This window comes from Astatotilapia calliptera, chromosome 19, assembly GCF_900246225.1.
Source record: "Astatotilapia calliptera chromosome 19, fAstCal1.2, whole genome shotgun sequence".
NCBI lineage: Eukaryota > Metazoa > Chordata > Actinopteri > Cichliformes > Cichlidae > Astatotilapia > Astatotilapia calliptera.
The window spans coordinates 26234947-26375747 of NC_039320.1; the positions used below are offsets into that span (position 1 = coordinate 26234947).

Here is a 140801-nt window from a genome sequence, read left to right on the forward strand (position 1 = left end):
TTCACAATGTTTCTCCTTCAAAAATGTTATACACACATTTCCCTTGCATAAAACACACTGCTGGATTTCAAATTTCTCTAAATGCTGTGTGTCAGATTTATAGCCCGATTAAAGCAGCATGATGGGAGTTCTTTGTCTCTGGATGTGTGTCCTCTGTCTCATCTGAGTGCTACAGACAAAGACTGCTCTTTGTCACTGCTGCCTACTCTACTAATGGATATCAGTTATCTCTTGAAGTTGGACTTGACTGCTTGTCCCAGAAAGATTTATGATGTGTGGCATGACACCAGCAGCCATCCACTGCAGCCGCCCTCCAGCCTTCGGTGCTTGGTATTTTCAGCAGGCCATCTGTAGATAGTTTCAGATGCCAGCTCCAGTCATCTGGGCAGACATAAACTGTGTTAGACTCTGTTTACGTTAAAATGATATTATTGGCTTTTATTACTTGCTGCTTCATATTTCTTGTCTAGGAAAATTACATTACCACTACCCGTAAGGTGTCAGGCACTCAGGTTGCAATTAAAAACCATCACATCTTCTAGAGTCTTATCTTAGAGCTGTATTAAATGCTTTGGCTGGCATAAGACAGCAGTTTTGAGGAATGCTCTGAGCAAAGAGGCAAAAAAGAGGGAAAAAAGTGTCCAGTCTGTTCTTATCAATGAAGAGAACCATGAATCCATAGACCGTGCTCCCTTGTTGCTCAAGGGTGATAAGTGAAGCCAGAAGATGAGACTGCGAGGCCCTTATCAATCCAGTGTGCATCCTGGCAAATGCCGGCGCCACAGAGAGGGAGGCATGTTGCTGTGCGACAAAGGTGCGAGGGCAGATAAGCATGAATGTGTGAAATGCTTCAAAGATGAGCTTAACGCTGATGTGAAAGTGGGGTTTGAAGGGAGGGAGAGAAGAGAAGACAGATGGGTTTACAGAAACGGATGCTGACAAGTGTTGTGCTAAGAGTTGTGGGGATGTCTTTATTTCCTGATGCATACTAAAAAGTGCCTTGGAACACCTGTTTGGAATACAGATTTTTCCTACTAAGTTACATGGATCTCAATTACAAGGACCGTAGGTTACAGTGTGAATGATTAGGTGAGCCTGGTTCTGCTGGAGGTTTCTTCCTATTGAAAGGAAGTTTTTCCTTCCCACTGTCGCCAAGTGCTTGCTCACAGTCTCATTGTTGGACTTTCCTCTGTATTATTGTAGGATCTTTACCTTAAAGCTCCTTGAGGTGACTGTTGTTGTGATAGGGTGCTATTTAAATAAAACTGAATTGAACTGAATTGAAGTAAAGGTGGGCTATGCCACCAAAATATCAATGTTGTGTAACATTGTTTCCCACACATTGCAGTTCAGAGCCCAGAAAACAAGTACCTTTATATACAGGAAACACCAAAATGAAACACTGAATATGGTAACCTCTTTAAATCCCTTAAATTCACTGAAATGAAATAATCAGAGCAGCAAATGAGTAAAAATACTCATTTGCTGCTTCATTTCAAAGGTAGGAAAGGTCGTAAACCAACAGCTTAAAAGAACAGCCGGTGTAGTGTTAAAAAATGTAGTGGCGTGACAAGTACAATATTTCTCTCTGAAAAATAATGAAGCAGACCCATGAAACAGTATAAAGTGGAAAAATAAAGTACTGTAGAAGTACCTCAAAACTCTACTGAAATAAAGTACTTGAGATGTATGTGTGCGTGTTTTATTATGGAATATTACACTGGGTATTTTCATAAGATTGTATTTTAAAAGGACTCAAAATGACTGTGCTTCATTTTAAAAGCTAGAAATGTTGCAAAGTACTAGTTAAACAACCAAAAGAGGAAAAACAGACGAATAAATTACTCAATGATGTCACAAAATCTAGTGTCATTTCCCTGTGAAGTCTAATGAAGTAAAACCCTGAAAGAACTTTAATGTAAACTCAACTGTACTCATATATGATACTTTAGTAAACGTCCCTGGTTCATGTTCATAACTTATTGCACTGAATATTTGATATGACTTTTTTAAAGGGGTGCAAATAAAAAAGTTTTGATATTATAATTGATACATGTCATAGCTTTGTTTCAGTCCATTACAGACACAGAAGCATAGCACTCCTTCACCTTGGGGTGAATTTCCTGGGATGACCACTCCTGGGTCACTTCTTGCTCACTTGTGAATCATCTTTCTCACTGAATGATGGACTTTAAATTGTTCAGAAATGACTATATAACCTTTCCCAGACAGATAGGCAGCAGCAATTGCTTCTCTTAGACAAGCGCTGATGTCTTTGCTTCTCGGCACCAAACGAACACACACCTCAATATACTGCAAACTAAAGCTTGTGCTTTTATGGAGGCATTCATACTTGTTTGCTGATGATCAGTTAATCAGATGTGACTGGTTAGCAGCAGCTGGCTGCTACTTATCCTCCTAATTCCTATCGAAGCAGTTAAGGTGTGCTTAGTTTTTCAGACATTATTTCTGCATTTTGGTTTAATTTTTGATAAATAAATAATGGCACGGTCTAATATGTCATGTGCTGTCCATCTGATTTCAACCTACTTTTAAGACCCACCAATGATTATTTTTATGATAGTCTGAAAAGTACCTTAGAACTGATGTAGGATGTGCTTTCTTTTTGCCATAACTACAATACTGTAACCCAGCACTTAAAATCAGAAGGTTCTCTTTGGACTTGCATATATTCAGCAGCAAACACAGTTTTAAGTTCAGTGATCGGAGATTATTTTATGCCTTTGAGGACACATTGCTGGTACAGTGTTGGTCCCCCTATATTGTCTTCAGAACTGTCTCAAGTTTTCACGGCACAGACTCAACAAGGAGCCGGAAACATTCCTCGGAGATTATAGTCCATGTTGACATGACAGCAGCACACAGTTGCTGCAGATTTGCCACCTTTACACCATCAGCAGTAGCACCAGCAGCAGCAGCCTGAACAATTTATACAAGGGAGGATGGAGCCATGCTTTCATGTTGTTTACTCATCGACCATACAATGTTTATCCAAACTTCTGTTGTCCAATTGTGACGAGCCCATTTGAATCATAGCCTCAACATCTCAGTTTCTTGTTCTTAGTTGACAACCTGTGTGGTCTTCTGCAGCTGTAGCTCACCTGCTCTAAAGTACAACATGTTATGCATTCAGAGATGCTCTTCTGCATGCATTGCCTATATAGAGTGGTTATTTGCATTACTGTTGCCTTCCTGTTAGGTTGAATTAGTTTTGGTCATTCTCCTCTGACCCCTTGCATCAACAAGAAGTGTCACTCTTTAGACAATTGATCTTTTTTACAGACATTTCTTTGTAACCCCAGGGATGGCTCCAGTAGATAAAAGGCTGATTACATATTTGTAATATGTAACTATTAAAGTGGCTGTGTGTTTATGTAAAAACATAAATAAAAAAATGCATCGTTTAATTAAGCAATCAGAGTATTTCTCTCCTGGCATATGCTGTGGATTGTTAATCCTCCTGTTCTTATATTTAATAAATATATTTAGAATGAGCTGCCAAAATGTATCTCAAGTTAAAAGGGACCCTGCCAGCCAAAAAAACAAACAAACAAAAAAACTCTTCTTTATAACTTTGTCAGTGACAGACAGCAACTTTAATCTCTAAGATTTGGGATTCCTTTTGATAAATTCTTTATCTCATAAATAAAATAAAAAAATTATATTTTCTGGCTGTTACGTGTTTCCTCCTGCAGTATTTTAATAAATAAATTCTTCCATCCATTTCCAGTATCTACCTATTTAATGCGGCATTGTGGGAGGTTGGAGCATGTCCCAGAATATTCTTAAAGAGTGTGTATGTGTGTGGGGTTTTCAAATCCTACAGGGAGGACATCAGTCTGTAAAATAAATACAAATGGAATATAAATAAACACATTTCAGTAAAGAGAGGAAGAAAAAAAGCTTTTACATTTGAATCTGAATGTGCTTGAATGGCACCATCAAAAACTGCTGGCAATGTCGAAATGCTGACTGAGGACTATGCCGCTCTTTGCTTCTTGTGTCTGCATATAAACAGCTGAAATCTCTGAGGTTTCAGACATCAGTTTAGTTTTACCCATTCCAGAGAAGTCATTGGAGCTTTTTTTGACCTAAAAAATGTCTCCGGAATAATCAAATATAGATAAAATTTTTACATTTATCTGTCTACATGAAAGCTGATGAACTTCAGACAGAATGAAAGAGTCTATAATCTACCAGCTGAACTATGTGCTTTTGATTAAAGATCCGTCACACAACACCAAGCAAAGAGGTTTTGCCACTTTAATGAGATAACCGCCACATCTCAGGTCACAATGTCCACTTCCTCATTTACAACGTCCCTTTGAATGGTAAGTTTAGATTGTGGTTTCTGTTGAGTCTTATTTCTTTTTCAAAAGAGAAATGTCCACAATTTTTTTCTTCAATAGGTCAATAAAAAGAAGGGGGAAAAAATCACAACATCTGTAATAAAAGATAGCAGGTATCGCTCTTTCTCGCAACCACTTCAGCCACTAAAGATATCGCCTACTCGTCGGTCGTCTAGTTGTGAGCAGGAAGAGGTGACAAGTATTTATTAAAGCGGTGATGATAATCTGAAAATGCCTTTCAGTTGCGTGATGATGCTCGCTATTTATGCAGCACTCAGCTTTAATGTGTTTTTGTGTTTCCACTCCATTCCAGTTTATTGGGCTTTTTGTTGCAGCTCATTCATCACTGTTATTCTTCTAGAAATGTGATTGTCCCACTTTAGTTCTGCGTACAAGACGCATTCAGTCTATTTTCATGATGTGATGTGACAAGGTGGGGGTGTGACTCGACAAAATTGGATAATTATAGATGCGATTATACTTAGAAACTCGGTACAAAGAATGTAGTGTCCTTTCAAAACGAAAAGCCTGGATTGCATACAGTGATGCTTACAGTGCAGCTCACATGTTCGCTGCAATATTTGAAGAAGTACACGTTCAACCTGCTGCCTCTTGGAAAGTTTTTATTCATGTGGGGGTGGATGACTAATAAAATCAGTTTGCTTCTGGTGGTCTGAGCTTGCTATGGATGCTGTGAGTGAGCTAGCAGGCGTGGGTGAAGCTTCCTATCTATTGAGGGAGAGAAAACACATGCAACGCTGCACTTTCTCTCAGAGTGAGCCCACTTCAGCACCCCATACAGCTCCCATTGATGAGAGCGGCACTTTCGCCCCCGTCTCCCCCATCAAGCCACATTTCATGCATTAGAAACTTGCTCGGGGAGAAGCTGAAAAAGAGAAAGCAGATGAATTTAGAAAAGGTGCAGGCTTCCTGTAAGACTTGCTATCTAGTCTATCTGATACAGAATGGGGTGTACATACATGTATATATATATGTATAAAACAAACAGAGGTCAATAGTCACTCTTCTTATTTGTGCTTAAAATAGTAACATAGGCATTCCTTTGCCTTAATTCAAGACAAACAGGTATGTATATAAACGTAGCACAACATAAAGTAAGAACATTTGCATTTGTATCAATGATTTCTATGTTGTAGCAATGCATCTTGGCAATAAATCTTGAAGATTTGACCAAGTTCTTCATGGGTGCAACCCACATGCTCAACTCTGCTGCTCAACCCACAAACGCATTTTCCTTACAAATGTGTCACTGTGGTGAACACAAATGTGCTACCACATTTTGGTAAATTTTATTATTTTTAAGAAAAACATATGTCAGCAATTAAGACAATTATTATTTTACATTCATTACGTGTAGTCCATAACAATTGAGGAGAGTAAAAGTGAGAAATAATAAGCGGAACTGTTGACACTGTAGTCGTTCGCCCGCGGTTGCCTAGAGCGGACCAACTTCCTGTCCTCTCAGATGCAATTCGGGAAAAGACACGAGTGCTCCTGTGATTCTTTCTCTGAGACTCTACCTTTATTTTTACAGGTCAGTATCGTCTTAAAAATACAGTGTATGAGGGTTTTGTGCCTTGTTCTACTTCGGTGTTTACTGAGAGTTATGTTGACACCGCCGATGTAACCTTAAGTGGGGTTTAGTTGAAAATTACTGAAGCGCGGCACCGCAGCGGTGGTAAAGCCGAGCCGCGCAGCCCCAAGTCTCGCGAGAGTTGCCGCGAGTTATCGCGAGAGTTACCGCGAGAGTTCGCCAGCCCGCGGGATGTATTTAAACTGGGTAAACTCCATTTAACAAGCAAATATGTGTGTGTGGTGCTCCAATTTAACTGTAAAGGCCCTGACATCAGATTATTTGAGATTAAAATATCTTATATACACTTTATGGTTCAAGTGATGTGGAAATGTTAAGAATAAGCTGAGAATGAATGTACATTTATGTTGTTACATTGCAAAGTAATACATCCAGGTGTGTTTTGTCTAATCTAGTAAGATTTATGCACTTATATCGGATTTGTGGATAAGCTATTTTGAGTTTGCCCTATATGTGAGAGAGCAATAAGACAGTTAAGGCATTATATGGTATCTGCACTGCTGATGTAAATGAGTGAAGGAATAGTGTGATTAACAGTGTAAACTGGAGAAATGTAATGACCATAGATGCATATATTTGCCAAATGCCTTTTATTTACCTTTTACAGTTATTGAGCATATCTGACAAGTGAAAGCACTGGATGTAAATTATATTTGTTGATCTGAAATAAGAGATGCAATTCGGGAAAAGACACGAGTGCTCCTGTGATTCTTTCTCTGAGACTCTACCTTTATTTTTACAGATTTGTATTCTTTTTGTTATTGTGGTCTTCACATCTGGGACCCGTAACAAACTGTGGAGGCTCGTCCGGGATCTCTCCTCTACAGTCGTCGAGGGCAGATCCAGTGATACCAGAACCACGACACAATTGTGACAAGGCCGTTACTCCAGCCAAGCCAGCGAGTAGGTGTCCAGGTAGTGAGGTGAAAAGGGGACCTTTGCCTCGACGTGGAACCGTACTGCAGTGAGGGGAGTGTGACGCATCCTAGTCACTATCGAGCTGAAGGATAATCAGAAATACATACAACATGTCGACCGAGAGAAAGGAACTCGCCTGGAATATCAGGAGACGCTTGTTTTCACTCCAAGGTCAAGACCTCTTCGAACTCGCTAAGAGCCTCGCATCAGAAAACAAAGACACTACACAGCTCAGTCAGGATGATAAAGAAGGTTGTATGGACTATATCACCTCCTACATGCAGTCAAATACACTATTGCAACTTGAAGATGAGGGCATGAGTCATTTGTTGACGCTGAATGATTTGATTAATCTAGTCATCCAAGGAAGTAATCCTGCCATGCAAATAGCTGGTGAGAATGAAGTACATGCCATGCCCAGTCCACAACCATCCAATACCGTGCTAGACCCACAACCGCCGGAAGATCCAACAGAAATATCACCAAACCCCTATGCAAACGCAGAAATACAACAGTTAGAGGAGTTGAGGAAAGCGTATGAGACACTGGGTGAGAGGCTAAGACTATGTGGAACTGTAAGGGCCCGGTCACCTGCTGTAGCACGCCAGCAGAGCAATTTGCAACCACAACCAATCATACAGATTAGCCCTAAGCAGCCAGTCACTGTAAGAGACCTTTCGTACTTGCCACGCAGAGAATTCAAAGTGTTTGGAGGACAGATTGGAGACAACAGTTCCGAAATCAGCTACAACAGTCTCACCAAGCAGATTAATGAAGGAGTTAAAGAAGGATTTGTGGAGGCTGAAATTGTTCGAGGTGTGTTGAGAATTGGGAAGCCTGGCACTTTCCGGGACATGTTAATGCTCAAAGATGACCTGTCTCTCCATGAACTTCAGGGCTTTCTGAGGTCTCATCTCGGAGAAAAAGCGACAACTGAAATGCTCTAGGAGTTAATGTGTGCTAGACAAAGTGAACAAGAGACGCCCCAGCAGTTTCTGTATCGCATGATTGGACTTAAACAGAAGCTTATTTTTCAGTCGAAGCAGGCCAACACTGAGATCTCCTATGACCCAAGAACCGTCCAGGAAGTTTTCCTCCACACAATCTATCAAGGCCTGGGGGCTAAGTACGCAGACTTGCGACAAAGACTAAGACCTCTCACCTCAAACAACAATGTCACTGACGAAGAGATTCTTAGTGAGGTCACAAAGATTATCAGTGATGAAAATGAACACCAGCGAAGGTTAGGCCAAGTCGCCCGCCAAAAGAGTGCACAAGCCCAAAGTGCTGGGATCGAAGCAAACAACAAGATAGCCAAAGAACAATCCTCACCAACAATCAAACAACTCGCCGCCCAAGTAGAGACTCTAACTAACATGGTCGCCAGCCTAATTAAACAACAGGAGGCAAAGCCTTGCCAGCTGTCCCCACAACCACCTCCCAACCCGCTTTTCCAAACCCCAGCCAACCCCAACAGACCTCCTCAAAAGAAAGCGTTCCTTTGTCCAAAGTGTACTGAACAGAACTTGCAGGACTGTAGTCATTGCTTTGTATGCTGCGAGTCAGGACACCGAGCGGTGGGATGTTTAAAGCGGACCAAAACTCAGGGAAACTGGAATTGGTCTCTGTCGAGGGACAGCCAGAGGCCGGCGCAGAGTCACAGTCCCAGCCAGTAAGGTCTTCCTCTGCACAGCTTACTACTGAGTGTGCAAGACGTCGCAGTAAGCTAAAAAGAAGGCAGCCAAAGCGAGACCAGAGAAAGCAACAGGTAACCTCTTGCCAAAGTTTAATACCAAACAGCTGTAAAGTCCCCCTAGTTGGAAAGAAAAGCCTCCTCAAGTGTTTGATTGGTGGCTATCCAGTGACAGTGTTATTTGATTCTGGCTCACAAGTGAGTTTAGTGGACAGACAGTGGGTTCAGCGGTTTATTCCTAACTATCAGGTGAGACCCCTCCAAGAGCTGTTAAATGATGGACTTGAAGTTTATGCGGTTAACGGACAAGCAGTTCCTTATGATGGGTGGGTTGAACTTACAGTCACTCTTGCTGGTCACGAAGATCCCAATCTTACTGTGCAAGCCCCTTTCCTTGTCAGTAAGCTGTCACTCCCTCAGCCCCTCCTGGGAGTGAACGTGCTTGGCGCCATTATCCAAACACAAGAGTCAGACCGAGAGGCCAGTGCTCTATTGTATAGTCTCCTACGCAAAGCTTTTGGTACAGACGAAGAGCAAGTGATGGCTATGGTAAACTTCATACAAGTACCACAAAGAGCAGAATGTGACCCAGCCACAGTGAGAATTGGGAAGAGCAATGTGACCATTCCTGCTGGAAAAGCAGTCCAAGTGTGGTGCAGAGTACCCCAAAGTTTTGACATTTGTGACCCCCTGGTGCTGTACGAACCCGACGAGAACACTGCCTTGAGACACCTGAGTGTTGGGGAAGGGCTCCTGGAGATCAACAACCCTCAAAGGCCATTTGTTAAGGTCCCCATCTCTAACCACTCCAAACACGAAATAATTCTACCGAAGAGAACAGCCCTGGGTACTATTCAACATGTCGCTAAAGTTATTGAGGCAGACCGACCCACAAACACATCAGAGCTGACTCAACCCACACAGAGCCCCATCACCATAGCTGAGGTAAGCGCAGCCACCCCTGTTTCTGAACTGTCCACTGAGTCATGGCTACCCCCAGTTGATCTTAGCCACCTGAGTCCGGACCAACAGAAGTCAGTTGAAAAGGTGTTAAGGGAAGAGTGTGAGGCGTTCTCTCGTAGCAGCACAGACATAGGCTGTATCCCTTCACTACAAATGGAAATCAGGCTCAAAGATGATACACCAGTCCAGAGGGCCTATGCTTCTATCCCTAAACCCCTCTACAGGGAAGTAAAGGAGTATATTCAAGAGCTGATTGTCAAGGGATGGGTAGTGAAGTCACAGTCGCCGTATGCTGCTCCAGTCATTTGCGTAAGGAAGAAGGATGGGTCTTTACGTTTGTGCATCGATTACCGTCTCTTAAACAACAAGACTGTGCCAGACCGACACCCACTCCCCAGATCCAGGATCTCACAGACTCGCTAGGTGGTTACAGCTGGTTCTCGATCCTGGATCAGGGTAAAGCTTATCATCAAGGTTTCATCGCAGAAGGCTCAAGGTACCTGACGGCATTCACTACCCCGTGGGGCCTCTACGAATGGGTGAGGATACCCTTTGGACTGTCTAATGCCCCAGCAGCCTTCCAACAGAGCATGGAAGAAATGCTTGACACCCTCAGAGACGAGTGCTGTATCCCTTACCTTGACGACGTGCTTTGTTTTTCCAAGTCGTTTGACGAACATGTCCAAGTGCTACAGAAAGTCCTCCAAGCCCTACAACGGCATGGTGTAAAGCTAAAACCCGAGAAGTGTGAGCTGTTCCGTAAAGAGGTTCGCTATGTCGGCCGATTGGTATCTGCAGATGGAGTAAAGGTGGACCCCAAAGATACCGAGGCAGTACAGGCACTCAAACACAAAAGGCCACAGACCGTCGGAGAAGTCAGGCAGCTTCTGGGATTCCTAAGCTACTATCGGACGTATGTGCAGGACTTCTCCCGCATAGCCAAACCGTTGTATGACTTACTCCAAGTCCCGTCCAACACACTGCCACCAAAGCCAACTAGAGGCAGAGCAAAACACACTCAGCAGCCTTCTCGAGCCCTGATACAGTGGAACAAAGAACACCAAGAGATCCTTGAGCGCTTGATCGACATGCTCACTCAGCCACCAGTGTTAGCGTACCCTGATTTCACCCGCCCTTTTATATTGCACACGGACGCATCCCAGAGGGGCCTTGGTGCCGTCCTATATCAGAACCAACAAGGCAAGATGAGAGTGATTGGGTACGGGTCTCGCACGCTCACACCTGCTGAACAAAACTACCACTTCCACAGCGGAAAACTAGAGTTTCTCGCCCTCAAGTGGGCAGTTTGTGACAAGTTTAAGGATTACCTCTACTATGCTCCACATTTCACCATTTTTACAGATAACAATCCCTTGACATATGTCCTCAGCACAGCAAAGCTCAATGCAGTTGGACACCGTTGGGTCGGACAATTGGCAGATTTCCACTTCGACATCAAATATCGGCCGGGAAAAGTAAACATTGATGCAGATGTGCTGTCACGTTGCCCACTTGACATTGAGAGGTTCATGGGAGAGTGCTCAGAGGAACTGTCGGAGGAAGCCGTATGTGCAGTTTGGGAAGGGAGCAGAAGAGCGAAGCAAGGAGACGTAGCATGGATTGCAGCCCTTAACCTCACCGCACCAAACCTACCCATCAAAGAACCCCTGCAGTCAATCAGTCATGACCAACTTGTACAATCGCAGAGAGCAGATCCAGCAATCGGAAAAGTCATTGACATGGTAGAGAAGGACATAAGACCAACAGAAGATGACAAGGCTGACACTAACACAAAGAGACTGTTGAGAGAGTGGAGTCGGCTGCACATGGAGAATGACCTTCTCTATAGAAAGACTACAGGACGCAAGCAGCTGGTCCTACCTACTCTCTACAGACAGGTAGCTCTCACACACCTCCACAACAACATGGGCCATGTCGGCGTGGAGAAAGTCTTGAACCTGGCTCGAGAGCGGTTCTATTGGCCTTTCATGAAGAGAGAAATTGAAGAGTACGTCACAAGGAAGTGTCAGTGCATCAAGCAGAAGAAGCCAACGACACACGAGAGAGCACCCATGGGTAGCATAACGTCCAGCTCCCCTCTTGAGCTTGTTTGCATTGACTTCCTGCACTTAGAGTCTTGTAAAGGTGGGTTTGAATATATACTGGTTGTTGTAGACCATTTTACCAGGTTCGCACAAGCGTATCCCACCAAGAATAAGGCCGCAAAGACCGCGGCAGACCGCCTCTTCAATGACTACATTCCCAAATTCGGCTACCCCTCCAAGCTCCACCACGACCAGGGTCGCGAGTTCGAGAATCAGTTATTCAAGTCCCTAAGAGAACTCGCAGGCGTTGGTCACTCAAGGACATCCCCCTACCATCCCCAATGCAACCCTACTGAAAGACTGAATCGCACCCTGTTACAGATGCTGCGTACACTGGGAGAAAAGGAGAAACAAAATTGGAAGGAACATCTACCCCATGTTATCCATGCTTACAATTGTACCAAGCATGAATCGACTGGCTTCTCTCCGTACTACCTCTTGTATGGTCGACACCCTCGTCTTCCAGTAGACCTTCTCTTTGGTCTCATGGCAGAAAACAACACTGAGACACCACATGGGTATGCAGAAAGATGGAAAGGGAAGATGACAGAAGCATACCGCATTGCAAATGCAAACAGTCAACAGTCAAGTTCCAAAGGCAAAGCAAACTATGACAAAAGATGCAAAGGAGTAATGCTACAGGCAGGAGACCGAGTACTGGTACGAAACCTGAGTGAAAGGGGCGGCCCTGGCAAACTGAGACCCTACTGGGAGCAAACGGTCTACATTGTGAGGGAGCAAGTGGGCGACAACCCCGTCTACAAAGTGAGTCCAGAGGCGGGAGGCCGTCCTGTTCGCACCTTGCACAGGAACTTGTTGTTACAAGTAAATGACTTGCCAGTGGACATTATCCACAGTCAGGCTACAAGACCACACAAGAGAAACAAGAAGTCCACCGGAAGACCAATGACACCAGAGCCGAACCCTGACACAACTGACTCGGAAGAGGGTGAGCCATTGTACTGGCTTGGTGTACCCAGATACCCTCGAGGGGGCCATTCTCCAGTCACACCAGTTCCAAGTGGAGCGCAACGGAGCTCTGGTCCAAGTGAACTAGGACAAGTCTTAAGGGCTCGTGTCCAACCTAGAAAAAAAAGTGCCATGGTTCCGGAAGAGGATCTAATTGTGTTAAGAGACCCAGACCTACCTCAACTAAGTGACGATCAGGAGATGCCTCAGGTTCAAGAAGAAGTTGACGTCACTGAGTCCAGTCCTGATCCAGTAGAGGTTCCTGACCCAGAGCCGCAACCCAGGGTGGAGCCAGGGGATGACATCCATCCAGAGCCACCATCTCATCTTAGGCAGTCCAGCAGGCAGAGACGTCCCACCACATTCTTCACCTACCCATCCTTGGGTCAACCAGCCTATCAGGCTCATCCTGCGGTGAACACCATCAACATCCAGCCTTCGCCATATCCTTCCCTCTACTACCCTCTTCTCTACTCCCAACCCCCCTACCCCTCTCCCCTCACCCTTAGCCCTTACTTACCTGTTTCATATGTTGTTCCTTGCTATTGAATCGAACAGAAATCTCAGGAAGAAGAATGCCTGAAGTCTAAGGACACCTGGGCAAGAGGAATATTCCAGGGACTTCTGTAACGAGACTTTGTTAGTTTAAAGGTTTTTTTTTATAATTCAAGTTAAGTGTCAGGAGCCACTTTTGCTGTTGGAGAGCGTGTGGTGAACACAAATGTGCTACCACATTTTGGTAAATTTTATTATTTTTAAGAAAAACATATGTCAGCAATTAAGACAATTATTATTTTACATTCATTACGTGTAGTCCATAACAATTGAGGAGAGTAAAAGTGAGAAATAATAAGCGGAACTGTTGACACTGTAGTCGTTCGCCCGCGGTTGCCTAGAGCGGACCAACTTCCTGTCCTCTCAGATGCAATTCGGGAAAAGACACGAGTGCTCCTGTGATTCTTTCTCTGAGACTCTACCTTTATTTTTACAGGTCAGTATCGTCTTAAAAATACAGTGTATGAGGGTTTTGTGCCTTGTTCTACTTCGGTGTTTACTGAGAGTTATGTTGACACCGCCGATGTAACCTTAAGTGGGGTTTAGTTGAAAATTACTGAAGCGCGGCACCGCAGCGGTGGTAAAGCCGAGCCGCGCAGCCCCAAGTCTCGCGAGAGTTGCCGCGAGTTATCGCGAGAGTTACCGCGAGAGTTCGCCAGCCCGCGGGATGTATTTAAACTGGGTAAACTCCATTTAACAAGCAAATATGTGTGTGTGGTGCTCCAATTTAACTGTAAAGGCCCTGACATCAGATTATTTGAGATTAAAATATCTTATATACACTTTATGGTTCAAGTGATGTGGAAATGTTAAGAATAAGCTGAGAATGAATGTACATTTATGTTGTTACATTGCAAAGTAATACATCCAGGTGTGTTTTGTCTAATCTAGTAAGATTTATGCACTTATATCGGATTTGTGGATAAGCTATTTTGAGTTTGCCCTATATGTGAGAGAGCAATAAGACAGTTAAGGCATTATATGGTATCTGCACTGCTGATGTAAATGAGTGAAGGAATAGTGTGATTAACAGTGTAAACTGGAGAAATGTAATGACCATAGATGCATATATTTGCCAAATGCCTTTTATTTACCTTTTACAGTTATTGAGCATATCTGACAAGTGAAAGCACTGGATGTAAATTATATTTGTTGATCTGAAATAAGAGATGCAATTCGGGAAAAGACACGAGTGCTCCTGTGATTCTTTCTCTGAGACTCTACCTTTATTTTTACAGATTTGTATTCTTTTTGTTATTGTGGTCTTCACATCTGGGACCCGTAACATCACCATTTAAGTGGATATAAATAAGCTTTCCAGTGATATTGCCAAGATACATTGTTTCAACAAAGATATAATCTACACAAACACAAATGTCCTTACTTCATGTTGTGCCTGTCCAATACAGTCTTGATGAGCAAACAAGATTTTGCTAACACAGGCTAACATGTTCTGCAGTGTGGGAGATGGCCAGCTGCTGTTACTTGCTTGTCTGGCAGTGGAAAGCCAGCTAGGCCTCTGTCTTCCTGTATTTGGTTCCACAAAGGTTTGGACAGCAGCTGAGGGCCAGTTTGAGACTTATTTTAGTTGTTCGTCCATTTTCGCTTCTTCTGTTCCTCTTTTTATTGTTCGCTTCAGCACCTGAATGTGAAAGGTGGATGCAGTCTCAGTGTCTGAAGCTATTAAAGAAGTGCCTTGAACGTGAATCCTTTCTAATGACTGGGAATGGGGGGCAAAAGGATGTGGAATTCTATGTGGAAAATTAAAATGCACTCTGATTTATGACCTCAGTAAACGCTTTGCTGATAAGGCAGGATTTATTATATGAAGTGGTTACCTGTGCTGCTGCTTTAAAGCAACATCATGTGCACAATTTGTCTGTTGCAGGACTGTGTGTGCTTCATATGACTCAAGAAATTTTTTCATTAATGTGCCAGATATTTGCCTGAATTGATTTTATGAGTAGGATTCTTAGCATTTAAATATTAGTGTCTACTACATTTGTTTGTTGTGATCTGTTTTCTCCTGCTTCTTGGCTATGCTGTCTGCAGAGTTGAACCTGACAGCTATTACTCTGAGGCTAATGAACTGTATGCATGGCAGGTGGGGCAAGAGAACAGGACGTGCGTGGTGGTGGTTCCAAGTTTTCGAGCCGAGTGAAGCGCTGGTCTAATTTTGTTTTGACATTCTGACTTCAGAGTGTAGGCACTGTTCCTGTTCCTGCTCACAGCATTCTGGCAGCTGAAGTCACCTCGAGCCCCGACAGTGAGTGATGCCAAACGACAGTGAAGAGACATGCCAGTGACTGCACTGGCTTGTGCCTGCAACAGTAAGTGGTCAATCTAATGCTCCGTGGTCGACAATAAGCTTTGACAGGCTTTGCAAACCACACAATCGGTGTCCCGTTTACTTGTTTCCAACCTTTGTTCTCTGATGTACCTTGACAGCCTTATAAATAAGCCAAGGATGCCTCCATCAACCGAGACTTGGAGCTGTTTTAACAGACGTTGCAGACTACATTAAAAATACATCTGCTGCAGAAACGGTAAACATTTTTCACGTTGTAACAACATAATCTCATACATTCAGAATGCCGGTTCATAAAAGACAGAATAAATTACCTTGGATCACTTCTTTGAAAAAAAAAAAGTTGTTAATTTTGTCAAAGTGTAACTATCTCAAAGGATGAACCAGCATTGTGTATTCACGTAAATATAAATTGTGTCTTAAGGCACTGTGTTGCTAGCAGCGACATAATTTGCTCCCATTTCTTAAGTTGAATCTATGAAAAATCTCAAAGACAGCATTGTTGGACATGCATAAAATAGTATTAATGTGCCAACAAGGTGATTCCCAAAGAGCTATTAGCTGAAAATTTGTCATCTCTTGGCACAGTGTGCCGTGTGTCCGAAAAGAAACCAATTGAGGAAACTGAATAAAAGCACGAAGGCTTAAAAACCTTTCCACAGCAGATGGGCAGTATCTGAAAGTCATGTCCTTAAGAAACAGGAAAAACAATTCTGCTAAGACATGGCACAGAACCTGAGAGATGTATCTGGCCCTTCAGATCCAATCTACTTTTTGCTGAAACCTCATCAAACAGTTGAAGGGTCGATGTCAAGACTTGGCATATCTCTCAAGAGTGCAGTGTGTCATTTTAGGAAATGGAGTGAAATGGCTGAGGTATATCAAATTACACAAGAACTGAACTGCAAATCAGTGGCAACAGTTCTTATGGATTGATGAATAAAAATGTTACATTTTTGACAAACTCATTGTCAATATGTACTGACGAAATCATGAGAGGTACAACAGTGAGCATCTAAAGCCATCTGTAAAACACTGTCATGGTTTGGGGCTGCATTTCAATCAGTGACGCTGAACATCTTGTCAAAATTGATGGAAAATTGATGGCCTCCCCACAGCCTGATCTCAACATTATTGAAGCAGTGTGGGATCATATTGACAAAGAAGAGCTTTAAATGTCGTTCAAGAAGCCTGGAGATCTGTTTCTGAAGACTTCATAGAGTTCAGGCTGCCTTACATGCTGTGATTCAAGACTTTTGCGTAGTGTTGTAGGTTTTGATGCAAAATTTTTCACTATGACTAGCTTGGATGTTTGAGCCATTTTACCATTACATTTTTCCAACCAATAGTTTTGTCTGTTTGTTGATTACATTGAGGTAGCCGTCAGCTCACAGGGGTAAGGCAGGTCATCTAATCAGAAGATTGGTGGTTTGATCCATGGCCGCTCCAGTCTCCAGTTTCTCTCTGATGCATACATTAGGGTGTGAATGTTAGATAGAAAGAACAAGTGCTTGGATGAATGCGTTAACGAGGCATGTTGTATAAAACGCTTTGAGAACACAGATAAAGTAGATAAGCGGTGTAAGAATGAGTCCATTTACCAACCATAGCTATTGCTAATCTTTCATCAGTTTAGTTATTAGTTTAAGCTTTGCTTATCAATCACCTTTCGTCAACAGCTATGTCAAATGTAGCTTAAGTAGTTTAAGTCTTTATTGTTCACTGCTAACTATTTTAGCCCAACTAACTGCTGCAACTTTCCATCATTCAATACTTTTAGCTAACCCCTTTAGCCATTTAGCTGTTCAGCTGTAGTGCAAGACTCTCCCCTCAGTCCATTCTGTCTCTGAAACAAACCATTTTAGTTCCCTTCCAGTTAAACCAACTTTGTCGTGATTGGCTGCCCATCATAAACAGTGTGTCTGAACAGCAGGTGCTGTGTTCACATCTAGAAACAGAAATCAAGCAGCTGAGACAGTCTAAGCTAACTCTGAGCTTTTGGTCCACTGGGATTTTGTACATAAACACATCCCTTAATATGTGAAACTTTGTGTTGTGAATGGGGTTTTTAATTTTGTTTTTTTTTAATCAAATTATAATCTGGAGTTCAGTTAATTACTTGCTTTTTTCCTAGCCCCATGCCAGTGCAGAACTATCCCTGCTCTGAGGCGCACCTGTCAAAGAAAATTGAATAAGGGAATATGAGACATTAGAGTGTTTAATTATTCATGCCAAATATATTTATTGACTAAATTTACAGTTCACAATAGACACTAATAAATTTCTAGTCCACTGCTTGGCATCTTTGTGTACACTTGACACATTTGTTGTCTTTCTGTCACGGGTCCACTTATCACGTCTTACTAACTGGATCCCTTTCGAGTATTCCTTAAATGAACAATCACCCAGAAATCCATTGGCTGACTGTTTTTCCAAGAAATTCATTTACAAAGAGAATAATACACAATCTGCAACAGTAAGGACAGATAGTACACTGAATGTAAAGGTCAAATAAAAATGCTGTAAATGATTAATGTGATAAAAGGTAGGTAGTGTCATACTCTATGAGTTCATTTTTTTCTTAGATAAGTGTAGCACAGTCTTTGTGGAAGAGTAGTCATCTTTCTCAGCACTGTCTTTTTGTGTTTTTATAGAGGGATCGGGAGTGTTGCATTCCAGAAATAAAGATTCAATCCAGATCAATATGCTGTCCAAGTAATACTCCATCCACACATATTTTCTTCTCTTGCTCTCCTTCTGTTCTTTCTCTTCATATAGCTTCTGGTTTTGCAGAGAGCCAGCTTCGACAATGACGCACACCTTCAGGAGAGGCAAATATCTGTCCACCCTTTCCCTTCCTTTCATCTTTATGTCTACCGTCTCCACCCTCCAAGCATGTGGTCCTAGTGCTATACATGTCCAGGCTTGGACAGGTAGGCTATGAGGGCCACAACCACCCCCACATACATCCCTGTTCCAATGGTAATGGAAAGTGCAGCCAGGAATAGGGCTCTTCTGGAGCTCATCCCTGCTCTGGAGAAGTCTCCCTTTGCAACGGCCTTGCCAGTCTGACAAAACAAAGCAGAGAGTGAAATGAGCTGGTGTGTTACTCATCAGCACCGAGTGTCTGAGTAGGTGTAAAGCCACAGTTAAAAGAGAGAAAACAAGAAATGCTCTCAGGGAGCCATTAGTTACCATGGCAATTAGGTCATTATCCCTCTGACAGTGACAAATGTGTTGTTTGGGTGTTTTGGTTTCCTATCAAAAATGAGGCTGGCCTTTATTTATTCTTTTGACACATTATTTTCTGTTCTGCTATAATTGTCTCTGCAATTATTGTGTTTCAAAACTACAGAGAAACACTGTGCTGCGTTTGAGGTGAGAGGGCTTGAAGCTAATGGTTTTTTAGACCAGCAGGATGCTAACCATAAGACCAACCAAAGGTGCTGCTATAATTGCAAATGAGTTCTCAGCTATGAGCAAAACAAGTTAAAAAAACAATATAATGGCAGTCGGTCGCTCACACAGGAGCGCACTGTGAACCAAAACCTTAGAGTTAATGGTTTCCCAAAGTGAACACAGGTGACTGACAAGTGGGCCGAATCTGTTTAATTTACATAGCCAATCATCTGAAACAACTGCAAGGAGGGTCACAGGGTGGAAAATGGGCTGCGGCTGCACTTGTCTGAACGCTTGTGCTCACTGACCTTAAATAGAATGCAGTGTAATAAGAGTTGATGACATCCTTGAGATCTCTGGGCCTTTACCTTGTGAGAGTAGTAAAAGGCAACGATGCCCAAGGGCCAGAAGCAGCAGAGCATGGAGAAGATGGCGAGGCCCAAGTAGTCCCGAGGGGGCAGCACAATGAAGTTGTCCTCACTCTCACTGTCACTGGAGCTGTCACTCTGGAAGACGTTGATTTTATACAGAAAAATTAAAAGTCAGAAAAAGAACGGATGTGGAACCTTATATATAAACATAATAACAGAGTATGGCTGACGTATAAAAAGCCAGGTGTACTTTGGACAGCTTTATGGTGTCGTAGCTTGACATCTCATGCTCCCTCTCTACTGTATCTAACCTTTTCTACAACCGCCCAGGACAGGATGTGCTCAGTCAGCCAGAGAGGATTTGGTGCCTCTGTCAACACACATGAGCGGTCTGACAGATAACACAGGATTAACGGATTGTTCCATCATTGCAAGGTGACAGGACAGAGCGTCATTTATGTGCTAAATTGCTTTTACACTCTGAGAGACCTCCACCATCTTTCCTTAATGCACCAGGCATCTTATGAGGTGTACAACAGGAGCCTGTTGAACGCATCGTACCTTGAAAGTCAGGGCCACGGGAGCTAATGAGTGATAGATCTGAATGCCACTTAGGCCACATGGGCACACCGAGCCTGCAGCAACGATGGCAATGTGACTACTACACAGGTGACCTTTAAGAGAAGGTGGCCTTACTTCTCTTAGCTGTCCCAGACATGGAGAGGATGTTTGTCTAAATAAACAGCCCCCACAGGAGCAAGGTTTCATTTGTTAGTCTTCCTGCCTTCGGATCAATCAAAGCAGGGAAAAAGGAAAGTGCAAAAACAGAAATCGATGTGTAAGGCGGGAACTGAACCGACCATTTTAGAGGTAATTAAGGAACAGGCAGTGAGGCAAGCAAGAGAAAAAGGAACCATACTTGTAAATAGCCACATTTCACAGAATATTCTAAACTATTTTCTAGCGTCTGATCGCATCCGAATTAACCAAAACACTGGATGCAATGTAATAACTTTGAGCTATATTCAGAGGATTTCTGCTCAGAAACCTTATTTAGAGGTCAGCGGGGGGTCCAAAGAGTTTACAAACAAATACCTTTGCCAAGAAAGAGATTACGAAGCTCTCTCTTATCTGCTTTATGAACACTGTCCACCTAGACAGACGGGTACGATCTATCAAAACAGCAGCTGGTGGTAACTGCATAATCTGACATCACATGAATAAACTGGTGAGTACAAACAGCAGTAATCTCCTTTTATCTCCGTAGCAAGAACTGATAACAGTTCTGAGTGACTGCTGCATTCAGTCTTACTGACAGCTTGCCTGACACAGAGTCCGGTCGGCTGGGAACACGCTCCCAGTCTGGTCTGCCAGTATAACGGATGGGGGTCCGCCGAGGCTCAGTGCCTTTAACAGCCCTGTCACAGCTCTCTCCTAGTCCTTGTTAATGTCTGAAGGGGACAGACGACTCAACACCGGGGCGCGCACACACACACACACACATATGCACGTATCTGTGCACCTAGTTAGCAGGGGCAATCACAGTGGCATCATGCACAGGGTCTTGTTACTTTGTTACCTGCAATTTATTTTGTCTGTATCACCCAAATGTCAAACATCACCTGCCAGAGACTTGGTCTACGTTTTTCCCCCCCTCTCTGTTGCTGATTGTACACAAGGCCTGCAGCAACATGCAACTGTGAAGGGAAAATGTGTAAACACAGCTGCCACAGACAATATATGGGTAATTTTGGAACTATATGGACCTTCCCCAGCTGCTGCTCTGTTTCTCTTATTTATATTCCCATAGCTGTAAAAATCCTCTTAATCACAGTTTCTCTGAGTCGGCATGACTCGAATATTAGCGCTGCGGCACACGGATGCACGCACAAACACAAAGGCAGGAGGAGAAAGTAAAGAAATGTAGGTGCAAAAGGTCTCATATTCCATTTGGAAAGCCAGCTTTTTATCAGAGCACTGTTAATCACATTCATTTGCGCTTTTGAATTGACATGGAATAACTTTGGCTCCGGGCTCACCTGCTCTGACGGCCATGAATCAGCACAGCCTCGCTTAACACCGTTAAAGCACGACATTACTTATGGCATTAATGGCAGTTGCTGCTATGTCTCAATCTATCTGCCAGGCCTCCGAGTGACAGGAGCTGGCGTGATCATCAGCTCGGTAAGGGTGCTATACTTCTTCCTCTGCCAGCTCAGAGCCCTGAGTACTTCACAAGCCTCCCTGGGTGAAATTAGATTTTCACCACTTCTGAAAAGACTTTGCTCTTTTTTGCTGTCATGTTATCTTTTTTGTGACTATATTAACCCCAAAAAAGAGGGGAAAAATTGCAAAATAGATAAAAATCAGATGTGTCATTTTCTTGGAATGTAATTATAAGACAAAAGCGAACAATTACCCCGCACCGCATTTCAAAGAGTCACAAGCAGATTGACCATTTGCAGAAAAGAGTGAGAAATGCGCGTGAATCACGCCGACAATCTAATAGAACAGCAAATGAAATAATAAGCATCACTACAGCACCGTGACTCATTTTCTGCTGAAAGCTGGCCCTGACAGTTACAAGCAAGTGTTGAAACGCATTTAATTTCATATAGTGACTCAATATTCAATTACTCTGTCAACACTGCCAAACGGTTCTTGCTTCGGTCTGCTGCTTATGCATGTATGGCTACAGTAATCATTCCTGTATGCCTTGTATAAAAAATGAAGAATTATAAGTTTATTATTTCTCTAATAACTTAATAACACAGACTTCCTCATGTTGCATCAGATGCTTGGAGCTATGGATAACATGCCTATAAAGCATGGTGCCCTGCCATTTATGCAGACGACATATTCATGTTTTCCTTTCATGTGACCTCTGACCTCATACTCAGGACCTTGCTGCTCCTCCTCCACCTCATAGGATACCGTCTGTATCTTGGCATCCTTCTCCTCTTGCGCGCTATCCACTGTGTTTTCCGTGGAAACGCCATCTGACGCCTTACTCTCTGTGAAAGTGGTTTCAAAGCTCTCGCTTTTCGAGTCCTTGCTATGAAGGCTGATGTCGTCCTTGCACAGGATGAAGCTGGGCCTGTAGAAGGCCTCCACTGCCAAATGGAGAGAGGTGGCATCCAAGAATTGCTGAGCCTTATGTTTGCCATTGGCCCCAGTGCAGTAGTAGCCAATTAGGCTGTCCTGATAAGGCTGGCTCGGGTAGTCACACTGGTAGCCCTGGTAGTCGTTAGGAACTGCATGACTGCTGGTTTTGTCCAGCAGGGGGTTCTGGAGCTCGCTGAGGCTCTCCATGAGGGCTGGTTCAAACGTCTTGTGGATCAAAGGATGGAGTCCAGAGAATATCGGGCAGTCTGGCAGCTGAAAAAAAAGTCAAAGAAGTCAAGTCTAATCACAGCACATTCTAGGGAATATAGAGTTAATCTAGGTGTGGTATAGGTCTCCAGTTTGATCTAAGCATGAAAATGTGCCCTCTAGAACAGATTTCTAATGCAGGAAATATTTCATCTTGTTTGACAATCAGGATTCCTCTCCTAAGCTCTCACCAGTCTGAGCCATAAAAATCACCATCTGGTGTATGTTCAACTGTTGCATCTCACACCCCCCCCCCTCCAGTTTTATATAAACATTTAGTGAAAAAATATCTTCCACGTGTCACAGCTTCCTATAATGAATACGTGGAGAAAGGATGATAGTTGGTGCTGTATTTCGCGGTGCATACTAATTTGACAAGTCTGAAGTGGCCTCCTCGACTCCGCCTGGATGTTCAAATGCAGCTGAAGAGTGGGACTAATGAGTAGAAGATAAAATAATAATAATAATAAATGACTGCTTTATGTAAAATAATAGCAATTAAAAAAACACAACAACAAAAACAAGAACGCTGTCAGGAAAGGCAGTCACTAAGGCAACCAGTCCACCAATGAGAGGCTCTGTGATATGAGCGTGTCCAGATTTGGGGTTAAGCAAATACACTACTTTGTTTTGCAAAACGGTCAATCCCTGTGGACCTCGTCCATCAAATTCATTTTTTTCATCCCGTGACTAATGGCGAAATGAGATAAAGGGGCTGCATTATGTTATGAAAATAAGTCCGAGTTATGTCATGTGTTTGTTTAGTTGAAAGTCTGAAAACTGAGAAACAAGCTGCAGGGATGGAAATGCACAAGCACATTTGGATGCGATTGTGATTTTGCCCAGAGATTTTGATTTTTGAGGTCTGGAAGGTGACTGAGTGGAGCATAATGGCATACAGAAATACATGAGTTTGGCAAAATATCTATCTATCTATCTATCTATCTATCTATCTATCTATCTATCTATCTATCTATCTATCTATCTATCTATCTATCTATATTGAAAATAATAGTATACAGTGTGGCATAAACTACACCCTTTAGACTTCTCTGGCTGCCTCTGACAGTCTCCACAAACAGTAAACAATAAAACAGGCAGAGGGTGTTGTAAGAGATGCATTATTTCCTCCATATGCAGTGACTTCCTGGCCGTCAGAGACAGCGGTCCTTAAACACATGCAGATTTACAGGAGAACTTTGGAGCCTTTGACCTCCTATGATTAAAAAAATAAAAAGCTCATGCATCCACAGTAGCTTTCACAGTTATTTGCCGTGGGGAAGCATGAATAATGTGGGCCAGTGGCTGAATGTGAGCCCACACACTCACACATATGTACACGCGCACAACACTCAGCTCAGTATCTTCAACACTGTGTCCATCCTCATATGCTCCTGTGCCTGAGCCGCTCTTCAGATAACAAGGAATTCCATTACACACTACATTAGACAACAAAAATCACATCTCACATCCACAAATAATTCATCAGACTCTGGAATGAGTGCACTTAGCACATGAGAGTCTTGGACTCCGCGATTATTAATGACCACCTCTGTCCCTCTGTCTATCTACCTTGTCTTTGTTTAATCTGCTATGGGTTATTCATACATGACACTTTCTTAGCCACAAACACAAACAAAGGCACAATATATTTCCCCTATTGTGGTGCGTCCGCTTCACGTAAAATTGGAAAACTTAATTTTCAACGTACAATGGAGGGAATTTCCTATTTGTTCCCACTCTACTACTCTCAGATATACATCTATCCTAGAACAGCAGCCTAAGAACATATTGTGGCAACCAGCAGCTAAACATCGACGGTCATCTTACCTGTAGTTGAAAATCCTCCGGCAGGTTTGCTCAGCATCATTCCTCGACGCAACTGAGTCGAGGTAGACGGAGCAGTGGACCCACCTTCCCACTTCACATTAACAGTTTTCGCAAAACTGCCATCGTAGCAACAACAACAGCTCCCCTTCAAACGGAAGTAAGTCCGTGTGTGAGAGAATGGACTCTGGATGCTGTGACAGTGCCGCTGCTGCGTTTAAGGCAGATTTTACGCACAGTATCTCACCGAGGCTCGGGCTCCAAACAACTCCAACGGAGGCTGAGCTGACTCCAGCCAAGTGATTGGCTGCGTGAACTCTATTACCGACTAAGGATTTGACATTTCTAAACTTCCCTCTTGCTTGGTCGTCTAACTCTATTCAGCATTTAAAGTGTCGGCCGGTTTTCTTCTTTTTTCTTTCTTCTACGCCTCCTCCCAGCGGTTCTATTTTGCATTGTTGCATAAGAGTCCTTTTCGAATCAGGTTCTTAATATAGCCTCTGAAATGTGTGATCACGTGAGCCACCATTCCCACTTTGCAAACGCATCTGATTTGTATCGTGAAATGATCGCCCTGCTTCTAACTTTCGCATCTTCACAGTGAAACGATTAGGTGTTATTCTCGCTGAGAGCGCCCACTAAAGATAAAAACACAACACGGAAACATTTTTGTAAAGCTTTCCTTCTGCTACATTAATTTTTAGGGTTTCCCATTCTTCGCATGAGTCCAGCTGTATCACTAGTTTCGAGAAGATTTGCCAATTTAATTTTATTGTCTCCTGTCCCAGCACGGCTCTGAACTGGTTCCAAATATAGCCCAGGAGTAAGCCACTATCAAATTCATTGCACATTTAGATTTGATTAATATTTTAGACAAATCCCATGCATTTATCATGAGACTGCCAATTTGGATGTGCCTTTCACCCCACTCCCAGGAGCTGCTCTTGATTACATACTGCAATTTATCATGGTAAACACAGCTTGCATAACATTCATGTAGATGTATTTCCCATGCAGGCAAATTGGTAACATAATAGATTACACACAGGAAAAATGGGAATCAGATCATACTCTAGAATAATATAATAATTATACTGATCAGAGGAGCTATAGCATTTACAGGGACTCAGTCTGTAGTTTAGGGGCATGAAAAACACACTTAAATCTGTCTATCAGGGGACATCATGCTGTGGCAAAAAGTAAAAGACTGATATAGTGCCATTGAACACCGGACACATATCTTATTCAGAAGGAGCACTCTGTTCCACAGGCTCATAAAAATGTCTGGAGTTAATAATGTGCGAGCCCAGGCTCTGTCACTTTCACTGGGAGATGCATTAAGGCGCTGATGGACACTTTATGGGGGAAACATGGGGCTGCATTCATAAGACTGGGCTCACATGAGCTGCTTCTCTTTTAGAGTCACCTTGTGTTCACATGCACGAGGCGACATGGCATAACAGCCCAGCCATCTCTGTGATGGATACCACTCCCTCAGGAGACGAGTATATTAGAAGAGGGGGTGAAGGGGCGAGGCGGAACCTGTAACAGTTTCCTTCCTCCTTCTCCTCCTTCTTTCTTTATTTCTTGTTCTCTGTCTCTCTCCTTCTCATTCTCTCCCTTCACTTTCATTCACTGCAGGAAAAAGGAACATTGTCTAATGAGGATCTGATTCAAAATGACCCACCCCTCCCGAAAGAAAAAAAAATCAAGAGAGGAAACATGTAAAATATGAAATCTTGAGGAAAACCAGTCAAGCTCAATGGGGGCACATTAAGCATGGTTTATGACAAGACAAGATTTCTCTTTAGAGGGCGCTTTTGCCAGTCTTCTTTAGATGGACTGTGAATATTTATGGTTTTCTCTGTGTCCCTTTCTTCTGCTCCATTTTCCGCTCTATATTTAGGCACTGTGTCACTACATGGCAGATGCGCTATTTGTCAAGCACCCCCCCCCCCCCCCCCCACCACCACCTTTAGAGTCATCAAATTTCAAGAAACATAAAAGATTATTAGAGCTGAATATGCAGATATGTGTGTGCTGTTAATTGGCAAAAAAAAGAGAGAGGGGGGGGGGGAGCAAAGGTAAAAGCGATTATAGGTTTTCACATTTACCTTTTTGTATTGATTCTCCTTCACCTGTGTTTGATATCGGAGCCGACTCTGACACCGTGAACTTTCCTAAGGCCCATTAACCAGCTTTAATCATTTAAACACTTTTGAGAATTAATCAGCTTAATCCGATTGGCAGAGAAAGTATCAAACCACTTAATTTGATCTGGCCTAGCTGGCTTCTGCGAAGAAAGGGGGTGGGGGGGTTGAGGATTTAAGCGGCTTTTCCCACGTGACCATTCTGTGTGTTATTTCATGTTTGATTAAGCACTTTTGCAAGGTCTATGCCAGCAGAGCACCTCTGACCACAGAAACAGCCCATGGGATTAGTAAGAGGCAAAAATAAACCATACTGACTGTTAGTACTTGACAGATTGCTTAATTTAGACATGTTTGTGTATTTACTGCAGTGTTTCAGACCAACAGTCCTACTTCTCTTCATTACAAGTGTGAACTAGTTCATATTTGTGGTTACTTTACCGCCCATTTTTCTGCTCCCGGTCTTTATTGTAGACATTAGGTGCTGCGTGAGAAAGTCATCATGCACAGAGAAGTCAGTTCGAGGAAAACAGCAGGACTTCACTTCCTGCAGTGCCAGATTCAGGTGCAGGAGCAGGAGGAGGCTCTGCATATGGTGAAGGTTTTGGCAGGAACACAGATTGGAGCTCCTTCCAGCCCCGGAGGCATAATGCAAGCCTCAGACTTGTGAACTCACAGAAGCGAGTAAAGCTGCAGGTAAATACTGCCTCATACTCACACCATATTCAGGGTGGAATGAGCTGGCCAGGAAGCACATAACAGAGTTGTGTCCTGTCATGGTCAGAAAAAAAGAGTACATTAATCTATGAAGGCCTCAGATAGAGATGTGTTCTTTTAAAGAAGCAGATAGCATTAAGACACAACACAAGCCCCCCTCTCCCCTTTTTTTTTGTTAAATAAAAGGTCCATTTATTTACCATAAAGTGACCTATCAGGCAAATTAATTTCAGCGAGCCATATTATAGAAATTTACTTTAGTATTTGTTGGGTTTGATAATAAATCCACATGGTGCAGAGCATTAAAGGAAATGGATTTACTGCCCTCTTACATCCAGAGAAAATGAAAATGAGCTTGACTCCCACGGAAGGTTGTCATAATGAAAAACATAATAGTCAGTGAATGCCAACATTATGAGAAGCAATTTCATTAAAGCGTTAGAAAGTTGCGGAGTATGTGACTTCTCAAGGTCCCTCCACAAATGTTCAATCAGAATATTAACAGTGTGTGTCTGGAAGCTGGCCCGCGTCTGCGTGCCGGCGCAGTGGGAATGGATGCGCTGGAAATCCCAAGAGACCCGCAGAGGCTTTTGGCTTTTGCAATTATCTAACACACAAATGCAATATGTGTCGAATTAGCTGAAAGCGCTCCATCAGGAGGGGAAAGGTCGGAGTTTGTCATCCACAATTTGAGACAGAATCACCACTTTGTGGCTCTACCCTTCACCTGCGAGCACGCTTCCCTTTAGTGGCGCATAACAAATGCAAAGTGTGCAACTTGGGAGAGATCCAGTCTGGAGTCGCAGCAGTTAACGTCACTTATAATTGGACTTCATCCAGCAGACGGAACCTGAATGAGGACAGTGGGGAGTTTCTCATCTTCACAGATCGCTGGCACCGGTACAGTAGCCAACTGTCCTCTAGAGAGAGAGACGCACTGTGCAGATTAATGGCATCACTGTGCCTAGATTTGAAAACTTCCATTAATGGAACACCAATGATAATTTATTTGGACAGCAGAGCTGCTTCTCTGTGAATAATGAAGTGGCCTCAGGATCATTAATATGATGGATTTGCTCTAATGCAGTGATGCTGTGCCAGAAGTCCGAGCTGTGAAGGAAAAGACAACAAAATAGAAAATCTAAAATCACAGCTTTGTTCATTGTTCGCTTGGATTCACAAAAAAAATGCTATTAAGTACTGACACTGCTTCTTTACAGGGATTTAAGGGTTTCCAAGAACCGATACCTCAGATGATTTTTTATTTGGATCTCTCCTAATGAACTACACACTGTTAATCCTTCTGAGTGTATTTGCAGGTATTCCAGGTGATGAGTCAGCCAGGCATGACAGTGCGCTGTATGACTTGCAGAGATGTGGTTTTACTCACTGTTACTCTATCCCATCAGTCTAAAAAGGAGAATTACCAATTATGCATGCCTGCCTCTGTCAGAGCTGCTGTCCCTCATTTGTCATGGGACCACCCAGCATATGTTACAGCTTTCCACTTTTTAAGATCATACACTAAAGCGTTTATTAAACAGCTCATGAATTAGCATTACAACTTCAATATGCTTCTGTGCAAAAGAGAGCTCAGACGAAAGCAGACTCCACCGTCTGTCAGGGGTTGTGGGACTCATGCGGAAGGGTTATAAATAGGTAATCGTTCAGGAGCGGCTGCAGGTTAAGGCAAGGGAGCTCGCTGAGGGCGGTAGTGACTCATTGCCCTGTCTCATTGCATCATGTCAGTTACCTGGTGTTTGCACCTGTCACTGCAACCCCACCTCAAAATCCCTGACTGAAGAACCTGCTGGAGGGCACATCACTGAAGTCTATTGATGAAATGATGAAATGAATGTGTGAAATGCAAAAGGAGTTACTTTCAGTGACGAGCCCAAAAGAAAATAATACTGGATTGTGCAGTTTTCCTCAGCTCCTCGGAGTGTTTTGGCATTTTAATCTAATTGCTAAGGCCCCACCCTCAGCACTCTTAAAGAGTGGACTCAATGCATTTTCATCTGAAAGAAAAGAAAAGTTATGAAACAGACAAACTGCATAGATCTAGGTGATCAGTAGTTGATGATTTGGTGTTAAGTGACTCATCTTTAACACAAAACCAAAGTTGCACAGATTAAAATGCAAAAAGATCTTGTAGCACATACATAGATATTACTAATGAAGTTTAAGAAGGACTCATTTCTACTTTATCTTAACTAGCTGATCTCCTCGGCTCTATTACAGTGCTTTCATTTGATCAGGACTGTATTTAAGAAAATCGAATGCTTGGGTAGATTCAGTGTCCCAGATAAACTTTGTATTACAGCTTCTGTCATATATATGAAATCTTTTGGTGTGCAGCAAACACTCAAACTAAAATGCTGATGTAAAGGTTGTCATAGATTTCATCACGTTCTGCAATCTAATGTAGCTGAAAGCCATATTCTGCCGGAACAAAAACTGTAAAACTAATTATTTCATTTCATGAAGCTTATATTATGCATGCACCGTAAAACTCCTCCACTGATTTGGATCAATAGCCACACACTCCCTAATGTTCCTCTTTAATGTTCTTCTCTGAGCTGTAATTTCAGGAGGGTTTATTATCTGAGCCCTGCCAGACTGCTGTGGCTGCCCTTATTTAAAAAGCTATTTTCAGCGCGCGCTGTCACTTTGGCTGGTGTTGTGACAAATAAACAATATAACCCAGGGATTCCTGTGGGTGTCAAAAGATCAGGATAGGACTACTTGTTTGTGAGCGCTAGCCAGCCTTTCATTTTCAAAAGCCTCTAATGCACCCGCAGGAGACGTGAGTCTTGTTTCCACAGGACGAATATGGCTTAACACCCTGCCAGAAATCCACGATGCTCTGCCACACGATCGTTTTCTGTGTCAATGACATCTGAGCGCCGCGCCACAGGATGTGCGTTGACTTGGACAGCCTTTTAAGAGAATCAGTGCACATGCGTGTAACCCCTGGGAGAAGACTGATCATCAGGATCTAAGATGAAGGAAGTGCTTTCTGTAACAGCTCATCCATCGGAGCACTCTGGTCCAAGGCTCATTAAATGACCGGTCTCCTCTACTACATCATTTTGGTCATCTACCTCGCAACAGCTGTCTGCAGCAACAGAGCCCTGAAAAGCAATGTAAAGGGATCCAGCTGGTATTTGTCTTTTCAGTGAGGTCATGATCTTATTGCACATGCAGGATGCTGTAATTAGGACAGCAATAATTAAGCTAATACGATGTATGTTGGCAATACGTTCAACACGACCCTGACACAGTTTGTGAAGAATTTTTTCTCACATAAGATAGAATGTCATTGGGAGAACAATTACCGAAAGCTTCTGCACGAGCTGATGTGACTGTGGATGATATGTGACAACATGTCTGCACCATAATTGACATTGCTTTTCCTTGTTAGGCTGAAAAATAGATGTCTAGCTGTGCATAATTCATTGAAATGCATTTTTTTTCCTGCATTCAAGGCCAGAGTTGCCACATCCATTGTCTGTGTTGTTTATTCTCGACATCAAGAGAGGAATGGAGGCGATCTGCAGGATGTAATGAGAACCTCACAACCACAATTGGAGCAATCAGAGCATGCTAAACCACAGAGGAGGTGTTGTTTTTTTCTTCTCCTGTTTGGTCCAAATTCTGAGCTGAAGATCCACGTTTGTGAATAAATATATGCCCAGAAGTCTGGCCCGTGCACCCACTTACAGATTTATTAAGGGTAATGGAAAATGAACTTGTGACTCCAGAGATGCTGGACACTAAAGTTAAGTCAGTTAAACACTAGGAACTTCTGGAAGTATACATATTTTATTGAAGTGCTCATTATGCTGAGTGATGGCTTTGATGGAGATTTAATCAGGTCCTCTTTAATCTCTCATTCATTTCATAATGACCTATTTTTTCACATGACATTGAGCCAAAGGTGTACATGGTGTTTCATTGTGGCACTGCAAACTGTCAGGAAGAAAGTCTCATGTAGATTTTGGCTTTGCAAGCGAATAACACACACAGGGAGCTGCTGGATACTGATGTTTACTGATAGCTGGAAAACCCAGGGACTCTCCCTTCATTTTCAAGGACATTTTCAACTGAATAGAAGCAATTTGCTGCTGAGGTGCAGGATATACAAAGTTATCTTAGTTAGATTTGTGATTTTTGTGCTGAATCAGTGATGTATTTCTAATTGAAATCACTGCTTCTGGTTTATGCCCATTTGATAGCGTTTTGCTTGAAATCACCTGACACAACGGCCAATAAGTTTAAATGATACACACTGAGAATCTAACATGATCACAGTGATGAGGCTCACATGTTGAATTTTAGCTGAGGTAATGCTTCCCTTGTTGACCATCTCATTTTACAGCATGCCAGTGTTAATTAGCACAGACCTTAAAGTATGTCCACGGCTCCATTGTGCATGCATTTAGCTGAACCTCAGACAGTTACTTAAAGTTAGTGCAAGTCTTAACAGAGAAATTGCCTGTGACAAATCCAATCATGTTAAAACTAATAGTTGCCAAGGCAAGAAAGCCTGCAAACGCATTTGTTAAATTCATCCAGGATTTTAAAAAAGCAACTTTTTACTGGATTTCATGATATTATTGTCACTCTGGGTAGTAACTTTGACCTATTAGATGTGAGGCTACTGTGTCGTTTCAGTACAGTGAATGTCTGCTTTCATTTTCATGAAGATCTATTGCTATACTTGTTGAGATATTTCAATACCTGGGATATGAAAGATGGATGACACTTGCCAGTCTGAAAAGTCTAGCCAGTGTCAGAAGTGCCTTAAATCTGCAATCTTTCTAAAGACTGACAGGGGGGGTTGCTCTTCTGGTTTCAATTATAGTGGAAGTGGAAAAATACTCTCAGCTGGTCCAATCTGTGACCTCAGTAAACACTTTCCTGATCAGTTAATGGTCTCAAACACATTTTCTTAGAGTAAAAGGGGAGAATGAAGCAGGTTCCACTTTCCCACTTGACTGGCAAAATTAGGTTTAAATACATAGTTGAGCTAATACCTGCTAACATGTGCATATGTTTAGATTAGCCTCAAGTACTAAATAAAGTTACTGCACTCAGTCTTGATGGAGAAAGGAATGGCTGTAGTAAATTGCATTATCTTAATGAGTGTCTTGTACAATGAACTTAACACGGCCTGGTGATGTATTCACACTGCATGCACCATAAAGAGATTAGCTAGTGTTACACAGTGCATAACCAAAAGCATGACAAATAGGGTGGTTTCCTCCTACAAGGTGTGTGTGTGTGTGTTTGTGTATGTGTGTGGTACTCTATATAGGGGCCGATAGTTTCTTAAAATAGGTTGACAATGTGACACCCAAGGTAACCATGGTTACTAAGGAAGAGGAAGGAGAGAGGGTGAACCTGTCGAGGAAACACATGGGTTTTCTGGGTTACTACAACTGATGCACCAGAAACGCCGCCATTATCACAATATTTTGACATATGTTTCCTACATCTGACATATTATATTGCAGAAGTGTTGTATGTATATGCACAGATCTAATTTGGAAAAACGAACCCGTGCACACTGCAGCTGATGTTAAAACTACATCTACTAAATGTCATAGTTCCATGCAAATGTTCCAGTAACTGCAGGCTTGCTCGCCAAGTTGCATTGGCAAGCAAGCGTGAGAGAAACAGGAAATCACAGAGACAGCAGACGAGACTTTTTTTTCTTTCAGGTGTATTTGATCTTCATGACAAAGCATAATTTGCTTTGTTAAGTGATGAAATAATTGATTGTTCTGCACCAAATTATCAAAGAAAGGAAAATTAAAAGCTCTTACCCAAGGAGAAAGGACTGATATGATATTCCACTCAACACTCACAAAGTAATAGTGTTCATATGTGTGATGGCACCACTATCCAAGCAACACTAGAGTCTCAGAATGATGAGAAGAGATGACAAAAAAGTACCATCTATTTCCACAAAAGTTTTCTTTTATTGTTATTCAGAAATCTTGTAAAGTAATAACTTTGAATTAGAATTAGAATTAAAGTGCATATTTAAATGTATTTAAAGTAGTTCAAAGTCCACATTTAAGTGAGATTATTACATGTTTTTACTGATTTTTTTTAACTTAGAGTAGCGCCTTCGTTACATAACTGATATTAAAATGCATATTTAGATATATTTAATGATGCTCTGAGTGCATTCCAAAAAATAACAAGGCCACAAAGTTCTTCCAGTGATCCTCTAAACGATGGTGGTTGCATTGTGACCTTGTTTTTGCTCATTATTTTTGTTTTTCCCTCTCTCATTGTCCACTTCCTTCCCCAGTTTTAAAAGTATGTGTAAGGAGCTCTTGCAAGTAATTGCAACACTGCTAAGTCCAAAGAATAACATCTTTAACCAGGCGGTCACAAAAAAAGTATTCCAGTTGGGCTGGTAAAAGTGGGACACTCCTGGTGATGCGTGCCTTCATATCGTCACTCATCAAAATATCCCAAATTCTGGAGTTGACGTGGTCCATGCCTGATGTTGTGCAACCATTCATGGAGTCCCCTGGGATTTGAGATTTTGAGGTTTCTGACATGTCAGGAGAAAGGTTCCCGGGCGATGGGATGTATAAATGAAGAGCTGTGGCAGCGCTGTCTGTTCAGATTATCCGTGGTCCTCCCCTCATGCAGATGAAGGTCGTGATTCGGTCATATTTCTCAATCTTGCGGTTCGACTGGAAGACATTAAATTGTTATAGAAATATATACGCATGGCTCTTAAACAATACGGATATGTCTGCTTTTACTGCCGATTAAACCCACTCCAATTATTAGCATCAAGAAAAAAAGATGACCATCGTTCACTTCCCATTATCCTGCTCTGAAGGAAAAGTGGTTACGCTGCTAATGGTCACTCTCCGGGGACTCGTGCAAGGAGGAAAGCATCAAATCACATTAATCTGAACAGTTGGCTGGTCCCTTTGGGCCGGATGCTTGCAGATGGCAGAGAGCTGTGCGTGAGGTGTTTAACTTCTCTCAAGTTGACCCGAATTAACTTGCGTTTTTGCACTACTGACTTGAGGGATCAACAAGGCGATCCTGGATAGTGATTATTGTGAAATACAGCATCAGAAATGTGACAAATAATAAAGCTGGATCATGTGATTGTGTCTGGCTTTGACGCTGTTAGCACAGATCACCACCTTGCATATATATCAAAATCTCTCTTTGCCTTTTGTGCTGCGCCAACACAATCAAGTTTGTTGGCTTTATAAATGTTTCTATTTCCTCCAGTGTGACAATGCAGCCTCCTCCTCTCCACTTTTTTCTGGGTATCTGACCTTCAAAGAAAGCAGATGTGTCACATGAATGATAGAAAGACCTCTGCTTCTGACCTTTAAGTGATGCATGCCTCTGAGCAGTAAGTGATATTAATGGTTTTGTGCTGTTATGATGCACCAGGTTCAGATGTCACCTCAAGGCATTTAAGGTAGACTGTGCCATGCACCTGGACATGTCCTTACATCTAAGGTCAATGGAGAATGCAACAGGCGTGGGTGGGTGATCAACAGTAGCTAAAAGGCTTTTAAACAGCCTGCTGGCCTTCATTAAAGTCTTTTGGCTATTTCAGCCAGCCTTCACGGAGAGGTGCCGCTGATGGTGCCAGTAAATGGATAGTCTCTCAGTCTGTGCAGCAACAAACAAACTTCTAGCACATTCCTGCAACGGAGCGAAACTCTGTTTAACAAATGATCACGTTAGCGCTCCCTCGTCCCTGAAATCTGAAACTAATTTGGTTTGATTGTAGCATTAACGTATCATGTGCTGAAGGGAACATTACAGGCTCGGTGAAGTTCCTGGGTCGTGATGTTCAATCAAAAGCCTGAAAAAAGCCCCTATCCCACCCCCAAACTGCTGCCTAATTAGAGAATAAAATCACAGAGAGATCCCTTTAAAATGTGCAACTTGCTTCCAGATTGTATCCTTTCTTTAATAGTAGACTAATAAATACAATTTCTACTTTCACTTCCTAAAGGGATGCATTCAGTGGCCATGGAGCAGTTACTGCTGATGATCCATTTTATGTACTATCACATAGTGCTTGATTAGGTGTAAAAACAGTGTTCCGGTTATTTAATTTGCCTGCAACTATGAAATCTACAATGAATCTCCTGCTGCTGGAAAGCACATTCTGGAGCAAGCAATGATTGTTTAAAGATTCACTGTGCCAATATGTTGTGTACAAGCTGGAATATGCAAATTGAGTGCAGCAGCTATCTCAAATAAAGCCCTGTCGGTATTAGAGGAAATATTCGCTTAAAGTAAGCACTGTTTTAATATAGCATATTACATAGTAGTAAATTCATGCAACTATATTGAAAACCTACTAGAAAGATACGTCTTTATTGTAAACAGCAACAATCACAAGGCAACACAGACAGTCTGACTAAGGAACGGTGGAAGAGGTAGGGTGATGACAAAAACCAAGGGCAAGTAAAAAGACATGGGTGAGAAATAATGAGCACAAGGGAAGCAAATTACAAAAGGATACAAAAAACATTTGTAAAACAATCATGGACACATGAGAGACGGACCCAGTGACCGGCAAGCCAAGGGTTTAGATGAATGGCCAACAAAACGGGAGCAGGGGACAGAGGATTACAGGAGCATGGAGGGGCAGAGAAATAGCAGGGAAATCAGTGGGGCAGACTGCCCAGGGAAATTTGTTAAACATGATATATAATTTGTTTTGGATACATCTAAAGGGTAATATTTGGTCTGAATATGGCCTCAGTGTATAAATCTATTCCCAAGCCAATCAATTTCACAAAGGGCAAAGTTAAGGCTCTAGAGGTTAACATCAGAGCCAGAGGCAAATTTCAGTTGATGATGGCTTTTCCTTGTGGGGTCTCGTGTGTGGTCATTTTGATGGTTTCAGATGCATGTTGGCTGATCCTTTAATCACATCTCTGAAGAAGCTGCAGCAAATTTCCAAGTCAGCTTAAGTAATCGGGCAGATGTTTCAAATTTAAATAATTAAATTCTTGTCCGATATCATCAATGCTACACGCAATAACAGTCTTTTAAACATTATAAATTGCAATTGCTGCTTAGCTTTTCCAATGCCACTGGTTAGGTCAAGAGGCCTAATTATTAAATTATGAAATATTTATTTATTTAACTCTGCTGACTCATGACTCGTGACTCGTGCTCACCACAGTTTTGGTCAGAAGTTTACATCAACTCATTATGGCAATGAACGTTATAGTAATTTGGGGCTTTAAATTATTTCTTTGAAGAGCTTTTTTCAGAGTGGAAGCCTACATCTTTAATGGCTTTGAAATACAAGAATTGGTTGCACAAGTTTGAATTTATTTCAGATTTTCTAAAAGACACACAGGGTTAAAAGTAGACATACAGTCTCAAGTATATAGATACACCCCCACTAATATTTGGTTAAATGACTCTTAGCAAGTTGCATTTCGACCAGATGTTTTCGGCAGGCATCAATAAGCTTCTGCGGTAGTTCTGGATATTTGATTACTCTTCTTAAAATTTGGTTGAGTTCATTTTACTTGGTTGGCTTCCTGGCAGTGATTCAGCCTTTGAGTGCAGCCTGCAAATTTTCACAACTGATTTGACGGCTCTGGGAGAAGCACTTCAGAAGCTAGTGTCAACCTGCTTTATCAACTGGAAAATCAGTTTTGTTTGGGATTCACTTCATTGTATCCAAGTTTCACCCTCTACCTGCTCATTTGAGGTGAGGCTAAAGTATTTGGAGGTCCATCCACTTTGTACAAAACAGATTCAGAGCATGATGTTACCAACACTGTGCTTCACAGCTGGTACGGTGCTTTTGGGTTTCAAAGCCTCACCTTTACTCCACCAAACATGTCGAAGTGTGGGGCTTCTATTTGTGTCTTCAGGATCAGATCTTGTACCAGAGGCCTGAGAATTTAACCGTTTTTAAACAGTGTCTTAGTTTTTCCTGTGGACTGCACTTTTTTTCCTCATGGTGCTGTGCCTTTCTCCCAGTTTGGGCTGTTTATAGCACTGGTCTTCACTCTTCATCTATTCCAGTCTTTTCTGGTTGTTCTGTCAGCCCCTGGTGTTTCTCTATCATTTCAGTCTGCTCCTTTTTTCTGATGTTGCTGTCAGTTGCCACATCTTTTAACCTCCCCTGGCTCAGGATCTAGAGCAGATTGTCTATTAACTGGAAGGTTGATGGCTTGGTCCCCGGCTTTTGTAGTCGGCATGTTAAAGTATCCTGAACCCTTGTGTGAATGTGTGAACGTAATGTTAAAAGTTCTTTGTTGTAGAAAAAGGCATTTGAATGAATGGCTTTGAGAGCTCAAATGGAGTACCTAATCACATTCAATCTGCCTCTGTTAGAGCATCCCTAAATACGGCCTCACAAATCTGGTTGTAGTATTTTTTAATTACTCTAGAGTTCATGTTGTAGTTTATAGTAATGGTAAACTGTATTATTAGATTTTCTCCAATTCTTATTATAGCTCAGCTGTTTTTGAGCACCCCTGGTTTCGATGTATTAATAAACACGAAATAGCATCGAAATGAAATATGAAGTGCTTTATAGTTTAGTGAGTCTTTATTATGTATCCTGCAAAACACAAGCTGTCCACAGTATCACAAACAAAGACAAGTGATTTCTCATTTTAGTCGTATATAAAGCATTTATGGCTTTTGCATTAATAGAGAGAAGGCTGCTGTCACACGTGGGAACTCCCACTGTGACTCCCTGCTCAGAGGGGATGTTGAATTCAAAAGTCCAGGTGGAGACTGGCTTAGACAGCTGCTTGATTTGTTCTGTCTCACCTTCATAAGCAATTCCCACTGGGAGGAACTCACTCCCTTCCTACCTCTATCTCCCATTTATGCTCTATATTCAGAGCTTGTATGTTGCTTTGCATTTGCTGCAGCCATGCTTTGCTTCACTTTCCTTGATTTTGCCAAGGAGTTCTGCTGACTTTTGAGAGCATTTCTGGTTGCCCCAGCACTGCAACATCTGTTCTCTCATCTCTCATATACAGTTAGTGCAGAATTATTAGGCAAGTTGTATTTTTGAGGAATAATGTTATTATTGAACAACAACCATGTTCTCAATGAACCCAAAAAACTCATTAATATCAAAGCTGAATGTTTTTGGAAGTAGTTTTTAGTTTGTTTGTAGTTTTAGCTATTTTAGGGGGATATCTGTGTGTGCAGGTGACTATTACTGTGCATAATTATTAGGCAACTTAACAAAAAACAAATATATACCCATTTCAATGATTTATTTTTACCAGTGACACCAATATAACATCTCCACATTCACAAACATACATTTCTGACATTCAAAAACAAAACAAAAACAAATCAGCGACCAATATAGCCACCTTTCTTTGCAAGGACACTCAAAAGCCTGCCATCCATGGATTCTGTCAGTGTTTTGATCTGTTCACCATCAACATTGCGTGCAGCAGCAACCACAGCCTCCCAGACACTGTTCAGAGAGGTGTACTGTTTTCCCGCCTTGTAAATCTCACATTTGATGATGGACCACAGGTTCTCAATGGGGTTCAGATCAGGTGAACAAGGAGGCCATGTCATTAGTTTTTCTTCTTTTATACCCTTTCTTGCCAGCCACGCTGTGGAGTACTTGGACGCGTGTGATGGAGCATTGTCCTGCATGAAAATCATGTTTTTCTTGAAGGATGCAGACTTCTTCCTGTACCACTGCTTGAAGAAGGTGTCTTCCAGAAACTGGCAGTAGGACTGGGAGTTGAGCTTGACTCCATCCTCAACCCGAAAAGGCCCCACAAGCTCATCTTTGATGATACCAGTCCAAACCAGTACTCCACCTCCACCTTGCTGGCGTCTGAGTCGGACTGGAGCTCTCTGCCCTTTACCAATCCAGCCACGGGCCCATCCATCTGGCCCATCAAGACTCACTCTCATTTCATCAGTCCATAAAACCTTAGAAAAACCAGTCTTGAGATATTTCTTGGCCCAGTCTTGACGTTTCAGCTTGTGTGTCTTGTTCAGTGGTGGTCGTCTTTCAGCCTTTCTTACCTTGGCCATGTCTCTGAGTATTGCACACCTTGTGCTTTTGGGCACTCCAGTGATGTTGCAGCTCTGAAATATGGCCAAACTGGTGGCAAGTGGCATCTTGGCAGCTGCACGCTTGACTTTTCTCAGTTCATGGGCAGTTATTTTGCGTCTTGGTTTTTCCACATGCTTCTTGCGACCCTGTTGACTATTTTGAATGAAACGCTTGATTGTTCGATGATCACGCTTCAGAAGTTCTGCAATTTTGAGACTGCTGCATCCCTCTGTAAGATATCTCACTATTTTTGACTTTTCTGAGCCTGTCAAGTCCTTCTTTTGACCCATTTTGCCAAAGGAAAGGACGTTGCCTAATAATTATGCACACCTGATATAGGGTGTTGATGTCATTAGACCACACCCCTTCTCATTACAGAGATGCACATCACCTAATATGCTTAATTGGTAGTAGGCTTTCGAGCCTATACAGCTTGGAGTAAGACAACATGCATGAAGAGGATGATGTGGACAAAATACTCCTTTGCCTGATAATTCTGCACTCCCTGTACCTGTGATTTCTCTTCTTCTTCTTTTTTTAAAATCACCACCTGGTTTCATTTTTTCATCAGTTACGGTAATCTGCGTTTTCTCCAGGCTGTCTTTGAAGTACTTGTTCTGTTAGATGCTATATAACCATCAGTGTTTGCCTTCAGATGTCTCTTGTTTTTTGGCATCTTTGTATTGAGCAGCTTAAAACAAGACATAGATTTGCCAACAATCTGCTTTTCAATTTCACACAGATGTGAGCCAATATAAAAGTGTTTGTTTCGGGGCAATTATAACTTTTAGAGTTTCTTTTTTTGTTTATACCACTCTCACTTTGCACCAAAGTACGCCTTAGGGAACAACAGGGGAGTGAATATCTATCATAAATCATACTGGCAGCTGCACTGGTGAAGCGTGTACATCTCACATCACCTAAACAGCACCTAAGTCTTTTCCTTGTGATGCAGATCACTGATGCTCTAGGTTACAAGTTGCAGGAATGCACTGCAAACACAAAACAACCAAGAGGAATTATGTATTTTTTGGCTTTTCACACACACCATTCTGTCACTGTGCCTCTTTTTCTAAGCCTCGAAAATATATGCCTATTCCAAAGCCGCCTTGCTGGTATGCCAGCAAGATGAATAATATGAAGCCACTTCACTGGATATTTACAGGATATGAATTTCCTCACCCATAGGTTGCATTGTGTGTGTGTGTGTGTGTGTGTGTGTGTGTGTGTGTGTGTGTGTGTGTGTGTGTGTGTGCATAGCTTCTTTATTTGGAAGCCAGAGCCAGAAAGGGCAGCCTGATGTTTCTCTCTGTGTAAATGCACACACAGTGGTGCCCACACATTCATTACCTTCATATCAGGTTCAGACATAACTCTTCTCTTGCTATTCTGTGTTTACCTTGAGCTCATAGGTGCATTAGCTTGCATTAGAAACCTAAAACTGACTGTTTTAGGTTTCACTGACAAAGGTTGGAAAGAGGGGGAGGCAGCTGAGCAGTACTGTTTGCCTTTGCAGAGCAGAACTCCTCCACTTCTCTTCTCCCGTTACACTCCTCCGCTATCATCAAGGTTAATTAAAAAATGTAACCACAGCTTCAGTTTTAAAGCCACCTCTGGAAGATTCCTTAGAAAAAACGTGTCTTTCTCTGCCTTTCCTGCACCTTCACTTGGGGTTTCTCTCTCTCTCTGCTCTTCCACAATGGTCCTTTGGCCATCATTAGAACTTGATGAACTCTGTTTAATAATCAAGGGAATATGTGGAGCTGAGTTTGGCTGTGGTGTTCCTGTATCCTACAGGCACTGCGGCGGTGGCGCTTGTTCGTGTTTGAAAGGAAAGTCCCCTGTGTGTGCTCCCGATGTGTTTTCTGCATGCTGTCAGGGGGGAACATAAAATGGTCTGCTCACATCTTTGTCTGATTAGTTTTAGAGAGTGTGTTCATTAGACTTAGCACATTAAGTTAACTTATGGATATCTCACAATGGCCCAATTCCCCCAAGTACACAGCAACTGATGTCCCATCCATTCGCTTCCGCTTATCCTTTCCAGGGACGCGGGGGGCGCTGGAGCCTATCCCAGCTGTCATAGGGCGAGAGGCGGGGTACACCCTGGACAGGTCGCCAGTCTGTCGCAGGGCCAACACACAGAGACAGACAACCATTCGCACTCACATTCACTCGCACATTCACACCTAGTGGCAACTGATGTCTGGGTGATAAATCATTTCAGTCTGCCTGCTTTAATTGGTTGGTCATATTTTGATCTTAGTGTACGTAGAAGGAAGTCATACTCTGTATCACTTAGCCTACATGTGTCTTGTGGTCTCTTTCAGACTTAAATGCACCACAATGTGTTATGTTTACAGTCTCTGTTGGGTTTGTAAATGGATTTGTGTCTGATATATTTATCTTTTTGACGACTACTTTAGCACACCGGGGCAAAGACATTTCTCCTCTCAAGCTTTTATCACAGCCTTGATTGAAAAAAAGCAGCCTTTGAGATGACATTTTCTCTCAAGTTTAACACGTGTTCTTTCTGTCACTTTCTCTCAGCCAGCCATGGTATTGGAAATTATTCAGCATTAGTGTGCATGGAGCCTGGTAGACTCGAGGAGCTACTCCCCAGCAGCTGGATGTCACATTCAAATAAAAGTAAATTAGCTGTTACCACAAGGCTAGGCTTGGGAACTGCTGCTGTGCCTAAGAAGCTATCCTGGTCCAGGCAACAATACAGATGCAATATATGTGGAAATGCTTTATACTTTCAGATAGCTGCCTTCTTATCTGATGAAATACAGCTATAGAAATATAGACATGCTGAATCACAGCACCGGGAATATAGTAGTGTATAAATCACCTGCTGTTTGCAGTGAGCAGTGACAAAAAAAGAGAATTATTAGGTCCTTCGTTTGAGTCCTTCCTCCTGCAACAGCAGACAGTTGCCCTCTCATTATCTACTGGCCAACATGTACTGTGGAGTCAGACTCATTACCTGCAGCAAAGCTCTAGGGACAGGCCAGATTGGCACAGTTGGCAGACGGGGTGATACATGCTGTCTTTAACGGTTTGTTTCAGCACAAGTCTGTGGATTCTTGCAAAACAATGTGTTGGAGATGTGCTACTTATTTGAACTAGTAGTGGATGTTGTTAAAAACGATATATTTTAAACCTAGCATTAAAAAGGATGTTATTGAAGTTAACTACCACTCATATTATTTGCAGGGCACATTCTTAGAAATAGACATACAACAGCTAACTCGAGCATTCACAGAATATACCTCTATGTTTAGAAACTGAAAACCAGCAATCACTAAAATGAATCTGAAAACCTTCTTATGGTGATGCTTTGGTGACTCCTGGTGGTCACACTGAGTAACACAGGAAAATGTTTACTATAGAATATGAATTATTTATTAGAACAATAAGAGAACAATACTGAGAAATAGGATGAACCTCGACATGAGTACAACGGCACAGTGTATACGTTGTATTTACAATACATTACATGTACATCACAAACACATATCTCAGCTCACAGTACAACACTCACACGATGGGCCACACTACATCAAAATAGCATGGCTGCACCAGCCATTTTTTAAGTATCAATATGAAGCCAACATAAGCATAAATAACTCCATGAAAGTACCACTATACTGTACAAAATGTTCCGATATCTCACTGTTCTTATGAAGTGTGTAGTGTTTCACACAATAAATATTGACAGAAGCATGTTGTGCATTGAAACGAGCAGTGAAAACAATATAAAGCAATCTGTACAACTTTCATTCTGCTGCTCTAAGCTCAGTGGGTTCCTGTCATTGCTAGTAACGACATGCACTTTTTGATGACCTTTTCCGCTGCTCACACATTTTACTGCAGCCTTTGATTTCCATTTTATGTTTAACATAAATAGCTAAGCTCATTAACTGATCAAGAATTGATCAAACACATTCTGCAAATGCCTTTTCCCCCTCTAAAAATACTGCATTCCTTCATTCAATGATGCCTTGTGTTTGCACACTAGCTAAATAAATTAAGTAATGCTCAAGCTACTGATTGTCACCTTTCTAAGCTGCTGAAAACATTAAAGGGGCTTGTCCTGTTTACTTCAGATTTGCAATTTAAAAAAGCCTTTTTTAAAACCATCTTCCCACTAAAAAGTAATTTGGATAAATGTGCATTTAAAAAAAAACAACAAGTTGTTAAATTGCACCGTATTTAGCTTTAAAAAATCCACCACCTTTAAAGAAATTCCTTAACCTTATTATTGGTGACACACAGATTTTCCTTCCTTGATAAAAACAACTTGTGCAGCGTTTTCTCCTTTATATCATGTTATCTTCATCTCATTATACTGATAAATACTTGCACTGTTCATGATCAAATCAGGATTCATACCTGCTGCCACACGGAGGCAGCACCAGTCCCCTTGCTGAAGCATCAGTGTATGTATAAGTCTAAGAGGAGGAGTCCTCCTCCACTGGGTGGAGAGCGTGCCTCTTCAGCAATGTCTTTAGTATCTCCACCTCCCGCTCTGTCTCTTTTAGTTTCTTACGTAGTGTCTCATTAGCTTTACGGAGCTTCTGGTTCTCCTGTTAAAGAAACCTTATATTAAAATAACAAGTGGGCGATATGGTGCATAAAAGTAGAGTATAATTCATAGTGTGATACTCACCAGTTCCAGAGCTTCGTAGGTAGGTTTGCTCTCCTCCTCTGGCTCTTTAGGCTTTTGCACAACAGAAGCTCTGTTTTCCCATTTGGCACAGTATCGCTGTTTTCTTTGGGGTATTGGGCTGGGACATGAGGTGAGGGTGGGTGTTGCTGGGACTAAGAGAGAAGCTGAGGTGGGCGATACTTCAGGTCCATCTGTCTGGGTATGGCTATGGACTCTCCTAGGCCTCGAACTGGAAGTGACTGGGGAGTCCGGGCTCCAGTCTCTCCTGTCATCCGGAGGGTAGGGGAAAGGACATTCTTCTGAACCTGGGCAGAGGGACACGCTTAGTAATTATTTCTGTTCATTTCAAAATGCACATTAACAGACGGAAATAGCTATTGTTCTCATAGCCCTGTAAAACCTGAACCATGAGCTACATCCAACATTTTTGTGCAATTTATTGCTCACAGTAGCACTGCTTGTGTCTGATTGTATACAACACATTTTTCAAAAAAACAAAAATAAAAATCACGTTGATGATGTAGAGATCTCAAAAGCTCATGTATGAAATATGATACAACTAAAATGAAAGGGCTAAAATTGTCTAATGATTCCTTTTTGCTGATCACGGTTGTCTTACAAAGCTTACCAATGCGTTTGACTTGGTTCATCAGCATCTTCTCACTGACAATCTCCATGCTATTGTTCTTTCCCAACAGGCATTGATGTGGTTTAAGTCCTATTTGTGCAACAGAAAGCAGCGTGCAGTTTTTAAGTGGGTGCAAATCGGATCTGATTACTCAGCAGCAAGGGGTGCTGCTAGTTTCTATCCTAGCACCACTTCTTTTTGTATTCTATTCAACTAATTACTCTACGCAACTTTACGCAGATGACACTATTGTCTATACATCAAAGACCTCTGTTTTACAACCTCAACAGTTCTGCACTTTGACTTTAAAACTCTTCAAACCTGGTTCTCAGCTAACAAATTATTGCTTTGTAGATCAAAAAAACTTACTCTATGCTCTTTAGCGTAAAGACAAACCTTTAACTAAAATCTTTTGCCATAGCCTGAATATTTTCCCCTTCAGAAAGCAGAAAAATATTTACATTGCACTGACTCTAAACTTACTTTTAGACCACGTATTGACTTTAATATTGGTATTCATTGTTCCAGACACTGTCTTGTTCACAATATTAAACAGAGATTTGTCTCACTTGCCACGTTACTAGGCACACCTGTTCACTTATCACAAATATGTTTTAAATGCAAAACACGTGCTCTTCTGCATACAAATACAAGCAGATGGGCATAAAAGGAGCGGTCTTCTGCTGCCCAAAGGTCCCATAAAGCCCCTACTGCAATGTGGCTCAACGGGAGCTTTGCATGATGTATATGAAACCGACACATCTGCAGCAGCTGTGTGACACTATCATGCAAATAATGGACCTAAACCTCTGAGCAATGTTTCTAGCACCTAGTTGAATCTATGCAATAAAAAGGCCAAACCACTAGTGGGAACTGCTAGTGTACCTTATAAAGTGGCCAGAGAGTGTATATTACCAATTATGTGGTGGCTGTAGCTCAGGAGGTAGAGCAGGTCATCTACTAATTGGAAGGTTGGAGGTTTGATCTCTGGCTGCTCCAGTCTGCATACCAAAGTATCCCTGAATACGATCCTGAACCCCAAGTTGCTCTAAGATGCGTTCTTTAGAATGTGAATGCATGTGAATGGATGTAAATGCTAGATATAAAGCACTAGAAAAGGCGTAGAATGAATGGGTGTGAATAGTTGAATGAGGCATGTTTTACAAAGTGCTTTGAGTGTGCGAGTAGAAGATCGCCCATTTACCATTTGAACTACAGTAAAATGGATCTTCATCCTTGTAATATTATAAATAATTGTAGTAGATTTGGACATATTTTGAAATGTAACTTTGATTACCCTCATAGTTTAAAACATTCTTTGGTTTCTTTTATTTCATGTTATTAACTAAAAAGCTCCTCTTTAAAGTAACTTTTATGCCTAAAGAGCAATCAGTGATCCTTAAAGAAAATGGCTCAGATCAGTTATCACACCATATGACAAAACAGTACGTCAGAAAGACTAATTTTGAAAGAGCCTGAGTCTCTTAGTTAGTCAGCCTATAATAAGCAAAAACGAAAGTTTTTCTGCTCCGAATATAGAAGCATTTTTAAAGCCGGTGGGCAGCTTGAGTTTTACTGTAAGTGAAACTGTTCCTAGCGATAGATGGAGGGAAATCACCCTCACAGCAGACCTGACCTTGCGTTCAAGAATTGTTTTTTCTTACAGCTATTGCAAACTCTTTTTGGCACAGATGAGAAAAAAACAACTTTATTTTCTGTGCAGTGTCGGAGGCAGTGATTACAGGAAACAAAAACTGTCTCACCAATGAACAAGTGGCTTAAAAACTTTCCGCCAGAAGATGGCACATGATACAGAAAATTAGTGATTACTCCATGCCGGGTATTTGTTATTGTCTACATATTTGAGGTGAGATTGTGCGGTAACATGTGCAAGAAAAGCATGGCGTGATTAACAGTACTGAATGCGGGTGTACCCCATCAACACAACCCACCCTCTGAAGTGCCTGTGGTGACCGGCGTGGAGCTCGGGGTCGGACTGTCAGTGGCGTTGGTCACTTTGGTGTTCTTCTTGCACTCAAACGCCACCTGGTCCTTGCACAGCTTGTGGCAGTTCATCCCGCAGTCTGTGCAGGCCCAAAAGAATGCACGACATGTCACAACAGGAACCGAAGTTGATCTAGCTTCAATAAACTGACTTCTCACTTCTCTTTGAACACTATCTGTTCTGCAAATGCAACTCTCAGACTCTTGTTTTTGCATGCTTACTGTCAAGCAAACAAATAGTTCTCAGATCTTTAGAAGGACGGGGGAGGGGGAAGAAAATTGTGGTTCTCAGTGCAGTCTCTTTCTGTCATGTGCTGCAAGGTTCAACTAGCAACATGCAACGCAACAAAAAACCACACTCCATTTCACCTGCTCCCCACAAGACAGAGTGTACCTCTCCAAGTATTTGAGTTAACTGACATTTGGCCAGAGATACCAAAGTTACACGAGAGAGATCACCATATTCACCTTTGCATCTGTAGCCTTGCTTGATGACACCCCATAACTGTGAGAGAAAAGAGAGAGAACAACATTTATGTGACTAAACATAAAAGAGCAAAACCCAAATGACATTTTTTTTTAGAAAACAGCACCAAGGAGGTTTGTGTTTCCTTACAAATCCTGAGCAGTTGTCACAAAAGGTGGGTTTCATGTAAGTGGTCTCCTGGAAGTTGTGGACAAAGCCAAGGCCCAGCTTGGAGCAGATGACACTGGCCCGCATAAAATAAGCTGTGATCTCCTCTCTGCTGACTTGGCCTTCCCTGAAAAAACCACAACACATATATTGTAAGCTGATGTTTAAAAGAGGAAACAGAGCTGTGATACAGGATGATTGCAAAAGAGCCTGATATACTAAAAATCTATTAATAGTAATAATTTACATGTTATTTTTGTAGGTTTTTTAAAAAATTTTCATTAATGTCTCTCCATATTTATAGATGGCTACACCCACTCATCTGCCCAGTGGTTGTAAAAAAAAACATATACCACTTAGTGACAATGTTTTTTACAGCACCGGTTGCCTATCAGTTGTGCTGGTTTTCATGTACACATTTAGCAGCAGCTTTATGGTTAATTCCGCAGCTATTTTATGTTTCCGGTTGCTAAACTCGCCACTACACATCTACAAATGCCACTTTTGCTTCCTCTCCCCTGAAGTCATAAATAGCCTCTGAGCGAATACATGACCTGTCAAGAGACTCACTTCTCTTTGTCCATGACACAGAAGGAAAACGGAAAGCTAGCAGCGATTTTCTCAAAGTCCTCCTGATTAATGAAGCCGTTCTCGTCGTGGTCGTAGTTCTTGAACACGGACTGCGAATGACAACAAATAAAAAGCATTGTTGCTCAGTTGTTAGCGAACAATAGCGGGGAAGGCAGGCTGTCAGGATGGCATCATGCAAGAGAATAGTTGAAATAAGGAGGCTTGAAAACTGTGGAGGCTTGAAAAAGGGAAGCGCTTACATCGACCATTCTTTGCACGTGTTTGCTGATGGTTCGAGGATCGGGTTTAGGAGCCACTCCTGATGCCCAGTCCACAAACACGGGAGGTCTAGAAGGTGTGGCTGGCTGATTAAAAAAAAAGAAAACTAAGTCTCAGGAGATATGCAAAATAACATCTGACCAAAGGAGTTTCAGTTATCATACACTCCATAAAATAAGGCCCAAATGACGACAACTTTAAGCAATTTAATTCCATTTAAATCTGTTACGTAGGTACGATTATGAGGGCAAAGACTCTTTTTCTGAGTGCATGGGTGAAACAACCAAGACATTACAGGCTAATTACTGCGCTTAAGTTAGTCAGTTTGACAAAAGCATAAAAATTCACTTTCAACAATGTTGCACGGATGTCAGGCTAGGCACTTTCTTATTTTCAGTCTTCAGACTAAGTAATTGCTTCATTTTTAGCACACACAAGAGACAGTGAAATCTATATTCTCATCTCTGAGAGAAAGCAAATAAGCCTTTGCTTCCGTTAAGCATCATTACACTTTTGCTTAACCAATCTCAGGTCCCAAAGAGGTGAAAGGCTTGCTGTTTCTGTCTCTTTGCATTAGGCCAAGATAAACAGCTGCTCTCTCTAAAGAAAGAGAGTGAATAATCCTGCTTTCCAAGACAATCTATTAGTTTGTTGATATGCTGAATTTTTCCAGCTGGTAAACAAATGTTTACTTAAATCGTGTCTGTTGCTATCACTCACAGGTGCTTTGCAGTTCTTGGGTTCCCGTGCATACGACAGTTCATAAATCTCATCCTCAGAGTAGTAAAGATCCAAGGATAGCTGCAAGACATTAAAAAGCCACTTATTGCTGCATGGAAGGTAAACAGAATGAGAAAAAGGTCTCTAGATTTCTCCTTGAAACATGTTTTGGTGAAGGTGAATTCAGGTTGCGGGGTAATTATTATCTCTTCACGGGCATGCTGTCATTCAAGTAGGATTAGCACACTGCACTCAGATAATACAACAATACAGCAATCTGAACTCACTCTCATTCACATTCAGCTTGTCACCCACACACTCATAGATCATAGACTCTAATCACACCCACACGAGAAAAAGACAATCCACATGCTGCACTCATTTGCATCTTTGTATGTGTTCAGCGCTACTTGCTGAATCACATGAAGCTGCATAACAATTTCAAATGAACCCAAAGTCGCCGCGAGCAGTTCGCTACCGTCAACAGGTGAACCAGGTCCTTGTTGGCATCCAGCCTGGGTGGGATCTGCTGGAGTTGGATCAGCTCGTTGATGTGGTTGTACAGGGCCTGGAGCTTCTGGACGTTCACCTTGTTGTCCTCGACATAATCCGACATGGCCTCATTGACTGAGATCAGGTCTTTGAGGTGGACACCCAGGATGGGGATTTTAAAACCTGTACACTTGTTGTAAGCTTGTCTGTAGTTGTCATAGTTTCTGCAAGAGGACAGCAGGTCTGTCATCTCGTTCAGTACCTGGGGAATGAAATCATTTTTATCATTGTGCTACAGTTATTTTTCTCCAGTATTTTGATCCTTGACTCTAAATGAACTGGACATCGCGTTGCCAGTTACCCTTTACCTTAGTGACTTCACTCGGTACGTGCGACGTGGTGTCTTTCAGTCTGGAGATTGAGCTGTGACATAGGCCTCCCACCACCGCCATTAGTGTGTTGTAGTTGTGCATAAGGTGCAGACTCTGGCGGACACGCACAAGAAACACACGTCAGTCCATTCACGCACACACACACACTTATAAACGCGCAATTAAACTTGTTTCAGGTAGCCTTGGTTATATAATCCACAACAGTGGCATTACATAAGCCACTTAGATCGTTGGCTTTTTCTTACTGCACTCTGATGGTTCGCTCTTTTTTTGGAAATGCTTTTCCCTCTCTTATTTTTTATAAATTCTCCAGTTCTTGCTGTCACTGGAGCATTATGGTGTGAAATTCGTTTCCACACCCGTGGGTTTCGAGGTTGACAGCAGTGAGCAGCAGCAGACTGGTGCATTAGTGTTGCAAGAGGTCCTCCAGAGTACAAGCCTGCCTAACGGCTCCCCAAAGCCAGTGTATCACTTCTCAGCAGGCTGCACACAGCTTCACGTTGGAGTGGTTTTAACAAGCCAGCTCTGATCAGAGACTACACTCACGAGTCATTTCCTGCTTTTCTTCTCCTACAAAGTCCTCATTGTTTAAGAGTGTTCCACTTGGTGACTTCATTAGCTTGCATTCAGATAATATTTTTCTATCGGTAAGATATTTGGATACCCTAAAAGCCTGCAGCACAGCTCCTGAGAATCACTACAAGCTCTCTGAATATGCATTACACAATTACTAACATGTGAGGGGCTTTCAGAGTGAGACAAAAGTCATATTAACACTAGTTAGATAAGGTGCTGGAACAACCGCACATAGATTTAAGCGAAGAGGAAATGTAAGCACAGAAAGTATATGTGTAGTGGAAGTGGGGGTTGATTTAACCACTACCTGTGCAACGTGGATAAACTTAGTGAAAACCTCAGCTCTCAGCTGAGCGGTTGGCCGGCTTAGCACCATCAGCTGAACCCACTGGGAGACACCGTTACACAGCGCAATGGAACGCTCCATCACGGGGATGTCCTTCATGCAGCAGCTGCGGATGTAATGCTGATAGTCTACAAACTGGCAAAGAGAGCAGAGACAGGAGCATAAACCGCTGCACGGAAACTGCAAAGCATTTCCTGTCAGGAGGAAACACTTAATGGTTCTTAGTAAATGTAATTAAAAAAAAAAAAACAGAGAACAAAAACAAAACAGCAAAGTGTTAATGATAAGCTACAAACAGGTGCGCTTGTTCTTTTAAGTTGGTGTGTGTTTATACTCACTGATATTCTGCAGAAGGATTTAAATTCAAGGTAGGTGAGATGCTCGGCCAACTCAATGGGCTCCAGGTGGTCAAAAAGGAGCGACACCTTCCTCTTTTTACTGCTGTTAGCTTTAATCTTCTGGCTGGCTTTCCACGACCAGTCTCGTTCGGTTCTGGAGTACACAACGAAACAAAACGTGAATGCATCAGAAGAAAGGTTATGTAGCAGCAAAACTTCATAGACTGAAAAGCTGCAAATGGATTTCTTTGTTTGTTGATTCATGGAAGTCTCCCACAGAGCGTTTCATTACATTTATTTGCGGTCACTTCCTGGAGAGAAAAATGGTGCAGCTACAAAACGTGCAGTTTGGAGTTTTAATCTTTTAATTCTACAGTTCAATGATTTTAGCTTAACAAATGTAAGTATCTACCACTTTTATTAATGTTGCTGCTTTAGTATTGGGCTGTTGATCAGACACAATAAAGCATGTGATATGCGTGAAACTGATATTTCTCACATTATATATAAAACAACTCTTTGCATCACTAATTATTAATTGGCAGATTATTCTCTAAATATAATTATAGTTAGCTGCAGCATCAATCTGAGTATTTAACTTAAAACTGTGCAGTCCAGTTTCATCACAGCAACCTAAATGATAAAAAACAACAACAATAAAAAATGGAAGATTTAGCATGCTTACTACGGGTCTGTGTTCTTCATAGTGAGAGTCTCTATTCTTGATCGTGACTGATTTCAGTACTTTTATGACTGCAACAAGCAACCGAGAGTTCTGTAGACCTAATGTCTCAGTTGGCCAGCTGGCCGGAGATTAACACTTACATCCATTTGGTCTCTAGGAGAGAGCAAAGTCGCTCCTGTCCGTGCTCTCGGATCAGATCCCGAAACTCATCCAGGCTGTCTGACAAGCTGTGGTGCAACCGGAACATCATCCAGAATTCCTGGATCCAGTGCCTGTAAGAGTAAAGAATGATAACAGTGTGAATGAGATGTAAAAACAAGCCAAATTGAACTCTGAGTCGGTGTATTTGTGGGACTGACCTGATGAGGTAGCATATCCTCTGGCACTCTGCTGGCTGCTCGCTGTCTACTGCCGTTTTAAACGTGAGGACTTCAGTTAAGGAGCAAGTGACATGAGCATAAACCTGATGAATATGAAAGTTAAAGCTTGGATTCACTGCTGCTTGTCTTGCCAGCAAGTTATTCTAGACAATTTTTTTCTGGAGTAAATAATGAACATATGGTTGATGTGACTGTGCAACTTCTTTCCAGCAAACAAAGTCATTAATAAAAAAAAACTAAACTGAAAAGGCAAACACAGGTGACATTTGTTAATGTGGGAGGAGGCGACTGCATGAAGCAAAACTCCCGATGAGCATCACGGAATGAATCATTCTGGCTTACAGAGGTAAGAGAACAACATAATGCACAAAGAAACCGCAGAATCGGTGCCTCGTATATTGTAGAAAAACTGTTTTGCGACGGATCTTTAAACGTGCGGCAGTTTAAACAGTGCTGTCAGCTCGAAAGGCTATTATTTATTACGGAGGTCACTCTGCCTTCCTTTTAGCACATGTTGCTCAGAAAAACACCGCCCTGTGAATTTATATCCAACCGACTGTATAGCTCTGCGCTGGCAGGAACGAGATTGCGGTGAAGCACATAAAAAGGCTAATTGCGTCATAGGAGCAGAAGAAGTGCCCACGCAATTCCAAGGCCAGACTGTGATGAAGACTGTTAATGGCCCCCTGTGCCTCTTCCCTGATCCTAACCCACACACTGTATTTATTTGATGCATCCTTTTGGGTCTCGGGCACAGAACGAGAGGGTTAAAAATAGCAGAGAGGGCCATTCGGCCGTGCGTGCATTGACGTGGGTCTGCGCGAGCGGGGGGCTCTTTAGGCAGTGGAGGGTCTGTGTTTATATATAGCTGGAGAGAACTTGTATGTGAAAGAGGCAGAGGTAATTAACACCTGAAACCACAAGGCTTTCTCACCGTGGGGCTGATAAGCTCCTCTGAGGGGCTTTGTGATGCCACTGCTGTTTCCTGAATGAAAGCTGAGATTATAGATCCTCCCCACAAGTCACAAGGCATTAAAAAAACATGGGTTTTTTTTGGTGTGAAGCAGAGAAAATAAAAAAGCACTGAACCAAACATTCTGAAAGAGACCAAAATGCTGAAAGGTAATAGACTCCCCGCTATTGAATACACCAGCTCAGAATAGAGGAAAGTTGCACACTGAAAGCAACTGATGTACAAAATCTAAAATGTCTGACAGGAGGAGCAAACACGAACTGCCACTTTCCTATCACATTTTACACACTGACAGCTACAGGCTGCATTGTGAGCCAAGTATGAACTTGACAGCGTGTTGCTGTTGACAACCAAATGAAAGCAGCACACGGCAGAACAAGTGGTCTGATCTTGGTCTACATTTTCTGCCCAGAATTGGCCGCTGATTTGTTTGAATCACGTCCCTGCCTTGTGACAGCAGCCCCCCCCCCCCCCAAAGCTTTTATGATGCACTCCACAAAGGATATAAAAAGACGAGTTTGTCCAGCAGATCACCGGAGGAGATGAGGTGACGGTGCATGGTCAGGGTGATGTTCAGCAAGTGGCCGTTCCCGTTTACACATCCGTTTGCGTCTGCAAAAGAAAACGAACGCACACGTGCTCGAGTTAGGCGTCGCCGCTGTAAAGAGGAGGAGGTTTACAAAAACACACGCCACCCTCTCAGATAAAACCTGCTCTGATGGTGAGAATTCTTCTGCCTGCCTTTCATCAAATACAATCAACCAGAACACATCACATTAAAATGTACTATTAGAGCTGCTTTTGTTGCTGTTGTTGTTTGATTATCAGAGATCAGATGGGAGTTTGTGGCATGGTTTTTGTTGCTTTTTTGGGGGGCTGGTGGGTTTTGAATATCAAATGACTCAAAGATGGTATATATGCACTCCGTTTGGCCTCTCAGGGCCACCGTACACACACACACACACATACATACATACATATATACATATACATACATATACGTGTGTGTGTATATGTGTGTATTTTTTAAATACAGAAGCCGCTACTAGTACTAAGATAAACCCCCTTTTGGTTTCGCATCATGTTTAACTCAAATGTGGTTTTCAGATCCATCACACAGTTTTCTCACAGAAAGTTAATCGCATAGCTGATGATGTTTTGAAGGCAAACAGAATAACATGTTGCCATGATGTTTCTTGCTTACAGCAAATAAATCTGGATCAAAATGTATATTTATGTGGGGAAATGCAGGCCAAGCTGAGGGGGGAGTTTGAAATTTTGATATTGTGAACTAACAGAATAAACACACAAATTTTGCAAGCTATATAGATTTTGCATTCATATAATGTGAAGACCAAATATTGTATTTCAGTGTTTTCACAACTTTACTCAAGTGAAACTTTGTGTTTATAGACTCACGTAACAGTCTTTGTGCTCTTGCGTCTTCTGCTTTTTCTCTTGCAGCATCTGCTAAAACTGCAAATTGTTATTTCAGCTACTTTTCTGTGTGGTATCTTTGAGTTTCAGCAGCGATGCACACATACATAAGCCCCTCATTTCCTATAATATTTGTTCACTTCGCAAACTGGAGCCAATCAAAATGTGGGACATTATCTCAGCATGCTGAACAAGAGATAAAGGTGCTGTAAAGTCCAGAATAATATGAGACGCTTGGCCACCCTATCCCCAGCCAATAGTCTTGCATGCTAGATATGTTGGTGGGATGAGGGTCTATGCATCAATAATGTTAAAGAAATACCCTCCTCCTTCTTCATTTATTTTGTACTACATAAATCCAGCATAGACATTTTCATCACTTTACAAGAGACAGTTAGCTTAAACTTATGCCCACATTCTCGTGCCATTACCTTTCCGTTGAACGCTTACCTTTTCCTCTGATTGTGTTTACTTCTGCTGCTCGCCTGTCTCACTACCTTTTTTTTTGGCTTCCTTTTTCCTTGCATGTATCTGACTTCCTCTCTTTGTATGCAGACCACCTTTCCTTATAATGCTCGTCTGACTCCACGCTATGACTGACATCTCGAAACCGCGAAAAGAAAGACAAATTTCTTATCAATGACCTATTAATATCGGACAAGATGAGCACAAAAAGTGATTTTCCCACACACTCAAACAAACCACTCATCTTCAGCACAAATTCAAAAATGACTGTATCGTTCCGTAAATTTGCGGTTGACGTAAAAAGGAAGTGAATTTAATAGCAGCTCTAGACTATTTGTGTCTTTCTTCCCCTGTGGTCCCTGAAAATGGGCTGAAAACCTTAAGAACAACATTTGCGAAGTCTCAAGCTGCGTGCTGTTTCCCTTTAAGCTTTGCCAGTGTCTTTACACCATCAAGGATATCAGGCGTCTGAGGACCCACTTTTAAACAATATCACCTTGGAAATACCTTGGACGCCATGGCAACATGTTTTCTAATCTTTGTTATCTGTAAGCAACTTGCCACTGCTGCCGCAGCTGACTAATCCATCCCTCATATCCTGCATCTGGTGTGTTTGTGTTTGTAACACGCAGGCTCTGCCATCTAAACCCAGCGAATGTCAGTGACCTTACCCTCCAAGTCATTAAGAGAGTAAAAGAGACAAGAAAAACACAGGGCTGCTTATAAAATGACACATGTGATACAGGTTGCAAAAATTTGGTGCAGTTAAAGTTAAGACATATGCATGCAGAACAATTCCCACTCCTTCTTGGCATTTCTGGTAAACACAAATATAATAAGATTGCTTTAATCAAATTATCAGTTAATACTCTCTTAACTTACTAACACTCAGAGTCAGACCTACTGTAAAATAAAGCACAGCAGGAGGCTGTGAGTCTCCATAAGGCAAACAATTACGCCATACTTTTTTCACAACTTTCCAACCACTAACCCTCCCTGTGCAGGGTTAATTGTGGGAGGAAATCCCCTCCGGACTGGCTGTTAGTGACTGGAACATTAGGAAAGCTGCTGCCCGGCGAATGATGATAAACACTGCAGTGGGCATGCGGCCGGTGGCCTACTTTTAAGGTTATCTTCGACATTCATCGGCCGATCCAAACATGCACGTCATGTTTCCTTGTTTTGACAGAGGCTATCAGATTGGACGGTCCTTTTGTTTTAGAAGAACCCGAGTCAGATTGCCATCTCTATGTACTCTGGGCAAAATCTTCCATAATATTTCGGACTCTGTGAAACTGTGTCGACAACACTGTTTCCATTCGTGCTTTACAACAGTAATTCCCAAGCAGGAAAAAAGCAAACAAATAAACAAAAAAAAACTACTTAGATGGAGAAAGTAAAGTAAAAAAAAAAAAACTGCATATAAACAAATAGAAAAGGATGAATTAAAAGTGGATTTAAGTGGTTAAATAAACTAAAGGCTAAAGCTCTCTGAATATAAACAGCTTAAAAATGAAAGAGTAACTTAAACCGTTATCTAACAGCAAAAGATGTGAAATAGATGTTGTGATCTGTATGCAATATGTAGTTATGTAAAGTCATGAGCAAGCAAAATTAACACATTTTAACAGAAAGCCAGTTGTAATGAATTTTTAAAAAAAGCTAAATGTCATGGCTAAATAACCATTAATGTTACATAGCTACAAATTGGGATTTGATGTTAGTTAATGAAGTGTCCAAGCAGTAGATACATTGCAACAAAAACATTAAAATTAAATAAATACTGAAACATCTGCACCCGCATTTATGTGGGAGTAGATGGGTAAATAAATACAAAAATAAAAATATTCTTATGCAATAAACAAAGTGTTGTTTTCTTCACAGCTGTGAAGATTGAGACTTTCCATCAGGCCAAAAAACCCACCACTGTTTCTTGACTTATATAGCGCGTCTTATTCTATTGGCTTATAAATATTTTGCCAAATTTGCAAAAAAGAGGCAAATTAAATGCAAGCAGTACTGTAATAAACAAAAAAGAAAGCAAGAACAAAAACAGAAAAAAAATATGGGTGTGTTCTGAGCGGTCCAAGGAGAAAGATGATGTCAACAGCTATTGATCCACACCTCGCAGTGCTCTGCATTTCAAAGGTTGGTCAGCATCTGAGGACTACCGTTCAGGGATCTGACCTTTCAGCTCAGCCAGGCTTGAAGCTGCCATCCGGTAATCCTTCAAATAGCTCTTACGTGCACTCTCACATTTGAAAAGGTGGCAGGACTCGAGGACCTTAGGGGTCCCCTGTGATGTGAGTCAAGAGGACCAGAACTGTGATGCATTTTATCAGGAGAGGCTGTGCAAGGAAAACCCCAGTCATAACACATTATCCTGACAGAGAGACACTGTCACACACTGAGGGTGTAACTTTCAAGCGTACGGGGTCTATAGGGCTAAAACCCCTCCCACTGATTCTGTATCCTGCCAACGGGAAGCCGACTGTGATTAATACCTGCATCTCTGCAGATGAATGTAGTTATGAGATGTCATTTTATGTGCAGTCCATTGTAACACTTCTCCACTGCTCTTGCTGCATTTGCGTAACCAGGCAACGGCAGTTTGAAAGCTTGTCTCTTCAGAGATGCAATCACCATAACTCAAAGAGCACTCCAGACAACTCGATGAAGCCAATGATATCTGCTTGATTGATCCAACTATAGCCTACACAATCACTGCTGTGCTGTTCTTTCATTTAAGTACGCCCTCTATATATCATGCAGCCAGTGAAATATTAATGCACAATTAATAGAGTGCAGCAAAAAGCATTTCTAAAAAATTAGCAAGCCTCAAACACCGTGTCCCTCAACATTAAGGCACAAAATCAGACCGACAAGAGACTTTATCTTCAAACCATGAAATCTTACACTAAACAAAAATAAAGTCAGCCTTGGTAAGAAATCACTTTTTTACTTTCCAACACGAGGCACTCCCTTCTTTCTTTAGAGGCCTGCCTAAACTTGTTGCTGGTGAGAGAAAGTGGTGAGAAAAACAGACTCCTTAAGCTACAACATTCTGTGATCTCGCTTAACCTGAAGGTTTAATGTCTTCTGATATCCGAAGGACTGCATAACCTGTTACACAACCATAGAGCACAAACACCCTCTGGAGTCTTTTGTTCACTGCAGGACTTCACCTTGTAAAACAAACCAGCCAAGAAGGTCAGCGCTAACTTACCAAAAGACTGCAGGCAGGCTTGGATGAGCTCCTCCCAGGTTGCGCCCTTGGTGAGGTGTCCCAGAGGCATTACTGATTTACTCGGCGGGGTATGGGCCGGGCTAGGTTTGTGGAACCTGTGAGGCCGACCTGGAGGAGAAACTCTAGACCTGGAGGTGCATCCTTGAGTCACTCTCCTTGAGAAACACCAACACAAGAAGAACAGTGAAGGGCGGAGGAGGTACAGGAGGGTTAACTGCAGTGAAAGTGTGCCTTTCTCCTTTTGCTATTAACATGTATGACTGTACATGCACACTCCTTAAACCATGATTTTACGAGAGCACGGGTTATTAGCCCACACGCATGAAAGGATTTGTCCCACAGTCACACAACTCGAAGGTGTTATTTACACTTAAGAAACCCCCGTGGTGTGTTTTGCTATTCATTGTTCTCATTTCCTTCCTTTAACTTGGGGAAATACCGGCTGATTGCGGACATCCACATAAAACTCTCGAGTGACCAGAGCAAAGAGCTTACAAATGGAACAGTTTTACGCATGTAAGCGCTTCAAGCGTAGCAGGTCTGGCCGCAGAGAAGCGGGTGAACTTGAACACGCTTGTGCGCAATAACAAGTGGAAAGCATCAGTTTTTGACACCATTTTGGCCAAAATTCCACATTTACTATTAACAAATAGCTGATAGTAGGATTAACCTTCCTATACCTTCGATCAGGTGCCCACGTTTTCACCAGAGAAAACCAACCAGAAACTCCTCAGTAAAAGCACAAAAAGATGAGCCGACTTACGCTTCGTCTCTGCCCTTTTCCTCTGATGTTATACTTTCGTTTTGGTTTTCTTTTGACTGACATCCCATTGCGAGGTACTGGGCGACGAGCGGTTGAACTAGGCTGTCCATCTGTGTCCTCCTCGATGGGAGCATTACATCGCTCTGCTGGGCTCGGTGCGCCTCCGCGGTCTCACAAGCATTGTGCTGACTCGTCAATGAACGTTACACAATTAAGATTCACCCAGCCTGTCTGTGAGTGGGCGGCCGTGCTGCTGCTGTCGGGCTTGTCACTCACACGGAGTGGACTCCGCGCTTCACTAGTCATTATACTTGCGTCAAAAGTCGTGCTCTAGATTTATACTTGAAGATTTTAATCACGGAAGCGGCGCGGGGGGGGGGGGGGGCTCGTTGAAGTCATTCCATCCAAGAAAATGAAAAGCACATGTTCCTATTATCTTTTGGCACTCTATCAATGATTTAGAACTTGATCACATATTATTTTTATTTTTTTAATTTTCACATTTTCCTGCTATTCCATAACAATTCACATTATATTCACATAACCAGAGGTTAAAATATCCCTTTAATATGAGTACATTCTGGATAATCACTGCGTAATGTGATTCTTCCTTTGGTTTACTAAAAGATGTTGTTTGTTCATTCTGCACAACAGGAAAGGGTGGATCTTCCTTTAACAGATAACAGAGGTTGCAGGTTCCATTACCACTACAGCTTAAATCAGGGATTGTGTTATTGTGCTGTAGGTGGTCCAAAGAAGATGTTTCCTGAAATCTTTCAGGAGCTTTAGGAAGTCTTATCACCTTCATCCAAACGTAGATATGGGGATTATGGCTGCTCACATTTTACTCCAGAGGCCACGATTATATGAGATCTGAACGTTTTAAATTGAAAATAGTCTCATTAATTTTAAACTGAAGCCCATTTCTGAGATATTTTTCCTCAAGTGAGAAATGGATGTACCTGAGTTGGTTTCTAAATTACACTCAGGCCAGCTGGCAAGTTAAAGGTAAGAAGAAAGCCTGGAGAAGTTTGATCCTCTAGTTCTACCCCCTGTCATAAACAGATAAACAAATGATCATCCAAATCATACTAAATCAGCTCTGGAGCTTTGCATTTGAATTTTCACAACACCATAAAAGAAGGATGCATACACATCTGTGAAGACTGTGATGTAAGAAAAGCTGAGGCATCTCTGTCATGAAACCTATCTCCACTCCCTGTACGTAGTTCCCTTTAGTCAGCATGGCTGTGAGGGGAAGGTGCACGCCTGAACCTGAAAAGGGGGAGTTTAAAAACATCTTAGTGGATGATTATTGTTTCCTTCTGTAATGCTTGTTCATGACAAGAGATTTTTTCGTGTTTATCAACGTCACTTGCAATGTGAAGCATGCCCCTTGACTGAGTGAATTCGACTGGCATCAAAGCGCTATTAACTCCACATCAATAGATTTAAACACATGAGCCTCCCCCATTGGCCAGACGACAGGTATGAGTATAAAAGGTTTTGAAATCCAGTTATTATGTATTTGTCTGTATTCAGTTTAACTGTGCAGGTTTAATCTAATTATCTATAATCTTAAAAAAAATTGATTTGTACTTTTCTGTGTGTGTGTATGTGTGTGTTAGTTGGGCTATTTTAAATGTGAAAATTAACACACTGGTCCATTGTTCTCACTCACACACCCAGGATTACTCAGGTCAAAAGGTTTTCTGCTTCCTGCACACCGGAATATCCTCCCTTTGAATAGACGACTACATGCATGCCATCTACAGATGACCAGCAGCTTGGGTTCATGTGTTAGTTTGAGCTCATGCAGAGTGAAGTCATGAGAATATGTGTAAAGACCAGCTGGCTGCTTGTGATAAGATAGTGTATCTGCACCCTTTTTTGTGTCTCTGCTGTTATCGGACTGCTTGGTGATACCTTTACAACTTGCCCCCATGCATCTAAGTGCACTTCTGAAGCAAACTTCTCACTCATCTTATCCCAGTGCTACTTGTAGAAATGTGCTGCTTGAGATAAAACACACACACACACACACACACACACACACACACACACACACACACACACACACACTAATTTTCTATTACTTGAAAATACTGCTGCTCTCTGAGTCTCCACCCAACCTTAAACAAACAGAAAAAGGATCCTGATGTGAAAGAAAATGGTAGCCTTTTAAACACATGCCAGGTACTTTTCTTTGATAAGCTGCACTGTTTCAGACATGTGATAAATTTAGGTATATCTGTTGATTGCCATGCACTCCAAGTGAATGTGCAAATTTTGAAACATGAAAATGACATTTGATGATTAAAGAAAATAAGACACCGACAGTCACACAGTACATCAAGTAGGCTATGTTGCTATTCTGGTAGTCAGTGGTCACTGGTGTAAATGATGTCACAGAGTGTCACATTCAAGGAAGAAAGAGTCAAATACCTTGGACCTGCAGCCGTTAACTCAATAGTTGAGCTGTGGACACCCCCTGGTGGATATATTGAATCATCTGCTGTCCAGCTGAGAGGATGATGTCCTTTTGCAGGTACTGGAAATTAGCCTCAGCATCTTTTGTACAAATACATCAATCACCATCCAGGAGAAGACAGTACTTTTTGTGCAAGCTCTTTTCTTCAAATCACAGTTTCCCTTCAGCAGGGAGATTAATTGAACTTGGGTCTGACCACCAACCTCTGTAGCAGCTGTTTTTGTCGAGGTTTTTATGCTCATTTGACGAAAATTGAGCTGAACTCGTGATTATGGAGGGTCACGAGTGAATTTAACAACTGAATTGTTAAATAGTGAATTAAATGGGTCATTAATTAATAAAAAATGGAAATAAAGTACTAAATAATTTATCAAGTGGTTTAAATGATGATAACATAATTGTAATCATTTATTTATATATTAAATTAATTAATAATTTCCCATTTTAATTAAATAAAAAAAATTATAATAATAATTTTGGCACTCGTTGCCCTCAATACTCTGTCATCCTTGTTTTAAAATGTTGGAAATACGTAAGCACGACCCATAACTGACTCGTGGAGTTACCTTCATTTGTCATGGGAAACAAAAACATTTTTTAATCCCAGAGAGCGTCCCTACAGTCAGAAATAAAATTTAAAAAAAAAATCGGTTTGTTGCTTTACGCAAAGTTTCCGATAGCCGTAAATGTAATTTTAAAAACTGTGTTAGTTGTTTTTTATCTGGTGATGTTTTTTTATGGAGTCAAGGCGCTCGAACAATTAAGTAACGACGAGCTCATGAACGCAACATTCCCGGCCAGCGCGCTAATCGCAAGCAGCTAACAGCCTAGCCGCTAACCGGTGATTGGGGATAAGGATATCTCCAAATCAACAAATACACTGTTTTATTCGCTTGAAACAGCTCGTACATGATTTAAAATGGTTGTGGATGATGTAAAACTACTGACTTACTTCAAGGGAGCGAGAATCAAATTGATCCTCAAGACTTCATCGTTCTTCGGGGTCGTGAAACGTATTTACCCCAACAAAGCTTTGATTTTGGCGGACGGTTAGATGTTTTTAATTAATGTTGTACTTTATTTATGAATTCTTTCTGTAATATAAGAGAGTAAAACTGCTAAATACTTTATATTAGTGTCTTGGAAAGATAGTTGGGGTTTCTGGTTTGTTGCAGTTGTCAGTAGTGATGGCTGGAGGTTTCCCGGAACAAACATTTTCTTTGGCCATCAGATTCTGAATGGTGAGTTCACTCATGAAAAGTAATACCTGAACAGGTTTGTACCAAGCTGCACAGTATTCTTTCATTGTCCATTCTGATATCTGGCTTGACTTTTTATATAATTAATTCAACAGTGGAATTTAGCAGTGATGGGAACGGTGACCGTGAGTAAGTAAGACATGCATGAGGTGCCACTTTTGGTGAGAATGCCTTTTGTCCTGGCTTGTAATCAATTTCAATGTACAAAACTGTGCACAGAAATATTCACCATCACAGACCAGAGGACCACTTGGATGTAGCAAAGTTTCAGCCATACAGGAAGACAGGCACATTGGGTGAGTTCATTTATTCCACTAAAGCTAATGATGAACCAGTTACACCAGGGGTGTCAAACCTAAGGCCCGGGGTCCTGAATGGGCTTTGGAAAGCTTTGGAAAATATGAAGGAGGCCTGTATGCTAATGGTCATTTATACTACACCAAAGTAATTAAGTAATAGATGAACACCTAAACTACATGTTTGCTTGTTTTCTACCCACGGTAAAGAAAAAAAAATCAAAGTAAATTATTGAAAACTTTAAATTTTATAATTAAAGGAATATCTGGTACCAGATTCTTTTCTATAATTTTATGCAGTTGTGAAAACACAGTTGTTTGTTTCTTACAAATTAAGCCAAAAAAGCTGTCCTGACAGGATTATTTTCCTTTATTACAACAGCATTTCTTTATTGTGCAGAAAGAATTTGACGTAGTGTTGAAATTACCCTTTTTTGCTCATATTGAGTCGTCTCGGGGGTTACATGTGCCGTTCGCATTGACACAAGGTTGTCCGGCCCACTAGGTAACGTGAGTTAGACAACCCTGAGCTACACATTTGTTTTGAACGTCTCACTTTTGAGAGGATTTTTCTTTTTCTTTTTGCAGATGATGACGAGGAGGATGAAGAGTACATCAACTACGTAGTTGTTGATGAGTTTCATGAGAAGTTCGGACCTACTGTGAGTTGATTTGATGTTTGCTTTCTACTGTTTAAATGACTCAGATTTCTTTGACCCATGTACCGTATCCAAATGTGTTAGATAATGCACATCAAGAAACAGCACGTGATCGGTGTGGGAGCAGAAGGAGTTGAGGTATTTAAGAATGGACGACTGTGTTGGCTGCAGGTGAGAAGGTCGTCAGTCTTTTGGTTTTTTGTTCCATCATGAGGACAGAAAAAGGAAAATAACTTAAACCTAATTCTTCTAGATTGCCACTAAAAACAAAGTATACCTATTTGATGTCCTGTTACTCGGAGCCCGGGCTTTTAAGAATGGCCTCGCTATGATCCTGGAGAGCAAGGACATTTTAAAGGTGACAAATAACTGCATTAGAAGCTCTCTTAAAATTATGGCAGTGATTATGATTACCGTAGCATATTGGTTTGATATTTGTTATAGGTCATCCATGACTGCAGAGCCATTGCTGGATGTCTGATCGCTCAGTTTGGAGTAAAGCTGGCAAATGTCTTTGACACTCAGGTACGTGCGCAGTATGCACATTATTGCTAATCTTTAGATTATTCTCTAAATTATCCATATTGTTCTTTTCATTTTATGTGTCTCTGTTTTGTCTGTTTGATTGAAATCATTTTTTTTGTCTTCTTTAAATATTTTAGGTGGCAGATGTCATGTGCTTCTACTCAGAGACGGGAGGTTTCCTTCCTGACAGAGTCAGTACTCTCCACGAGGTGTTAAGTCTGCATCTGAGGGTGCCCCCCTCCCAGCTTTTGTCTCTTCAGATGAAGTCACAGTTCACTAAGGTACACCACACAGACCTATCCAGGGTATTTTTTTCTTGTGCTGTATAGGTATTTGGTGCTATAACAGGCTTATGTTTTTACAGGAAGAAAGCAAGATGTGGCACATGCGGCCTTGTCCGTTACCCCTGCTGAAGGTGATGGCTCTATCAGTGATCCACCTACAGCCGTTCAGACTGGTGCTGCTGGACACGCTCATGAGAGACTACATGGCTCTGGTTGATTCCTACCTCAGCAGCAGCCATTACCAGCCCGATGAACTGGCGCATGTTGGCATGGTGGGTAATTAAGAAACAATTAGCTGTCTTCAAAGAAATAATCCTTTTCAGTTTTTTGCTCCAGTCAAAAGTCGGGCAACATGATAGAAACGCGCATGATTTAGTCAACACTGCTGGCTTCATCAGTCTGTTAAAGTGACAGCTTCCTGTCATTCACGCGTGGGACAGGTTTACGTTATCCTTCACTGCTTCATTCACACACTCCCACGTCAGTAACACACAGAAAGACATTTCTGCATGTTATGTACAGTATTTTCATATCTGGTAAAAATGTATGGCATTGATTCTAGTGAGATGTAACTGCACATTTGTATGTTTGGTTCTTTCCTCCGTCATCAGTAAAACACAGAGTATGGGCCTGTCTCTTAGAAAGTGTATAAGACGGACGTGGCCACTTTGATGTCTCAGTGATTGCTGATAACGGTGGCTAAATAATGCTCAGAATTCACAAAGTGGATTTTATATTTTATTCAGCATGATTCGAAAGTAGTGAGTGAGCCGATATAGTCATCAGTAAAGTGTTTGGTGAGCTCACAGAGCAAGATCCGAGGGCTGCTTTCCTATAGAGTTCTATACAACTGGGAGAATTTTCAAACATAGAACCCACATCCATCTTTTAAAGTGTCGATTCTGCCCTCTGCCCTTGTACAAGATGTCTGAGAGAGATTTCTCTTCCAGATTGGGAATAATAAGGAAAGAGATGATAGCTGAGGTAAGAAACAGGGTCTATGCGATATGATGCAATTCTCAGGTGATTTTTAAGCTGTGCAATTCACAAAAGCACATGAGATAAATGCAGTCTTCTCGGTTGTGTCTACATATTAATGATCTGCACTCACGCAGACTTATGCATCATTAAATAAATGTTATTGTAGACCAGCGTGGTAAGGTTGTCCTTACCAGTTATTGGTAAGTCCACAAGTCATGGTCAACACTTTTCATTCAATTGTTCTTACAGTACCCTGCGTTGCATGCGAAATGGCTAATATAGCTAATATAACTTTATGTGAAAAAGTTAAAAATGAATGCCAAAAATAAACATTTTGCTTTTCCTTTTATCAGCTCTAATGTGTTGCAGGATTTCAGATTGAAATATAACTCCACAGATCACAGCGGGCTAATTGTGTGTGTCTGTAAAGGTCTTAAATCTGGCGTTTTCTTTACTCAAGCATTGCACAGATTTAAACTGCTTTGAGTATTTAATTGACATGTGAGGTTTGCAGAAGTTTAAAGGTTAGCAGTAACCGTCCCAATCAACTGTTTGTATCCACAGGAAAGTGTGTTGGAGTTGCCCAGAGAGCTGAGGCAGCTGGAGGTAATGCGTCGCGAGAGGCACGAGTGGGCTTCCAGTCACTATCCACTCACAGAGCAGGGTCTGCTGGCTCGCTTTAGCCCCAAACCTCAGTCTTCATCCCAGGCCTCACCTGCTGTAGAAGAAGACCAAAGGAAAAACCATCCAGATGTGTCTGAACCTGCAAGTGTAGAATCTCCTTCACCATCACCACAGGAGCTTCTTGTTAACCAGTCTGCAACTAGCCCTTTGAGGGTCACCAGTGGGCCTGCTGTGGATGCTCGGGATCCTGCTCCTGCCACTGTGTCAGACCTCACCAATAAAGAGTCCATCAACTGTTCTCTGTCAGCAGGTATGAGCAGAGGGGATGCAGGAGTACGAATGGATCTCATGGGAAGAGGAAGGCTCTTTGGGAAAGAGCAGCCATCCAACGGCACTTTTCCTTTCTTAGGAAGAGGAAGAGGCTTCCTTCTCCACTTACCACCCACTCAGATCCCCATTGAGAGTGCTGGGGACTTCAAACATCAGTGTAGTGTGAAAGCGACTCCTTTCCAGAATAAAATGTCAGAACCTGGCCTCGGAAAGTAACCCACCTAAAGATGTTTGTGGTTTGAGTGGAGAAGAATTTACATTAAGTCCCCAGCCTATCTCATCTTCACTGAGCCAATCATTCAGATATTAAAGTAGTCATCACAAATGTTTACTCTTTTCCACTGTGTAATTCCTTAGCATGGCCAGTAGGTGGCAGTAAATGTTCTTTGTTTGTTTGTTTTGTTTTGCAAAGATTTGTTTGACATTTGTCATTTATGTTTCTGGAAAAATAAAAATATACAGGAGTTCTTATTGTTTAATACAACTAAATGTTTCATCTTGTGTTTTAAGTCGTAGTTGACCCCCTTTTTATCGCACACATTATGCTCTGATAGCATGTCACAATATGTCATGTGTGACGAGAAATGATGGGTTTGGCTGGTGGAACACCAAGTACACCCAGACAACTCCACAACCTCATTAATGTGCTAAACTTAGCGTGATTGATTGCCTGTACAGCCTGTGTTGCAGTTAATTGATTGTGAAATGCAGAAACAGGCACTGATGGATCTGCTGTTAATTGAGCAAAAACATTGCTGGCTGACACTTCTTTTGATTACTGATAATAATAAAAGGGGGGGGAAACATTAGACTTGGTGCAGAAGGAACACAGAGAGGGATACAGATTCTCTGTATCTTCAGTCATTGCTGCTGTTTTAGACGTGCTTTGATCACAGGTGGTCAGCACCTGCCATATTTTGTAATAACAGAAAAAAGATGATGTTATCCTGTTAATTTGCTGCTTGACATGCCTTGCAGATTTTGTGCAGCCATTTTTGCCAGAGATCAAAACAAGCCATGGACACAACAGCAGGGCATTTCTGCAGAGCAAGCCCCCCACCAGTATTAATCACATCTTATTGCTATGGTTATCTACATGCAGAGGCTTGGGCCCTTTCCAAAGCTTTCTAATTGAAAGCATGAAACAGATAATGTAGGATTTTAATTAACTGGGAGGCAGCCTGACACAAAGCCCTGCTTCTCTCGTAGCAACCACCCTGCAACAGGGTGGATCGTACCCATATGCCTCTTTCAGCCCTCTGAAATGCTCCCGTTACTCGGTCTGTGTACGCGAGGTTTCAGCAAGGAACAAAAGGGTTATCGCATCATCTTAATACCGATTTGTGTGATGTTATCTTTGAGCTGCTGCTCTTAAATCCCATCCCACAGCGAGAGAGGATTCATTCCATATAATGTGACTGGAGCTTGCTCCCCTCTATATTTATCTGCGTCAATCAGCAGTGAAGTTGTGGAGGGGTTGTAGTTTGTTGGGGGGGGATATACAGGTCTCCGAGGGGCCATGGAGGACAGGCTCCTGTCATTGACCACCAGATTGGAGCTCTTATTTTAGAGGACCTTGCATTTCCTCTCCGTCACAATAATGCCTTATGTGCAGCACTTCCTGTTTCTCAGGCCTCTGAGGAAGGAACTGCGCGCTTGTCACACGGTAGTCACCGTTTCCTCCCTCCCCCTCGGCCTCCCCTCCCCTCCACCCACAAACTTCAGACAGTGTTATGTCCTTCAGAGAGGAAAGATGACTGCACCTTCAGCATCACAGCAGGATGCGGCCGAGCTAATTTTAGACTAAAAGTCGGAAAGGTAGCGCACAGACATAAACACAAACTTTAGGATGTCCAGCTGTGTTGATTTTGCATCCGAAAATGGAGATCTCAACCGCGCAAGACCATTTATTGTTTTGACTGAGCAGTACGAGCCACGAGGCCTGAAGGTGTAATGGAAATGGTTCACTCACTGAACAATGATGAGCACTTTAAAAGTCACACTTTTACAAACTGCATACATTATTCAAAGACGGCAAGGAAGCCACCCAGACACGTGCCGAGCTGCATTATTGATCACCAGAGCTTCAGGCGCTGTTGTGAGAGTACCAGAAACAAAGGTGTTTGTCCTCCTTCCCACCCCACCAGCTTACAACTCTGAAAATGACACGACCTGGACAACACCTTCCCTCCTGATCGGGGTTAGGCTCGAGGATTTGTTCATAATTAATAGGCCCTTGTTAATTATTAAAAGTGAAAGGACAGTTGAATGAAAACCTTTGCTGTTGTAACACGTCATTAAAATTGATCATCATGTTTGCTGACTAAGTGCTCACTCAGATCATGGGAGATATAGCTCAGCGCTGAAAAAGAAGGAAAGCTAATCAGAGTTTGGACCAGTGGCTCATCAGTAATCAGATTGTTTGTGAGCTGTTTAAATTTTTCCTCTCGGCTTAATCCTGCTACTGCTTTCCTCTGGGACTTTGTTTAGCCTGGGGTGGCAGACTTGGCCAGAAGCGACTTGTTTGATTGGCTTGTTGAAACAACACAATCAGCTGGTCTTACCTGAGTAGCTGCACTACAAAGAACCAGACTGATGAGCAGCATCAGCAGTTCTGACCGCGCCACGACAGGTTGTGTAGACACGTGTCAACAGAATAATATGATTTTCATTATTAATGTAACCACATGTAATCCTTTTGTATTTATAGGCAGGGAGGCATACAGTCAGATATCAGGTTCCACTGTGCCACTAACCGCATCCCTGCAGCCAGTCTTCCATCTGTTAGGAAAAACCTATTGAATCGTGCTCCGCTCCCCCACCCCTCCTCTCCCTTTCTTTTTCTCACGTTACAGGCAACCCTCCTTTACTCTCCCCAGGTCATATTCAACGGGACAATTAATATTTAACGTGAGAAAGGCCGACCTATCCAGATGGCCTCTCGAGTACAGGCGAAAATGAGAACAAAACACAGCATCAATATTTCAGCCGGCCTCACTAGTGGCATGCACGTATCCCCGCAGTCAGGAAGCTTTGCTCAGGAAGACCCCCTTCAATAAGCACACGTTCATTTAAATGCACACATACACAGATGCAGGCACACAATACGCATCTTTATGAACTGCTGCGCCATGTTTACTCAGGCGGCGTGGAGCATCGGGACCTGGGAGGGCCTCTCCAAAGGAATCAGCCATATTGTGACCTTCAGCTGGGATAGACGTGCACAGACAGGAGATGAGTGACAGGTGACGGAGCAGATGATAAAGGCCAGGATTTAGGAATGTCAGCCTTCAGTCCACCACTTTGGTCCAGTCTAATAAGTAGCCAGTGTATGGGGCAGCTATGACATAACAACGCTTCATATAGACAGCAAGAGGATGAATTCTATTAACTTTGGTGCAAATGTAGCTCTTTATTTTGGATGAAATATGATGGAAATAGATACTTTCTGTTTTTTTCTTACCCAAAGTACTCCATTCATCCTCTGTAGAAAAAGCCTTTCAACCACAATCAGCCCAAAGGGCCGAGGACACAGCAGGATTTAACTACAGAAGCTCTCCATCACATCAGAAGACCAGCTGAATGTTTCCGCATTTTGGCCGTCGCTTAACCGACCGCAGAGCAACTGGCCTGGCCGCAGTCCCTGAGGCTCCGTAGGTGCACCTTCACTCGCAGGAGATAATGACAAAACGAGCGGGATGTTAATGATTTGTGCAATGAACGTGGACATGTGTCAAAGACAAGCATGCAAATGACTCATGCAAGACCCCCCTTCTACCCCCCTACCCGAGCCTCTGATGCTGAGCAGCTTTGCTGTTTTTATATCATGTTGAGTAATAAATTATAGCAATTATGGAAACATTTAGAAATAAATAATAGCTGCGATGGGTCTTTTCTTTTCCTGTGTTGTTGGCTTTGAGAGGAGAGTTGACGATAAAAAACAAAGGTGTTGTCAAGATGGAGTTATTAAATTATTGGCCACCCCCTTTATGTAAGAAAGTCTTTGATTCAAAAGATGAGCTATTAGCTGTTGGCAAGTTTGTCATAATTAAAACCTGCATTGTGTAATGTGGGTGTGTGCACACAGATGACGGGGTGATTGTAGCCACGGGAAGGGCCTGGAGAAGGAAGAAACTGCGGAGGGGAGGGCTCCCTGTGGCTGGCTGAATTAGTGCTCGATGGGTTTGGCCTGGCAGCTGCTCTGGGGGCCTGGCATGCTGACAGCCAGCACTGTGGCGTTGTGTTGTCATGGCCAGCCAGCACACAGTAAGGGAGGTGCCAACGCCAGGCACACCAACGCCGTCACCATTGCGGGGCTTTGTCTTCCAAGCATACTTGTTTTACTTATTATGGCAATATCATTGGATTAGTATGAGATTAAGCCGGGTAATGAAAAAGGGCAAGTTGCGTTCATGTCATCAGGGAAAACGTAAATGCCACACTAAGCTGGTTATGACATTTGGCCGTAATGAAAAACGTGATCGTTGTGTGTTTTAAACAGCTGTTGGTTCAAAAACCAGCCTGCTGTTGCTTTGATTTATCAAAAGAAGAGGCTGACGTAAAGTAAATGCCCATATGACTCACCTAAGATAAATTCGATTTAGTCTCCTTTGTCAAGATGTGCTCAAAGAAAACAAAACAAAACAAGGTGGTATATTTAATGTGACACATAAAGCTGTGGGAGCTTGCCTTTAGCTCCACTAACACTGGAAACACTGTGTTACTGTAATGTCAGTTTCACAGATTTACACAAGTCCAAGCCTGAGAGGATGCTGGAGAAATTTTATGATTAAGGTTGCAATCATCTTTATCCTTCCTGACATTCATTGCATTCATTGCAAAATAGTGACGTGCTGAAAGTGTCTTCGTGTATCTCCTTCAGGCTGTTAAAGGCCTTCATTGACTTTGACCACCCTTGTATATTAAACCTGTCCTGCTTCTGGGATTTGGGCAGATTCTGGGCCTGGTTTGCCAGAGCCGGCTGGGCCCATTTTGGCCCAGATGCCACGGCTTCTATCCAGGCATGGCACTGGGATATCTGTGGGGCCCAAGCACACCAGCTGCTATCTCTGTGTCACAGACAGCTGTATCTGAATATTCATACAAAGTGTAGATTAATGTGTATTTGTTTGGCCCCCTGTGCTGCGCCTTCAAACAGACCCAATTGAGAAACCACTCAAAGAAGTCATAGCAATAATGCCTGCCACAGCGCAGATGAAAAACCTCAGCATTCCTGTAACCTGTGCCTGAAAGCATGGCTAGAGAGGTTGATGGTTGGTGCATGCAGCAACAAAACACTGAGGTTTCTATCATTCAGTACCAATCTCATTGACCTAAGCTGTTGTGGCATGTTTGCTTACTAACTATTAGTAAGTATGTTTTGTCCTCATGCCTGATTACGAGAGGACAGGAGACCAGCTGCCCATTCTTTTTTTTTTTAAGTGAAGCTACTCCTGTGGCTGTCACGGCTGAGCTTGTGCTGCTCCAACTTTTCCTTTTGGCTCAAGCCATTCATGCCAAGCCAACAGGAGATGCGTAGGAAAGGACCTTGCATTCACATTCTAAGCAACGGCCACCTTACCCAGTAGCGGCTCAATCAACCTTGGCCTTCAGTGAGACGTGCTTTGAAGAGAGCGTTTCGGTGGGTGTTTGGTCAAATATGCTGCTGGCTAAGGCCAAATAGAATTGATGAATGTGCACTGGTGAAGGTTTTGAGGGGGAAGTTCTATAAAACGAGCAGATGGGCTTTACTTCCCCGCCTGAATAAGTGGAGTGAACCAGTGTGCACACAGGGGAAGATTTGTGGGTAAACTGTTTTACCTCCCCTCTCTTTGTTTTGTAATGAGAGAGTCGAAATGGTTGCTAACTGCTGACAGACAATGGCTCGCCCCTAATGAGAGCAAAGTGTTTCGGAGCCGCTGGCTAATTATTGCAACCATCTGAAGCTATCACAGCCTGTATTTTATTATTTCCTGTAAAACTCATTATACCGACCAATATGTTTTAATTCTCTAAAATCGAAATAAATAAACACCCAATCTAATATATTTTGACCATAATCAGGAAATACGTGCACGAGTGTGATTGTGAAACAGAAAGGAGTATCTTATCTCTATAGTAAGCAGCCTACTGTATGTTAATCCATCACGAGATAGTGGAAGCAGGTTACTGGGTGTGCAGTTTCTTTCCTCACGCAGGTGTGTTACAGCTCTTATCTGCTGTCTGGCTCTTTGTTGACCCTGAGAGTTTGTCAGGCTCAAACAATAACGCCGGTCGTAAAAAACCACAGATAGCAAAAAAGCTTTGACTTTTACTAGAGAAGACCTCCTAGGCAGCCATATCTATCTAGTGGGTGCTGTGGTAATTTATGGAAGGAAGTGGTGTGTGTGTTCCTCTTCTGTTTTAACCAGCGTCCTTCCTTCTTTCACACTTGGGTGTTCTGGTTGTCTATGGGCAACCAAAATGAATAGTAAGCTAAGAAAAAAGGTTCATAATTATTAAAAGGAGAAAAAAAATCCCTTTTACTCTGCCAAAATTCTGATCTCAGACAGTTATTATCATACTAGTTTGTTGTCCAGAAAAACAACCAACTTTATTTTGTTTTCAATCTGTGATTCATTACACCATTCCACGGTAATGATCTCTGATAATGAGCTTGATTTGGCTTCTGGAACAAGATGAACTCTTGGTTGATTACAGGGCGGGTTATGAGCAGAGTGCAAGTGATTGCAGTGCTAAAGCACAGGCAAAGTCAGTCCCAATCTGCAAGGTGATGGCCCTTGCATCGTTAGTGCAACACAAACAGCATATTATTCATAAGCAAAAAAGACAGTCTCATATACTGTACATACATATCAATGATATGTATGTATATGAGACTGTCTTTATACAGGTTAACCTTTATGGCCCTTACTTACTTTCAATGCTTCTTTAAATGGATTGCAAAAAACTGTAATTCCTTAATTTAAATCTACCCGCAAAATCTATAATTCTCTGCATTTTACCTGCAGCGTGCACACTTTGAGGATAAAAGTTTTTCGGACACTAGCAGTGCTCACATGAACATTCAGCGAGGCAGAAAAAACACTGTTCTCTTTCAAACAAAATTATAGAACTAGTTCAAGTTGATTTCCTCCATGAGAAGTTAGGGCTTTCTAGACTCTAGGGGTCAATTTTCTCATTTTCCCTTACGTAGATAAAATATTTTATATTGTGTAAATAAAGATAAGGTCCACATGCTATTTAATCTTTTGAAATTTATGGTTGCAGAGTGTGGGTGTAACAGAATTCACAGAGCCCTAAAAGGAGAAATTGATGCAGAGGCTTACAGTTTCCCATCAAGCTTGTGCCTTTGCTCTCTGTGGCACTGGGGCCAGAGCACTTTCCTGTCATTATGAGGGCTCCAGAGGAAAAAGAGTAGCAAAATGGTTTCCAGGTTTTACTTTAATGTGAAAAAGGAAGGTCGATGATGGGGATGGGTGGGGGTTGTGCGGGGTTTGCTTGGTCACAGGTAGTGGTATCGGTTGTAGCTGTGGGGAGGCCAGAATGAAAGAGAAGGCAATATGGGTCACTCGGTGACTGGACGCAGAAGCAATCGTCTGTAGTCCAGGTCATACATGCTTTTAAATACAGCAAATACTCACACGTGGTTCAGCAAAAACTGAGGGCCTTGCATGGCCATTGTAGTTTAGAATAGCTGAACATATTTCACTTCTCAGATTATCACTCACGTATCAGTCTTTCAGTTATTATTCTTGGGCTGTCAGCCAGAAGCAGCCATTAGAACAATGCACATTGTGATGTCTGACGGCGACATAACTTCACAATTCTATGAGTTATACCAGGGGATGATACCCATATTGTGGGGGGAAGTGGGTGTAGATTAGGAAGGAAAATGACACAATTTCCAATTTGAATTGTGTCACAGACAAAATTAAAGTCTCGAGTATCACCATAGTGTTGTATCAGCAACATTATGTTGTCTGTGGAGTTTTTCTTAAACTTTTTTTTTTGATTGTACACAATGAAATCATACTCAAATTTCTTTAGAGTATGATTAATTAGTTTTTAACGATTGCCATTTAAACTTCAGTTCAGGATACTCAACAAGGTAGGAAGGTTCCTACTATTATTGTCTCAGGGGAGCCATGTTGTCTACAGAAGGCCTCCTTCCCCTTTGTGCCCTGATACCAGCAGCAACATAGACTCAGGAGCCACTCTCTCCAAAAGGACAAACAGGAACCAGCCCTGTATGTGGCCCTGTTGTTTTATGCTAGGACTATTTCCTCTGTCTTGAAAACTAGAAGCCAATGATTCTAGAGAAGATCTATACCACTATTATGTCCATTTAGCTCTTTCCCCCATAAAGATGACATTTGACGACTTCTCCAGTACCCTTTGTGACCAGTTTGACACCTCATTATATACCAATAAAGTTCGATGACCATTAGAATGGTTTAAGGGGTTTTCCAAGGGTGGCTGCATATTCAGAAAACATCCTCTAACTTCTGATGAACATCCAGTCCTTCTGTTCTATAAGCAGCTTCTAACAATATGACAGAAACCACTAAGTTCGGAAAAGAGCTTCAGCTGTTACTCTTAGAGTGCTTTGAAGGAGGCAAAGAGTTGAAGCTTCAGCCAGGTTGGCATGATGACTTAAAACAGCAAGGCTGGCTCTTTCTAAATTTGCATCCAGGCACCTCTAATATTCATCATTTTACATGTTTTCCTGTACCTTACTTGCTATATATATAAAAAAACAAGCACTTACAAGCTTTAACATTAATAACCACTGGCAGTTAAACTGAAGAACACTGCTCATGGCATTATAACGCACTGTTATACAGGAAAACTTTTGATTGTGGCATTCACTTGGTTTCAACTTCCACCCACATGTTTTTCCCGGCAGCACAGTTTATCCCATCCACAAGGTTTAAAAAAAACTAACCAATAATGCCCGAAAGAAGAAAAAAAATCTCCAAGTTTATCTGGCATCCAAACTCCCCAGATTCCAGTGTGATCAAGTGTCTGCGCAGATGCCCCACCCAACAACCCACAAAACCCAAATGATCTGCTGCCAATGTCCAGACACCACAGATATCGCCAGAGTTCGATTGTCCATTCCTTAATGGGTCAAAGCTAGTCTGATATCAGGCTGCCGCCTGCTGTTACACGCCACTGGGCGGCACGGTGATGCAATGGTTAGCAGTATCAAATCCCAGATGATGATTCCTAGTTTGTCCTGTGGTTTTCCCCAACAATCTAGGATCTTATGAAAGCTGTTGATTCTGAAGTGGATGTAGGCCTGGCTGAGAGGTAAAAAGTTTGTAAGCATATTTTTTCCATAATGGCTTCTCTTTACTGGCTTCTTGTTAAATTTAGAATCAAGTTTAAAATAATTTTCTCACATAAAAGATCTTGAATAATCAGGTCCATTCTTATCGTAAAGACGTCATACTACCATATGAACTCAAAGAGCACTTTGCTCTCAGGCTGCTTGTGGTTTCTAGGGTATTTAAAAGCAGAACGGGAGGCAGAGCCTTCAGCTTTCACTCCCTTCTTCTCTGCAACTAGCTCCCAGATTGGATTTGGGAGACAAACATCCTCTCTAATTTTAAAATTAAGCTTAAAACTATCCTTTGTGATAAAGTTAGGGCTGGACCAGGTGATCCTGAACCCTTCCTTAGCGTTGTTCCAATAGGCCTAGGCTGCTGAGTGTCTCTTCTTAACTCAATACACCAATCTACATTTAATCATTAGTTGTTGTAAAACTCTGGCTGTCTTCCACAGCATTTCTTTTGTCCTGTCTTCCTTTCCTCACCCTCAACCAGGCGCAGAAGATGGCCTCCCCTCCCTGACTGGCTGCTCGGTTTTGCCAGTTTCTTCCTGTTAAAAGGGTGTTTTTCCTTCCCACTGTTGCTGGGAGTCATCTAATTGTTGGTGATTTCTCTGTATTATTTCAAGTTTTTTGCCCTGCATTATAAAGCACCTTGTGATTTGCTAGTATATAAATAGATATATAAATAGGGAATTTGCACAGAATTTAGCATGTAGCTTTAATGTTGTAGCTGATTGGTTTAAAGGTTTTGTTTTTTCTAAGAATATATACGAACATATTCTAAAATTATATGTTCAACTATTCTTTTAACCCATAAAAAACAGCACCTTAAATCTTTTGTTGATCTTTTTTCCTTTACTCTTTCAGTGCCTTACATTTTATTCTCTGCCCAGATTTTGCATCTGCAGTCCTTCTGATATCTGGCCAGATTTGAGACTTAAAAACCCTCCACCTCCCATGCGTGGGATGCCCAAAGAGCACCGAGCCAAATCAGCAATCCTGTTCAATTTGAATCTGTTTGTCTCTCCGGCAGACACACCTGCTGCAAAAGGAGAGGGAAAGGAGCCAATCGATGTTTGCTTGCAGCGTTGTCCAGCATCACACAAAACACTGGTCACTTTAAAGTTGTCATCCTGCCATCTTCTCCTGCAGAACACAGAGTGCCATGGAAACCGCTATTAAAGGAGATTGATGATGGGTCAAAATAGGCCTGGCGTAGGAGAGCAGAGGGTGGCTATCTTCTCTTTTGGGTCTTGGTGGCAATACCGTAAGTATCTGAAATAGGTTATTTGATATTTCTTGGTATTTTCTGTCTTTCCTTATGCGCTCTAATTCTGCAAATCAAAGAGGACAATTAAAAAAAAAAAGGTTTTAAAGATAGTTTAGATAAAGTAAAGATATGGCCAAAAAAACCCGAAATCCTAAAGTAAATCAGAAAATAGCCAAAATATACTCTGCTGAAATTTCGGTATGTCAATTGCTCTGTCGATGGGCTTCAGTTTGTAGTGTTTTTCATGTCCCCAAGGATTAATGCATTCTGATAAGGAAATCGAGAGATGCAGAGCTAAACAAATGCACGCTCATTCCAAAAGAGGCGTGCGATATTTGTTCCTGTACAAAACTAGAAGCACTTCTGTGATATATTGTGACATAATTTAAAGCAAACACATTTAGCTTTGCTTAAACAATCAAAGTCGGAGAACAATCCTCTCTCTATATAAGGGAGGAACTTCCCTCTGCTTTCCTTGCAGGAATAATGTTATTTTACAGTGGGGGAAGTTGTTTTCTTACTGAATTGCAGTAATTTTTCGTGCTCCTGATGATTGCCAGAGTCTCTTTTCCCTCGCCTTGCAACATTTCCTTATCAAAGCAACTTTGTAAAACAGTTACTTGTTTGGCTTTAAATCAAAAAAGCCATGCGAGGGTCCACTAGCATCAAGTTTTGTGCTTAACTTAGTTGGTTCCCAGCATAGTTCAGCCTGGCATGAGGAGGGAGGGAGGGAGCAAGCCAGCTGCAAACCGGTCCTCATGTATGACCTAACCCCCACTGTCCAGGGGGGGCATAGTTTAGAGTGGGAGGTTCCCATGTCACAGCTCAGATCATACTTTACAGCATGTTTTTATTTTTGCCACTCTGACTAGCTTCTTGACTCTTTAGAGACCTTTAATTCCTGGTCCCACTATGCTCGCTGTCAATCTCCGGATCCCGAGGGGTCCCTTTCTATCCATGGGAACATTGGTTGTGACAGCAGATTCCCCAGGGACACGGCACTGGGTACATCTTGACAGAATGAGTTTTGTCGCTCAAAAATTCTCTGCTGCTGTTTGAGGTCATGAGGGGCCATTTCATAGAGAGTCAACTATCAGAGATCCCGCAGCTCCCTCCCTTGTTCCCTCCATGAGACCTCAGAAGTAGAAGGATGTTTCACCCCCTTCCTCGAATTGGGCTTCGCTGTGGGACTTTGATGATATAGGTGAGAGCATGATTACGAGCCAGGATGTGCGTTAGACATCCTCTGATGTACAGGAATTCCCTCATTAAAGTGGGACATGTTGATAGTCAATTCAAAACAGCCTGCGGAATAAACAGGGGTGGCTCATCCAGCGATTTCAAATAAACACACTTTTTATTTATGTAACATGGAAACAGTGCTCAAAAATATGTATATATTTTAATTATCCTTTGGATTAAGGAGGAAGGGGGATTTATTGTCTAACTATGCACTGTACTTGACCTTGTGGTTTAAAGGGGTGAATATAAAAAGAAAAGAAAATAACATGAAACTGTAGTCTTTGGAGTGAAGTGTAAAATGTTAAATACCTCCTCTCTCTGGGAGATGTTTTCTGAATAACCTGGATTGGAGCAATTCGAAAAAACCATTAACATATTTGCTCACGTATGGTTCGATGCTGGGGTTCACATCAAGGCCCTTTTAATGGTGCTGTTGTTTTTTTCCCTTTCCTGGTCCCCCCCCATGTCTGACAAATCGTTTCCAGCTAATTTACGATGGTCAAACACTGGGAGAACAATACCTCGTGGACATAACATAGCACAAGCTCTACCACATGTCCCAGAGAAGAGCTAGGTGCTTGCAGGAAACACTTGCTGAGATAACAAGATAGTAAGGAAAGCAGGGCTATGAAAGGCCATGTGGAGGACTGCAGAGAGAGGGGGGTGCTTACCATGTAGGTAAATGTCAGCAGTGTGAAGGTTCGCTTCAGGCTAACCACTAAAAATGAACATCCTCATATTGAACGCATGTCTTTTCTTTCTAGTTACAAGAATAGTATGACAGGGGTTAAAGGTTAGCATTAGCATAGCGTCTTTCACTGTGCTATGGCTAACTGTGACAATCAGCTAAAACCTTGCCAGAACAAATACTCCAACAGGGTAGTAGGAGCACCAAGCTGGGATCTGTGGCCACGTGTGGGTGGGTATTACATACACACAGCCACACAAGAGACTGTTTTCACTGCCAGTGTCTCCCAATCTCACACACACATGCACACAATGCTCGGACTTTCCTCCTGGTGACAATAAGCATTTGATAAAACAGTTTAGATGCACATCTGCTGAGGTTGATTATATGTATTTAGTCCAGATAATCAATTCTGGATCTCATGTGCACTGTAATTACACACAGCACCTGTGTCTAGCCCACCTGCAGTCATTATTATGAATGCCAAGCAGCAATTTAACCATAATTATATCAACAAGGGAAAAAGGAAACATTGAGCAGGCAGTACAGCTCAATTACTTTACTATTAAAAAAGCTGCCATGTTTTCATCAAGAGAGGAAGAGCACTGTCTCAACAGAATTCCTGGAATAATGAACCACCAGAAACCCAGTGGATGAAACATGTAAAGCCCCGACCCCCGAGGCAGATCGGTCTTTAAATCTTTCCAGCTGGGTTAAGGTTGAGCAATACAGGGGACGTGGAGGACAGCAGGATCAGGGTTATCAGTCAGGCTAATTGATGAGTATAGTTGTTTTCACTGTGCCCAAGTATAAGCAAGAAGAGGAAAAGGAAAGCAGTCTTCAAGGCTGCCATGTTTGTGTTGCGAGGACAGAGGTGAGAGGTCAGGCAGGAGCTCTGACGAGTTTTTAGCTTATTAAACTAGTTTGTCTTTTTGCCAACAAGCTCCAGGGTGGTGAAGGGTGAGTTTCATTGCTGCTGGTGGGAAAAGGAGAAACGAGGAAGTGGCAAGCCCTCTCAAGATCAATGAATGCGGTGGAAAAAGGAGTGGCTCGGGGCAGCCAATAGGGGCTGGGCCACAGGGAGCTGCGCGGAGATAACGTAAACAAGGAAACCACCTGATCTGAGCAGGGTCAGATAAATGCTCAGCTCTCTGCGCAGGCAGGTGCTTCCTGAGTCCTGCTCGCTCAATCAGTAGAGCCCCACTGCCCTTCTCACTCGATCGCCATTCCTTTTTGTGTTTTCTCAATCGGCTGCAAAGTTTTACTGAGTTTCAGGTCGAATCACAATTCAGCCACAGTTACTGCCTGCTAAACGTAAACATTGCGGGACAGTAAATAGCAGAAGCACAGAGGTTTCACTGAAGTGATTGCAATCACACACGCAGTAAAGATAAGACACCGGCTGTTTGCCACTGGGATTACATAATGTAAGCTTGTTTTGTGGGGGGGTCTGTGTCTGCAGATAAAGGACGTTCGCCTTTCAATGGGACAGACAGGTGAATTTTGGAGATTGACAAGACAGTCGTGCGTTTCCAGCTCCAGCCACAAAACCTGCACAGGGTGAAAATACTTCTCCACAAAAGCTTACCTCCACTGTTGTTCTTTTTCTTTCTTTTTCACTTTGCTGGTTGGTCTGGGATTGTTTTGTGCTGTCCAATGAGGAAGGAAGTCAGTGTGAGAAAGTGCCTGTTTTTTTGGGACCAACAGGAATTGGCCTCATCACAAGCGGTTCCTTTTTTGCTGCTGGAACAATGCACTGGCGTCACACCCCTTGACTGGACCTCGGCATTTCACATGGAAAAATGTTCCCAGAATTCCGCTCCCAGGCTTGGGGTAAGGCCGAGGATGGGGTGAGGGTGAGAGGGCGGGAGGTGGAGGGCGAAGGGTAATGGTTGTTAGCAGTGTGGGTGACACAAAGTAACCAGTGGACACTTCTTACCTCTACGACCAGAGAAAAGATCTCAAAGATCAAAGATCTCATTAAATCTTAATACCTGTTTGCTGAGGATGTAAAACTTTAAAGGACACCATGCATTCAACTCTTAATGGTCCAGCACACCAACTCGAACAATGCATTTTTGATTTGGTTCTTCAAATAAGCTACACAAATGCACATATAAGCCCATATACGTCTGATCTGACAGGCTAACATCAAGCCAGCATCTGATCAGACACTTGAAAGACTCAGTTGGGTTACAATCAAAGTTCATCTTCATATGTGTCTGTGATTGCTTTTAGATCCTCAGAGGTGAAGCAACTAGAGGTGGTGGAGGTATACGAGGTCTGGCTACCTCTGTGTAGGCTGCTGCCCTGGACCCTGATAAGCAGTAGATAATTAATAGATGGATTGAGGGTAGACTTATCTGCTCCGACAATATATATAATATTCATTCATTACATTAAAGCAAACACACCAATGCAAGTTGCAGACAGATACAATCTTATATGTTATAAAAGATCTTTCCTTTTTGGTCACTTTGAAAAATAGAATTGATGCATTTTACTCACCATAACATTGGTAGAGGCACCCCATTTACAAGAAATGTGTGCTACATGTTCAGAATTCCACTCCAACAGCGCTGGGCAGCAAGATAAATAAATTACAGCCCTAATGTGCTAAGTCTACACATATGCTATCAGTGTCATTTATCACCCTCGCTACTAAATCATTGTGGAGTGTATGAGAACACAAACTCTGTGTAGAAAGATTAATTTGCACAGTACAGTAAATTATTCATCTAAATCTACCAGAAACAATAACATTGCAAATCCATATTTGTGTATTTTACAAATGCATCAATCCGTTACTATGCCACAAAATGACAGTGAGGAATCATTATTTTTACCCTCTGGATTTGCATGGGGGGGGGGGTGGGGGGTCCCACATAAGGGAGAAATTACTTCTTTAAAATGCAATGAAAGCAGAGCGATGCATTTTTAAAATTAGGTTATATTAAAAGTATGACATCTTTTGTATGAATATGGTCTGGAAGGAATAGAGATCTTGAGACATGTCAGATATTGAACAGCGATATGAAAATTGCTTGTAAGAGGCAAATCAAAGGAGGCAACTTGGGACTCGTGGGGTCAAGTTGGAACAACAGCCCATAGCTATTAGGGCCTGGCAGCGAGGGAGCCTCTCGCGCAACAGGCCTGACATCAGAACAGAGGCCCAGTGGTGTATCACTGCTGAAGCCCATTAGTAAGACACTGTGAGAACATATTCATCACTGTAAACATGAAGCCCTTCTACACGGGCTCATCTGCAAGGATTCAACCTCAGTGAGCCTTTACTGGACAAACAGGCTCCGCACAGACTTCTGACCACTGTGCTCAGACTCAAGCACCCTCTAAGCCCCTGCTGTCACGTTTTGAGGCTGGGTAAGCATAGAAGTGGGCCTAAATCATGTCAAACATGGCATAGCGCCCACTAATTCGCTGTCCACAGGAACACAAACTGGACGTGCAAATGTATACATGTGCAATCTGTGCGCTGCACTACTGTTAATATCACAGCCAAGCCTTAAGTTGACGTGGATAACAATCACTTTATACAAAAGGGTTTGCATCTGTTGTTTGTCCTGCAGAGTGGAGATGGGTCTGTGTGTGTGCGTGTGTGATGAGGTCAACTTCAGTTCAACTCATTAAACAGAATCCAAACAGAAGGTCACATTTCACTCTGACGGCCGCTGATAGTTTCTGGTAGGACCAGAGAGCACAGCGAGGCCTCGCACTACCTGAGCCTTTCGCCTAATAAGCCACTCATCTCAGTGCATTGCACACAAACATAACTCTCCCACGTGTAACTTCCAGCGGGACAAATTCCCAGGAATCTGTGTTTGTGAAATTGAAAGCAAAGGTAGGAAACTATTCATACATACACCGAAAAGGAAAAGGACAACTAGGAACTTCAAATCGTCAAAGGAAAAAACAACGGACCCTCCTAAAATATTCCTAGGTCCGTCTATATAAATAAACAATAATAAAGTGTAGTGTACTTTAGAGGTCATGTGCCCCCCCCCTTGCCCACTCAGGAAGTGGAGGAAGAACAGCAGATAAGAAATCATTAAGTCTCTTGATAATTAAACCAGAACCACAGACCCTTATCACACAAGATCACAGCATCTAACAGCGTGGCATGCCAAGGTGAAATTACCAGACGCTAATCACGCTGATGGTGTTCAGTGATTACTGAGAATTTCCCCTACGGTGACACTGAGGCCAAAACTCTTGCATCTTTGAAGATTAATATTGCCAATTACTTTGATGGCAGTTTCCCGATTCTCAAAGCACAGTAACTTCAGTGAAATGTGTTTAATAAGAACCATTAAAAAGCTTGTACTGCACAGAACATTAAGGTTAATGCACCTGTTCTCGCCTACCCAATAATAATGAGGTTAGTGTGTGAATTGTGGGACACCAATTCATACTCTGTCTGGTGTCCCCGATTGGCTCGCTCTTGTGGTTTTAACAACCCTCTTCACACCAGCACGTTCTTCCCTCACATCCATTTATCTCTTTCCTCTTCCTGCTGTGCGGTTTTGGCTTGCGTAAAGCAATTATGCTTTGACTTTGGGAAAGGAGGATTTCCTCAAGGCTACAGTAGCTTCTTCCACGCAAACAACTATCCTTGCACTGGCAATCATGCAACAACTGCCTGGACACAAAAACATGTTTGGCTTTCATGCCGTGTCCTTTTCATATTTATTGTCTGTTTGAGGACAATGGTTAAAAAATACAGCGGCAGAAGGGAAATGCATCTGCTAAAAATGCAGCAGGATGTGACACTGCTAAGCTCACATTGACAGATGCGGTGATTATCCAGCATCTCTGCACGTGTCAAAGGCGGAGCTGTTCTGTTGAGATCAATACTGAACATTGAGGGGGTGGTTGGAATAATCACAGACCCTCATGGTGGGAGAGCGGAGTGTGCTATGCCGTTTTTTGGGGGGGCATACTAGCACACAGACAGCTGTTACACACATGATCTGGTCCATTTTAAGCGCTTCAAACTGAGCGGAACCTGTTGAAAAGGCGTGGCCCTGAGTCATAAATCATACACTGAAGGCATGCAGGATGCCTTTTAGCTAACAGACATCTTTTCAGCAAAGCAAAAACCTTTATTGACACCTCCATGGTTCACGACATGGTGCCAGTGACCACATAGTGTTGATTGTTGTGGTGCAAGTGTGGGGGATGGTTTTGTTTTGTCAACAGCTTCGAAGATGGTAGCTGGAAAGTTCCACAACAGCCCCTCGGGCTCTTATTAAACCGGCAACCACAATGTCAGGAGCTTTAAATTAAAGCTGAAGGTTTAAACTGAGTAAAAACAGACATGCAGAGCAATATTTAACATGGTAATTTAGGCCATATGTTCAAAAACTTGCAAACATATGCAGAAGCTGATCAGTAATGACTCTCAGGTCCAAAAGTGTCACATAAATCACGCTGATTTATATTTCATCATGCTAGACATGCACAATCATGCTTTCTTCTCTACAGCTAGAAGCATTTAATCTTTGGCGTAAGCACATAAAATCTATCTAGAAATTTTTTTTAAGTCTCCCAGACTTACAGTAACGTTTGAACAATTTGGGTTTGTATCCTTAAGGGGGTATTTTCTGTATGTTTAGCGTAAAAATAAGAGCTGCTTAGGCTGTGGATGGTGCTGTGAGAGAATGGAACCACCCCTTGTTTTTCTAATTGCAACAGCAGGTGATTTCTCCTCCCAGCGCGGCATGCTTAGAAGCCTCAGATCCACTGGCAGCGCACATCAAAAGCCCCATTGATTGGCCAGACAGATTGGGGCATAGAGATCAAATGTGCTGTAAAGAAGTGTTAAACTGCTGCGCATTAAACAGGCCAGATATCTGAACTAAAAGGGGGCCATCTGTTAGCTTTGTAACTTTCTACTGCACTTTACTAGATTGTTGATACTACTGGAACAATGGCCAAGACTGTGGTATAATGAGACAAAATAATGTAATGAAAAGAAAAAAAATGCTTCCAACTGGATCTAAAACTGACACATGACCCCACTGAGCTTAATGTTTTCATATCAGTCAAGTGGATTTTCACTTAGGTATAAGGTTCATTGTCCAGTGCAAATTTACAGTAAATACTTAGTGACATTTAGCGAATGAAAAATTAATTTAAGAAAGTCTTTGATCTCTGTTAACTTCATGAGGGACACAATAGGCTCGATGTGTTTTGTAAATAACAAGTACAACAGTGTATTGACAGTGGTCGCATACTTTTGAGTAAGCATGCTCCGACTCATATCCTCACACGTATTTAATAAAAACAAACAAACAAGCAAACCTGCTCTATAAACGTACAAACAGTGCACACCTGATTGGATGGCCGGCCTCTTAAAACCTATAACGTATGAGCAAGGTTTCCTGGGACAAAATGAATAAATAATTGAGACTTCCGATGATCTAAATAATTGCATCAAGCAGTTTCTCACCAATAGCAGCTTGCCAATAAGTCCAAAATGAGTCAGCAGCCGCTTTCATATCTCTTCATTTTCCATGGATGCCAGCTAAATATATACATAGAACAATCACGAGTCGGCTTTACAAAATACTGTCACAAAGAAAAATGATGTCCCAGGCAAGGCCGCAGATGAAACTGCGGTGGGCCGATGTCTGTTTCCATGGTTGTGTTTATTCTAGAGCAGCACAGCAGAAAAGACTCTGTTATCCTATTGTTTGCATTGGCCAGGAGTAAATAACTCATAGAGCTAAGGACTAAAATGTCCGTATTAATCGAGGTCAGGGTTTCTCCCCATTTAGATAATAGTAACAATAATAATATAACGACAGTGATAAAATCACAATTTGTAAATATTAACAAAGTCTGGTGAGTGCATCACCCCAAAGGCACTTCCCCGTATTTCAACCAAGCCAGCGTTTTCACTTGCGTTGCACCAAGACGTTCCAATCCAAGCATCGCTGCGTGTTTAGCACAGTCCAATTACTTTACAAGGAATTGAAACCTGAGCTGCGCTTGAGAAACCTTAGCCAGACTCCATCAAATATTAAAGTGTACGGGTGTTTTGATGTGTATGAAGGGAAGGCAGGCACACCATTACACATGTCTTAAGAGATTGATGAGGCTCTGTGGAAGCCATATATACCAGCGAGATGCCCTGTAGATAAGCAAATTCGGGTCCTTTTTGACACAAAGCAGAGCAAGAGTGCATGGTTGAAAGCAGGCACTGTACGAGGCTGCACTGATGCACCACTGCAGGATCTGTGTGATTCAGTCAATGGTGGGAACGCCAAATGCTTCAATACAGGAGAAGTATGAGATGTCTGGGTCTATTACTCACACTCCTCCAAACTCAATAGTCCATTGTCTCTGCCCAAAAGTGGAACCTCAAACCTATAAGTCAAAGGTGGGGGGGGTTAAAGATGATGTCATCTCTGCAGGAGAGCCGTTCAGCCACACACCTTCATGGCCAGGGAACGGTTACTAAATCCTGTTCCCTCACTGTAAATCCTCCCAGACAAGTTGGCCTGCTGCAGGGGTGATAAAGGTAACAATGCCTGCGCTCAGCGTGAGTTTTCATGAGATAAAATTGCATATGGCGTGTGAATTTATTTGCTCTGCCGCCTTCATATACTGCTTTGAGTTCATTTTTCTTTTCCCTCTTGGAACAATTATGCACACACTTGAAAGAAGAAGACTGTTTTTCAGCTGCCATGTGGATGTTAGTTCAACAAACAGTGCTCAGCTAGAGGACAATCTCAGCTTTGTGTTTGTCCACACATAAGCGTTTCACATGATAACTGCCCATTTATAGAAATGGACTTAATATTTTACTTTATATGAGGGTCTTGGTCTCAAAAATCGTGGGTTCCTCATCTGATTTATGAGTGACACCACGTGTTTAACATTTAAATCCATTTTGGGGAGGGCTGTCTCCTGCTCCATCTTCTAAAATAAACACAGGGGAAAAGAAAGAGACACAAGCAGTGACCCCTGAAGACAGCAACAGTGAATCTAGAAATTCTGGATGCCTGAAAGCTTCATCTATATTAACACTATGAAACCCCCCTCCCCCCCCCCCCAGAAAAAACCCCCAACAACCTACTATTGAATTTTAGTTTACGCATAAACAGCGTATGAAAGCACAGAAAATCGCTTATTTTAAGCAACAAACTCCTCTAAAAATCATTATACATGTTAATGACACTCCATGTGTGAGAGAGAAAGAGAAACACACACACACCAAAAAAAAAAAAAAGTGGAGAGGGGAGTGGGCGGTGTTTACCCACTGACATTGTCTGTAACGGCGTATAAAAACTGAGGAGGGACGTCAAGCATCCTTCACTGGGAGTCACTATGCGCTGATGCTCCGCCACATGCCCGCATCACTGTTGGCAAAACAAGGCTCACATCAGCACAGCAAACTCAAACAACAACTAACCGGCACGATGGATGGGCAACATAAAGACCGCAGAATGAGTCACTTGTGGATATTGACGTTACTGATATTTGTCTAACCTCAAGCACACGGATAACTCGGTGTTTTCCCAACTTCTTCTTCTGGATACTGATTGTGGAGCTGGATCTTGTCCTACAGGCTTTGGAGGAAAAGAAAAGGATTCTATTTATTCTGATCACTTTATTTTATCATCACTGCATTTTTGGAATAGGAGTGTCTTTTTGTGGGAGGACAAACTGTTTTTTAAGGATACGCACATAAAACTAAAGGATGGCCGTTTGGTTCACATCTGTCCTCGCAATAGTTATTACAGTATCTACTCAGGTATTTTTGTTTTTTAAATCTTTGCGTTTATATTTTGGGAAAAATGTATTTTTCTGTGCTCACTCTTCATTTCCTTCTAGGTTTTCGGAACGGGTGTGTTCGAGATAGAGCTGAATCATTTTCAGAACACGAAAGGTTTGCTGGCAAATGGGCTTAGCTGCGGCATGAGTGGCTGCAGGACTTATTTCAAGGTTTGTTTGAAGAATTTCCAGAAGGAGGTGTCTCCTGGAAACTGCATATTTGCCAACGCCAGCACACCTATTCTGGGCACCGACTCCTTCAGCATCCGGCCGGACGCCAGGCTACGCCTGCCGCTCAACTTCACCTGGCCGGTAAGAGCACCTGTCCTGTCGGGCGCACTCGTCTGACGCTTTTACGCAGAAACCAAACCAAATCTACACGTTTAAAAATGCGCTCTTCACAGCTGATAAGTGCTGAAAAATGCTTCTACCAAACAACACTCTGAAATGTATTTTGCATATAGTACTTAGCTTTTGTCACACCAATTAAATGCAACGTTTTTGTGCCATTTAAACTACGCTTAAGGGTCAGAGGACTTGTTTTATCCTTTGCCTAAAACTGAGTCTGCGTTCAACTATGTGAACTCATGTAGGACACAATCCAGTCCCTATATCTGTTGCCGGGATCATTTGAATTAAGTGCAACTGCTTTCTTTTATATATAAGTAAAGTGTTGTGCCCCAAACCCCGTTTCATCCAAACAAAGCTAAAGATATGAGATCTTCAGGTTGTTTTGTGACCATTGTTTCCCTCATTTGTCCCCACAGGGTGCTTTCTCCTTAGTTATTGAAGCCTGGAATTCTCCTGCAGCGGAGCAGCCCGGAGGTGAGGAGATGTTTATTGGGTTTTCGCCACTAGAGGGAGGCATTGTGGGTGTAACTTGCTTTACTTGTTACTGAAAAGTCCGCTTTTATCAGAAACGTGATGAACGTATGAAGTGCTGGCAAACGCATCTGGTGTTTCAGCGTCATGGGTTCGTGTTTGTTAGGATGTCATGAGTCACACGACAATCCTTTGCAATCAAATCTCGCCAAACACAATCGTACTTCCCTTGATTTATTTTTGGCAGGCATGGGAAAGTGTACATCGCTTAAATGAGAATTTGAACCCTTGCCAAAAGTCCCATGACAGGCTTTTCCTGGATTTTACACCTTTTTTTTTCCTTTTTTCTTTTCTTTTTAATCTCTGTGAACGCAGCGCGTAATGGCGAGAAGTGACGGCAAGGGGAATTTGAGGAGGCCTTTTAAGTATGCCTCTTAAATTGTGTATCGTGTTAAAATTTATAATTGTTAGATGTGTTAACGTCATAGAGCAGCCTAAATTTTAAACAGTCTCTCATGTGAGCCAGTTTGTGGCCTAAGTAGGATTAAATGTTTTTTTCTGTTTTATTCACAGATACCACCAACCCCGAATTCTTGATTAGTTATTTTACCATCCAAAGGCAGTTGGGAATAGGGCGTGAGTGGTCCAAGGATGTGCTCAGCGGGAGGCAGACGGAGCTACGTTACTCATACCGGTTCATCTGCAATGAAAATTACTACGGGGCCACTTGTTCCAAAAGATGCGCTCCAAGAGACGACCGTTTTGGCCACTTCACCTGCAAGCCTGATGGGGAAGAAGCCTGTCTGCCGGGATGGAGGGGAGAATACTGCCAAGAACGTAAGCAAGAGTGAAGACACCATATGGGCACTTTTCTTTGTTTGTATAAAAGGTCATGAGTCAGATTTCAGGAAGGCTGCTTGCGCATTAGTCCTAAATGGAGCAAAAAACACAGGCCATTAACAGCTTTATATTAGGTAGTTACAAAGGAAGATAAGGGAGGTTCTGTACATTTGTTTTTCTCTCAATCCTTCCAATTTTTCTTTTTCTTGACTTCATTTGGCCCATATTAAATGACCTGTTAAGCCACATGATCACAGGTGTGCGTGGGACGCGAGGAAGCAGGGCACAATTTGCGCACAAGTGAGGTTCAGGTGAAATCTGACGACAACTAACTTGATGCTGCTTTCTTTCTGGGCGCGTGAGATTTAATCCAGGGCGGTGGTCGCTCGGCAGCACGCGTCGGGGTTAATCGCGGCATTATCGCCCGCCACGCGCCACTAAATTGCAGGCCCTATTGTGGAGGCGGTGTGGGGCGGCAGCTGCACACGGGGCTCGAACAGTGCGCCCGTAACAATGGGGCAGCTGTCCTGCTCCCCCCCCCCCCCCCTTTTATTTCTTTTTTTTTAGAGCAAACATCTGCTCCGCTCTAACCAACAGTGCAAAAAATAAATTAATGAAAAATTAAAAATCATGCAAAGTCAGTGTGCCTCGCGACACTCAACAGGAAATCGTTTTTATTGATACACCAGCGAGTAAAATAAATAAATACTGTTTTAATAATTGCCTAATAAGTTAATAACACTAAATTATCCCCCCCCCCCCCCCCCCCCTCTCTCTCAGCAATCTGTCTTGAAGGCTGCAATGAAAGGAACGGAAACTGCACATTACCTGGAGAGTGCAAGTGAGTATTCACTTTGGTTTGGTGTCCCTCCACAATTAGCCAACGAAAAGGGTAAATAAAAGTCAACCCTTGTCATGAGAAATATAAAGTATTCAAAGCACAAGGGGACCTTTTTTCACTATTGTTCCCCTTTTGTCAGGCTTGTTGTAGCTCTTGTATGTGAGTGAGCAGATGAAAGTTGATTTGTGTGTGATCCAGCTATTATATTTTGTGTGAACAGATGCAGACAGGGCTGGCAGGGTCTCTTTTGTGATGTGTGTAAAATCCACCCGTCCTGTAAACACGGTACCTGTAAAGAGGCTTGGCAGTGCAATTGCAAAGAAGGCTGGGGGGGCATCTTCTGTGACCAAGGTGAGTGAATTAGAAAGCGACTCCAGACGTCTTTGTCTCAAAGGATAATGCAAAAAGCAGAAAATGTCTGGCTCATTTGATGCAATCCCTCCTTTTGGTTCCAGTAATCACGTTTTCTCCTGTTTGTTTACAGACCTGAACTACTGCACCCACCATAAACCCTGCGCAAACGGGGCCACGTGCTTGAACACAGGCCAGGGCAGCTACACCTGCACCTGCCTGCCAGGCTTCACCGGGGTTAACTGCGACTCGGAGGTCAGGGAATGTGACAGGCAGACCTGCCACAACGGAGGTCGCTGCCTGGTGAGTCCGGAAGTCTCTCTCTCTCCTTTCCCACAACACAGGCTTTCCTGTTTTTGTTTTTGCCTCCGTCTATCTGCTTGTCCAGGAGGATGCTATCGATTGTCAAGTCAGTGGGTGACCCAGTTCACAGACGATGTACTGTAAATAGAATTTGGTCTAAGGATAATGGGGTTTGTTGGGGCAGTCGTGAACAGGATGTGATAAAAAACGTCTGACACGGAGGGTTTTTTAAAAAAAAACCTTATATCTTTTCTCCTGCAGGACTCTGAGGATGGGTATAGGTGTGAGTGTCCGCAGGGATTCGAAGGACAACACTGTGAACACAGGGTGCTCACTTGTGCAGACAAACCATGCTTCCAAGGTGGCACATGCCAAGAGAAAGATAATGGCCGTAGTTACACATGCGAGTGTCCACCAGGATACACTGGACTTAACTGTGAGAAGAAAGTGGACAAATGTACCTCACTGCAATGCACCAATGGTAAGAGACCAGACACACATCACTGCAAAAGCATGTATGGTGCTGTATTTCTACATCAGCAGTAATCAATAATGATGGTGTTTTTTGCACAGGTGGACACTGCGTGGTCCGCGGTAACCTCCGAGTGTGCAGCTGTCGCTCAGGTTTCACGGGACCGCGCTGCGAGATCAATGTCGACGAGTGTGCCGCAAACCCCTGCGCAAACGGCTCCACCTGCATAGATCGCATCAACGACTACACCTGCACCTGTCCCCTAGGGTATACAGGCCGCCACTGCGACAAGCCCACAGACTACTGTGCTTCTCAACCCTGCCTCAATGGAGGGACTTGCACCACAGGAGCCAAAGGCCAGTCCACCTGCATCTGCCCGGCCCATTACAGCGGCCCTCAGTGCCAGTTCAACAGTGAGCATCAAGCCAACACCCCCAGCCCCACAATAAGCTGGGAGTCCAGTGAGAAGCAAAAGTTGGTAGCCATCGTTTTGGGTGTGGGCGTAGTGGCTGCTCTGTTGCTTTTGTGCATGGCAGTGGCAGTGATGGGGCACATCAAGAAGCAGAAGGATAAGGAGCAGGACTCGGACACCATGAACAACCTCTCCAAGGTTGACCTTCAGAAGGAGAACCTCATCTCTACTCTAGAGCTCAAGAACACCAATAAAAAGTTTGAATTGGAGGTGGACTGTCCCAGGGAAAAGTCTAATCACAAATGCATCAACCACTACCACCTGGACTATAAACCCTCCGCGAGGTACAAGGATGAACTGTCCCTTGTGGACAAAGATGAAAACTGTGAAAAGTCAATAGAAGACACGAAACATTTAAGTAGAATGTACAGGTAGGTGGATGAGAAGAGATGCATATGTTGACTTATACCACCATGCACTGTTTTTGTGCCGTGTGCCTGACATGTTGTGTCTTTACAGTGAGAGACCAGAGTGTAGAATATCTACAATAAGTTCTTCTGGAGATTCAATGTACCAGTCTGTCTTTGTAATAGCAGAAGAGAAAAATGAATGCATCATTGCAACTGAGGTAAATCTATTTACTTGTTCCAGCCCTTTAATAACTGGTCATTTAGATCTTGCACGTGTTGCTGTGATTGTCACTAAATGTTTGGACTCTGTCTCTTTCAGGTATAATAAATTGAATATATTATTCATCGTCAACATTGGATTTCTTGTGGACTGTTTACAAGTGTGGAAAGACTGGGATTTATTTAAACGCAAGTTGCTGCTCTTGAAAACTTGATAACTGGATAGAGCTTGTGTGCTCTCTGAATGCAATAGAAGTAAAGCTACTAATCTATGTGCGAATGTAAAGACTGGGATTTCTTTTTTTTTTTAAAAAGGGAAATAATGAGCCAATCAGGCTTGCTCTCGCAACCTCGTCCGCTCTGTTCAAGTTCCTCCGAGGGCAACGGGCCAAGATGCGTGTGCCCGCATGCTGAGTGGAAGAAGCGGGCTATCCCGATGGACGCTTTCCATCTTATTGCAGTAATCGGCAATCAAACAAATCAACTCACCGCCAACGGGAATGTGGATGGAGCCGGCTTTTTTTCCATTTCATCTGACCTGCGACGCGCTATGCAAACAAAAACCAGCATTGTGCTAAAGAAGAAAAGAAAAAGGGACTGAAAAAAAGAAAACTACTGAAAACGGTTCATTTTTGAGAGATGTTTAGGATTATCGTTTGAAAATTCAATCCGTTTTATAAAGAATGTATTCAGCCTTGATCACAAAGCCTTATACCCCCTTTTTTAAAGGGAATTGTTGTGCCCTGCTTATCTTGATTTCTTTGTGTGAAAGATCAAATGATGCAATATGCTAAAGCGCCGTGCAGGGAAAACTCATAATAAGGCCTTGTTTTACTTTATGCAAAATCCCCCTTAAATCAAGACAAAGAAATACATGTTGTGACTATCGTACCGAGAACGCCTTTAATGGAAATTACTGAATCAATAATGTTATTTTGTAAGATTAGTATTTCATTAGTAATTTAAGTATATGAAGCACTGATTTTTCTCTTTCTATGTTTTATAAGATTATTTTGTATATAGTGTATATTTATATGTTGAGATTAGAAGTATGACTTGTACATCTGTTTTTAAGTTGATGCCTCGCAAAGGTGAATATATTTTTAAAGTGTTTTTGTTTTGGTGTTTTTATTGTATTGTTATTATTTTTGCTATGAAAAGAAACAAGAACTACATATCTGGTACACTGTTTGTTTGTCGGTCTTCGTCGGTTGAGTGTCCATCTGGTCGAATAGAGATCCTAAATTAAATGTTGGAATCATCTAGAAGCTTTATTTGTGTCGCCTGGTGTGAAAGTGACGTCATTGTCTATAGATGCAGTAATATTTGGCCTGGTAGCTTCTTCTGATGATACTATGTGAGATCTGTGTCTGCGTGATATGAAATCATTGTGCTAGCAATCATTCAGTGGGCAGCATTGTAATTGGCAGGAAATGTAAGAAAATACTCAAACATATATATGTATATATATATATATATATATATATATATATATATATATATATATATATATATATATATATATATATATATATATATATATATATATATATATATATATTTAAAAGTCTGTATGTCATAATAAAGAGTCCTTGTTGTCTTTTCTGCTTAAATGGATCTTGGAACTGCTGCATCTCTTGATATCTGCGTCTATAATGATCAATAATTGATTCTTGTAGCTGACTGAAAGGTGAAAGGTGTGAGAAACACAGCAAAACTAGTGCGCGGAGAAAATCTATATGTCCTCGAACTAATGGCGCATGATCACAGCAAACAAAGGGCCCCGCAGCCAAGGCTCCATGATGCACACAGGGACTAATAACAATTGCACCCTCTCTTTGGAGATCTAACACTTTACTTACTTAACCCAGCCTTCAGCCAATATCAAAGCACCAGGCTGATGTTTCTCTCAAGTAAAGAGCCATGTCTTTCACAACCACCTGGTGGCAGTAGGTTTTATGTGAAGTAACAAGAAAGTAGTTCTCTCCTTTCTTAACCCATCAAATATCATCCTCACCGACTTACAGAGGACAAACTGATCTCAGTTATCAGCCACTGCGGTGTTAAGCTCGTCTATAGAGAACACAGACACCTAATGAGCTTAAGAGAGCACAGATATAACAGTCCCGGCTATTTATAGGTAATGTGATTACCTCTGCACTATGAGTTTGACCCTATGCTGTATATTGAAAGTGCTCATAAAGATTAAAACGTTAGAAACAAAGACAGTTTCTTTCTTCTTTTCTTTAAAATATATCTGCTTATTCTTCTTATTTCCCTGCCCCGGGTGCTTGCGTGTTCTCATGCGCAACGACTCAAAACTTAGGCGAGGCGTCGCCACAAAAGAGCCCCGCCCCTTCTATTTAATTGGCCAAGGTCGTGTCTCTCTGACGTACTTTGATCAACAAATACACATGTGTGCACGTCGGTATACTAAGGAGGAATGGACAGTATTTGCATTTTGATGACACTGACTAATTACTGATGTAATGATCATTGTGACGTGAAAGATGGTTCCTCCTTTCAGCGCTTTATTTATCTATATATCTATATATAGGAGCAGCCTGATGTATGAGACTCTATGAGGTCGTAGAAGACTGGAAATAACATCGAGCAGCTACATGTGGACTTTTGTTTTTTCTCTTCCCAAACGAAGTTAAGTGCCTACAATGAAACCTCAGGACATTATAAAGGAAAAGAGCAGCCTGTGGATATTTGGCTATGGCTCCCTAGTGTGGAAACCCGATTTTGAACACAAGAGAAGAAAAATAGGGTACATTAGAGGATACAAGAGACGGTTCTGGCACGGAGATGACTTTCATCGAGGGGACAAGGAAAAGGTGAGATTTGCAGCCACACCTGGAACACAAGTATTTCCTGCTGATTCTGATCCTTTAGGAGTTCGCTCGTGCATTTTTAGATGTAGGCTACAGTATGTTGTTGTGAAGTATGAAGCATTTTCTTGTTGGTTGTTGAGTTCTTACTGTCGGTGTTTTTGCTCTCTACAGCCAGCCAGAGTTGTCACACTAATAGCAGATGAGGAGGTGAGTGAACCACTTAAATATTGAATGTGTAAGTAAAGCAGTGGATTCAGAAATTCTATAACCCTTAAAAAGCAAAACTAAAACTAAAATATCTTAAAAATATCTTCTTCTTCTTTTTTTTTTAAATGTCAGCACAACAAGCCCGATGAGGCTGTGTTGTTTACTCAGACTGGAATGTCTGACTGTGAGTCACTGGTCTTCTCAGATGTATTGCAATACAAGTGACAAATAAAAACAAATAACAAGTAATAACTCTGCTCAGAAAATAATTAGCTAACCGGCCAATCACACTAAAAGAACAACTTTCCTATTTTAAACTTTCCACCTTTCTGATTATGAGTTTTTGTGTGATGTGTTGCAATAAACTGTAACTGTGGCGTGATAAACAGGGAAAATGTTAAACCCATTATTTACTGGTTGTCTACTGTTTGTTCTACTGTTTAATGTTCTAATTTCTATTAAATTCTGGCACTGGGTCAAGTAAAAACTGGACTTTAAATAACATCCTATAGGCTCAATCAATGTTGTTTGACAAACCAAAACACTGTAGTTTTATTTTTAGGTTTTTCTCTCTGAATATGTTCACAAAGTCAAGTCTTGCAAGTGTTGCAAGTGTGTCAACCTCCACCTGTTTGTACTCTGCAGGCTTGCACGTGGGGCGTGGCCTATGAAGTGACTGAGTGCCAGGTCGAAGCGTCTCTTCAGTATTTAAACATGAGAGAGGTTGTCCAGGGCGGGTACATAACAGAGATGGTGGAATTCATTCCTAAAGACGGTCACGGTTCAGTGTTGTCCCTTGTTTACATCGCCACACCTGACAACCCCATCTACCTCGGGCCGGCCTCGGACGGGGAGATTGCCGCCCAGATTGCCATCTGCAGAGGCAACACCGGCCACAACATTGAGTACCTGGTCCGCCTTGCAGAATTTATGAGGCACCACTGTCCGGAGGTGGAGGATGAGCACCTTTTCTCTATCGAGACAGCTGTTTTGAACATTTTCAGCAACTGCAGAGAGCTCAGATCCAACGACAGGAAATCCCTGCTGCTGGAAGTTATATAAAGAGTAAACTCCGCTTTTTATGAAAAGAATTTTCATTTTAGTGGAAAAACAAATGAAGTCTTGGTAAATATTTCAAGGGTAAATGGTGCTTTAAAAGGAAATACTTTATTTGGTTTCAACTAAAAGGGAGAAAACTATCTCATGTCACTCGGAAATCTATGACATTCTCATCTCATCTCATTTTTCAACTGTTCACTTTAATATGCAGGCGACTCTCATTGTATTTCATATTGCACACAAAAATCAGCACGTCATGTTTTTAAGATTCCACACTATCCACAGAGAAGGTCTGACATTTTTATGATATGTTATGATATTGTAACCTTGTTAATATTATGAAATGTTAATGCACATTTTTTTAAAATAAAGTTTTTGAATAAAAACATACAAATCTGTATGAGAAAATTGTGTTCGGGATTTCCTTCCCTGTTTATCTAGTCTCATATACATCTCTTATATTTTGTCCGTGCATACAGACCCTCCTGATTCATATTCCCACATCATATCGCCAAAGAAAGCCACCTCTGGCATTATGAAAGTGCTTAGTTTTCCTCAGAGAGCTGTTAAAAGCATGGGCCAAGAATCTTTAAGACACTCTTTTGTGAATTTATATTAAATTGGATGTAAGAAACTTCAAAGCCTCTCTATGCAGATTCTTGTGACTTATAGAATGCTTTAAAACTATTTTCCTTGCTGCTCCCAGGTTTATGCCTCTTAAATTGTTCCAAGCACAGTGGTTGGTCCAGCTTTAAAGGGTCATTTTTTAATTCAAGGCATTCCTCAAACACACAAAATGCATTAGCATCTCATTTTGTAAAACCTCATAAAGTCTTTTAACCGTCGTAAAGAAAACTGACGGTGAAAAATAGCAAAATACTGATAAACATGGTGCAATGTTCAGTGGTGTTGGCGTTGGGAATAATCTGTTTACCAGAGTGCACATAAGCTATTATAGAGGACCCACAGTCCTTACAGTATAGAGGGAGCGCTAGGGGCTCTGCGGGCAGGTGGGGTGCAGATAGGGTTTCTTTCCCTGTCTGGGCTCCTTCCATGGATAAACAAGCCACAGTTCTGTCGCACTGCTCTGCTTTCCTAGAACTCAGTCCCAAACTAGGTCAAAGGTTTAGAGCCATGAAAACAGCAGAGCAAAGAGATCTCACATGCACAAAACATGTAAAACAGACAGAATATCCTCTCAGGTAGAAAAATCTGTAGAACTCATTACATAACTCTGTTCTCAGAGATAAAGGTTTCAGTGAAAGTACATTTCTGTCAATACAAGTGCAAGCTCTCCCTCGGACGAATTACTGAACCGTAAATTATGTTTTCCAAGTGCCAAAAAAGGTACATAACAAAGCAGTAAAGGCTGCATATTTTCACAGTTTGTTCAAGACTTTTAAGGTGTCATGTCAGCTGCTAGTCAGAATTTAGTCCTACAGAAAAGGAGATTAGGTACAAATAATAATAATGAATAAGTCTTCAACTTATAAATGAACATATTTAGTGTATTCTGACATATCTGATTCTGTATCTGTCTTATTACGGTCACACGGGATGAAGTTCTGGGTCCAAATCTTTGTGTGCCATTTATTCTCACCGAGCTTGGTCTGATTCTTTGGTTTCTTTGTTTCTGTTTCTAAGTGATTACCCCTGCGCCCAGCATGCACTTTCTATTGTTGTTACTATGCTTAATTTTTCCAGCATTACATTAAAGAACAAAAGTGTTCCTCGAGATTCAGCGCTGGTCTCTGTTAGGTACAAACCACTGTCCAAGGTACAACGATAGTACCTGAAAGAGCATCACCCAAATGATAAGCCGGGGTTGACCATACAGTGACCCAATAAGATACTGTTTGCAGAAAAACAGTAAAACAGTAAAGTGAAGCGAGCTATCAGTGTTGTCTGAGACGTGGCGTTTTCATTAAAACTAATGAGATTATCCAGATAAACAAGACAGAGTCATGTGTTTGTTAGTGGTTTTCTACACCCCATGTGGTCACATGTGGTACACAGAAACCTGGTACTGTGCAGTCCTGGTACAAGCTGTTCATGACAAAAATGTCAGATGACCGTGATGACTCAGAAAATATGAGTACTCGTTTCCCTTCAGTCCACGCCCAACATGCTTTTAATTTTTACTATTCATGAGTTTACTAAAGAAAGAGACGCTAAATGAATCGAGAGTTTCTGTTTGCACAGCATTCAGTTTCTTCTTTTTTTGATGAGATTTTATTCTTCTTCCAGTCTATTCTTCAACGTATAAGTAAGGCTGCACCTCTACTTCTTGCCATGTTAGGATTTGAAGACACTAATACCTGTTGGGTGCATCCTTCTCCAGCTGGCACAGCAGGCCTTTATCATAAAGTTCTTTCATTCTTGAGTTTTTATTCATTTTTGTGCTTGGTTAGGTTTAAGCATCAAAACTACTTGGGAAAAGTAGTTATTGTAGTATGTTGTAGGAGGGTTGTTTTCACAGTTAAGCTAAGGAAATAATGACACTGACATGGATCTGAGGTCTATTACAGGCTTTGGTCTAACGCTGGGCTGTACACCACCTGATCAGTTTTTCCATGCATTTAATTACAAAAACTCAAGACAGCCTGAGTCACACGAATCATCGGCAATCACACGCTGTGTGCTCAATCTAAAGTATAATTATGGGAGCTACGACGACTGGTAACAGATAACATTTAATGGACTGATAGCATTCAAAGCAGATGACTGCATGATTTACCGCTTACTGTGGCTATAACAATAAAGATAAGTCAGTCAATAAAACCTCTTTACCATACCAGTGTTTGGCAAAGTGCAGAGGAAATGTGAGACCTGGGATCAATATTCTTAGGAGGTAATTCTTCACCAACATATGTGCAAACATCTCCATATGTCTGACATTTTGCATTCTTTTTTTACTCTTAATTGCATTGCTATTTAAGCCCACAGAATTGGTTCTATGAAGCTTTTTCTTTTAATAAGTAAATTAAAAAGTAAAGTGCATATTTTGTGCTCCATGTGCATTGTGAACCACAATTTTAGGAAATTATGTTGTTAAAAAAGAGCCCTAGTTGTAAAGAACATTGACAATAACACAAAGAGACTGAGGTCATGTGCTCAGCATGTTCAAGCTGTTCTATCCACCACTACACAGAACAGTTGTCACGTCCCTAAAAAACACTGTTTCTTGTGTTTGGAGCCTCCACCTGCATGCTAATGTGTACTCAATCTGAACTCTTGACCTTGGTTTGGTCAGTCAATGGCTGATGGTCATCTTGGAAATATGTTAAAGAGAAAGTGATTAGGCCGCTAATGGAGTCCATCCACTTTAGAGCCCTTGCCCTCTTACACTGGATGGTCAGCTCTGTCTCCTGAGGGTCACCTCACCCCTCTATGAGAGGACCTGAGTGTTTTTTTGATTGGGAAGGCAACTTCATCGAAACAGGAAGACCATCTATTAATAAGACACAAATAATGTTTCAATCGTCTAATAGACGCAGAAGCTCGTACTTCACGTAGTAAGTGCATTATACGAAATATAAAGCTTTCAGGTTACTCAGATCAAAAGCGTAAATCTGACTTCTGGTTTGGGCCTGAGCTGCGTCTGATCTGGTTACATGTGGCAGAAGAGAAAGATCACAGTTGGTATTCATCCATCATTGTGCGGCAATCAACACAACTCATTCATTATCACTAGCAGTTTGCATGAAAAGTGTTTCTTCTCGTCAAAGCAGAACATGACTCATGTGGGCTGGATCTCTTAATTCAATCTGCACAGAGCAGGAACGGGGACCTGCTGCCTCGATCCCTGAGGAACGTCACTTTTGCACCACTTAATTTCATTTCCCTAATCTCATTTACACCCAAACTCACCGCGGTGTCACTGGTCTGGCCGAGGGGTGTTGTGCACTGAGGTGAGAGTTTCTAAATGTACGCAATCTGACTTTAAATCCAAAACACCACAATAACTGTTAAAATTACTCTACGCTGCTTTGTGTGATGTATAATCATGAATCGGGATGCCAGTGGTAGCAGGGCCAGTCTATTTGCCATCCTAATAACGAGCAATGAACACACACAGCACAGCTGCTCTTGAGTAATTACTGAGGAAATGAAAAAGAAAGAAATGTCACAGATGTTTGCACTCTGTTCTGAGTGACACCGTGAATACAACTTTTCATATTTCCTCTACTCTTTGGCAAAGAGTGTGGCAGGGAGCAGTTATTGAATGTCCTATCTTTATTGTTGTAGCTATAATGAGAGCTGCTGGAGGCAGTCGTAAATTATCAGTGCTCTAATGTGGCTCGATCGAGCTCTTACTCCAAATAAAACAGTCTTTATGAACTGGCAGATGCTCTGGGCAGCTTCAGTCAGTCACACCCAGAATGTACTGTCCCTGACACACATCACACCAAAAAAGTATCGGTGGAGTGTGGTACTTGGCATTGACAACAAAGAACAGAATTGGTTTTGAAGGAACAAATTGATTATAGGGTGTACTCTTACAGACAAATACTACATAAACAACGCCTGAGTCATCGGAATTTTTTGGTTGGAACATTTTGTAGCAGGTTTGGCATCTGGTCACTGCATCGTAACACTGGAAAGCAAAACAAACAAACAAGAAAACCAAAAACAAAGTTCACCCACACAGCAAAATCTCCAGTGTGAAATTAACACTGGAGAGTGTCTATATGGGTCCACACCTCTGAGTGTTAAATACAACACTGTTGAGTGTTAAATGAACACTTTTGACAGTGTTATATGTTTAAAAGTAACCTAGTCAGTTTTGAAGATTAACAAAGACTAACACTGAGCAGTGCTGATTTTCTAACACTGGAAAATAACTCAAAATGTTAGAAATATTTTAATTGATGAAATATGTTCATCTACTGGCTCATTTCAGACACTACGAGGTCTCCAAGCTCTCAGGTAGCTTGACTTGATTTCTCAGAGTGAATCAAAAGGCCCTGGAGGTTTCCGGCCATTTTTCTCTTGAGTGTTTTCTCTCAAAGAACAGGAAAGGCTGCTCTGTTTCCCACACACTCACAGAGGTTCCATATCAGTGCTATTTTACAGGACAGCAGTTAATAATCAAGCAGCTGCAGGGTCACTGTAACTTTGTCTTTAATCTGAAAGACTGTGCTTAACCAAAAATGCTGGTCTGAAGTTTTCTAGAGGGAATACTATCTTTAAACCCAACCAACCATCCACCCATTATCTTCCAATAAATCCATTCAGGGTTTCAGGGGGCTGGGGCAGAACTCTACGAGTTAGGTACTCATGGATTTATAAGGGACTTATTTAGCGCTGTTTAATAAAAGCCAACTGTGTAGTTCATATGATAGTGCGAGCATTTCACTCACTTTGCTGTGATATTTGACATGATATTTAAGTGTGTAATCTTAGAAGTGAAATCCACAAATGATACTCTGTGTTTGTCTGTGATGTTGTGTCCATTTGGAAAGTTCATGTTCTCATGTTAGTCAGCCAATTACAGCAGAGCTTCCTGTTTGAAGAGATTGTAATCAGGCCTTGGGAGAACATATGCTGTGTGGATTGATGCGGAGCCAGTTGAAACTAAAATAAGGAGAAAGCACAGATGCTTCCAAAGGCCAAAGGGTGAAACCTCTGTTGATGTTGTTATCAATTTCATAAATGAATTATTGTGATTTGCAGGCCTTTCTGACAACAGGGTTCCTGAATATTATGGCAAAAGTAAGACTGAGATGATGCCATCAGTGACTCACCTGGAAACTAAAAGGTTCAGGTTTTCCATTTCTATAAATGAGAGCAGTCAACAATCCAGATTAAAGCTGTCAGCTATGTGACGTAACCATAAAAAATACATGGGAATATCCAGCAGCTGGTTTTGTATTTGCATTGTGTAGCAGCTGGAAACTTTTCCTAACAAGTGTCTGAGAGAGTCTGCCAGAAAACATTTTGTTTGCAGGTAAAGATAACTACAAAATGGCAAAACAAAGTAACCGAACTACTGCAAATGTTCACAATGTTCCTCACACGAGTTTCTGCAAATTTAGTCAACCTGCGAGTTTTATTACATGTTCACAGTGTGAGGATGATCATGTGAATGTGCCCATTCACAGGCAGCTGGGGGCTTCCCTGCAGTATGTTGAACATGGACATGTATGGTTCATCATGGTGACGCTAAAACACACCTGTGAATCTGAGGTTTGTTCAGATCTGATCCGTTCTTCATCCTTCTCTCGTGGAAGTGTGTGAAAACTAGAATATATACCAGCATCTTTAAAAAAATCAGAAACCTGTGTAAACCCACATTTGTACTTTAGGAAAAACATATATTAGCTCAGCTTATATTTTTGTTACGGAGCCAGGTCACCTGCTGGCCGTACCTTTATACGTACTGCATAAATGTAAGTTCAGTATCAGTATTCTCAACTAAGTTCCGAGGAATTTCAAAACTATACCATGGAGTCCACTGTGTGGAAATATCAGCATTAGCTGACTGATTTTTAGAACTTCATTCAATATTTTTTTTCATTCATATCTACAAAGCTAGTAAATGTGTAACTGCCAGGCTGCACATGAGCTAGTTTAAACTAAACGTTTCTCTGCAAATATCGATATAACATCCATAAATATTGATTAGTAAATGCATGTGAATCAACATAAAAGAAAGCTATTATTTATCCTTCTTAGAGTGATCTAATTCTTATTTTTAATTCAGACAACAAAATCTTCTCATAGTTTTAATATTGCTCAGTTGTGACTCATGTAAAGTCCCAGCAGGCGTAACATGTCGACGTTTTGTCTCGTCCCGCAGCGTTCCTGAGGAACGCGAAAGGAGACCTTCGGCGTTCTTATGGTACGCGGCGGGTTATGGCTGGAATCCAGTGCAATGACGCTCCCGCGGTAATGGACGTTCCAGCCCTAACCATAACCTTATTCCTGATCTTAACCAGGACTATAATGATGTTAAATAGCGTGTTTCGAAGCGATTTGAAGAAAAAGAGCGAACATGTGTAGACGGAGTCCAGACGGTTCTCATGTCCTCTTTTTTCCGAGGTCGTCATTTAGGAACGTGGTGGGTAGCCGAAAGCGTAATATGTTGACGATTTGTCACCTAGCGTAAAATGTTACGCTTTGGGAGTGAGAACGTGTTGCAGAAAGAAGATCAATCGATATCTACAGAAATTCATCAACTTGTCCTAAAGCCACTTTGCATAGAGGATGATTTAGAAAACATTTTTCAGGGCTTTTAAATGTGTGTTAATAATCCACATTCCCATGGTGCAGACAAATAAATATTTTTTTTAGTTTTTGAACAGGTTCATGGGAGAGCAGCTCTTTTTTCACTGAGGGCAGAGGACAGACCCCTTACGATGCTCTCTGGAGGGTAAAGTGGGATTAGTCTGCTGCTTCTGGACCCCAGCAAGGATTTAATGGAGCAGAGGTAACTAAATTGGCATGGGTTCTTGCTGGCTAACAAAAGCCCCCAAAATCATTAAGCTTTACTTAAAAATTGGGGCAGGATGACTTACCATAAGCTGGCTCAGATCCAAATGGCTACAATGTCAATCCAGATTAACTGAAAATGCACTGATACCACAGTGCATCTCAATAACTGGCAACAAGGCAAGAATACAAGCAAGGGTCATGTGCAGAACAGACGAAATCCACACAAGTCTCAACGTGAATCACTTTGTGTGGTGAGCATAAGGTGCGAGAATTTGAGATTCACTGAGAAGAGGGCCGCAAAAAAACTGAAGCGGTATCATCACACTAACCCAGCTCCCTACTATCCCTGCACTACTAAAAACAAGTCCAGGTCTGAAACTCATTTATAAACTGGAAGGTCACTCCTACTATATGAACAGTGCCTGGCACAGACTTCCTTCGTCATTTTTGTCTAGCGCTAATAAAAAGTTGAAAGTTTTGAGATGGTGTCAACAACATCAGGACGAAATCTTCCTTTCACTCCCTTGAGCTGGTACGTGTGAGTTCCTCAAGCTTCGCTCTTCTGGACAGAGACCTCGAGGTTGTGTTTTTTATACTAATATGCTGAAGCAATAGAGTAAGTTATGTCAAAAATGTACCTCCTTAACTTAGCATGTTAGTTTTTATGATTGTCTGGCATATCTGCTTTGGGAGTTAGCATTTATTAAAGTATTTAGTACAGCTGCTAGATTAGGTTTTCTCATAGATTCAGAGTGGAGCATGTTAGTGAGGGCCGCACGGAGAAGACTGAACACACAAAGCACTGTTTTGTGAGTGTTTGTAATTGGACTTTTCAGAGAACAGTGGTTTATACTAGAACAACTTAAGTTTAATGACGTATAAGGTAAAGTGTTCCTGTTATGTGGAGTGTGATGGATGCACCCCTCCTGCTCTAATCCTCATCTACTTAAAATGAGATACAGGAAATGTTATGCAAATGGCTTGTTTATCAATCCATGTCGGCATCAGCCACTTGTTTTGTGGCCTGAGAGTGCCATGCTGAGCTCCGGCTTAGGGGGCAGCATAATCTTTTAACACCTATCTGGCAGAGATTCCCTATTGTTGTCAGATTTGATATGAGACAGGAAGTGCAGGCAGATGTTGAGTTTATTTTTAAAATACTGGGCTAATAGTTTGGGTCGAGACGGATGCGTTTGTGCTGATCTCAAACTATGCCTTTAAATAAATAGACTGCAGTCAGAGCACACTGACAAGATTTATCACTACATATTGAAGGTGTGGAATTTGAAGTGAGCTCTATGCATGCCAGAGGGCTCTCCTAAGCCACACACACAGAGAGTCTCTTCCTAAGCAGATTACCTAAATAAATCTATGTCGGTATTCACTTCTGCATGTCTAGTTATACAAAAATAGACCGTGGGAATGCATAGACTAAACATGTTTATAGCAACGTATGCATCCCAGGACACTGAGCCATTAACACTCTGCTGACATCTGCTGCACGAGTTAAGGGTGATGCAAGCCTTTCACAGACATTTGCTTCTATTTGAAAAGCTCTGTGACAGATCTGAGATGATAAAAGAAAGTTACAGAAAAACAATCTTTGGATGCAAGGGTATTTAAAGACGACTTCCTGCATTTGACATTTACCTTGGATTAAGGAACAGCACATTGTGACTCACAGCTGTCAAAGGTGTAGCATGGGAGTTGAGCAAGCAGAATGATTTGTATGGAGAGGAGGTGGGGACCAGATGTTGTCCTCCTACCACGGGGAATAAACTCTATCACTCGCACCGCAGGTGGTGGGAAAAGGGGGGAGAGAAAGGGAGAAGAGAAAGAGTAAGTGAGAAACAACGGCAAACAGGAAGCAGAGACCTTACAACACAATGCTCGCAGAGTTTCCTGCAGGTTCAGACAGATAAGGAGCAACACTTTGTTTAAAGCTGCAGCTTCAACCCCCCAAACGTTTCCCGGGCTCTAAAATATGTTGCGCCGCTTGCTGGTACAATTCTTCTGCAGTACAGCTGTGATATGTTGGAGTGCAAAATTTGGATTGTTTGCGAGGGAAACAAGCTCAAGGCTCAGTGCAAATGTTGCAACAAGACATGACTGCAATAGCAAGTTCAATTAAGGAAAAGTACAGTAAGATAATAACCAATTATTTTTGCAGACATTACTAATATTACCATAATGGCTTTTTTGTAAGGTCAGAGACTGGCCTTAAAAGTGTGGCGTAATGTAATCTAGATGCTGGATCATAAGAAAATGACTCCAGCTGCATTATAAACCAATTATAAATCAGTTGTGCAGAAGAGGTTTTCCAAGCCAAAGTTTTATTAATTTATGATTTTTTGTATTTGGTCAAAACTTCCATAACGTCAGGCTTAAAATGCTTTAAATAACTTATTTAATGCATTTGGTATTTCTGCCTAGAAACACAAATCAAATGCATGATGGGAATTCAGACAAACTACAGACTTCACAATTAAGCAGTTTCCCCTGAACTAAGGCCAGCATGTGATCAAAGAATTATCAGTGTGAGCTCCTTTAACGTACTGTGATTAGTTATACTAGCAGAGTAATATGCTGAGTTTCTGCAGATGTGGAAGTCGCTGAATTGCAAATGCAGTCTGTATGAGTGTGTTTGCAACAGAGGAAATGTAAATATGAGATTTAAAAAATATATATTTGGGATTTGTGTGTGTGTGTGTGTGTGTGTGTGTGTGTGTGTGTGTGTGTGTGTGTGTGTGTGTGTGTGTGTGTGTGTATTTATGAACCCAGTCACCCTGAAAAAAAAAAAAAGACAGATGGGACCTGACGTCACTACTAAGAACTGGACTTGATGACAAACAATGACCTCCACTACTTCCCTTCAGCTCTGCTCTTTGCTCTTTGCGTGGAAGAGTAAAGCTGGTATTGAAATGTAATGTATATACCCAATGAAAACAAACCGGCCTGAGAAATGTTGTTTGGAGCTTCTGGGTGCTGAATATTTCGCTGTGTACTGATTAAAGGAATATTAAAATGAAAAAAAAAACGGTAAGCTTATTTTCTGTCACTTCAGAAAATAAAAAATAATTTTCTGAAAGTTGTGAATGAGTCAGAATAATTACCTTTTCTGGTTCGTTTCACGAAATCAAGAAACTGCACCTGAGTGAAGCACCGTGAAGTACCCGCTCCATGCTGGAGCAACACTGCCCTCTAGTGGCCGGCGATGGTATTACATCACTGTCGCGCGAACATAATGCATCTCCGCACAGAAGAGAATTTAGGAGTTCGTAAATCTACTCTCGCGATAATATCGACGTTATTACTACAGCTGTTCACGTTAGTATATTCAGAATTGGGCATGTATAGAGTTTGTAAAGTCTTCCACAAATTTGTGTGTGTTAAGTTTACACATTTACAAACAAGCACTCTGCGAAATAAAATTAATTATCCTCTTATGCCGTCTTTAACGTCCAGTTAAGTGACCTTTATTGGATGAGTCACATCGAGTGTTTGGTGGGAGTGACTATGTAAATCTGCATCAAACGGAAACAGTCAAAGTGTTGAGAAGAGGTCACTCATCTGATTGGGCGCCTTTGTTCTTTCAAATCGAGGTGGCCTTCTCCCTTTATTGCCACTAACAGGCCCCCGGGGTGGAAGAAGACATGTTTTACATTAGTGCTGCACTCCTGCATAGACTTTCGCACTGCTGGGATTCTAAGATAGTGCAGTGATAATATAAGGGAAGATGGCCTGTCATAGAACTGATAAAGCAAACAGAATGAGAGAAGAAGTGAGCTGCATGCTGGTTGGTGATGGAGCAGTGGGAAAAACCAGCATGGTTATCAGTTACATCTTCAATGGATACAACACTGAGTACAGGCAAACTGCATTTGATGTTTTCACAGGTAAGTGAAGGAGCTCTTTTATTTAAAGGTCAGATATTTCACCCAGCAATAAAGCCTGCTTGTCTCTACCTAACGTCCAGGATTAGTTCATGTGAATGGAATCCCAACCCACATTAAGCTGATAGATACTGCTGGACAGGTAATTATCACATATCACAGTTTTTTTTTTTCTAAACAGACAAGTGGGTCCAGTGCTTCTCATCTCTCAATGTTTGATCTATCAGGAGATGTTTGGCCATCTGCACTCTCTGTGCTATGCCCATGTGGACGTCTTCATCCTCTGCTTCAGCCTCGTCAACCCCATCTCATTTGACAATATCACCTCCAAATGGATCCCACAGATTCGAGCCGCCAACCCAATCTCCCCCATCGTTCTGGTTGGAACTCAGTCAGACCTTCGACACAGTGTGGACGTCCTCATTCATCTGAACCAGCGGGGCACCAGACCGGTGCTCTTTAACAAGGCCAGACGGCTCGCGAGCAGGATCAGAGCTCATGACTACGTGGAGTGCTCGGCTCTCACACAGCACAACCTTAAAGACGCCTTTGACTGTGCTGTATTTGCTGCCATTAAGCACAAGCACGGTGGCACTAAATACAAAAAGCTCAATTTGCTTAACAGTTTAAAGTCTCTTTATGATGGTGGATGGAGGAAAATCTTTAGATTCTTGTGATCTGAAATCCAAAGTGCAGAGCGGGTATCCTCACTCGACCGTAACAAACCATGATTTTTGTTTTTTTAAACAAAGTGTCTGTCTACAAATTGTGGGCTGTGGATTTAAAGAACTGATCTCAAAATCTCCATCTTTGTGTGAAATGTGACAAACCGGACAAACGGTGACTTCAGCCAGCTACACTTCCTCTCTTTATACCTTTGTGTTTCTTGTTTCATATTTTGGCTGTTGTTGTTATTATTTATATTTCTGTGTGCTAGGTAAGTTTTGTAATAAATGGATTAAGAAATGCAGTGGTTGTGATTTGCTTGCTTTCAAAAAGACAACATCAAATTTAAGGATTTGCCTTTAGAAGTTACTGTCAGTGAAGAAACGGAGGGAAAGCGCAGACTGGCATTTAGGACAAATGGTCCCCTGCTGCTGCTTTGAAGTGCTACTTTACAAGATAAAAGCCATTTAAATCCATCCTGAGCCTGAAGCCTGATGATGGGACTTGTTTCCCAAACCTACTTTTAAAACACCCACCCACATTTTCCTAGCTATGGCGATGATTGGTAATGGAGTTTTAATTTCAGTGATTAGATTAAGGATAAGATTTGGCCAACTAGAAGCAACAGGTAGATTTGGATTAGATATTAATTTAAAGAGATATTTAGAGCTTTTCACAATGTTGTGCTTAACAGGACATTATCGTAGACCATGGGCTAGACCAACTGGTTGTTCTGTCAGTGTACGGTAATTTAAATGCACTTTTAAGATAAGAGAGAGATAAGATAAAACTTTATTAATCCCTCGGGTGGGTTCCTCTGGGAAATTCGGTTTCCAAAAAAGCACAGCACCGACAGAAGTTACAGAGTTACAGAATATTATATATATATATATATACACATATATAAATACAGAGACATATATACATAAAATATACAAAGGGGATAAATAGAATAAATAGGAATAAAAATAAAAATACAAGTGAAATTGCACATTTCAAGTCTATTGCACCGTTGACTATTAACAAAAGTATTGCACAGTGAGGTGAAGAGGCACTACAGCTTAGTTGTTCCCCCCTCCTTTGTCCTCCTGTTTCCCCTCCCTCTCCCCTCCAGAGAGGAGTTAAACAGTCTGATGGCGTGTGGGACAAAGGAGTTTTTAAGTCTGTTAGTTCTTGTCTTTGGAAGAAATCCCAAATTAATTAATCCCTGCAGTATGTGAATATAATAAAAAGAAGTGCAATTTCAAGAGTATGTTTCAGTTTTTCTACTTGATAAAGAAATGCTGTGGTTGACTAATGAAATCTGCCAACATTACTCTTTGGACTTAAATTGTAAAATTACAGAAATATAACTTTTTGGGCCAAATTGGAGTTTTTGCTTTATGTTTGACACACCTGGTCTATATGACATTTATATCCATATTTATATCCATATTTATATCCAGTTTATATCCATATTTATATCCAGTAGATATCATCTCTTGCAGATCTCAGTGTTATCTGCAAATGTTACAGTTCATGCAGACTCCTGCCTCACCTCATCTGTCAGCCTGTCCGTCTCCACTACAAACAAGAAGGGGCTCACAGCCGATCCTATCCCCACCTTGAAGCCATCTGTCACTCCTACTGCACACCTCACCACTCTCTTCCTGTCCTTGTCATGTCCCTGCACAACCCTCACATACTTGTCTGCCATTCCTGACTTCCTCATGTAGTACCACAGTTCCTCTTTTGGTACCTGCCTATCAGCTTTCTCTAGATCCACAAAGACACAGTGCAATTTCTTACCACCTTCTCTATACTCCTCCATCAACACTCTCAAAGCAAACATCACATTGTAGTGTTCTTTTTTTGGCATGAAGTCATACTGCTGCTCACTGATTCTCTCCTCTCTTCTGGACTTTTTTTTTTAAACTTTGTTTATATTATCAGAATCAGAATCAGAATCAGAATCAGAATACTTTATTGATCCCTGGGGGAAATTATTTTTTGTTACAGTGCTCCATTTTAAACCAACATTAAGACAAGACAGACAATACGCTAACTAAGAATAGTACAATATATACATATATATACATACATACATACATAAGTCACTTATAAATAAATAGTTGGAAAAGAAACATGTGTAGCTGTAGCAGCAAACAGTGTGTTAAGTGGATGCGTTGTACAGGGAGATGGCCACAGGCAGGAATGATTTCCTGTGTCGTTCAGTGGTGCTTTTCGGTAATCTCAGTCTCTCACTGAACGAGCTCCTGTGACTGACCAACATGTCATGGAGTGGGTGGGAGGTGTTATCCAACATTGTCTTTATCTTGGACAGCATCCGCCTCTCCGACACCACCTTGAGGGAGTCCAGCTCCATCCCCACAACATTGCTGGCCTTACGGATTAGTTTATTAAGTCTGTTGGCATCTGCGACCCTCAGCCTGCTCCCCCAGCATGCAACAGCATAGAGGATCGCACTGGCCACAACAGACTCATAGAAAATCCTCAGCATTTTCTGGCAGATGTTGAAGGACCTCAGTCGCCTCAAAAAATAGAGACGACTCTGGCCCTTCCTGTAAAGTGCTGTGGTGTTTTTAGCCCAGTCCAGTTTATTGTCAATGTGAACTCCAAGGTATTTATAGTCCTCCACAATGTCAACACTGACCCCCTGGATTGAAACAGGGGTCAAGTGTTTCCTGGTCTTCCTGAAGTCCACGATCAGTTCCTTGGTCTTTGCCACGTTGAGCTGCAGATGATTCTGCTCACACCACGTGACAAAGGAGTCGACCACAGCCCGGTACTCTGTCTCATCATCCCTGCTGATGCATCCAACCACCGCAGAGTCATCAGAAAACTTCTGAAGATGGCAGGTCTCTGTGCAGTGGCTGAAGTCTGTGGTGTAGAGGGTGAAGAGGAAGGGGGAGAGGACAGTCCCCTGTGGTGCCCCTGTGTTGCTAATCACCTTGTCAGACACACACTGTGGGAGACGTACATATTGTGGTCTTCCTGTCAGGTAATCAACAATCCAGGACACCAGAGAAGCATCCACCTGCATCGCTGCTAACTTATCACCCAGGAGGGTCGGCCTGATGGTGTTGAAAGCACTGGAAAAGTCAAAAAACATGACCCTCACAGTGCTCGCCGGCTATATTATATTATATTATATTATATTATATTATATTATATTATATTATATTATATTATATTATATTATATTATATTATATTATATTATACAAAAAATTCAAAAAGAAACGTTTTAATATGTGAGCTTTTAGGAGTTGCACAGAATGTAAACAGAGCAAACTATTAGCAAGAACTACGTTTCCCATGATGCAACGTGGCGTCACCCTGCTCTGACCCTGTGACTGAAAATAATCTGATCAGCTGATCTGACCTGGCAACAAAATAACGTAGCTAGAGCAATCTATCAGGGAGGGGGGCTGAAGAACAAAACAATGACACTGCTTGGAAGAATTTAAATACAGTAACTCTTCTAAAGACTTTTAAAACCGAATCGCGCCGATTTCCCTCCCGGTGTTTAGTGAAAGAGCCCACAGATATTCGAGCTTTTGACATCGACTAGCTGTTGTTTGTTGATATGTTGTTGCTGTTTAGTTGACAGACTGGAGGCTAGCTGCTTGCTTGGACGGCTGTGAGCTGTGGTGGTTTGCTGGCTCGCTAATTGCAGCTTTTGTTTGAGGTGGGGGGGAAAAGTTGAAATTGTCCGGCTAAAGTAGCTAGCTCTAAGCTAGCTGTTCACATTTGGTTGCCAAGTAATTTACTGAATTTGCAAGGTATAGACCCACAGAGGGTCAGCTTGCTAGTTAGCCTGTTGTTAGCATTAACATTTGCTCATTTTTGTTTTGGTATTTTTTTTCCCCAAGGAGGGTTCTTTGTGTCGTTAGGTACTGGTTACCTGTACACACTTATGTGTTACCTAACTGTTTCTTTCTTGCCTTAGATATATATTTTAGGTAATATTGCTGCTAAATGCTAACTTTAATGCATGAACAAGCTAACAGGATCAAAGGATATTAAACGTTACTGAAGAAGACGACGGTTTTTACTTCACTGCCTTTGTTAGGTGCACTAAATGGCATTAGATCAACCCGTTTAGGTGTCTGAATTTTATACCGCTAAAACTAATTTGATCACTTACATCAGTGTTTAAACTTTGTATTAAATCAGTGTGATAGCTGCCCTGTTATCATGCAGCTGTCTTAAGTTTATTTCATTGTATTTGAGTTTTTCAGTATTACTGCACTGTGCATTTTTCATTAACTGCTATTGGAAGTAGCTGGTGCTGTTGTCAAAGCTGTTCCAATAAGCGCCAGTCTGTATTCAAGCTCACTCCTTAAGAAACGATGAATGGGTATGGCTCATCTTCAGAAAAGGGAGTCAATACTAGTCTGATATGTCAGGAGAGTTATTCCTGTGGTGGCTCTGAGGAGGCGGCATTTGAGTGTGTTGATTGCAAAAGCCTGCAGTGTGTTCGCTGTGAGCTCGACCTCCATAGTCATGACCGGCTAAAGAACCACAAGCGGGTCCAGCTAGGTCCTGGACATGTCCCATACTGTGACAACTGTAAAGGAGGTAGTGGGGATAGTGGCACGCGCCATCGGTCTGTGGTCCGTTGCCAGAACTGCAAAGTTAACCTGTGTCAGGACTGTCAGAAACGTACCCACAGTGGAGGCAACAAGAAGAAACACCAGCTTACACATTATCCTCCACCACCCAAACCTGCAGAAGGCAACTCTGTCCAAACATCTGCCCAGCCTGCTGTCTGTATAGCCGATGAGACCAAATCTCAGAAGGCTAAACTTCTGGAGAAGGTATCAAGCTTTCTTCTGGTTGATGAGAATGAGGAAATGCAGGTAAGTTGTGCAAGTGGGCATTAAATAGGACTGTATTCCATTTTCTTTGTTTATGCTTTAAAGTTTTTACACTTGTTGTTTGTCCTAAGATAAAAGATGAAGCTTCCTTCATGAAGAGCCTCAGCTGCTCGCCCGACCAGCTGCTGAAGGTGGTGTCCATCTTTGGTAACACTGGAGAGGGCAAATCTCACACCTTAAACCACACGTTCTTCATGGGCAGAGAGGTGTTCAAGACTTCTCCTGCACAAGAGTCATGCACAGTGGGAGTGTGGGCAGCATTTGATCCCATCCATAAATTAGTGGTCATTGATACAGAGGGGCTGCTTGGGAACAGTTCCAAACAAGGCCAGAGAACACGTCTCTTACTCAAGGTGCTCGCCATCTCTGACCTCATCATCTACCGCACCCATGCTGACCGTCTCCACGATGACCTCTTCAAGTTCCTCGGAGATGCTTCAGACGCATATTTGAAGCATTTCACCAAGGAACTGAAGGCAACGACAGCACGCTGTGGCCTGGATGTTCCACTGTCCACCCTGGGTCCCGCTGTAGTCATCTTCCATGAAACAGTCCACACTAAGTTGCTGGGTTCAGGTAAAACACCTCCTCCTGTTAAAGGGTGCAATGCAATAACTTAAACCTTTTTAAAAATAACTTTATTTAACATTTTCACTCTGACACTCTGAATATACAGTAGTTATGGATCATTGCATCAAAGGACTACAAGTGGCCCCTTTAAAGTCAACTGAGGGTTAAGCATTGCATATAATTTGGGGTTTAGCAAATATTAGCCTTCTATCCCTGTTATCTGGAGGTCGAAATCAGCTTTCCAACTTTAGTTAAATCTGGAAATGATAAAGAAATGTACATTTATAGCTGTAGTCACACCAGTTTTTACACATTTACATCTAGTTTTAACACCAGGTATTGTACATTATTGGGAATCATTATTTGAATTTGTCTAAACTCTAATAGTATGATGTGTTTTCCAGTCCTCAGTATCTACTGGTTTGTGTTCCTCTCGCTCTGGTATAATAATCAGCTTGCAGAGACTTGCAATTTGCTCAAGTTAGATAAGCCCTTTTACTGAGGAAGACTGCCTGTTTTTACCATAGTCTCATATCTTTCATACTCTTTCTTTAAAAAAAAAAAATCCTGTTTGTCTGGCAGCTTTTGCATTCAGAATTGTGATTTGAATTCACCGTTGTGCCAAACACATTTTGCTTTTCCAAGATGAGCTCTAAAAAATCTCCACAGGTTCCTCCTGTTCAGGGCTTATTTCTTCATTTCTATTCGTGTTTATTTCAGGTATTACATTATATGTGGTATACCTTGCTTACCATATATTGCTCTTTGGTAGATGCAGGCCATTTTATTACCCACTCTGTTTTTTTTGGAATGAAAGGCACATTTGTATTTCTTATAAGGCAAATATTGTCTATTTCCCCTCACATGTCACATGCATTCTTTCAAGCACACTATTTTAAGAACTGTCGATAAATGCTAAATATATCTGCAGTATATTTTAGCTGATGTTAATAATCATTAAATTTTTGTCCTGTTGTAGATAAGTCATTCGAGTCAGTAGATCGGCTGCTGTTGGAGCGCTTCAGGAAGCTTTCACGCTTTCCAGAGGCCTTTAGTTCTGTCCACTACTGGGGTACGCAGACTCTCAGTCCTCCTACTGACTTTCGCGGCCTACAGAATAAACTGGAGCAGCTCCTGGATAACAACGCCACCCGTTCTCCACGCACACCTGTGGTCATCTTCAAAGCCCTGCAGGTAGGGCTGCATTTAGAAGTCTGCTTGTTTCTGCATCACATGGAAATGCATTTTTGAATTGGTCTGACAGCAGTTTATGGATTAATATCTGCTGATCTTTAATTTCCCTGCAGGCACTGAGCGAGCGCTTCAGTGGGGAAATCGCAGGTGAGCTGGTAGCACACAGTTGCTTCTTTCCTGATGAATACTTCACCTGCTCTAGCCTGTGCCTCAGTTGTGGGTAAGTATTTCTTGCCAGTCTTTTTTTTTTTTAATCATTTTTGCTTCAGTCTTTTTCTGTTTTTGCTGTTTTACATTCTGTGTTAATACGATTACCTCAGCTCTGGCTGCAAGAACAGCATGAACCACTTAGGAGAGGGAGTGCGCCATGAGGCGAAGCATCGCTGTCGTTATTCTGCTCAGTATGATAATCGCATTTACACCTGTAAAGTAAGTGTGGTGACTCAGCTTTGACTTTTAGCTTTCTCTGTTTTGACCATAACACTGTAATTACTTCTGTGTCATTGCCAAAGAGCCTTAAATTGAAATCATTTATGTTGTGCATCAAATCAGGCTTGCTATGAAGGAGGAAAAGAAGTGATAGTAGTCCCAAAGACCTCAGCCTCCTCGGATTCTCCATGGATGGGCCTCGCAAAGTATGCCTGGTCTGGGTAAGTAGTAAGGAAATGACCTGCGAGGGCATCTGTACCTAGGCTTTGGTTAACATCATTTTAAAGCTCTGGCCTAAAATTAAATTCTTCTTGTCACTCCAACATGCATGCTCCACATCAGATTACATACCAGATTATTGTCACAAAAAATGAGTTTCATTTTTTTAAATATATGTTCAGGTATGTTATTGAATGTCCCAACTGTGGAGTGATCTATCGAAGCCGACAGTACTGGTATGGAAATCAGGATCCTGTTGATACAGTTGTCCGCACCGAGATCCAACATGTTTGGCCGGGAGTAAGTGACGCCAAGTATTTAATTTATTTATCAGATGCAGACTATATTTCACTGATTTGCATAGATCTTAATTATGGCTACAGATAACCTGTCTGTTTCTTGCAGTCGGATGGCTTTTTAAAGGACAACAGCAATGCTGCACAGCGGCTTCTGGATGGAGTCAACCTAGTGGCCCAGTCTGTGTCAGAGCTCAGTGTCAAACCCGCCAAGGCCGTCACCTCTTGGCTGACAGATCAGATCGCCCCAGCCTACTGGAAACCCAACTCCCTCATCTTGGTGAGTGACACACACAGCCCCATCCTTTGCCACCAGCTACCAACGGCCAAGTCAACACTTTCATGTTCACAAGGATGTTTACTGTCTGCGGTGTGCCTATTACACAATCTACATTTGCACGTCTCATGATGAAACTTGGATTCGTGTTGCATCCGCACTCTTTTAGCTCTTGCTCAATACAACACGGACTGTGATTATTTTTCTCTCATGCAAGGTGTGCCACAAGTGTCACACAGTCTTCCAGGATAACGACACCAAGCATCACTGCCGTGCCTGCGGGGAGGGCTTCTGTGATGGCTGCTCTTCCAAAGCTGCACCCGTCCCCGAGAGAGGCTGGGGTCTTGCCCCTGTCAGAGTGTGTGATGTCTGCTTTGAGCAGAGATCTTCATATGCAGGTACACACACTCTAAATAATGTCAGATCTCCTCTGTTTTTCTCAAACCTCTGTTATGCTGCCATTTAACATCTATGAGCATGGCTTTAGTAAGGGTCTTTTTTTTTTAAATTTATCCAGAACTACTTGAAGCAGAGCAAGAAGAGGAAGAAGGTGGAACGCTTGCTAGGAAGGTTGGAGAAGCTGTCACCAACACATTCGGAGTCGTGGTCACTGCTATTGACATCCCACTAGGTGAATGTTTCCCCGAAACAAAACCTAAAGGGGAAGGGTTATGCAACCTAAACAAATGACCCAGTAAATGGTAGTACACCAGAGCGATGCCCTCTTGTGGCGGAGGCCCATTCTGCTTAATTTCAGTTAAAAAGAAATGAAGTCTTTTCCCTTTATTTATGTCATACTGGAGTCTCGCCAGGAATATGAGATGCCCTAATGGCCTAGTTTTAACATAACATGTACTGCTATGAAAAGCAGGTCTCTATGCCGCAAATCAAGGAAACAGTTGAGCCATCTGAAGTGTTTTAAGTTAATGGCAGTAAAATGATTACATTTATATGGAGATTGCATTTTCCTGTAACTAGTTCCTCTTGCCAGCAAAAAATATTTATAAGCTAAAAAACTGAAACCCTCCCACACACACTGGCCACCGAACCTAAAAACGCCTTGGACACTCTGTTCAGGACATATCTGTGGCAACACCTCCATGCAGAAGTGCTCTCCCATCTAATGTTTAACACTGCCAGTGTTTCAGTTCTTGTATCTACCAGATGTCTTTAGTGCAGCAATGTGATCGATGACCAGTTATATTGTTCTTTTTGTTTATGAGACTTTGCCAGGCTTGTGAGTCTCCTTTGCTTTGTACTTGTTTAATATTGATGTTAGGTTGCCTACACAGCATACATCTGTGAGAATTCCTCAGTGATCGTTTAACTACTCGGGATCAATCATTTCTGTACCCTTTGAACTAACCTCCAGGATGCACTTTGGCCAGTGGATATGAGAAAAAGCTTTTGTTAAGTGTGTTTGTTAAGCCAGTGTGACAGGATTCTGCCAGGATTATCCAACAGAAAGAACAAGTTCTGCTTTATAAGAAGAGAGTGTCAACTTTTGTACTTTTTCAGTTAGGCCACAAACTTATTCAGATTTCTTTATTAGCATTCAAAACCAAAGTATTTGTGTAATCCAAACACAAGTTAAATATTTATAGATGTGAAGATACTATATATATACCTGCAGGTCTAAATTTACTGGTAAAGGGCATAGATAATTATGCTTTGGACCACATGATATCTCGCTGAAGATATCTCCATATCTGTGACTACCCCAAAAATACCACAGAGTGACGTCCTCTCCAATCACAACAAAATTAGCCAACTTACTTTTAAACCCAGCTCTTGTTTCTGTGTTCCCGTCACAACTTGAAACAGGGCTGCACTTCAGGTAGTACTGGGGAAAGCTAAACATGGGGAAAGCTCAAAAGATTTAAGCCGTTTTAAATTTACAGGACTGAAAGGAATAATTTAAAGGAGATTAATGTGAGTGTTTACTGACCACTTGCTCATCACCCAACAGAAATTCAGGGAAAACATTAAAAGAAGGCGACTGGGACTAACCCCATATAAAACATTATGTTTTACTAAAATTTTTGTATGAATTAATCATGGGTATAATTAGATCAAATTAGAGAGCATTCATCAGCTGGATCTGTTGACATAGTTTATGGGGAACTTCCAGTGTTGCCAACAGATATCCAGGCCAGGACTGCTCAGTCAGCTCTGACCAGCTGTTCAGTGTTGGAGAATGCAAAAAAATAATGGATAACGATTGGATGAATGTTTTCAAGAATGCAGACTGCATGTAGCCTAGATCTGAGATTGGTCAGTATTACTATAACAAGACTACAAGTGAAAATTTGAAAGAATTTGGTCCCACAGTTTTTGTCCCTTGCCTACATATTCTACATATTCATATGCAGATATCGTTTTACAGACAATTATTGCGTGACAGAGATTCTATTAGGTTATATTGCAGTATAAACTTAAGCGAACAGGATGTGGTGTCATATAAAGTTTCCAGACCTGTGAGTGTGGCGCATTTATTTTCCACCCTCCTTTTAGGCCTAGTGAAAGACGCAGCTCGTCCTGCCTACTGGGTTCCTGACCAGGACATCCTGTCGTGCCACAACTGCCAGCGCGAGTTCACTGCCAAGCTGTCCAAGCACCACTGCCGCGCCTGTGGCCAAGGAGTGTGCGACGACTGCTCCCCCGAGCGCCGAGCCGTTCCATCGCGTGGCTGGGACCACCCTGTGCGCGTGTGCACCAGCTGCAACCAGAAACCCGGAGAACTTTAACAGGGACTGCTTTCCTTCCTCAGAACACCGTATTGAACCGCTCACTAACTCAGCAGCCTGTCTCTGCTAAAGTATACCTCTCTTGCTCTACCGATTCTGTCTCGTATCAGTGGAAGGGAAATTTTTAGGCATATATGTAGGACATTTAGCAGATTTGGGATTTCAGCGTTCCCGTGGCCTTTGTAGAACAGCCAGAACGTGTGAGCTACTCGACTCGAGTGTGAAACCTGCGTTTCTACTCTGATCATCCGCGGTGTCAATGTTTTGATTCTTATTGACACGAATCCCTAATTTTACATGTAATAAGGCTGTCGAGCTATTTTTCTACTGTCAGAAAATATAACGAAAAACATAATTTAAATAATAATAATAGCTAGTTGAGAATGCTGGATGGGTTGGTGTGATTAGTTTCCAGCAATTCCTGTTATTGAGCATTTTCTCTGATGTCATACACGTAATGGCAAAGAGATATTTTAAACATATGCAGCTGACTGCAGGTTCCTTTGCATGCATGTACTGCAACATTTTAGTTTTTGCACTACGCCTTGTTCAGCTGTTATAGGCTGTTGCTTACCATGGCCAAAAAGCCAGATATCCAGGTGACAAAGCGGTCGCTGCAAACTCAGTTGAAATCTACCGCAGGAGGTCTTGAGTTTGGATATCTGGCGTGCCAAAAATCATTCAGGTCACTGTGTCTGTGCTGGTATTTTATCATGTAATATGTGGTCGTATGAAGACGTAGAACTATGTTAGAGGAAATGTTGAAAGTTATTTAAGTATCGACAATTGAAAAAAATATATATATTAGCACTCTGGCATGCATGACAGTGTGAGAGATCATGGCCTTTAATTTGTTCAGAGGACGGTCTCTGAATAAACCTCACTATCTCTTTTACTTAGCGGCATTTCAGTGTTCTTATGTTACAACATGTACTTCATGTTCAAAATGTTTTTATTGACAACTTTTGTTTGAATTATTATATAAATATTTAATATTTGCAGTTCCTGCCTGCGTTGCATATGGATGTTGTCTTTCAGAACTCAAAGATACACAAATAGTCTTCAAACTGGTTTTACTTATTCCACTCATGCCTCCAGGTCGCTGTAGATGCAGTCTGTCATGATAAAGCCTCTTGACAAAGCACAATGGTATTTTTGTTCTGCTTATAATGACTTGTTTTTTCTGTTACTTTACATCCGTTATTGAAAACTGTTTGCTTTAGCTTTTTTTTGGTTGACATCATTCACTGTATGTATATTTATAGACTTTGTAGTGACACTTTGTGAACCACCCTTTTTCTGTCTTGTTTGTTTTTGTGTTTCAGCGTTACGCAGAAATACTAATGCTCGAATGTGTCGAAGGCGAGACGTCGGCCCATATGTAGCGACTGAGAGCTTTAATTGTGTCTTTCATCATTAACTAGTTTTGTTTTATTGAGTATTGAGACCATTGTCATATAAAGCACATGGCGATGCCTTTTAGACGTATGCTAATATTTCATTGTCAAAAAAAAGCAACAAGGAAAAAAAGGGGTTTGTCGATTGTATGCTTTGTAGATAAAGTTAATTCTCCCTATTGGAAACTAACTTGAAGAAATGGTGGAAGATTTGCATAAGATTAAAGTTGTATCAGCTCCCGTCTGTTAAAACATAATCTGCAACTGCCTCCATGTCTTAAGTGTGTGTGTGTGTGTGGGGTTTAAATCTCCCTGTGTCAAACCACTTACTGTACTGTATGTGGGAGGAATAGATCGTGTGCAACATCCTTGTGTTATGAGCCTTGCTTTCATTCCCTCCAGCACTGCAGTTTCAGATAAACGAGAGAAAAAAATCAAGTAATACTTGCTTGGTGCTTATTGATAATAATAAATGATTTATAATTATTTTAATAAATAATTAAACCCAAGCTTCCATGTTGATATTCTGTGCCAATACACTGCATGGTATCAGTGAGCCAATAGAGGAAGTTGCATGTGATATCTATCCAAAGCTACAGTAAGGGTCTCTTTAAAAGTGCTGTTATTCAGTTGTGTACAATATAAATACAAGGGAAAACCCTTTAAAATAATTTTGACAGTTTACCCCATTAAGCCACGCCCTATCCGCTCATGCTGCAGATGTATTGGTCCACGAATTCACCCTGAGCTCCGATTGGTCAATTTCCGTAGGTTTCCCTCAGAACTGCAAGACGCCGATATTGCGTTACATTGTAGCAAAATGGCGGCTGTCATTCAGAATCCACTAAAAGCGTAAGTAATTTAGACATTGAGGAAATTGTGAATATCTACTTTGTTGCCAAGTCGTACATTTAAACTGAGCGCTAGCGCATGCCATTTCCAGCCGTGTGCATATGAGCTATTAAGCTGTCCAAATTCATTTTGTGTACTTCTTGCATGGCAAAGTAACCTCGTATAGTTTCTTTTTTATTTTTTTAATTCCGCTACATTTCAACATTTGGTTTTAAACAACGTGCGTTCGGCTGCTTGACATTTTCGCTGTACTAGCGGGGCTTTTCCTCTACACGGCTTTGCATACAACACGGGAGAGTGTCGTCTTTTTCTGGGCTGTAAATTTATTTGGAAAAAAAAAACTGTCCACAACGTGCCTTTGCGCCGTTACGAATAATTAAAAAGCCGAATTTCTTCCTTCGCTCGGTGGGGCATAGCGGCGAAATATCATCGGACATTCCGAAAGTCCTTTATAGTTGGTGTGAATTGTCGACATGTCAACTTTGGCTCCTCCGAGCGCAGACGTGGTCAGGACCCGGTAAAGCAAGGGAGGAGGCATTTTGTATTTGCATGCTTGCTGGCGAAATCGACAAAAGTGACAGCAGTTGACTCCGCCGCTGAAAATAGGCTGTCACCCTGCGCTCAAATAGTGCATGCACGGCCGTTTTTTGTCCCTCAACTTCAAAGAAATACTCCACCTTTCCCTCCCATTTTCTCCTTTGTTCTTCTGTATTGTTTTACCAGTTCCTACTGGTAGACGTATCACTGCAAGTTAGACACACTTGGCCTCTCGCTCCTTGTCATTTTTGTACTGCACATTGTGGTCTGTTAAATCTTTAAATGCATGTTAAGTTGCGCGGCTGTCACCAAGCAGTCCGCCTGTATTGATGTGTTATAATCACGGGACTGTGGAGGTATAGTGCAGGCTGTCTCCACTGTGCCTTTAAGTGGAGGAGTGCTGGAGATTAGCTTGGTCCAGGATCCTGGGCCCATCTGTCAGAGAGATGCTCCGACAGAGAGGAAGTGTTGGGCACAAGCAGGAGAACCATCTGCTCCTTCACAGAGGTACCCTGCCACCTCAGTGGACTGTGAGCACAAGGAGTGGACCTCACAGCACCTTGCACATCCATGCACCCCATGCTGCCATTGTTATTGAGGCATTATTACACCTAGGAAAGGATGCTGGAAAGGATGGTGTTTTTTGCACCATCTAGGGAGAAGTTAATTTTAAGCATCCAGAGTATATATGTATATGTATTTGTGATGATCCAGTAAAGTGGCCTCCTGCACACAAAAAAAAAGAAATTGGGGGGGGCATGTTGAATCGTTATGTACTCCTCAGTCGACTGCGCATGCTCTCAATTTTCGCTCAAACTGCTCAACAGTTTTACTCACCGGGGAATTGCCCGGTGCAATCACAGCCTCCTCCTGCTGGCACCTGAGCAGCTCAGCGAACACACTCGATGTTCATTGCAAATGTTCAATAAATAATTCCCTCCCCATCTAAACTGCTGCTGTTCTCGTACCTCACGCCTTTTCACGAGAGCACGCAGAGGTGCATTTCATGACTACCGGTGTTGGGCCATTTCTCTTGTGTCCCAGCAAGTCTCGGTATCTGTCTGCTGTCAAGCCGCTGCTTCATCTCACTGACGTTTTAGCATTCTGATGTGGAATGTCTCCTTGCTATAAGCTGTGCTTAATGAAGTGTTTCAATCTGCTATAATTAGCCTCTGTCTCGGGTTTCTGACTTCATTTCACACGTTTGTCAGATTATAATTAGTCACACTTGACACTAATTGGATGTCGCTCCCGTAGACCAGTTTGACCTTTTTTTGTATTAAGATGATTCACTTCAGGGAAATGGAACTGCTAGTTTGACTTTGTGAGGATGAGGCTGATGGAGCAGGAGCATGCAGGCCCGCGCACGCCTGGTTGAGGTCTGTCCCCTTCTCTGAGCTCTGTTGGACGACAGTAATCTCCAGAATCTGCTGATTAAAATGGAGGCTGGAATATTTAATTAATAAGGGGAGCGCATAAAGCTGCTCATTAAAATTTGAGCCACAGCTGGAGTTTATCTGCCGCCTGGACACATCTTCCATCCGCAGCTCTCCTGACGTTCCACCCGCCGGATTCGTGTTGTCAGCTTTCTTGTCATTTGCTGTTGAGTAGACTTTGAGTGAGTCAGGCTTGCTGTTTATTGGTACTGCAGTGTGGAGGTGTATGGTCTGGTTTTTTTTACCCCTGCCCTCAGCCAGACTGTGTTGTTCTGATTGGTGTAATCAGAGGTTGCTATCAGGATGCAGTCACTCTGTAGGCCCTCCCCCTACCCTTGTTATGTGGTAGCTCTTGCTTCCTGTGGAGCAGCAGTGCACCTGCAAGTTTGAGATACCTTCTAAATAGAGCACACGAGACAGAAGTTGTTTTATATCAGATTTTTGTTGTTGTTTTGTTTTTGCTCTTACATATTCTCCTTACAAGCCGGGCTATTGTAAAGCACTAGCTTTTTGTCATGACTGCAGCTCACTCGTAGCTCTCCTGCTCTCTCAGTTTGTCGTTAGATATGCAAAACGCGAGTTGACACACGCTTACATTACGGACGCAGCCATGTGACACGGTGAACCGTTGACAGGAACACGCTGATAGCGGAGGCCCCACTGGCCACAAGATTTGCTTTTGTTCTTCACCCTCATGCGCACACTCACCTTCTCTGCTCAGCTGGAAGACATCGGGGATGTGTTGTACATACCTCTGAGGCTGTGGCATGCACACAAGTCTCAAGTGTTTATGGTTAATTCTAACAGCTAAATCTGGTTTAGTGCAAATTTGAGCTCATTTTTGTGTATTTTTCTTCTGTGTCTTGTAATAGAAAACAGACAAGCTAAAAATGTAGCCAGATTGTCTAAACCAGTGGATTGCACACCTCTCTAAGGCTCCAGAGATACATTTTAGTTGTCTGTAGTTGGTCAGAACATAATTGTATTATTCAGCTGCATACTTGAAAGCTTTATCCAATCATCTAACTGCGCATGTGTGATCAGTTCTTCTTCAAACTGTTGCTTCATTCTCTGATCTTAACTCGATTATGAAAATAATGTCCAAAAATATAAAGTTGAAGTTATCTTTCAGCCAAGTCAACAGACTAGTCTCTCAGAACAAGGCGGAAGGTTGTGAATACTGAGTTGGAGGTGGTGTCTGAATGTGTGCGCGCCCCCCCCCCCCCCTCCTGAGTCGCTGGACATGTGGGTCTTGTCACTCATTACAGGTGTCAGAAAGTTCTCTCACCTAAGCTGGAACACCTGCTGCTGGGGGAGGCAGGGCTCTGATGCAGCTCGTGCTGTTGCGCACACAGCTAGCAACCACCAGAAGTCTTTCACCCACTTACATGTTCAGATGCTCCACCATCCTCCCTCCTCAAACCCCCTTGCACTCCAGGATTCACTTGAGACCAACCGGCATCCTCTCCCGCCTTCATTCAACTCGAGTAATCGCAGGGGTTTCTTGGCACTAGCGTGCGCCCGTAGCTGACTTCGGGGAGCACTCGCAGCCGATCTGCTTTTAGTAAACTGATATGTCACACTATGCCCCATCGCAGCTGTGTGTTGATATCAAGGAATGCCACTGAAGCACACAGGTTAGGTTGACAGGGATTTACTGTTGGAAACGAGACACTCCGCACATGGTACACATTTGACAAATCTAATTTATGCGTTTTATTAGCAAGCCGCATGCTATTATTTTTTTTCATGAGCTACTAGCAAGCATGTCAAACCGCTGATCCTGTGTGGTCATGCTTTGTGGCAAATCTGTTTTGAGTCTATCCCTGTGTGAATACGCTTGTAAAAATTCCTGCACCTTAAAGCCAGAGAAAGCCCTGCTACATGTGAGAAATTTATGTTGTTTTTGGCTTTGTATGCAACGCAAATCAATCAGCTACGTCTTTATTAGGCAGGGAGCAGTAGTAATGCAATTATTCATTAGAATAAAGTCCTGTGTTTATTAGTCATGATCTGCTTGTTAGCTTTTCCTTCCCTCTCCCTTTTCATCTCCCTCCCTGCGCAAGCTCTGTACCTGCGACTGTTTACTCTTCTCAATCACACTGACACGAAGCCTGTCCTTCCCGGAAACTTCACACACACACACAATCTGGTTTTGTCTCAAATGCATAGCTGGACGTTGTCTCAAGGGTGGTGGCAAAGACGGAGGTAAAGGAGGAGTGTAGGATCCGAGCAGCACTGACAAATCAGCCTTCCAGCACCTCTACCTCCGCTTTAAAATTCCAGCCTCGACTCACAACCCGCAGCTCATTAGTTTCACTTCAAAATGGCCGTCCTTCTAATGCTGTAATTGAGAACACATGGAGGAACTTCATTATTTGGATGTGGGGATGTTTATACCAGAAGAACCAGTAGCTATTATTGGGCCCTCTTGGCCCTGTGATATAATAGCAAACTGTAGAAAACGCATCCAAAGTACCGTGTCATGATTTCAGAGTTGAAGCAGTTACCTTCGTCTTTGATATAGTCAAATTAGAACCTGCCCTTGTGCTAGGCACTCTGCTGAGATTAATTAAGTAGGCTAATTACCATACCAGGCGTGTGGCAGCGATTGAGGGCTTGAATGTGAAATTTCCTCCCCCATTTCACTCTGAATATTAACATTGAAACCCTCGGGGAGTGCCAAAATCTCAGCAGCACTAAGAAAAGTGGAACTAAAGTGCGAGAGTCTTGGCTGCTTGCTGGTCGGAGGAGTGACTTTATATCAGACCCCAGATTCAGTGTTTGCGTGATAATCTAACACAGTCAGCGTCAGTGTAGCTCACAGCCTGTCTTGAATCAGATCAAACAAAGAGCCCACAGAGGTAATAATATGTTTAACCTCAGGAGTGGGAGCAGCAGAGTGGTCGAACTGTTGTAAATGGGATGCATTGTTTTTTTCTCTTTCCACAAATTCCCCCTGTTGGCAAGGTGGAGACAGCAGTGAGAAGCTCAGCTGTCAGTTTGATCCCTAAATTGAACAGGGTTTGATGCTAACAGCATTGCTGGGTTCTTGGGGACTTGAATATACAGGAAACAGATAGTGTGAAAGATGCACTTTATCTTTGCGGTCTTTTTTTTTTTTTTAAAGAAGCAACGTGTTTCTTCCCTTGTTTTGTTTTGATCTGGCTTTCTATCAGCTTATAGCTGCTTCAGCTAAGTGATCTGCAGCCAGCAAAGCAACAGGCCTTTATCGTAGCATTTGTACATGATGAACATCTTGGATGTCAGATGCTGCGTATGTATAGTCGCCCTTATTGTTAGCAGCACAGCACTTCTTGACCGGTTCTTCAAAGAAGCTTCCACATCAGTGTCCCAGCTGTGTCAACAGTGGTGAGAACTACAAGAGTAGATTTACTCAAGTCTGATTAGTAGTTGCACTTTAAAAGAGCATCCCCATTTTCTACAGTCTGTTTCTACTCCACTATAGTGCAAAGGCAAATATTGCATGTTTACCGGATATATCATTATTAAATTCAGTCCCACTGGTGCTAGCTGTAATATGAATTGCTAATAAACCGATCTGTTCTGTAAGAGTTGTTAAGCTTTTTTAACTTTTGAGTATTTTTAATATAGACTGTTTTCTTGACTTTTCTGTGCTCCTTTTTTGTTCTTCCACTACTCTACATAGACTGTATATAAAAGATGGATGTAGCTTGTGGGTCATGTGGGTTGTGGCCAGCAGAGAGCGACTCCACCGATTGTAAAAAAAGTATTCTGGAAGAAATACTTTGATGTTGAAATTATACTTCAGCAGTGGTAGCACAAAGGCAGTCCGTGGGCAGTCGTAGAGTGCCCGTCTACCTGCAGAGAGTGTTCTGTTGTCCATAGAGGCAGTGTGCAAAGTATGTGGTGCAACCGGTCTGTGGGCTACTCTTGATGTACTTTTGTTGGTCCATCGGCCAGCTGTGGAGAAGTTAACATACAAAGAACTGAAGTGAAACCTAGACTGTTAAAAGCAATGAAGTGTCCACTGCAGCCACAGTATGTACTTTTCATATTGTATTTTTGGCTCTGTGATGGAGTTTTTTAGACTGCCTTTCCCCGGTGAACTCCACTGTCACTCCCTTCCCTGTCTGGGTCCACTTGTCATTCATTCAGCATTCAACCAACACACAGGTCACCCACATCCAGCGATGTGCAGTTGAGTTTTTTTTCTGTGTGGAAATTCATATGCAAAAGGACACATTTGCTCTACCATATTCATGTACAGGAAACACTTTACTGCTGGGGCTATGGTCTCAATCCCTAGTTTTTGTTGAATACAACATGTTTTTATTGGCTGATTTAAATTTCTAAAAAAAAAAGTAACATTAATAGTAGGGATGGGCGATATATACGATAGAAACGATATAAATTTGGCCAACGATATAGAGATTTTGACTATACCGCTCTACCGTGATAGCGCATGTTGATGATGTCATCAAGCTGTGCCCAATCCCAGTCCTCGAGAGCTACCGTCCTGCAGCTTTTAGACGCATCCTTCTTCTGACACACCTGAATCAACTGAATGGCTTGTTATCAGGCCTTTGCCAAACTTGATGCCATGCTAAAGAGGTAATCACACCATTTGATTCAGCTGTGTTGGAGTAGGGATGCATCTAAAAGCTGCAGGATAGTAGATCTCGAGGACTGGGATTGGGCACCCCTGGTTGAAAGCATCGCAGCGGCTACAACCATTAATCACGTAGCACAACATTATATACCAGGTAGTCCAACTTCAGTAACCCTGCAAACGCCACTGCTGTTTAGTTTTCTGTCTTCATTTATGTTGGAAGTTGTAGCAGAGCTGTACGTTTTAATTAGCTTCAAAAATCTCTCAGTTAGAACATGGTATGAAATGTTTAGGTGGAAACTAGCGAGCTAACTTCCTGCTAACTTCTAACTCCGTTAAATTTAATAACTTCTGTTTTCATGGATGCCTGGATGTTAAACTTAATTGTTGCACCTGGTAAAGCAGCAACGCTGATCATTTTATTAAAGATGAAATAATTTTGACAGTTTTTAACTCTCAGTGTTCGTTTGATTTTGGGACCTGAAGGGACGGAGTTTTGGACCCAGATTACTCCGCGAAGCTTCTCACTACGGCAGCCGTAATGCTCTGACAATCCATCAAGCAGCATGGCTTACCAAAGTTGTACTAAAACATTTTTTAACAGATTTCTGCACGCAGAAATCGGTTTGAGGTCAGTAAGCACAACCAGAATTCATACATAAGGCACACTCTCGATTTTTGAGAAAATTAAAGGATTTTAAGTGTGGAAAATACGTTATACAGAAGAACAGAATATATCACGATATATATCGTTACCGCACGTGCTTCAAATTATATCGCGATATGAATTTTAGGCCATATCGCCCAGCCCTAATTGATAGCGTGTCAGTACCAATTTTTGTTGATCCCAATTTTCTTTCTATGAACCTTTCGCGTAACTTTTTTTAGATTAAAAGACATTAGTACACGTTACAGTTTTCCCCAAACTGCAGCAACTTCCTGGATCTCCTCTCATTTAAACCCCTGACAAAAAAGTGCTGAAAATGAGATGCACCTTTACCTACCATGTTCTATCTTACCAAACAAAAGCAAATGCAATAGATTTCACCAGGTGTGAATTTTGTGTCTTCACTCACAGTGAAGTGAGTTTACTCTGATGACATCTTAGCACACGGCTGTGAGTTTGCACGTGAATTGCTTTTTGCTCATGTTGTTGTGCACGAAACAGTCCGGCTTCTAATTGGACATAAGTGAGATGGGTCAGGGGTAGGGATGGGTATTGATAAGATTTTAACGATTCCGATTCCATTTTCGATTCTGTTTAACGATTCGATTCTTTATCGATTCTTTTTAAAAAAGGAGAACACTAAGGTCGATTAGCTTAGAACTTTGTTTTATATCTTCTCTTTGAACAAGATAGAAATTTAGGAGTAACATGGCCTTACAAACCCAACAGTGAGATCTTAAGAGATCCAGCCTACGGCTCTTCAATGGGGTGTCACAGGGTCCCCAGGAAAAAAATTGTAAATGTAAAATAATAAAATAAATATTCTTCTGTAGCAATAACAAAGTATAACATAAATTGTTCTGTGGCAATTACACAAGAATATCCAGTAATGTCCCTGCCTACAATTAAACACATTCACTTACCAAAAATCGGGGGCATCTGCTGTGGCAAATGGGTGCAAGCCTTTGACCACAAACTTAGACACTGCTCGGTGACATTAGTCTATCCTGGCCTGAAAGGAGACGCTACCGGTAGACTGCAGCGAGAACTGCCAGCGAGCGCCAGCCAGACTCTGTCTGTCTCTCTCATCATGGTCACCTACATGTACAGTAATGGCAGGTCTTGTAATAAGGCAGATTGCACTAACATAATATGCACTGTTGTTGATTATTTACCTGCCGCATTAACGGGAGAGGACGTGCAAACGTTAGCGCTGCTGCTGGGTTGAGAGTCACGAGTCCGGAGCGGAATTAAAAACGCGTGTCATCGCGTGTTTTGTGAGCAAATGCTTTTGCATATTCGTAGTGTTTCCTCCCTTAAATGAAATATCTACTTTGCAAGTATTGCAAGTTGCCCTGTTGTCATCGGTTCTCATAAAGTATAATCAAACTTTTGAGCGTTTGAGCCGCTTAGGCGCCATGTTTCCTGCCAGGTAAATGACGCTCCGCAACGTGGTGACGTCATTCGGGGCGACTGGAATCGATAAGGGAATCGTTTGCAAACATGGCAAACACTTCCAAGGAATTGAAACAGTGGGAACCGGTTCTCAACAAGAACCGGTTTTCGATACCCATCCCTAGTCAGGGGTCAGCATGCTAGGATTGGACCGATCCTGGTCCCTGACTGATCAGTCGGTGCATCTCTACAACACGGTGTGTCTGTTTGCACATTGTCTGTTGTCCCCCTAGAGTCAAAATGAATGATAAAGCAGAATGTGCTTTAAGGCAAGCATACATTTTGATTGATGGCTTGGTATTGTTTGAGCAAGTAATGTTCGTCACATCCACCCCTTAGGAGTCCCATGTAGTGAAGGTGTGTTTTAATGCTCGTAGGTTAAAAACAGGAGTTCATTAACCAGCAGGTGATGTCATTTACAATTAGTTAAAGTTAACCAACCATATCTACCCTTGTCATTGATCTTTGCTTATTTTTGACAGGTTGGGCGACCAGTTTTATAAAGAGGCCATTGAGCAGTGCCGCAGCTACAATGCCCGCCTGTGCGCTGAACGCAGCGTCCGCCTGCCATTCCTGGACTCTCAAACCGGGGTGGCCCAGAACAACTGCTACATCTGGATGGAACGTCACCATCGCAGCCCCGGTGAGTGAAAACACCCACACTATGCATGCAAAAAGAAAGAAGACTTGGATCAGTTCGACACGGTTTTTAGTGTTTCCATTATTACCTGGTACCAGGTACTTTTCAAGTACCTACTTGACCGGGGTTCCAAGGGATCCGAGATGATCCGAAAAGGAGACATCAACAGACTGAATTCCACCGATTAGATAGTCAGCGACGTCACTCGATGAGTCATGAGAGCGTCTCCTTCATGAAAATCAAAACGGCGATCTTGAAGCCCAGCAGTGAGAGAAATGGCTACACAAAAAAAGTTTGACAAAAAGCCACAGACCGAGCAGCAGTTATGCCATCGCCTCGACTTCCTCCTTTGTTGTGGCATTTGTGTCCCAAACAAATGATGTCATGGGACGTTCGGTCACGTTACTGTAATGAGCCCTACGCATATTCGGTGGAAAACGAGTCGAGCCAATCAGAGTATATACTAATGGAAAAGTGGTTGGGAGTGGCAAGTAACCTTCAGCTAAAAGACATAAAATACATTATTAAGTGCTTTTTAGTGAAGTTTAGGGAACAAAACTACTTGGCTAGGATTAGTAAATGATCATGATTTGGTTTAGTTTGTTATGGTTTGGTGGTTTGGAGACTGTCCTGTCAGTGTCAGACAGAAAAATTGGTGCAGGCATAGAGAAAAACAAAACGTTTGAAGGACTTTATGTCGAAACAAACAAATTGCCATGAGACTTGAATTTTCATTCATGGCGTCCATTCTACAGGTGTTGCAGCCGGACAGATGTACACGTACCCCGCCCGCTGCTGGCGAAAGAAAAGACGGCTGCACAACTCCACAGATCCCCGCCTGGGCATTTACGGCCTCCAGCTCGGTAAGACCCTGCAGCCTCTTCTCGGCATGTCACCTGCCCACCGCTCTCTGCTCCACTCAGCTTCTCCTCCCACTCAGCCGGCTCCCCCTCGATCTCCACCCACCTCCTTCAGCTCATGTGATTACTGGTGATGATCTGGAATAATCTCACTAAAAGCATATCAGTCAGTCTCAGCGCAATGAGCAGAGCAGGCTGCCAGTCATTTTTCAGAGGATGAAATGTGGCTGTGTTCACCACGGCTGGTAAACTTGTTTTGTGAGAAGTAGAACATGTAATTAGATTTACCGCTGCTGGGAGCAGCGAGACAGAGTTTGGCCACTGCAGACAGTATTTAATAAATGTTATGGAATGAAGTTTGGTCTTCTCTGACTGCCACTTGAAACAGCTCACTCAACACATTTACCCTCTCTATATTCTCACTCCATCTTATTTTCTACTTGCCACCTCCCTTACTGATTGGGTTTGTCTCTTTCTCTCTGGCAACTCTTTCATCTTTCTCTCCCTGTAGCCTGCCACGCAGTGTGTCTGTGTTTGGTGGCCAGTCTTTCTCAACACCGAGTAACAGGTCCATTCTGTGCCCAAAGCTTTCATACCCACTGGGAGGTTACACTATCCTAAGGAATAAACACAGAAATGCAAGGTTACATCTTTCTCTTTCAAGTAGTTTCTGCAAAAAGAAAATGGCATAATGTTTTGACAGAAACCTCCAAGATTGTGGTGCTGTGTTTATGTGTTTTGCATGTTAGAAGGAAAAATTGTTGGGATGTTGAGGAAGCGAGAGAGAGCGAGAGAGACTGGAAAGAGAAACCAAGATGTAGTGACAGCATGTGAACAAAGCCTTTGTTTCCTAAACACATCCCATTGTAGCCTATTGTTTTCCACTGAGCTTGTGCTTGCCGAGACCACACCACCACCCTGCTGTCCCTTCCCTTCTCCAATAAAAAGTGGATTGGTATGCGCTGTGTGTGAGTGCCCATCAGAGGGGAAACGTACCCCGATTTAACCTGGCGTCTCTTATATGGAGCACATTGTACAGCTGGCCAGAGGTGGCCAGCTCAGGGCAGCAACCAGAGTCTGTCTCACTGTCTGATGGTGTGCTAGAGGGACTGGGGTTGCATGCAGAATCAGCTCCCTGCTGCAGGCTGCTGCCGGCTCTATTTTTAGCCCCCCCCAGCTCCCATGGGTTGAGAGAGGGAGGGAGGGAGGGGGGTGAGGGGGGGTTGTCTCGTCGCGGAGAGTTGAAAGTCAACGTGTGCAGACACAATGGTGAGGGGCTGCTGCCACATGGTGGAAGGGCCAATTTTTAAGAAGCATAGAGCTTTCTCCCTCTCGTACCTATCTCTTTGTGCCTGCCTCTCACCTATGCAGTCCTGCTGTTTCAGGTCCTACGTGCTCAATATTCTGCAAAAGCTGGGGCTTTGAAGTATGTCCTCTTCAAAGACCCACAAAGCAACTGGATGATCATGAAGCTCTCTGTAGAGGAGATTGTGCAAATAAGATGTGTGGATCCGACTAGCTGTCAAAGCTTTTGTTTGTTCTGCTTTGTCTGCTCAACCTGCTCGCCTCCTACACTGTTTGTTTAGATCGTCAGTGTAGGAGGAGATATCTGCATGTGTTCAAGTTAAAGTGATAAGCCACATAAGTACATTCCTGTGGACAAAGTCAGCATAATGTCCGCATAGGGCAACAGTACCGAGAGCTCAGTGACTGTGCAGTCTTCCTCAGAGCCAGTACATGTATGTTTTGTTTTTTGTTGTTTTCCAGCAGTATATTGTTGTGGAAAAATGGCTGTGATGACACATTCTGCTGCAGGACAAAGAGATGATAAGCATTAGAAAAAACAAATGCTACACCAAATTGCCACATGCTTTCATGAGTTCTAGTAAGAGTGGAAGAGAAGGAAGATAATGGAATTATGCTGATAAAAGCTGCTCATGCAGGTCACAGTTTGTGACACTGCTGGTTCCTATCGAAATTATAGTGCTTGATGGTGATACACTGCACATGCTGTGTATTAGCACTCTGACGTTTTCACTTAAAGCGCACAGTTGACAAACACTAAGCCGGTGTTGTGATGACTCATCACATGTTGCCTGTTATTTGTCTTCATGCAGACGGCGGTCTCATGTCAAAGGACACGTTGCCGACTCAGAGCACTACACTGGAAGCTCTGCTTCGTGGAGAGGGCCTAGACAAGAGGAACGCCTCCAAGAACGACGAGGAGAGCCTGCTGGAGATCCAGGTGGGTCCAGTCAAACTGCGTGTGGATCAGTGCGGTTCATAGCATCCGGTAAACATTTTAAAATGTTAATCTTGTGTGGTATCAGTTAAACGATCGAAGGCCTTGGCACTCACAGTGATGTTTAGTGCCCCAACTGGTTGCCAAGGCAACCTGCCAAGTTTTTTCAGCTGACCTGCGGTGCTTGTTAGATGACTGTTGTCTCGCTGAGAGGCATTTTAGGAAAAGGGAAGGTATAGAACTTGAGTTTTCAATGCAGTAGCTCTGCCTGTGAAAAAAAGTCAGTATCTTTATTGTTTCTTGTTGCAAGTCAAAAGCAGGTATATCTCCTAGCATCACACATTCCACTAAAATACTCTTGTGGAAACATTCATATTTATGGAAAGAGGGTGCTTGGAGCATAATGGCCAAGTCCTTTCAGAAGGAAATCTTGCCACTCTGCAGCCGCTCTGGTAATACTATTTTGCGTGAACAAGACCAAAGCCCTTTCCAAATAAATGAGGAGAGCCATAACTTTCAGTAGTCACAACAACTGCACGTATAAAGACATTAAATCTTTGGGGGGGGGGGGGGGGAAATGTGCTTAAAGTGTTTTGTTAATGCTTCAAATGTTTGTTCTAAACTAAGATTTTGAAAAGCTGTATAGCTTTGTTGTTGGGATCGAAATGAAAATGGAGATGTATTAAGATGTCAAGGTTAGGGCTGAGGGCATTGTTGACCCAAATCCTCACAGGCTTTGCAACTGATGTGATCAAAATCAAAATGTTGCCTCATCACAGTGTTTTTATTTATTTCCCCCCCTTTCCTCTAGCTAGCTAAGCTCTAATCAGTACTGATCATCCATTACTCTATCTCTCTCTCTGTCCCAGAGGGTTCTGGAGGCAGATGCAGCAGAAGATGCTTTCAATGACGATGACGACTACGAGGTGGACACTCCCAAGCGGAGACATCGGGGAAAAGGAAGAGTAAGTGGCTGGAGAAACGATGATGGACACATACTGGAGATGCAGTTTAGAAAAATCAAAAAAGTCAAATCACAGTTAACTCAGGCTGATCTTTTATGTGTTACGTCTGTATGTTAAAAACACAGATTCCATAGCAGACAGTCTCATTGAATTTATTTATTTTTTTTGCCTTTCTTCAGGGTCGGGGTTCAGGTCGCAGGAGGACAGATCTAGATGATGATAAGCCATATGTCTGTGATAGTAAGTCGAGACAAATTCTTAAATCATTTAACCGTCATACAGATGATTTGTAGATAATCTGCTGAATTCTTTTTTTTCTTCTTCTTCTTCTCATTTTGTTATCTAACGTTGTAACCTTGTACAGTCGAGACTAACAGTTTCCTAGAGTACTACTGTTTACACTCCTCACTGATAAAATAAATTGGACAGGCTTTTTACAGAGTCAGTTTGTATTTTAGACCTAATTGGAAGAATAATGTTTAAGCCGCTTTCACACTTTGCTCATGAGCTCATGTGAAAAAAGGAGCAGGTAATTGTTTGATGAATTCTGTGAGTGGGCATCATGTGTCCTGCCTCCTACACCCTCTATCCGAGCTCTGACCTAAACCAAGCTAGGTATTTTCAGTAGCGAGAACACGTCTGATGCAGAGATTGTCTTGCTGTGTGTGAGAAAGGATAAGAAAAAGGCTTTCCTTGGTTGTGAGGCTGTTAAGAGCACCTACAGATCAAGATTTCCTCTTCAAAATTCTGTCATGGTCAACAGCAACCCTCAAAGTCAGTTACCAACAATATAGCTAGACTTGTTAAACTTTAACAATTTTGTAGGTTTGCTATTGTACACCACCACAGTGGACTTTACAATTCGTCCTGTCTGTGTATCAGCAGTCACATCATCAATTAACACCAGTGACCCAATACTACCAGCACCTCTACATGCCCTACTATAACATTATCTCCACTACAGCTGACAGAAAGGGATGGGAATTGATAAGAATTTAGCAATTTCGATTCCTTTATCGATATTACTTATTGATTCGAATCCTTGTCAATTCTCCCATTGATTCTCATTGGGCTCTCACTAGCTGTGCTTTCAGAGTTACTGCCATCATATCAAAGACATTACATTCGTGCCAATTAATTGCATGTCGTGTAATCAACTGTTTGTGCGTGTTGGATGCATTTCCTCTCTTTGTTGTGAATAATTTATTTCACATATTACACAGAACACTTTTATTAAAAGTAATGCAGTACATTACTTAATTAAGGAGAAAATAATTCACTATACTACTTATAACATTACTTTCATGTTGCTCTGTAAAATGACCTGAAGCACACTGTCTGTTCATTATCATTAAACAATATAAACCTGAGGCTACAGCCCAACACACAAAAACAAATCCCTGTCCTAATGAGGCCACACATATGATCTTTCTTAGTATTTAGGTATGAACAGAAAGCAAACAGCACAAAGCAAAAATGAAGCACAAAGAGACTTGCCACAGTGATTTTACGTCCCATGAACAGGTAGAAACGGAGGCTGCAGCTTGACGGCTCATCCTTTTGTTACCTGAGGAAGTTTAGCGGCGACTGACTTCACCGCTGCTCCCAAATGACGAATTACTTGACTCCAGTCCTGGGCTGGGATCGTCATTCACTCGGCTTTAGCACCACTCTGGTTTTTTGGATAGCTTAGCATTAGCATGCTGTCTGTACAGCTGCTTGCTAAGACCGAAGGTGTGTTAACAGTTTAATACAGTTACTTCTGTCCTGGATGCACTTTGCTCTTTACCATTACACTCTTGTCCTTTAGTGCAATAAAATTAAAAGTAATGTCCATATCCACTCTTTAAACTGCTCAACTATTTACCTCCTCCGACAACTGACATCAGCAGATTGTAGCGGAAGTGCAAGAACTGATAAGTGGGATCTATAGGCGGGCAGACTAACAATTCCGAGGAATTCGACTGCTAGGAGCCGGTTCTCGATTTCCATCCATACTGATAGATGATGTGGATTGCTTCAGATCATGAGTTGTTTGTCTTGTTCTCCATAGCTTTCTGTTTCAGTCAATCTGGTGCAAGTTGACCTTGATTTCATCTGTAGAGATTTTTTGTTTCAGAACTGTGCAAACTCTTTTTGATGTTCTCTCACAAAGTCTAATCTGACCTTTGTAATCTTGAGTGTAACCACTGGCGTGCAGCCTGCGCTATTTTTCGATTCATGAAAGCGTTTCATGGTCGTAGATCTTGATAACGATGTGTCTAGTTTACCTCCTGACTAGATGTGAAGCTGGTTTTCTGAGCTATGGAAATAATTCTGTCATCATGCGCTTTTCTGTGTTCTTTCAGAGATTTTGGTGTTGCTGAGCTGCCAGTACAGTGCATTCATTCTTTTGAATCATGCACCAGATTGTTGATTTGGCCACTTGGAAAGTTTTTCCCATCTCTCTGAATGTTTTTTTTTTTTGGGGGGGGGGGGGGTATTTCAGCCTCATGACTGCCTCACTCACTTGCATTAACATCTCATTTAAAATCACAGTGGAACAAAAAAAATAGAAATTTAACACTTTGAATGAGCTTCCAATATTATATCCAGGGCTGCACATAAGTGGTCCGCAGGTGCGCATTTGCTGTCAAAATGAAAGACGCGCACCAGATAGGAAGTTGCAACGCGCGTTTGCGTCCATAAGATTTTCTGGAGGAGGACAGACATTTGTTTAGAACTCTTAAAGATGTCGAAGAAGCTCCTTTAAGCAATTACTTTGGTGTTCCTCCACCTCCAAAGAAATGTCAGGAGTCTGAACCACAAAAGAAGCACATATTCTCGGAAAAGTGGTTGCAGGAGGTGAGCTGGCTTCAAACAAATGATGAACGCACAGAGATGTGGTGCAGAATGTGCCGTGAAAATCCCACTCTAGCGGACAAAAACAGCCTTTTATATGGACGCAAACGCGTGTTGCAGCTTCTTATCTGGTGCGCGTCTTTTATTTTGACAGCGAATGCGCACATGCGGACCACTTATGTGCGTCCCTGATTATATCTGCTTTCTTATTAGTCATAAAATAACAAGACAAGTACTTGTCAGCCAATTATCCAATTACCAATGAGACCATGTATTGAAATGGCTGTAATTCCTAAACTGTTGATGCACAATTGTTGTAAAACCTGCTTATTTTAAACCTGAATGTTTGCACTTCAACGACATCTTGATTGTTTAATTTAAAATCCACTCGGTGATGGTGCACAGAGGCAAAACTACAAAAAATGTGTCTTTGCAAAACAAATTATGGACTTAACAGGATGAAACTTTGTGAACTACTGTGACTGCAGTCTTAGCTATTCTTGTACATGCAAGTTGCATGTGGAAAATCCAAGTAAGGGGTATTGGATTTGACTCCATTTGCTGACTCTGTGTGGAAAAACACACCCTCATCTTTTCTCTTTCTTCTTGTGTTTTTGTCTTTTCTGTTTCAGACAGATACAAACAAAGGCAGAACTCCAAATCTTCAACCTCAGGTACGTTGATTTGTTGTTCTGACTGTAGTTCTGTAGATATTTATTTTGATCGGTTGTTGAGTGGTATTGTTGCAAGAGTTGCCATTATAGATTTAGCCCTTACATTATGTTATTTTTCTCAAGCTGAAAGGTGCCCTTGGTGCTTTGAATCTGAGCCACGGTTATTATGATGTGTGGCTTGGTGTTTTATTTGACTCACTGTTGTAATCAGATCTTAAAGTGCTGGTGCCAGAAGTAGAATAGTTAGCTCCATTAGATAGAATTTCTTCCATTTTCTTCTATGCTCAATGATGCTATCAGTCTGCACTTTGTTGTTGCCTATAAAGGCAAAAGGGTACATACAAATATTTTGTAGCTATGTTTCTTTGACATTATTACCATCTAAGCAGATGCTCTGTGGAATTTTAACTCAAAAGCTTTGTGAAGGTCTCTATGAGAACCAGCCATAATCCTAAAAACAAATGGCCAGATGATGCAGGGGGGAAAACACCTGCCCAACTCCACGTTTAGAAATGCTGTGTTCCCAGAATTATATTTATATAATGAAACGCAGCCACAGTAGTGAGACTGATCATCTCCCCTGTGTTTCTTGCAGTCTGTGCAAAGCGCTACAGGAACCGCACAGGACTAAGTTACCACTACACCCATTCTCACCTGGCAGAGGAGGACAGAGCCGGGGAAAGGAGCACAGTTGCCTCCCAACCCCCCACTGCACCACAGACTGACAGACACAAACGTAAGTAAATGTGACACCTGTGGCTCCTGTTTAGGTTCCTCTTTTTTAACACTTTAAGTTATATTTAAGTTATATTCACCCCGATTATTTTGCTTCTTGTCAACCCTGGTCTGGTTATATTTTAAAGTTGTTGTTTTCTTTTGGGGGGGGTTGTTTTGTTTGTTTTTATCCCAATGCAAAATCCTAATCCTTTTTTTAGGTGTAGACAAATGTAATTAAATTAAATGTAATTTTATTTAATGCAATTAAAATTGTAGAACATTTTTTTCTGCAAACTGGCTTCTTCAGGACAAATGTCACCTGGTTTTCACTTAAGTTATATTCTGTTTGTATAAGTTGTATAGGTACCTAACATAATCTGGGTTAAATCAACTGTCATTAAAACTTTGATTTCTTTCTGGAAATTCCTGTTTAGGTCCAAAGGGTCCAGGTGGGACCAGCATTCCCAACAGTTACTGTAATAAATGCCAGGGCTCAAACAAGAAAACGGGTAAATCTGTGTCTCCCTGCTCAGCCTGCCAGTGCACAAGTATGTTCACATATATCTTTGCATGATTTATTATGCTGTGATGATTGCCATATGATTTTCTTTCTTGACTCTGTTGCTCTCCTGTCCGGTGTTCCAGCTGACTGTGGAGAAGAGAAGGAAGACGGGACTTTTACTGGAGCTGAGGAGCTCTTCGGCACCACCTCAGAGAGCGACACTTCCACTTTTCATGGCTTTGAGGACGACGAGCTGGAAGAGCCGGCTGCAAACGGCAATGGGATACCCGGCCGTCACAGATAAAGAAAATCTTTTAGATTTAAAGAGACATTTTTTTTAATATGGATTAACCTCTGGCAAAAATCTGCTGCTTCTTTTTCAATGTTTTTTGTTTTTGTTTGCGGAAAGCACAAAGTGATGATTTCAGGACAGAAATGCAAGCAAGTGGTATTTCATCTACTGAACATTGTTAATTAATTTATGAACACCTTCTTACATATATATATATATATATATATATATATATATATATATATATATATATATATATATATATATATATATATATATATATATATGACATTTAAGGTTACAAAGGACTGTCAGTTTTTCCTGACAAGTGACTCCGTGCAGAACAGAAGATGTTTTTGGAGTGTGGCTTTTTTGTTTTTTCTTCCCTCACTGGAGCAGAAGGGTTATGAACAAAAACACTGGAGAAATTGGAAAATTGCAGACAAGACTTTTTGTTTTTTAAGTGAATGATAAGTTTGGTAGATGATTGAATGTCATTGCAGACCCATACTTGCATTGCAGAACTACTGGATATTTTTGAATCAGTAGTCAGTGTGACTATGAAGACCTCTTCTTCTGCTCTAACTCTGAATTGAACGTATGAAAATGAAGGAACCAATGAAAGGAGTGCCACAGGCCACTGGAAATGTTTGGATGAAGAAACCTTTATAGTCTTTACACAAGGGGGACAAATCAAATCGAAGGTAAGCGTTTGTGGTACCTTGTCAGAGAACAAGTAGATTACAAGACAAGAATAGATGGTATGCGAGTGATTGTTACCAGTTTAAATCTGATTTAGACAAACTGCATTTTGCACATTGTACTGGACAATAAAACTAATTAAGGGTCATGCACGAGCATTTTGTAGTCCAACATTGGTCTAGTTTTCAGACATGCTTGCAACACGGCACAGTGGAGCACCACTTGTGGTCCAGACT

The 140801-nt window shown here is 42.0% G+C and overlaps 8 protein-coding genes across 8 annotated transcripts; 6 read left to right on the forward strand and 2 right to left on the reverse strand.

Moving 5' to 3' along the window:
• Window positions 1-17713: 17713 nt before the first annotated feature.
• Window positions 17714-25111, reverse strand: LOC113012127 (synapse differentiation-inducing gene protein 1-like). The gene is made up of 4 exons (XM_026152134.1): window positions 24469-25111; window positions 22156-22644; window positions 19264-19401; window positions 17714-18564 (listed from the first exon to the last, which is right to left on the reverse strand). Exons 2-4 carry the CDS (start codon window positions 22576-22578, stop codon window positions 18406-18408), a joined length of 720 nt encoding a protein of 239 aa, XP_026007919.1. The 5' UTR covers window positions 22579-22644; window positions 24469-25111; the 3' UTR covers window positions 17714-18405.
• Window positions 25112-42805: 17694 nt separating this feature from the next.
• LOC113012193 (RAS guanyl-releasing protein 1) lies at window positions 42806-59323 on the reverse strand. The gene is made up of 17 exons (XM_026152240.1): window positions 59025-59323; window positions 58241-58416; window positions 53619-53724; window positions 52119-52181; window positions 51900-52031; window positions 51075-51228; window positions 50698-50871; window positions 49791-49907; window positions 49409-49684; window positions 48931-49011; window positions 48192-48296; window positions 47932-48041; window positions 47344-47488; window positions 47196-47232; window positions 46676-46807; window positions 44096-44400; window positions 42806-44012 (listed from the first exon to the last, which is right to left on the reverse strand). Exons 1-17 carry the CDS (start codon window positions 59156-59158, stop codon window positions 43878-43880), a joined length of 2382 nt encoding a protein of 793 aa, XP_026008025.1. The 5' UTR covers window positions 59159-59323; the 3' UTR covers window positions 42806-43877.
• Window positions 59324-62130: 2807 nt separating this feature from the next.
• On the forward strand, window positions 62131-66957 carry exd1 (exonuclease 3'-5' domain containing 1). The gene is made up of 11 exons (XM_026152208.1): window positions 62131-62564; window positions 62691-62756; window positions 62870-62903; window positions 62994-63070; window positions 63659-63732; window positions 63814-63900; window positions 63983-64087; window positions 64174-64254; window positions 64392-64535; window positions 64619-64810; window positions 66084-66957. Exons 1-11 carry the CDS (start codon window positions 62435-62437, stop codon window positions 66687-66689), a joined length of 1596 nt encoding a protein of 531 aa, XP_026007993.1. The 5' UTR covers window positions 62131-62434; the 3' UTR covers window positions 66690-66957.
• A 20404-nt stretch (window positions 66958-87361) lies between these two features.
• Window positions 87362-92603, forward strand: LOC113012533 (delta-like protein 4). Its single transcript, XM_026152800.1, has 11 exons — window positions 87362-87789; window positions 87870-88121; window positions 88577-88634; window positions 89205-89468; window positions 90252-90312; window positions 90533-90663; window positions 90797-90966; window positions 91228-91447; window positions 91540-92281; window positions 92370-92478; window positions 92580-92603. Exons 1-11 carry the CDS (start codon window positions 87736-87738, stop codon window positions 92583-92585), a joined length of 2067 nt encoding a protein of 688 aa, XP_026008585.1. The 5' UTR covers window positions 87362-87735; the 3' UTR covers window positions 92586-92603.
• Window positions 92604-94890: 2287 nt separating this feature from the next.
• LOC113012150 (glutathione-specific gamma-glutamylcyclotransferase 1-like) lies at window positions 94891-96932 on the forward strand. Its single transcript, XM_026152170.1, has 3 exons — window positions 94891-95319; window positions 95488-95523; window positions 96169-96932. The coding sequence occupies exons 1-3, from the start codon at window positions 95149-95151 to the stop codon at window positions 96583-96585; spliced, it is 624 nt and encodes a 207-aa protein (XP_026007955.1). The 5' UTR covers window positions 94891-95148; the 3' UTR covers window positions 96586-96932.
• Window positions 96933-107448: 10516 nt separating this feature from the next.
• On the forward strand, window positions 107449-108835 carry LOC113012322 (rho-related GTP-binding protein RhoV-like). Its single transcript, XM_026152446.1, has 3 exons — window positions 107449-107915; window positions 107996-108054; window positions 108140-108835. Exons 1-3 carry the CDS (start codon window positions 107756-107758, stop codon window positions 108587-108589), a joined length of 669 nt encoding a protein of 222 aa, XP_026008231.1. The 5' UTR covers window positions 107449-107755; the 3' UTR covers window positions 108590-108835.
• Window positions 108836-111941: 3106 nt separating this feature from the next.
• Window positions 111942-120846, forward strand: LOC113011942 (zinc finger FYVE domain-containing protein 1-like). Its single transcript, XM_026151822.1, has 11 exons — window positions 111942-113442; window positions 113532-114036; window positions 115010-115224; window positions 115338-115444; window positions 115545-115653; window positions 115777-115874; window positions 116055-116172; window positions 116278-116448; window positions 116663-116843; window positions 116963-117076; window positions 118960-120846. Exons 1-11 carry the CDS (start codon window positions 112933-112935, stop codon window positions 119190-119192), a joined length of 2361 nt encoding a protein of 786 aa, XP_026007607.1. The 5' UTR covers window positions 111942-112932; the 3' UTR covers window positions 119193-120846.
• A 514-nt stretch (window positions 120847-121360) lies between these two features.
• LOC113011943 (zinc finger protein DPF3-like) lies at window positions 121361-140058 on the forward strand. Its single transcript, XM_026151823.1, has 10 exons — window positions 121361-121441; window positions 130613-130773; window positions 131526-131633; window positions 133748-133875; window positions 134742-134837; window positions 135017-135077; window positions 138311-138352; window positions 138948-139088; window positions 139504-139617; window positions 139715-140058. The coding sequence occupies exons 1-10, from the start codon at window positions 121410-121412 to the stop codon at window positions 139873-139875; spliced, it is 1044 nt and encodes a 347-aa protein (XP_026007608.1). The 5' UTR covers window positions 121361-121409; the 3' UTR covers window positions 139876-140058.
• Window positions 140059-140801: the final 743 nt, after the last annotated feature.

Excerpts from the sequence above, each read along its gene's own strand:
- LOC113012322 (XM_026152446.1), top strand. The coding sequence starts at position 107,756 with ATGGCCTGTCATAGAACTGATAAAGCAAACAGAATGAGAGAAGAAGTG. Across the intron at positions 107,916-107,995 it reads TGCATTTGATGTTTTCACAG|GATTAGTTCATGTGAATGGA; the intron begins GTAAGTGAAGGA and ends CCTAACGTCCAG. Across the intron at positions 108,055-108,139 it reads TGATAGATACTGCTGGACAG|GAGATGTTTGGCCATCTGCA; the intron begins GTAATTATCACA and ends TTGATCTATCAG.
- exd1 (XM_026152208.1), top strand. The coding sequence starts at position 62,435 with ATGGTTGTGGATGATGTAAAACTACTGACTTACTTCAAGGGAGCGAGA. Across the intron at positions 62,565-62,690 it reads AGCTTTGATTTTGGCGGACG|TTGTCAGTAGTGATGGCTGG; the intron begins GTTAGATGTTTT and ends GGTTTGTTGCAG. Across the intron at positions 62,904-62,993 it reads GATGGGAACGGTGACCGTGA|AAATATTCACCATCACAGAC; the intron begins GTAAGTAAGACA and ends AACTGTGCACAG.
- LOC113012150 (XM_026152170.1), top strand. The coding sequence starts at position 95,149 with ATGAAACCTCAGGACATTATAAAGGAAAAGAGCAGCCTGTGGATATTT. Across the intron at positions 95,320-95,487 it reads ATCGAGGGGACAAGGAAAAG|CCAGCCAGAGTTGTCACACT; the intron begins GTGAGATTTGCA and ends TGCTCTCTACAG. Across the intron at positions 95,524-96,168 it reads CACTAATAGCAGATGAGGAG|GCTTGCACGTGGGGCGTGGC; the intron begins GTGAGTGAACCA and ends TGTACTCTGCAG.
- LOC113012533 (XM_026152800.1), top strand. The coding sequence starts at position 87,736 with ATGGCCGTTTGGTTCACATCTGTCCTCGCAATAGTTATTACAGTATCT. Across the intron at positions 89,469-90,251 it reads GGGAGAATACTGCCAAGAAC|CAATCTGTCTTGAAGGCTGC; the intron begins GTAAGCAAGAGT and ends CCTCTCTCTCAG. Across the intron at positions 91,448-91,539 it reads CTCACTGCAATGCACCAATG|GTGGACACTGCGTGGTCCGC; the intron begins GTAAGAGACCAG and ends TTTTTTGCACAG.
- LOC113012193 (XM_026152240.1), bottom strand. The coding sequence starts at position 59,158 with ATGCTCCCATCGAGGAGGACACAGATGGACAGCCTAGTTCAACCGCTC. Across the intron at positions 52,182-53,618 it reads CTGGACAAACTCGTCTTTTT|GTTTAAAACGGCAGTAGACA; the intron begins ATATCCTTTGTG and ends TGAAGTCCTCAC. Across the intron at positions 47,489-47,931 it reads TGTGTCATGGACAAAGAGAA|GGAAGGCCAAGTCAGCAGAG; the intron begins GTGAGTCTCTTG and ends TGGTTTTTTCAG.
- LOC113012127 (XM_026152134.1), bottom strand. The coding sequence starts at position 22,578 with ATGGAGAGCCTCAGCGAGCTCCAGAACCCCCTGCTGGACAAAACCAGC. Across the intron at positions 19,402-22,155 it reads AGCAAGGTCCTGAGTATGAG|AGTGACAGCTCCAGTGACAG; the intron begins GTCAGAGGTCAC and ends AACGTCTTCCAG. Across the intron at positions 18,565-19,263 it reads CCTTTTACTACTCTCACAAG|ACTGGCAAGGCCGTTGCAAA; the intron begins GTAAAGGCCCAG and ends TTGTTTTGTCAG.
- LOC113011943 (XM_026151823.1), top strand. The coding sequence starts at position 121,410 with ATGGCGGCTGTCATTCAGAATCCACTAAAAGC. Across the intron at positions 138,353-138,947 it reads CTCCAAATCTTCAACCTCAG|TCTGTGCAAAGCGCTACAGG; the intron begins GTACGTTGATTT and ends TGTTTCTTGCAG. Across the intron at positions 139,618-139,714 it reads CTCAGCCTGCCAGTGCACAA|CTGACTGTGGAGAAGAGAAG; the intron begins GTATGTTCACAT and ends CCGGTGTTCCAG.
- LOC113011942 (XM_026151822.1), top strand. The coding sequence starts at position 112,933 with ATGAATGGGTATGGCTCATCTTCAGAAAAGGGAGTCAATACTAGTCTG. Across the intron at positions 115,445-115,544 it reads AGCCTGTGCCTCAGTTGTGG|CTCTGGCTGCAAGAACAGCA; the intron begins GTAAGTATTTCT and ends CGATTACCTCAG. Across the intron at positions 116,173-116,277 it reads TCCAACATGTTTGGCCGGGA|TCGGATGGCTTTTTAAAGGA; the intron begins GTAAGTGACGCC and ends TGTTTCTTGCAG.